At 38.2% G+C, this 112840-nt stretch overlaps 1 protein-coding gene and 1 long non-coding RNA gene across 12 annotated transcripts; one reads left to right on the top strand and one right to left on the bottom strand.

Annotated features, from left to right (window-relative positions):
- Positions 1–4655: 4655 nt before the first annotated feature.
- LOC116409772 lies at positions 4656–14690 on the bottom strand. The gene is made up of 4 exons (XR_004222045.1): positions 14416–14690; positions 6464–6593; positions 4802–4874; positions 4656–4715 (listed from the first exon to the last, which is right to left on the bottom strand). It is a non-coding gene; the product is annotated as an uncharacterized LOC116409772 (long non-coding RNA).
- A 30-nt stretch (positions 14691–14720) lies between these two features.
- ppip5k1 (diphosphoinositol pentakisphosphate kinase 1) lies at positions 14721–104883 on the top strand. 11 transcript variants are annotated; one of them, XM_002932263.5, is made up of 31 exons: positions 14721–14806; positions 25466–25859; positions 40342–40537; positions 41246–41336; positions 42197–42282; positions 42478–42632; positions 43680–43781; positions 43863–44024; positions 44384–44505; positions 45035–45136; positions 48029–48115; positions 50372–50447; positions 51486–51595; positions 53469–53554; positions 54198–54323; positions 58570–58691; positions 60945–61127; positions 61788–61929; positions 64817–65040; positions 65691–65818; positions 66708–66822; positions 67673–67780; positions 70224–70340; positions 73586–73750; positions 77258–77389; positions 79924–80014; positions 83623–83751; positions 88778–88840; positions 98430–98567; positions 99173–99286; positions 100792–104883. In XM_002932263.5, exons 2-31 carry the CDS (start codon positions 25710–25712, stop codon positions 101253–101255), a joined length of 4086 nt encoding a protein of 1361 aa, XP_002932309.2. In that variant the 5' UTR covers positions 14721–14806; positions 25466–25709; the 3' UTR covers positions 101256–104883. The 11 variants fall into 11 exon arrangements, with proteins under 11 accessions (XP_002932309.2, XP_012814982.1, XP_012814981.1 ...); XM_031899215.1 differs by lacking the exon at positions 14721–14806 and adding an exon at positions 14811–14830; XM_031899216.1 differs by lacking the exon at positions 14721–14806 and adding an exon at positions 22945–23046.
- The last annotated feature ends 7957 nt before the right edge of the window (positions 104884–112840 follow it).

Below are 112840 nucleotides of genomic sequence, written 5' to 3'. Positions count from 1 at the left end.
TAATGACTGGAAAACTTTTGTAAAATGCAAATCCAGTACAACCTCTTCTGCTGACACAGTGCTGGGGTGCAGATAGGGAAAACTGCTAAGGAGCCCATCCAAGAGAGAGACCGCGGTAGGAAAAGTAACAAATGCAATTATAGAATGATGGTACTGGAATTCAAGTACACAGAGACCCAAACCTTGATGGAATGATAACAATTTCAGTTGTATATCAGTGCTGCCCAACCTACAGCTCTCAAGTCATAGATGAAGGGCATGCCAGGACTCTCTGCCAGTTTATTTCAACATAATTTTGAGTGCTATAGGTTAGATAATGGGGCCTCTTTTGTAAAGGATTCAGTGCAAGTAATGAGGGCTCTCTGCCAACAAGCTTTTTTTTTAGTTTTGTATTTTTCAGTACACATACACTCACATATACTGTATATTGTATATATATTATAGACTGTCAGGGTAAAAACCTAGAACAAACACATGCAACCTTCTGGGCTCTTGGCATCCCACACTAGCAAGTGCCTATTTTATGACGTCCCATGCAAAGGTTTTGCAACATGCCTAGCTCATATTGAATCAGATATGTTATATATTTTTAGCTATGTATATGACACAAATGCAAATTAACATTTTATTCTGATACAGGGTCAAGATGTCTTAAAAAGGACATGTCAACCCCAAAAATAATTTTTCTGCCTTATAAAAGAAAACATAATTCTAAGCAACCTTCCAATATCAATGTATTGAAAATTATTAGTTATTTGTAAATATAATTGCTACAGAAAGCAGCATTTGCTAAAGTCCTGGTTGTTAACTTTTAAAACAATGTTGCAAGTGCCAGGCTCCTCCCGCAAGTCAGGCCTTGTGTTACAATGTATCAACAGTCTGAGCCACCAGGGCAGAGTATAAAAAGGACAGGCAGACACTGCTTTTAATGGCAATTATATATACAAATAACTAAAAAATAGTTACAAATATGTGATGAATGTATATTACTTAGAATTATGTTATTTTTGGGGTTGACATGTCCTTTAAACAGACAATGGCATAAATAGAACTTACTAGGTGCCGTAGCAGCAAAATATGTTTAAGATGCCCTTCCCCGAAAGTGCAGAAGATTTTCTGTTTTATGCATCAGGTAAGGCCACACCTAGCCCTCCATAATCCTGTACCCCCAGCAACTGGGGGTACATTTTTACATTTATATACTGTGTACCAGGGAAGCTTTGCAGCTTGCCTTACCTAAAGCTGACAATATATGTCCAAATGTATGTGGCCAGTACTGCATACTGCTTGGAAATGTACTGTATGTTATCTAATTTGAAAACTTCATCTGCTTATGCACCATGTCAAAGACATGTAACAATGGAACGTAACCACACCACTCATACACTACCTGTCTATTTGTCTTGCTAGGGTTTGGTTAGATACCATGGACTGGTGAGTATGTAGCCAACTGAAAGCATTCTGCATTCGTGATCAGTAAATCAGCTGCCCATAAGGTCATCTACGGACCTGAAAACACATATACTGAAGCACACAGAGAAGGAGATAGTATTCTGTGAAAATAAACCTGCACTGATATACATTATCCACCACATTTTTATCACTGCAGCCAATACTGAGTGTGTTGTAACAACAACTTTTCCCAAGATGCATCATAGTGATATAAAAATTAGTAAGGTGTATTGGTTATTTTTATAACTCCATTGTAGAAATCCAATCTATTATAAACTATGCTTCTGATCTAGAGGACAGGTCTTAAATATTTTACTGGGTAGAAAGAGGCATTGTGCTTAGAATATTTTGCCTGGGATTTCCCACATCATACAAAGGCCTATCAGCTTGATCCTTGAGCTTAGATATCCTCATTTGACCAGTTTTAAGTGCTAAAGTGAGCAAAATAAATGGGTCCATAAGAAAACAGGGATAGTTAGGTTATTGAGATAAACATGATAATTTAGTCACTGAACAATATAAAATAGAGAATCGTCATTTGGTTAAATAAGTGTTTACCTGGTGATAACATTCTGCTATCGATTTCATGCCATTGTTCAACCATCATCAAGCCCTATATTCAAGGTTCTGTCAACACTATTACTCAGCCTGGTTGTTTGGAAAGACTAACAATCTAATGACCTATTTGTCTCTCATTATCAGTTGTGTCCATGATTTAAGGTGGCCATACACGTGGCGATCCGACGATGTTTCGTACGACCATCGGTCGCACGAAACATCGTAAGATCCGCCACACACCATTCAGGGCTGAATCGGCAGGTAAGGAGGTAGAAACAATAGGATTTCTACCTCCTTCTGCCGATTCAGCTCTGAAGGGAGAATTTTGGTCAGGCGCCTTCTATGGCGCCCGATCAAAATTTTCAAACTTGTCCGATCGGCGAGTCGTCCGATATCGGCAGCTTCCTGCGATATCGGTCGACTCGCCGACATGCCATACACGCACCGATTATCGTACGAAACGAGGTTTCGTACGATAATATCGGTGCGTGTATGGCCACCTTTAGGGACAGGGACTTCCTGAAACAGCCAATCCTTGCAAGAGACAATGTAGTATACACACACCATAGAAGCTGGAACAAACCCTGAAGCCTTTTATCCTCGTCAGTCCTCTACACTTGCAACTTGTTACCTGAATCCAATGCTTTTTTTTATGCACTGCAGTCCTTACCCATTTACTGTGTTAAATTCTCTCCAAGCCTATAGAACTTCCCCATCATTATTGGAAATAAAAAGGCCACATTGGACACATCCTGCCTCTCTTAGTACTGCCCTGCCTCCCTTCTACTACTAGTCTCAAAATTAATGTTTTCACTACCTGTCATATACTTTATCTTTCAGACCCTTAGTGGCTTGTATTTATCCTGAATGATCTTTAGTTTACATTCTTTCTATTATGGTCCTTCTGGATTTATTCCCTGCATATGATACTGTCAACTCTTTTTTCCTACTGCACATTCTCCTCTCCTCTGGTATTCACCATTAAGCTGCATCCTTGTTCTCTTATAACTGATCTTTCTCTGTCTCTTGTGCTAACAAAACATTTTTTAATTCCTTTTAGTGTGGTTGTCCTCCTGAATGAATTAACACCGTCTCAAGCATTATATTGCTAAGCAGCGTTTGTTGCGAACAGCCCACATGTTTTATTCTGAATCTCACCAGGCTGCCAGAAGATGGTGTACGAAAACGGCCCTGGCAGATTATATTACCTCTGTCACAGTCCTACTGTCTGAGCCACATCCCACAAATTTTGTGACAGTAGCAAAAACTGCACACAGATCATCTGAACAGATTTTCTTTAACAATGATCATGGCACATGCATGCTACAGCACTTAGTATCCTCTGTAAATTATCCACCTACTTAGATTGAAATCTCCTTCCTCTTGTCTCATTTAAGGGCTCTGGCACACGGGGAGATTAGTCGCCCGTGGCAAAACTCCCTGTTCGCGGGCGACTAAACTCCCTGAGTTGCCTTCCCCTGCCATCCCACCGGCGAACATGTAAGTCGCCAGCGGGATGGCAGACGCGGCGGCGCGATTTCACGCAAATCGCCGAAAAAGACTCGCGGCCGAAATCGCCCCGCCGCGTCTGCCATCCCACCGGCGACTTACATTGTCGCCGATGGGATGGCAGGGGAAGGCAACTCAGGGAGTTTAGTCGCCCGCGAACAGGGAGTTTTGCTGCGGGCGACTAATCTCCCCGTGTGCCAGAGCCCTAAGAGACCAGATTTTAGTCTTTTTCCAACAAACGTTTGGATATTGATCGTACATTTAAATTCAACAATCTAAAACTAACATTAGATTTCAATTGTAGGATAAAGTCCTAAAATTAACAAATTGGAGGATGTTCTGAACAAAAAATAATTGGCAGAAAGTAATATCCCGAAAATGCATTGCAGGTCCCCCAAGGATATTGTCAGATATACAATACATGTATAGATTTTATTGTACAATTACCGAAATTGCTTAACCTGTCCGATCAACTATATGACTGACCGCCATGGTACCAAAATTATTGGTACGATAATTCTGAGCCCACGCGGTCTGAAAATCACAGGAAACTACATTTCTTATTATATTAACACATCTATGGCCAGTTTATCACTCTGCACTTAAAGAACTAAATCCTAAAAGTAAATATGGGCAGAAATGCCATCATACTTGTAACAGTAATAATCAAAGCCATTGCCTTTGTCAGAGGAGCTCACCATGTTGGATTTTGTTAGAAGTGTTAGTGACCCTGCACATGCTCAGTGCGCTCTGGGCAGCTGTAAGAAGCTAAGCTTAGGAGTTGGCACATATTATCAAGCAGAAAATGAGGTTTTTCTGTGACATAAGCTGATACCAAAGGGCTGATGATAAAATTCTGAATCAAACTGCGCTGGTTTTGGAGTTGCCATGCAATGGAAATCTGAATAAATTACTAATCAGCCTTGTATCATTACTTTTTTATTCTACATATACTATATACTGTTTGTCAGCTCCTTAGCTCAGGTAACTGACTGCAGCACAGATCATGTGCAGTGAATCATTGGAAAAGAAGAGCTACTGGGGGCATCTTTGGAGGAACAGATCTTCACAGCTAAAGGGCTGCGGTTGCCCTGGCCTGGAACAGATCCCCCAAAAAAACTTTGCAGAATTCTTACCTTTACTTCTTTGCATGCATTATTTGCATGCATTATACTGTATACACAGAATTAGATGCGCTGAAAGTTAAAATGTTTAAATTAAAGCAAGGCAGGAAAATTTCATTTTTTTATTATATAACTGACATTTTCCTTTAAACCAGTACCTTTAAGGTGCTCTGCCAAGACAGCAGTATGTGCAACTCTTCACGTAGCCTTAGCTCTGACCTTTGGTACTGACTGAGGCAGAAAAATCAACATTACACATTGTTACTGAAGCAATAAGAGGCGGAGACAGATTTATTCGGAACTTACTGATACAGTAATAATTCTAAAGTTCAACACTTTTACAATAATAGGGCAATGGCATATGATGTGATAGTGAGACAGATAGAGAATTTTGTCCCCTGCACAATTTCCAGCTCATTGGGAGAGTGTAAAGTTCTTGCTGGCGTTAATGTGATTTTGACGAAAGTCTATTGAGAGGCAATTTCAAGGGTTTTGCGAATATTCTTTTTCCCTTGCCCTTAGGTACAGTACAGTATAGAAGTATCCCTTTAGGGCACTTAATTCAAATGGTGTACCCGTGTAATGACTTGTATAAATACCTGCAGCTTTTTACATATATTTATATACACAATTTGATAAGGGTTAAATTAGATGAGGGCTCAGGGCAAGTTTCAAGTACAAGGCTCACTTGGGCCTGTGAGGGCTGCACTCTGCTCCTTGTGCCAGATTTCCTATTCATTGCAAGGGTACAATTCTAAGGCTGACCCTCCACGGAGAAAGTTAGTCACCCACTAGAGACCTCTGCTATCGTGGACAACTAACCACTCAGAAATGCCTTTCCACTGGCAAAATAGAAGTCGTCGGTACAAAGGCCTTTGCATCGCTTCGTTTTTCCAGAGTCCCACAAAGTTGCCTGCAGGCTGACGCCTCACAAATCTATGCTAGAATGGGTGTTACCCTTTACTATTCACAAGTATTCTGACAAATATTGAGAGCATAGTAGCCCTTTAAGGCTTCTGCTATCCCTATTTTAACAATATGATGTTAAGTTTTCAAAAAATGTCCATTTTTGCTTGTACTGTGTATATAGTAATTTTTTACTAGTTCTGTCATTATAATATAAGAAGAGCATCTCTTGTTATTATGCTTTATTAGTTGAATTTGCATCCATGAGAGCCATTAAAGGGGTTGTTCACCTTTAAATTAACTTTAAGTATGATGCAGAGAATGATATTCTGAGACAAGTTGCAATTTTTCCTCATTTTTTATTATTTGTGGTTTTTAATGATTTAGCCTATTATGTAGCAACTCTCCAGTTTTGAATTTAAGCAGCTATCTGGTTGCTAGGGTGCAAATTACCTTAGCGACCAGCCACTGATTTGATACTGGAATATGAGGAGGAGAGGGCCTGAATAGAAAGGTAATAATTAAAATTGTAGCCTCACAGAGCTACAGTTTTCTGGCTGCCGGGGGTTAGTGACCCCAATTCAAAAGCTAGAGAGAAGCAGAAGACAGCAAATAATTAAAAAACTATAAAAAAGAAAAAATAGAGGCCAATTGAAAAGTTACTTAAATTAGACATTCTTTAATATACTAAAAGTTAACTTAAAGGTGAACCACCCCTTTAATGGGACACCAATTGCAAAGCTATAGAAGGCCCAATGATTGCTGGTATAGATACAAAATATTGTTTTATTATTACTGGGAAAATGGGTATTTTTAAAATGTGATTATTTGCTGAAAAAGGTCTATGGGAGATGGCCTTCACATAATTCTGGGAGATTTCTGAATATCAGGTTTGCAAATAAGAAATCCCATACCTGTACAGTGAAAACCAATGTTAAGTACAGTTTAGAATAATGCAGGGGAGTCACATGGGAGTCCTGGGTGCATGTGTTTCTGTGGTGCCACTATCTGCAGGTCCAGTGGTATAAGGAGCAACTTCTCATCCTATATAAGACATCAAAAGCCTAATTTACTAACTCAAGCACAAAAGCAAAGTGCTAGTTTGGCCCCAACATTTAGCATGCATAAATGGTATTTACAAAAGATACTTACACCCATGCTCCTAGCAAATGGATACTTGTGGGAAGTGACAATATGCTCTGATAATTATTGTGAAAGGGCACCCACAGAATTCCAGGGTGTTAATTAATTTGCTGCTATCATTGTCATAACTGACTCTGCATTGTTTAAATCCAAAAAATTAGCTTTACGCAATTTGTAAATGAGTCTTTGGGAATCCAAGGAAAAGTCCCCAGGTTTGTTTTTACCCAGCAGCAGTTTAATTACCTGCCAAAGAGTGAAAGCTAACCCTTTGGTTAGGTTTCACTAAACTCTCACCATACATCAGAAAGTGACACTTTTCTGTATAGTTTCTGGCCACAGTTCTATTTCCAAGCACACTGTGCAGCAACCAAAGCCTTCTGAGAGGTAAGAACCCTGGAACAGTCATATAGTTACTCTGTACTGCCATCTGCTGCTCACTTGAGTCACTATTTAGTAGTGTCAAATAGAACTGAACTGTCATAAGCAGGGGAACTGGCAATCGGACTGGCAAGCTGTGGATTCTGGGAAATGCCATAGGGTTTGCGCTAAGATTCCATGGTCTGGGGCTGTTTGGGAGCTGTGTACTTGAAATGCCTTTTTTTGTATCCCAGTCCAGGCCAACAATTAATGAGAACTAATAATTTAAAGTCCCTATTTGTAGTGCAGAACGTGTTGCTTACAAGGTGACGGCTATTTGAAAATATGATATTATATAAAAATAAGATATGAAAAAGTTATTATTTAATACTTCAAGCAGGTCAGTATGGTGATTAAATACTAGGGTGCTAGTTTAATTTAAGGCAGGGCACTATCAGCAAGAATTTGCACTATCTGCAGGTTTATTGGTTCCTAATAAAATTGCCCATACTCTGTATGACTGTAAGCACTACTGGGACAGGGATTGATGTATAATCTCAGTGAAGAGTTGCAGAATACTTTGGCACTATATACAGTATACAGGGTTGGACTGGGTCACCGGGACCCAGACCCGGCCCCTGGCGGTGCACCCCCTGCTGACAGTGTCCCTCCCCTGACGCGTCACTTAAGTGCGCACAGGGGAGGAAATTGGGTGAGGGCCCCTGTGGGGGTTTAGGGAGGCGTGGTGGGGGCCCTTTCGGGGAACGCTGCCAGGGCACCCTTGGGGTTGCGAGCCCCTGGCCCAGCAGCCCAGGTGGGCCCTGCATCCCCCAGTCCGACCCTGACAGTATAATAATATCTAAATAAGCATACCAACATGAATCACAAACTGGCTGACCTTCAGACAGGGCCACTTGTCCGCTGCTTTGGGCTCACTAGGGGGCATCTCACATAGTATGTAGGTAGGCTGTCAGAAATGAGTCAGTTTTGCTTATATTTGAATATGTGCAAAAAATAATTCTAATTTGGATAATCAACTGAAATGAAAACTATACCCCCAAAATGATTACTTAACCAACAGATAGTTTATATCACATTTAGGGGCAGGATTATCAAAATGTGAGTTTAGTGCTTAATACATAAAAACATACCCGTGTTTTATTCATTCCTATGGGATTTTTAGAAGCATATTTATCAATGGGTGAGAGTTCCCTATTTGATAAATACAGATCTAAAAACCCATAGGAATGAATAAAATGTGAGTGAGTTTATTAAGCTCACATTTTGATAAATCTGCCCCTAAGTGACCTATTAAAGAATCTTACCAAACAGTATTTATCTATCTATCTATCTATCTATCTATCAATCAATCAGTAAAGACTGCCCTTTCACATATTTTACCTTCAGCCACCATTTAGTGATGGGCTGTGTGTTCCCTCAGAGATCACCTGACAGGAAATACTGCTGCTCTAACTGTAACAGGAAGTAGTGTAGGAGTAAAAGACACAACTCTGTCCATTAATTGGCTGATGTGACCTAACATGTATGTGTGCCTTGGCTTGTTTGTGTGCACTGTGAATGGTATGGTCCCAGGGAGCAGCACTTACAATGGCAGTTTTCTATCTAGGATTGCCCAATTGCACATACTACTAAAAAAAGATACCTACATTGTGCGTAGTTATAGGTTTCATTTAAACAGATGATTTGGTGTTGCAATTCCATTAGTCCTGCATTTGTTCTTATCACTGTGCAACATTTAGGGGTATATTTATCATGCTGTGTAAAAAGTGGAGTGAAGCATGTTGCCCAGGGCAACCAATCAGCAATTAGATTTAAACAGTTAGATTCGTATTTTAGACGTTTTGTCGTATAGTTAATCTCAAAACATTTGTGACAATGGGACATGCCCTAGTCTTCTACTGCATTTGTGTCACAAGAACATTGCACTAATGTTAAACAAGGAGGTGTTCTGTCCCTTTAATTATTCAGTTGCATTCAGTGATATATTATGCCTTCTCTTTTGCAAAATAATTTATATAGAACAGTGCTATCCAACTTCTGCGGTGCTGAGGGCCGGAATTTCTCTAGCATACATGGTGGAGGGCCGCTAATGGAAGCCAGTTTTGACCACTCCCATTTTTAACCAGACCCACTTTAAACCACACCCATTTTATCACAATGGTGGTAGTGCAGCAAAAACCCAAATGCTTAGTCCTCACTGCGGGGATATCAACCGTCATTTTTATGTGAAAGAAATATATTATGTCACACAGCAACCCCCCGCACATAATTACACACCTTAGGGACCATTTAATGGCTATTTCCAACTGCAAACAAACTCACACAACAAACCCCTGCCAGGTTCACCTCCCACAGGCAGCATAGGGCAGGCAGAGTATGGCACACATAGGCAGCATAGGGCAAGCAGAGTATGGCCAACATAGGCAGCATTCTGCCTGTCCTATGCCTGCCATACCCTGCCTGTGTGTGCCATACTCTGCCTGTCCTATGCTGCCTGTGTGTGCCATACTCTGCCTGCCCTACCCTGCCTGTGTGTGCCATACTCTGCCTGTCCTATGCTGCCTGTGTGCCATACTCTGCCTGCCCTACCCTGCCTGTCTGTGCCATACTCTGTCTGTCCTATGCTGCCTGTGTGTGCCATACTCTGCCTGCCCTACCCTTCCTGTGTGTGCCATACTCTACCTGCCCTATGCTGCCTGTGTGTGCCATAATCTGCCTGCCCTATGCTGCCTGTATGTGCCATACTGCCAGGTTCACCTCCCACAGGCAGCATAGGGCAGACAGAGTATGGCACACATAGGCAGCACTCTGCCTGTCCTATGTAGCCTGTGTGTGCCATACTCTGCCTGCCCTACCCTGCCTGTGTGTGCCATACTCTGCCTGTCATATTCTGCCTGTGTGTGCCATACTCTGCCTGCCCTACCCTGCCTGTGTGTGCCATACTCTGCCTGTCCTATGCTGCCTGTGTGCCATGCTCTGACTGCCCTACCCTGCCTGTGTATGCCATACCCTCCCTGCCCTATGCTGCCTGTGTGCCATACTCTGCCTGCCCTATGCTGCCTCTGTGTGCCATACTCTGCCTGCCCTACCCTGCCTGTGTATGCCATACCCTCCCTGTCCTATGCTGCCTGTGTGCCATACTCTGCCTGCCCTATGCTGCCTCTGTGTGCCATACTCTGCCTGCCCTACCCTGCCTGTGTATGCCATACACTCCCTGCCCTATGCTGCCTGTGTGCCATACTCTGCCTACCCTATGCTGCCTGTGTGCCATACTCTGCCTACCCTATGCTGCCTCTGTGTGCCATACACAGAGGCAGCATAGGTCAGGCAGTACACACAATGTCTGAGGTGTGAACAGAAGAACAATGTGGGTGATTACAGTCTGAGCCTGGGATGTGAACACTGCAGGGGGTGAACAATGCAGGCATTAAAAGGTGTGACCAACATAGGGGGTTACATTTTTAAACAATACAGGGGGATTACAGCCTGAGGTGAGAACCATGCAGGTACTGATACCATTTAAATCTTACTCAAAGGTAAACCATCAAAGCAGCCAGACAGGTAGGGGGATACACAGAGGGGGGTCATGGGCCGGCAGTTGGACAACACTGATATAGAAGAATACTTTTTATCATCTTGTCAAAGAGGAGATACAGTACAAGCACATATTTGCTAAACCCAGAGTGCTTCTCACAGACAGCAGCAGTGTTTTCTCATAAGGCTTTTTCAGTCTATGCACTAAAAGTACCAGTGAAAGGAACTAGGTCTGATGTAGCCTGGTTTTGTTGTTTCATTAACAAGGTCTTTCTGTTGATTGTCTGTTCCCATTTGGTTGAAGCATTTCTGAGGAAACCTATTCAGGAGGTACTTAACTTTGCATTTTAATGAATTGTTTCAGTGTTACAAACTCTGCTGCATTATATTCTGATTTTCATGGTTTTACCTTGCAGTTGCTAATAAGATGTTGCGATCTCCTTGTTCCCCTAGTACATTTTTATGTTAATAATTTGGTTTCATTCTCATAGAAGGTAACTGATACATTAAGTTTAGATTTATTTACTTGTTTGATGACCTTTTCATGGAGTCAGGTTTTGAGGCCTACACTACATTGAAGAACAACTTTGGAAAAGAGGTATCAACGGAAAACTATTCCTGATACAAAAGAAGAATGTACATTGACATTGTTTTTTTTTTAAGCAGGAGGGTCTGGGCCCCCAAAGTTACACCACTGATTTCCTGGTTTTTAACATGCTTGGAACTCAGAAAATGGATCCCACAAAGGAAAAAAAATTAAGACAAACTGCAAATTGTCTTAAAATACCATTTTCAACAACACATTAATTTTACAGTGACCAATTCCTTTCATATCTTGGATAAGCACCTTGTTAGCATCTCTCAAGCTATAAAATTGCTTACATTTATATTATTGTACAGGTATGGGACCTGTTATCCAGAATGCTCGGGACCTGGGGTTTTCCGGATAAGGGATCTTTCCGTAATTTGGATCTCCATAACTTAAGTGTGCTAAAAATCATTGAATAAACCCAATAGGCTTCCAATAAGGATTAATTATATGTTAGTTGGGATCAAGTACAAGGTACTGTTTTATAATTACAGAGAAAAAGGAAATCATTTTCAAAAATTAGAACTATTTGTTTATAATGGAGTTTATGGGAGATGGCCATTCCGTAATTCAGAACTTTGTGAATAATAGGTTTCCTGAAAAGGGATCCCATACCTATACTAAGTGGTAGATTTTAATCTGCATTCCATGAAAACACTCTATAGTGCTTACACTTATATTAACCCACAGAAAATATCTTTCATGTGTCTACTACATTTCTTGTTGCATCTAACAAATTGCTTCTCCTGATAAGTTAGAGAAAAACAGGCAATGCAGACTGTCTTTTTAGAGGCCTACAGACCAGAAGAATCCTTTTTGTGGAGCTCTATGATGCCCTACCTTCCCAAAAGATCCATAGGCTTTTTTTTGTGTTACCACAGTTTAATCTGATCTGGCCCTCAAAATGGGTTGTATCAGTTAATCCCCTGCCTAATGACAGAAAATGCAATTCTAAGGAACTTTTTGCAGTTATTTGTACCTGCAATTGCAATAAGTATATATTTTACGTCTCTTTCTACACTGCTGGTTCTGACTCTTGAAACAATGTTGCAATCAAGACATAATTTCTTACAATGCCCTGCATTCTTTTTGCAGATCTGTTAATCAAATGACTTCTGACACATTATTTCCATAGCCAGATCTAGCAGTGCAGAGAATACTGCAGGATACTGCTTTCACCAGTAATAACATTTACAAATAACTTTAAAAAAAACACTTACTCCTTGTAATGAATGTATACTAAAAAGTTACTTAGAAATATATTTCCTTTCATTATTCAAAATTGTCTTTTTCTAGACCTTTTTAGGTGTAATGTTGACTGGTAGCCAAAACTTGAACATACTTTTAGGATAATGTCAAATGTAACACTTTGTTGTCCATGGAAACTGGTTCTCCCACTAGCCACCATAAAGTATTCGAAATTACCCTTTAATTTAAGGGATTGCTGCATGTAAACACTGTAAATGCAGCAATCTAGATTACTTGCAGAAAAATGCCAAATAGATCATTTTAAAGCCAGCGGATGGCAAAACGATTCACGTGCCATAGTCCTGAGCATTTATAATGTTGCCTAACATATCACTTAACACCGTTAAAGATGGTTCTCCTGAGTGTACCCAATAACATGTACCCAATAAAATGTCTTTGCAAAAAAATACTAAAGCACATCTATATTCACATAGATTTCTCAAAGGTGCTCTAGCTTATCCAATTATTTAAAAAAGAAAATTAGGGACAGAGGGAAAAAAGACGGAATCTGTACCTAAGGCATTACTAATTTGCAGAGTCTATAGTATTAGTCACCTGGAACCTCCTGGGGAGCATATCTGGATCAGGCTAGAAAACCCTTAAAGGGGAATTGTCACCTTAAGAAATAATTCCAAATTGTTTTCTATTGTGGTTGTCAAGCAAAATAAACTTTACTTACACTATATAAATTATTTTAATCTTAGTTTCTTCAGCCTTGGAATTCACAATTGCAGCAAGCAGGCAGGGGCCATTTTGTGGACACTTATCAGAGCAGGCATTGCATTCTGCCAAAATCTTGTTTGTGTGCCAGTATGGGGAGACCTAATGCTACACAATTACATGGTGAGGTGGGAGGGGGAATATGAGCAGTGCAGCAACATCTAAAAAGTTCTGAATTGAAAGTGAAAGTAACTGTCTGCCACACCTCTATGCCTAAGGCATAGAGGTGGGGCAGGCAATATATGACTGACAGCTGGGATTTTTAAATGCTTTTATAAAGGGTATGGATGTGGTAATAAAAAATGATTTTGGGTTTCATGTTTAATTTGAAAAGGGCTTTTATTATACAGATTTTCATGTCTGGGTGACAGGTCCACTTTAAGCCCACAGCCCACAGCCTGCTCTTGGCAGATTCCAGCAGGATAGTACAACAAGAACCATGCCTAAATATCTCCAATAAATTCCTCTGTGTAAAGTAAAACAGCTGTTAAAGCAAGCAAGCGAACATTCATACCACAGAAAAGTCGCAATATGTGTTTTTCTGGAAAATTATGCCAGCCTTCCTACTAATTTTTACATTTATTCTCTATTGATAACTTTGGCATCAAGCATTATTTTTATCGGCCAGGCCAGTAAAATAACGGCCTAGGTTGTCTAGAAAAACTGGTACCCTTTCTTATAGTCGGTTTTCAATCTACTGATAGGCCTTTTGGTCTGAGGGTTTATTTTCTATTTTTCTTGTTCTAACCCTGCTCCAGTTGTTTGTATCCAATGTGTGGTTTATTAGGGCCTAAGCATTGTAGGGGTCAACCTGAAAGAAGAGGTAGATGTTACAGACAATGGGAAACAACAAACCTGACCCTGGATCATGTGACATTTTGGTCTACTTGGTCACAACTCCATTATAGGTGTAATGCTGCCCTATCCTGTGTATCACTGGCTGGGTGGCACTGAAAGCCTTTGCCCAGAGGTAAACAGTTATATCCACTTGGGGTTAACCTTGAAGTTGTACCATGGTTTAATGACTTTCTTATCATAAACTTGTACATAAAACCCTTCTGTACACTTGCATTGAATTTTTGTATTGTATTAATTTTTTTCAGGGGACAAAGAAAATGTCTGGTAGCTTTACATATAAAAGACTGGTCTACAATTAATTATACACCTCATTGTGATTACTTTTGTTGGATGTTTTACTGTGTAAAGGGTAATTAAAGACCCATATTTGGATATTAACACATATTAAAATCTTACCGCTTTGGGCTAGACACTTCTTCGCTGTGCCTCAGGCACCTAACCAAATTTACAAGCAGTGTATTCCTATGCTTCACTACGAGGCAACCAGATCTAAAGGGAGTTAATACTTAGAAACGAACTATATTCTCTTTTCTGGGAAAATCTTGCTTTATGGGGAAATACCTTACACAACGCAGATCTTATAATCATAACTTGGCGCAGGCGCATTAGGCGCTCAGCTACAGGTCGCTGTTGACAATCTCTGCCGGCGCAGCTGAACTTGCTGGCTTCCATGTCCACGCCTCCATAGCCCTCTTATTGGCTGTTTTTGTCAGGGGGCTGTTTCCTATTGGTGTGCGTCCCCTCCTCTCGCATAGTTGGGGTAGGCTGATCACCACGAAGGAGGCAGGTCAGTGATCAGATGCAATGGCCGGTAATAAAAATAATAGTGTCGGCTAAGACTGTATGACAGGGGCTGGAATTTTTTTGTAGGAAACGAAGCCGTTGTTAATTCAGTACTGTGCGAGGGTTGCCGAGCATTTAGTTTCTTGTTGCTCGCTGCTTTTGAGACATCATACCTCTGTGTTAATAGTTCCTGGGCTTGCATTAGTGAGTGGCATAGCCCTTTGATCCATGGACACTGCCTTTTTAGCAAAGAGCTAAGGGCTGTACAGAATGCATGGCACTCTACGCACAGACTGCGCACAAATCAGAGCACATTTGATTACTTTAAGGTACTTGGTGTTAATTAAGAAGTAGGGATCCTTTCAGATGAATGGAAAAAATGGCAGTAAAGTCTCATTAACTTACACAAATGCTTGCATTATCAGCTGTCTGCAGAAATAAGAGAGAAGACAACATGCTAGAAATTCATTACAAAAAAGCCTTCAACAAATATAGCATTTATACAATAGTATATTTATTAATTTGTAAATTGTATGTCTCTGTAAAATATTTCATATATACAGATGTAGCTCTGGCTATTCTTATCCCATATCATTTCTTGGTATATCCCATATAGATAGATAGATCCCCTAGGTTTAATTTGATTAAATAGATTATGATGTATGGGAATCTTTAGGATAGTATGCCTAAATAACTTAAATTACCTTCTGACATTTATAGCAAATTAACTAGGAAATTATTGTAGAAAAACTGTGAGATATCTAACAAATAATCTGGGATAGCCAGAACTCCATCTGTACATACTGTATATACCCACAGGGGAGGGCTGACTGCCCACCAGCAGCTTTTCAGTTCCAGCTCTGAGGTGGTGTTGAAGTTGTATTACAACAGTTTTAGCCTGGCTTTTCCAGATATATACATTTCAAAACATTGATACAATGAGCAAACTGTAGAAAATATTCTTATAAGTAGTTCTTTGCGATCTTGCTAGTGTGTGAATTATTGATATATGAATATGATTAGAAATAGTGGACTCCCTACTGTACATCATAAGTTTAGTTGAAGCTGCCTAGGCCTGTGGTTGGTGACTGCTGGTAAACTAATAATTTCCATTGAGGATATATTTCCTTTATACATGCATTTTCAGTTATTGCATTCTTTCTACCCTTGCTGTTGACTGATTAAACATAACTAGTTCCAACCAATTATATCTGTCTGTCTGTCTATCTATCTATGTGTCATCGGTGTCACCTAAAAAAGGTGTAGTTCCTACCTTGGCAACTACCTTTAGGTAGGTTCATGCTTGTTTTTTTGCAGTAACAGCTGCTAGTAAAGAATAGTGTTTTGATGCACTATTCCCTGAGAGGACACATCAATCAAAAATGACAGTGACCCTGCATGCCTCTCTTTAAAGTTTGTAGCAGACCCGAAGGGAGGAATTTGATTTTAAGCCTGGAAATAGTACTGTACAAGAATGGTATGTAAAAATAAAGCAGATCTATGAGGATAACTAAAAGGAGAGCATGTAAACTGTAGTTACAGTGAATACAGAGACACTTTTAGACCTAATTTGCATAATAGACATGACTTTAAATCATTCCTATTGAAGGTAATGCAAGAGATGTAGACTTTGGCCTGCTTTTGATCACTAATCTGTAGTTATCACTACAGTGAACAGTGTTTCAGTAATAAATTGAAAGAAGTTTGTTTGTTGTTGCCTCGCAATGAAACTTCGGGTGACTTTGGAAAACCAAAGCTACTCAAAGCCATCCCATCAGCGACATTCTTGCCGGTGGGATGGCATGTCTGGGAGATTAGTCGCCCGCAATAGTAGCCATGACAATTAGCTGCTACTAAAAGCTCAGTGTGTCTTCACCCTTAATCTTAGAACATTTCAATCATATAACTTGGACAGTGTAAGTGACCTTAAAGTGATACTGACACCAGAAAGTAAATCTTTTTTTACATCTATCATAACATTGTCTTTGCAAGAACTTTATAATTTTGCCATAAAAATTACATAACTTGTCTGATCCCCAGTGTTCCTCTTTGAGGGGGCGGCCATATTTGTCTGTTAGCATTAGAAGCTATACCTGACAGGCTGAGAAGGGACAGTCAGGTTGGCAAAACAGTCAGGTTTAGGGACTTCAAATAACAATTACTTACAAAACCAAACCTGTCAGCGAAAAACCATCAACACGACCTAAATGTAACTTTTTATGTATATTCATATTTTGAAAAGTATTTTTTTTTCGTGTCAGTATCACTTTAATGTGATGGGTCTTGCAACAGTAAACTGAGTTAGTCCTGTAAAAAACTGAGACAAATGGAATATATGTAAGTATCAGGACTATTTTACATTCTTTTGTGAATCAAAAAGAAAAAGCAATCAAAAATAATATTTTAATTCATTCTGTTTATAGTTATGTTATAGTTGTGCTCTGTTAATAGTACAAATATGTGACTCTTTACAGATAAGTTGTAACCTAAAGGCAGTCGTACATGGGCAGATTTCAGCTGCCGATTTGAGTCCTTTAGACCGATTCAGCAGCTTATCTGCCCATGTATGGGCATCCCCGACAGACTTAAAATTGGCCAGATTTCGATCAGGCAGGTTTGATTTTCCATCGGACAGAAGACAAAAGATAATGTGTTTCTTTTGATAGAGGACCTGTCTGATAAAGCTTACTTAGTGTTTTCCTTTCCTTCTCCTTTTAAACTTCTAAATGTTTTCTTCATGTCAGTATTTGGCAGGAGTTTTAAATAGGAGAGTTTACTATAATGTAAAAGCGTGTTTGTGTTGTTGTAAGACCCTTTTCTCTGCCTCTTTTGAAGATGAAACTGCCTTCTTTATATTGAAGCATGTCTGCATCTCCATATTAGGGTCACTGGTTGCTTCTGACGGGTAATTTTTGGAATAGCCTGATGTACATACCTTTTTATGTTAATTTTTTGGCTTGATTTCTTTGGATGCCTTCCTGATGCATTGGGCCTTCTATAGCTTTCTTGTGGCTGCTATATTAATTTTGCTTCATGGTAATACAGGTTTTTTTGGACCTGTTATCCAGAATGCTTAGGACATGGGGTTTTCTGGATAAGGGGTCTTTCCGTAAGTTGAATTGCCATACCTTAAAGGGGTAAAAGTTAAAATAAAGGTAAACCACCCCTTTGTGGGGAATATTTATCAAAATGGGAGTTTATAGATTAATACCACCCTTTCCTATGAAATTTTTAGAAGCGTATTTATCAATAAGTGAAAGATAAAACTCTCAGTTTGATAAGTACACTTCTAAAAATCCCATAGGAATCAATAGAACGTGGGTGAGTTTTTATGTATTAAACTAGAATAAAGTAGAATTGTTTTGCCTCCAGTAAGGATTAATAATATCTTAATTGAAATAAAATACAAGGTACTATTTTATTATTACAGAGAAAAAGGAAATTATGTAAAAGAATATGAATTATTCTATTAAAATGGAGTTTATGGTAAATGGCCTTCCTGTAGTTCAGAGCTCTTTCGATAACAGGTTTCTGGATAACCAACCCCATAACTGTATTCAGATCAGAAAGGAATTCTTTGTTTTATCACCCTGGTGGGCATTTCCGATGTGAACTGTTGCAAGATATATGGGATGGATAATTCAAATTGGGCTGCATAGAGCAGTGCCCTGCGAGTTTAGTCCAGTTTAACCAACTGCCTGGACAAACCACACAATGTACAGTAAGATTTAAGTCAATTTAAGAATTTTATTTATTTTTTAAATTAAAGGAGAAGGAAAGGCTAAGTCACTTGGGGGTGCCAAAATGTTAGGCACCCCCAAGTGACTTAGAGCGCCTACCTTGTACCCCGGGCTGGTGCCCCTGTACGGAGGGAACAGCACCAGCCCGGGGTAGCTGCCGGCGCTTCCTCCTTCCTCCTCGCTTGCGCGCGCATGCGCAGTAGAGTGAAAAGCCGAACTTAAACATTAAAGTCGGCTTTTCACTCTACTGCGCATGCGCCGGCCGGCGGATTTCGCCAGCAGCGCGCAAAGGAAGGAGGAAGCGGTGTCTACAGGTGCCCCGGGCTGGTGCTGTTCCCTCCGTACAGGGGCACCAGCCCGGGGTACAAGGTAGGCGTTCTAAGTCACTTGGGGGTGCCTAACATTTTGGCACCCCCAAGTGACTTAGCCTTTCCTTCTCCTTTAAAGTTCTTCTTTGTATTGTCTGCTAAATTCTAAAACCTCTGCAGGTTACGTAGTGACAGTGCCCCCAAGATTTGGTTGACAAGTTATTTTAGTGGTCTAGTCTCTTCTGCAATTGATTACGAATTTTATGAAACCACAGACCTGTAGGCTTATTTGATTAATCTATACGTGGCATCTGCTTTATGTGGAGATTTCTCTGCCCTAGGTGGAATATATTTTGTGCTTGTTGTTTTTAAACGTGCTTTACCAAGGTGAGTTTTTGCCAAATGTCCACACTTTTTTTAGAATCGTGTTAAGTTGAACCAAATTGGACCCCCCCCTTAATTTTGTTACTTTTAATTACATCTAAAGGACATCTAAAGGCATTTTTTCCAGGCCATTTGTTTTTTAGAATATTTGGTCAGATCTGGATATGCAAATTAGTGTTTGGATTTCTAAATCTTTTGTAAAGAATTTTGCTTTGAGCAAATCTGTTTTTTATTTCCCATCTAGCATGTGGACTCTTTTAAATGCCTAGTTTGGTTCATATGTGACCTGGGATTATATGAATATGGTATATGGAGGACAACACATTGGCTATGTTGTATGTCTCTGTATTTGTCCCATACTGTTAGGATGGCTTTGATAAATGACTGGTATGTAGTTGGGGGCTGGATGTTTTCCTGGGATAGCAATAGAAGTGCCTGGGTGTTAAGTTGGGCCTTCACTTGTCCTTTAAACTTGAAAATGAGGGACATAGGAATACTTTTTGTCATTCTTTATTAAAGTGCAGCATTTATCCACCATACTTTACATATATTTAGTAAACTAGACTTTGGTTACATTGACACAGGTTAATGCCTACCGCTGTTCAAAGTTTTATGCAACTGAAATAGATTGTCTTGTCTAAGTTTAGAATATAAATGCAGGAAGACTTGTAATCGTAGATGGGCACTCTGTACAGAACAGCTGCAACCCTGATAGTTTTAAATGTTTCATTGCTGGGATTACACCGTGCAACCTTTTCCCCTATGACATGAGTGACATGACAACATTTCTTCCTGTGATAAATATGCTTGTTGAAAGAGGTCATTAGATGGTAATCACTGTGGGGTTACTCACTGCGAATGGTAATATTGCTTTCTAGCCACATTATCTCCCAACTTCAAACATCAAGTTAATCAGAACCAACTGTATTAATGATAAAGAAATGGGTTTTTGTTTCTTTTTTCTGTTTGGCATACAAATATACATCACTGGAAGTTTGTGGGAACTAAGCCCAGGATGATATTGTTCTTGATTTACAAAATAATCAAAAATGGCATTCTCTACATTTGGCTACCAGCAAGTAGAAATTATTTGTCTTGATGGATTTGGGTGTTAAAGGAACAGTAACACTAAAAAATAAAAATGTTTTAAAATAATTAAAATATAATGTACTGTTGCCCTGCACTGGTAAAAGTTGTGTGTTTGCTTCAGAAAGACTACTGTAGTTAATAGAAATAGCTGTTGTGTAGCCATGGGGGCAGCCATTTAAATTGAAAAAAGGAGAAAAGGCACAGGTTACTAAGCAGATAACAGATAAGTAGCATAGATTCCCATTGTATTCTACACAGTTATCTGTTATCTTTTTATGTAACCTGTGCCTTTTCTCCTTTTTTCAATTTAAATGGCTGCCCCCATGGCTACACAACAGCTATTTCTATTAACTACAGTAGTCTTTCTGAAGCAAACACACAACTTTTACCAGTGCAGGGCAACAGTACATTATATTTTAATTATTTTAAAACATTTTTATTTTTTAGTGTTACTGTTCCTTTAAAGGTGAACTAACTATCTTTACTCTTCATCTCTTGCTCTCTTTAGGGTCTACACACAAATAGGAGGATATTAAATGCTGCTTGTTACAGTAGTTGGTTTACACTGCACTTTGAGTCCCAATCATACTTTTTAAAATATATCTTACACTAAACAAGTACAAGCAGTTTCTACTCCCTTCAACAATCAAAACAAATCAGGAGACCACTTAGAAGACCTCTGTAAAAAGCCTGCTAGGCTGTGAAATATGGATCAGTTCATTACATAGAGACTTCTCACTGGATTGCTGATTTGTTTTGATACTACTTGTAGGGCCAATAAGTACCGTGATTGTGATTTTATTTTCAGTTTTAAATTTTGCCCTGATAAGTGCAAGAAATAACATCAATTACAGATACTCCTTAGTTAACAACAGGCAAAAAGCAGGTATATTGCAGGTACATGTTGTTTTTAGAAAAAAGCATTATATTTTTCCTTTAGTGGAAATGATAGAATTTGTGTTGGTCTTCAGATTCTCTTGTTTGAGGGAATACATTACGTTATACAGTATATACATTTGCAGGAACCAGCTTCCAGCTATTATAGATAAAGAGGAGTGCACCATGAGGCAGATTCACTGCTTCACAAACTTTCATTTCAGGCTACTGCACACAAAAAAGTTTGTGAAGCAGTGAATCTGCATTATGGTGCTCTTTTCTTTATAATGTACTAGGAGGCAAGCGGGAGCCTTTTGGGATCAAGTCTGGGAGCAGTAAGGCTGAGCAGTTGAATACCAAAGTTTTGATTTAGTTTCTAGCTATGACACCTTGTGACCTGCTTACTTTGGGTACATGCTTAATTCTAATGGCAGCACACAACTGCTTTAACTTTATTACAGATATAATTATGTACAGTATACTAATCTATCTTTCTATAAAACTGATAACAATTAACATTACATATTTTACAGTCTGAAAATGTCATAAAATTTAAAAAATAAAAATAGCTCCCAACATTTGAAAAATGAAAAGAGGGACAAAAATATTTGGTGCGTGCAGCGTGGCAATTTTTTGACCACACCCACTTTTGTGGCCATGCCCCAATTACCACACCCCATCTATTTTTTTTTCCAAAAAAATACTCCTTTTATATAGTTGAAATGGTAGGATCAGACGCAAAATGTGCTATACCTTCATACTGTACTACCTAAGGAAAACAATATAGCAACTCCTACATATAAAATACAAATATAGAGAGAAGGCAGTCAGTTATAAGTGAGTTATAACTATGTACCAGTTTTGCCCCCAATGGCCCAATAGACAGTACCCCCCATAGAAAGTGCCCCCATAGAAAGTGCCCCCATAGACAGTACCCCCCATACACAGTATCCCCCATAGAAAGTGCCCCCCTCAGAATGTGCCCCCATATACAATGCCCCCATATACAATGCCCCTATACATAGTGCCCACCATACACGCTCCTTCTTCTTCAGCGGCTCCTCTCCTTATGCGGCTCCTTATATGGCGGCGACAGGCCCTTTTATAAGGTTGCGCCCCGTGCGTACGTGTGACGTCAATACGCACGGGGTGCAACCTTATAAAAGGGCCTGTCACTGCCGCGCAAGGAGCAGCATACGGAGAGGAACCGCTGAAGAAGGAGCGCCCGGTTCCATCCAGCGCCTCCCGCTGTCCTGGATATTTCAATGAATGTCCTGCATATCTGTAATCTATTATGGAAATGCGGGACTTTCATTGAAGTATCCGGGACAGCGGGATGCGCTATTAAAACCAGGACTGTCCCGTGGAAAGCGGGACAGTTGGGGGGTATGTGAAATGGATGCTTTCTAGTTTATTATTTTGCAGTTATACAGTTACTATATCTTAGACATCAAATAGTTGCTGGCAACAACAATTATTATTTGTGCTTAGATATTTGAATGCATCCCATTTTACAACATAGTAGATTTCCAGAACAGGACAACCAATTAATTTTTTCTGCTTTTTAACAAAACCTTTTATCATTTTAATCCTAGATTATGACTTTTTGTTTATTTTAGGAAAGCAAATGGAATAAAGATATATAAACATTTGTCTTACATTAACTTAACACTCATAATTTACAGTGCCAGCCTTAGTAATTGGTGTTCTGCAAGGCGGGGGTGGCAATAGATATAGGTTGTTTCTCCTTGAATCTTTGTTTACAGTACTCAATGAAATGAGCGTCTAAATAAATCAGGGCTTTAGATGTTGTTGATCGACTACACAACTGCTGAATAAAGGACAAGGTAACTTTCTTTTTTTAAACACAGGAATAAATGTAAATGTCCTGGTATATTTTAGCTTTCATTAAAGGGGAAGTTAAAAAATGTATACATTTTTTGTATATATTATATTTAATTGGTCTAAGAAGATTTGAAATGAGATTTTCTTGCATTGTGTTTTATTTAAAAAGAGGTTTTGTCTTAAGCCTTTTAAGTTGCTTTGTATCTATGCTGTGGATGTTTGAATTCCTTTACTTATGTAGTTCCTTGATTTAAATCCATCTGCAGGAAGTCTGTTTCATGTGTATATCACTATTTCCATAAATAAATGTTTTCTCATAGAGAGAGAGAGAGAGAGAGAGAGAGAGAGACACACACGTTTCTTTACACTTCCCCACTAAACTCTATTAACACCCCTTATGTCATAATGTCTCCTACCCCTATTTCTCTTGTAAGAGTCTGTTTTGAATATTTTGCCTGCTGCTTGTTTAAGTAGCCCAATTTTAAAAAACAGCTGTGTCACACATAAAACCTTTCATTGATTGCATTATCATCTTGCATCAGGAAAATTTAAAAACTACCTTTACTAGCTTTCCTCTGCAGCAGCACACCCTTTTCGTCTATGCACTTATACCCCCCCCATTTATTGTTTTGTTTCTGTTTGTTCCCTTCTTCCTAGGGAAGGTACAATTATGGTGCTATATAAATACATACATACATACACATTCATTGCAGCTGGCCATACATGTTTAGATGTTTAAACAATCTTTTCTATATCGTAGGACCAAGCTTATATTGAAACTATAGTTTTATAAAAGCACAATTTGTCAATCAACAAAAACGACCATTTCAAGCTATGTCATCTAATTGAAGCTAGGAAAAGTACCTAGTTGCACAATGGGCAAATAAACCTGCCCGATCGATTTTCCGACTGACGTTGAATGAAAAATCGCTAGATGTGCGATAGTTTGGTGGCCCCTAACCTTACAATAATTTGACAGATTTGTTGAATTGCACTGAAATCGGTCCTTAGGGAGAGAAAAATCTTAAAGCGGATGGCCAGCTTTATACTTAAGGTCCCTTAAACTTAAAACTTTAAACTTAAACTTTAAACTTAAGGTCCCTTATACTTAAAGTCCCTGATGATTGAAAAACACAAAAGAATGTTTAATTAACCATATTTACAAAGTTCCTTGTTTTAACTGAGCTCCAGTTTATTAGAACTGCTTATGCGTCAAAATTTAGTCAGTTATGTTTGCAGTTCAACATAAATAACATGTAATTATGGTATATATTTTCTGGTTCCAGTTGATGCCGTTTCTTGCCATAAAAATTATTGATGATGTACGTTGAATTGAATTAGTTTCTTTGGCCAAAACTGACTGGCCAGTTTAGCAGCCCGCAACTGCACTTGCATTCATAAATGATCCCTAGAATATAAAATTTGAAACAAAAAATCTCCGTACCATAGTGATAATTCATAATTCAGGTATGAGACCTGTTATCCAGAATGATCGGGACCTGGGGTTTTCCGGATAAGGGATCTTTCCATAATTTGGATCTCCATAACTTAAAGGGCATGTCAACCCCAAAAATATTTTTTTGCATAATAAAAGACTAAGCAATTCTAAGCAATTTTCCAATATGAAATAATTAAAAATTTGTAGCGCTTTAAAAGTTATTTGTAAATGTAATTGCTATTGAAAGCAGCATTTGCTGAACTCCTGGTTCTTACTTTTAATCAATGTTGCAACTTTCAGTCTCCTCCCCAAAGTCAAGTCTGTCAGTCTGCTGCCTTGTGTTACATTGTTTTAACAGTCAGAGCCACCAGGGCAGAGAATAGAAAAGGACAGGCAGACACTGCTTTTAATAGCAATTATATATACAAATAACTCAAACTAAGCCTTGCTTTCCCACTTGTTCCATCTGTTGCTAAAGGTCCCCATACACGGGCCGACTATAGCTGCCGATATCGGTCCCTTGGACCGATTCGGCAGCTAATCGGCCCGTGTATGGGGAGATATCGGGGGAAGATCCGCTCGCTTGGCGACATCGCCAAGCGAGCGGATCTGCTCGTGTATGGCCACCTTTACTTGCTTTGGGCTTTGACATCTCATTCTAAAGCTGCTGAAACAGCCATGACTGAAGCAAAATCAGAGTTGTGCATAGCAAAGCAATAAGGCTGTTGCGGGGTAGCATGATAGTTCAAAAAGTTATATTAGTACTAGCAAGGGTTTATAGAGTGATAGTGTCAGATTATTCTTCCTCTAGAAAATTGTCCATTTCACTTCATTATAAATTCACTTTTTTGTATAGATGATTGAAATTGTAATGGTTATATTATTTTCTCACACTGAGCACAAAATAATATTAGATTTTAATTATTTTAACTATTTGCCTGGTGTACTCATTTAAATGGATGCTTGTTTGTCTTGTTTTTTAGGTTTAACCTGAACAGTTTGATATAAGATCTTCAGAGTTCTACTATCAAGTAACAATAGAAATGGCCTCCTTGTACAAATAAAACATGCTAATTACTAGCCAATTCTATGTGTGTGAAGAGAAATTAGCACCAAATCAACTGCTTTCCCATGCTGTGGACCTAGTGCTTGCAGCTCCTTTTCTCAAAACCTCTCAGGTTTTTACGTGATGGTTTTAGAGCGGGATGTTAGGTTCACTAGTTTGTGATGTCATCCTTGACCCCACCCTTCGGGGGCGACAGCTCAACACCCAGCTTTTTTGTTGGTGCCCGAGATGATGAGACTGATTTCCTGGAATCAAACATGAATCAAGAAGAAGTTGACTTCTATGAGGAAGATGAAGATGAAGAGGCAACGGTGAGTAATACATATAAGTAGTCCAGGAGAATATCAAGCTGCAGGCATACCTTCAGTTCTCTTAATCGTGCCTTTAAGTCTCCCCATATTTCGCCTGTTCAGATGATCAGAAGCCTCAAAAATGCTGAACTCTTTTAACAAAATTCCCATAATGCCACACTCCTGCACCAAGACCAGTTGGTAAGACTATGAGGAAGCTTCTGCTGTATGGCTCAGATCACACATTCCTAAGGGAGGGAGGGGGAGGGAGTTCTTAGCACTCTTATGGGAGGGGGGAGCAGGAGAGAGCTGCGCTGACTATGGCACAGGAAAAAAGGAGACAAGAAAGCCTGTGTTTCTTTTGATAGAGGGCTCAGTGCAGCGTTTCTGTGCTTATGGCTGTATTTACATAGACCTTTCTGATAAAGTTTACTTAGTTTTTACCTTTCCTTCTCCTTTAAAACCCAAGTTGTGTGTTTCAAATAGGGTTTCTGAGAGCTGTCATTTAAATGCTCTTTTAAAAGAAATTGATAGAATCGGTGCCTAAACCATGATAAAACTGCTGGTTTGTGGGAAACAGGACATTAACTGTGCTGTTTGATTGTAAATCACCATTCAGCCACAATAGCTGCAGTTTTTAAACTTTAAAGGTGATCTAAACCCCTCACAGAGAAAACTCATACCCTCAATCCCCCTCTTTCCTGCTCCCTCCCCACGGAGTCTATTATTTAAATGGTCCATTTAAATTGCCATGTGCCATTGAATAATTCCAAATAGAACAATAGCCATTTTAAGTACTAAAGGTTGCCCTTGGCTTTTACAATTTGCTTACACACAAACCAAGGGCACATGTACAAGCTAGGTTACATCAGCAAATGAATGGGCAGGGCTCTTTACTACCATGTCTTCTTGTAACATCTGAATTATTCCTATCAGGTGGTCATTTGAAAGCACACAGAACACCATAAAATGGTGGCTCACGATAAAAGATGTAAAAGGGAAATCTTAACTGATATAATTATGCCAATTTAGTAATGTTCTTTAATAGGTCACATATTATGATATGCATTTTCTGTTGGCTAAGCATTCACTCCAAAATGTATTCAAATCTTTTTGAAAAGCAGCTTTTTGAGGTATTAAAGAGCACCTATCACTCCCATTGTGCACATGCCTGTGATGTAGGATGGTAAGTTGCATCCACCACTGCCTACGTCAGTGCAGGCGCCCTAGCACTGGCGGGAGCTACATTGTTTTTTTCAAGAAAATAACTTCTTCTCCCAACTGAGGTGTGGGCTCCATTACTCCACGCCTCTGGTGGGGGAAACAGTATAGGGGTGATAGGTGCACTTTAAGGTTTCCAGTGGACTTGTGCCCTGTTTGTGTAAACACCTACTGTGAGTTAAACAAAGGCACATACCTGCTTGATAATTACATTTGGTATCTATTTCTCTTAAAATACGGATACATATAGTATTTTCTCTTTCATCCCCAGACTTCTGGTTCTCTTGCACATTAAGCTTTAAAGGGAGAGATCCTAGAAAGGTGAACACTAGCCCATGACTTGAACTACCTTACAAAAAAAAAACAACAACAAGGTTTTCCTTATTGTAGTGTATTAGATAACAAACAGCTGAATTAGGCACAAATTCTGGACTCTGACCTATGGCTCTTTTTCACAAATGAAATGAAGTGAATGTTAAGGAAAGTAGTGTTAATAATGAGGCAGCAAAATCCTTTCCTGGTAGGACACTGCACTAGGTGCTGATCTCTGCAGTCTTGTTAAGAGAAATTCTAATAATAGGGACAATCCAAACCACCTTCTGTTGCGTGAAAGATGTCACTATCGGGCGTGTCTTCTTTGAACAAAAACCGACTTGTCAGAGATAAGGTTCTTTTCTCTATGAAGGTAAAACAAAATCTGTGTGGATATCTGCCTGCATTGACAGTTGCACAGGATCTCTTTTCTATATGACTTGATTCTGTAAGAATCATCGTAGAGGTAGTAGTGTTGTACAGGCATGGGACCTGTTATCCAGAATGCTTGGGACCTGGGGTATTCCTGATAAGGGGACTTCCCCTAATCGGGATCTCCTACCTTAAGTCTACTAAAAAATTATTTAAACAGTAATTAAACCCAATAGGATTGTTTTGCCACCAATAAGGATTAATTATATCTTAGTTGGGATCAATTACAAGGTACTGTTTTATTATTATAGAGAAAAATGAAACCATTTTTAAAAATGTAAATTATTTGCATAAAATGGAGTCTATGGGAGATGGCCTTTCCATAATTCGGAGCTTTCTGGATAATGGGTTTCCGGATAAGGGTCCGATACCTGTTCCCTAATGCTGTTGTCAGTTTTGTATCAGTAGGTTTTTTTTTTGTTTTTTTTTTTACAAATGCTTTGCAGTTTTGACTTGTTATCCATACATGAGTCATTATATCTCTGCAGCTGTAGGATTACAGAGATATTAAACATACTTAAATAATTGCTTAAAAACAATGCTTACATGTATAGTATGTTCATGTGATATTTTATATCGAACAAATAAATATTCCAAAAAACTCACCAAGTAGTACACGTGGTTGCAGTGCCCAAGCCCCAGACCCTCGGCTCAGAGGATGGCAAATCCCTATAACAAATAGCACAGGACTTTAGAAATCCACAAGGCCAAAGTTAATAAGTAGAAAAGTGACAAGTGAACTAATATAGTTATCCTAGATAGGATTACAGATTGTAGATTTCTAGCCAACCAATTTTATTCCAAAAAAGTGGAGTATTCATATTTAAAGTTCCACTACCAACATTTAGTTCAACTGAAATTGAAGTTCATACTGTGAAGAAGGACATCATAGACATCATAGAACTATGATGTACATCATAGAACTCTTTAAAGGGGACCTGTCACCCAGACATAAAAGCTGTATAATTAAAGTCCTTGTCAAATTGAACTTGGAATTCTTTTTTACTTTAATGATCATCTATACATGTTATAAAGTTATTTAAAAAAGTCAGCTGTCAATCATATATGGCCTGCCCTGCCTCTATGCCTAAAGCATTTGAGTGTGTTGCTGTTCTGTTAACTCACAGTTGTTTAGATCATTAACTGACTTAGGGCAGTGGCACACAAGGAGATTAGTCACTGCAATAAATCTTCGCTATTTCAGGCAATTAATCTCCCCAACATGCCATGCCACTGGCAAGAATGTAAATTGCCGGTGAGATGGCATATGCAAGGAAACTTTGGTCAACTTCGGAAAACTAAGCTACGCATATGCCATTACACCGGCGATTTACATTCTTGACGGTGGGATGGCATTTCGGGAAGATTAGTCTCCCGCAATAGTAAAGATTTATCGCGGGCGACTAATCTCCACGTGTGCCACTGCCCTTAAGCGTGAAGACACACAGAGCTACTAGTAGCAGCTACTTGTCATGGCTACTAAAATAGACAATTCTTATCATTTACTGATAATTGTCTCTGCATTTTACCAGAGGCAATTCTCAGTATTGTCCATGGCAGGGTATTCTCTGGCATTTAGTAGCTATGACAAGAAGCTGCTACTAAATGCCAGAAAATACCCTGCCATAGACCTTGCTGAGATTTGTCTCTGGTAAAACACAAGTACCTGGTCAGGAAAGTAAACAAAAAAAATATTTTCTGACACTACTGTATGGATGGGGTTTTATGTGTGATGTTTTTGTGTGTGCAGCGCTTATCCTCCATATGAAGACCGAACAATTTATCTTTGTTCTAATGAGATATCAGAACCTGGTCTTAGTATTTGCTCTGAGTGGCTTTTGTGAAGCTCTCCCATACAGGCCATGTTTGTGCAGTAATCATTTTTATTCTGCCTTTGGGTATATGCTCAACAAAGGGAAACGTGTGGACATATTATTTCACAGTCCTAATGTGAACTGCCATCTGTCATGATATCAGGGGCATCTCGTTAAAACCTAAAGCATACTTATCAAACCAACCAAATTACTGATTTCTAGTTGTTGTTGTTTCTTTGGAAGAGTGGGAAGCATGAGAAGAATTAACTGAAGCAATGTAACAAAAACTACTGTGTAAACAAAATCACAAAACTAATCATGGTGACTGTATTGTGCCATTATTGTGAACTTTTATTGTTGTATTAGAGAATGCAGTTTCATTGGCTTTCTCTGGATGACACTTTCCCCCATATATGATAAAAGGCACTGGTTTGCCAAGAAGCAGTAACTCATATCTACCAATAAGATGTTTGACCAGTAAATGCTACCTGCTGATTGGGGTAACTGCTCCTGGGCAAGCTTAGTGCCTTTTATTACATAAGCCCATTTTACTCTTATAACTTTTAAAGTACATGTAAAATCTATTTCACGGGGGGGGGGGGGGTGCTTAACATTTTGGAAATAGATCTCTAACCTTTTGCTCCTGTTACGAGAAAACTGCACAAATCTAAACCAGTATCTCTATATCAGCAGTGATTAAGCACTTCAGACTTGTCACGGGCGCTCCCCATCTGGAAAAGTGTCTGCAAGACTCTCATCCTCAGTGTGTTCTGCGCAGCTGTTGGGAAGCTAAGGATGGGGGTCATCGCAAATTATCAAGCAGAAAATAAAGTTTGTCTGTCATATAAGCTGATGCTACAGGGCTGAATATTACATTCTATCCTAATTGTGCTGGCTTTTGAGCTGCCATGTAGTAATTATCTGTATTAATTTCTAATCAGCCTTATATTTTAACTGTTTATACAGTAAATTGTTAGTCAGTCCCTAAGCTCAGTAACTGACAGCAGCACAGAGCATGTGCAGGGAATATCAGAAAAGAAGATGTGAAGCTTCTGCAGAAGCACAGATCTTCAATGATAAAGGGCTGTGGTTGCCTTGGGCTGGTACAGAAGCCCAAAAAATAATGTACAACATTTCTGCCCTAATTTTTAATTAGGCTTTAGTTCTCCTTTAAGGGATAGTTGCATTCAGATTTTTGTATCCGTCCCATTATATTTTAATCCAACTTGTAGGATGTGTTTTTCCAATCCAACACCACCATCCTAAAAACTCTCCCTTGGAGTTTAGCCCTAGATGAAAATGTGAGCTCTCTGTTTGTGTGGTAGCAGCTGATAAGTGATAACATTCAGAAATAAACTAATCTTTACATGGGCAGGTACTGAGGTCAATTATTACAGGGTCTGTTACCCCAAAACCCATTATCCAGAAAGCTCCGAATTACAGAAAGGCCATCCCATCTCTGTAATAATAAAACGGTACCTTATACTTGATCCCAGTTAAAATATAATTAATTCTTATTGGAGGCAAACAATTTAATTTTAAAGTGATTTTAAGGCATAAAGGTTTAAGTTAAGATCACTTAAATTAAGACCACTTATTTGGAAAACCCTAGGTCCCATGCATTTTTTATAACAGGTCCCATACCTGTATTACTACTATTTATAACACATAAAGTATCAAAATATTCTGCACCGCTGTACAATGGGTGTATACATTGAACATACAGATTTACATACAAAGCAACTAGTATCTGATACAAGAGGTGACGAGGGCCCTGCCCAAAAGAGCAGTGTCTAAAAGCTCTCTGTAATTATGAAACACATACAAAAAAAAAAAATCAGAAAAATGTCTTGAGTTTTGTTATTTGATCTAGCCTTGATCATTATTAAGGGTTTTTGTCTGGTAACTTCCACATGTTTTATTTTAAAGATTTTATTTTTAAGATTTAGGCTGTTCTTACAGTTTACTGCTGTATTTTTACCTATTCAGGTGTTATTTTATGTTGTAACTGAAATATTGGAAGGGGTTTCTGGGCAGCATTTTGTTATCTAGCCTCATGGATTTTAAAACTAACTCCAAACCTAGGACAAAAACACAAAAGAGAAAACATCCTTTTGATTAAATGTATTCAAAAATATAATCTATTGTGATGAATAATCACATGCAAAAATTCCTCCCTATTGAATGTTGCTAAAAATAAACTAAGAATATTTATAGTTTGAATGCATAAGCATAATTACAGATTCGTAACTGAGCACCCACATAAAATGCCACTCCCCACTGATGCAGCTGTTATACCCCACTGTATGCAGCCATAGCTTGGTAAGAATGTGAGGATTTGGCGCTTACACACATGCATATCCCACAAGTACCAAACATTGGGATGCCTGTTGTATAAAATACATAAATGTGTGTAAATATATATATATATATATATATAATAGAAAGAGTGCCGCACACATAGGGACTTGATACAAAAGAAAAAGTGGTTTTATTGAAAAAATTCCAACGTTTCGAGCACAATCTGTGCTCTTCCCCTGAGGAAGAGCACAGATTGTGCTCGAAACGTTGGAATTTTTTCAATAAAACCACTTTTTCTTTTGTATCAAGTCCCTATGTGTGCGGCACTCTTTCTATTATAGTTTTGTTTTTTGACCTGCACCAAGGGCATTTGGACTTGTATAGGGTGTGCTCCTCCCTGTATACTAATATATATATATATAGGCAGATACCAAAATTTGGGGCTTTGCAGCTGGTAGCAGCTCTAGGCAGCATCATTACTGCTTGTGCCACTTTCAGTGTCACTGTTGTTTACTCTGCTCACACAATGGACTGTGTCCAGGGTGGGGAAGCATATTAGTTTTATATGCCCTTTAAAGGAGCTAATAAAGAATTAATCTCAAGCTGCAGGCATACCTTCAGTTGTCTCAATAGTGCCCTTAAGTCTCCCCATATTTCTCCTGTTCAGAAGATCAGAAGCCAAACAGGAATAAAAAATGCTGAGCTGTGTAAAGAAAGTTCCCATAATCCCTCACTCCTGCAGGAGACCCAGACCAAGTGTACATGCTCAGTTAGTTAGACTATGAGTCAGCTTCCTGCTGATTGCCTCAGATCCACATTCCTAAGGGGGGTGGAGTGAGTTCTTAGCATTCTTGAGGGAGGGGGGAGCAGGAGAGTGGAGAGAACAGAGGCATTTGCTGTTTTTAAACATGTTGGAATAAAGTTCAAGTTTTAACAGATCCCTTTGAGTCCGGATTGCTTGTCGTCCATTTTCAACATTTATGAGATAACTCCCTTCAGCTGCGGGTTCGGGGCTGCAAGCACCCGGACCATCACGGAACTTTGGTGAGCATTTGTTGATTCTCTGCCTTTGAACCATTTGCCTGTTATTACACACAGACCTCAAGAGACTGACTCGGGGTTTTTACACCCGAGTCAGACCAACCATTTGGTATTTATTATTTTTCTCTTCCCATTTAATTTGTTTCTTATTTAATTGGTTGCTGGGCTTTATTTGTTGGCCAGGCTGTGCTTATTATAGCCAAATTGGCCAGGTATATACACACTGATGTTGGTATAATTTGCTGATTATAGTTATTTATTTTGGAGACATTCAACATAAATTCACGCTTTTAGAGCGTCATAACTTTATATGGAGAGAACAGAGAGCTGTGTGTCTCTGACAGAGGAAAACAGACACAACAAATCTTTTGACAGGGAACTTAGTGCAGCATTTCTGTGAGTTCTTATGGCTGTATTTACATAGACCTTTCTGATAAAGCTTACTTAGTTTTTACCTTTCTTTCCCCTTTAAATGCATTTGCTTTAGCACTAGGATTATAAACAGCCTTATAAATAGCCTTTTAAACAGGGCCCTACGTGCTTATCATAGCCAGTGCTCTGGCCTCATATTTACACAACCATAATTTGTAATACTTGTTTCTGAAAATTTACATCTTGTATTAAAAGTCAGCTAATTTTGTCTGCCCATTCTAGTAAGAACAGTCCTGGTTTAGAACCAGTTTCAGTGTGGCAGAAAAGCACTCTTCGTCACTTTAGCCTTGCCACCATTGCAAGTAAGGATGGACTTTCAGTTTGAGAAATACTGATCTCTAGTGATATTTTGCTTTTTTTGTTTGTAGTCCACTGCCCCTAGGGATCTTCCACTTAACACAAGGTACACTTTCTCCATTTTTAGGAACAGTAAGTTCTAACAATGGTATTTCCTCCAACTGTGGTGTCTGAGAGACATGCTATGTGTAATTTGGTATTCATGTTTCAAAACTAGTATATATTTTGCTGATGTTTTTATATAGAAATGTGGATAAAGTGCAAACAATCGGAATAAATCCATTTGGACCGTTTTAATATCTGGGTTTCAAGAGTTACAGCTGATATGATTGTTAGTAAACAAATGGGCAGTTCTAGCTTTTCATATATAAGGGGGATGTTTAGGGTTGCCAACTTTAGTATTTCTTCTTCTCTGGCACAGTATACACCTATATACACCTTTGTTAAAACTGAGCACAATAAATAGGCCTTATGTTTACAATATTTTCTGCCTAATTATTTCATTTAGAAAAAAATCTGTGTTTTTCAAATTTGTGTTTTGCCATTAAAAAGCACTAATGGAAATTTGGTTTGCTTTTCACTTCCCCTTTTCCCCTATAAACTGGGGCAGTTTTCAAAAGGAGATAAACCCCAAACCCTTGCTTTCCTAAGCAGCAAGCATTGATACAAGGTGCAGATCATTATACAGGGGGCGTATCTGTTGACTGGTAATTTTTTACAGATCAATCTTTGGTACTGTTTTTTTTCAGCTCCTTGAAAAAGATTGCTCAGTTGATGGGTCTTATGAAAAATGAATGTAGATGTTATAATAGTTTAGTTTGTAATAGGGATGCCCTGAGTACACGTTAGGATTTGGCTAAATTTCAGTTCTTTCTTGAAGGATTCAGCCGGATCCTGCACTGAATCCAGCTTTGGTGCATCCCTATTTTTAAAGGAAACCTATACCCTTTTCAACAAGATTCTAGATCTTTATCTTGTTTGGCTAATTACAGGATAACAGGATCTAATAAGTAATTTGTATGCAGAATGTACTTATCTGTGCAGCCATGGATAATTTCTTTATATTGCTCATTTGCTGTTTTAGCATGTGAAGTGAGGTAAAGCAAAATATTTATTATACTTCACATTGGACTCAAAAGAATTTGCTTGTTAATAAATACTAATTCATTCCCAGGGAAATAAAGCAGAACTATATACAAAGAATGTATATCCCATGCGTGTTACCAAAGAAAGCAGGAGACCTTTGCACATATAAACCCAGTTTATTGGAGGGTGGGAAGGTGGTGGTGGCAACAGCCATATGTGGGAATCAGTAGCGTAATCACGCTGCGCAGAGCCTCCCCGCAGAAAAAAATCTGGATGGGCCCAACACACACCTACATATCCTAATCCTCTTCTAAAGCCCCTGAAATAGGGTGGCATAAAATGTAAAGCCAGCCCTGTAGCTGTACTCTTACAGGCTCAGGAGTTACTGAAAATGACAGTATTTATATCTGAAATTTCTCATTTTCTATAATTACTTCCATAGCAGTGTTGTTCCACCTAGATTTTGCTAGACTGCATCTCCCAGCATTTTCAACATGTTATCAATGGTAATGGTTTCATAGTCTAGCAGTTGTAGAAATGGATTCTGGAGCAACACTGGGTGTGAAAAGTTTTTCCAAGTCAGGGACCAGTTGCTCAAATGATGCAAGAGGATGCTTTAATAAGAATCCTGCCTACTTTATTTCCAAGTCTTAGGCTGCATGTGTTTGGTGCTGAAGGCATTAAAGTAATAGTGACAAGTCCCATATTTATGAGAAACATGTCACTTTTAGTTTAAAAAGCTCTTTTGTGAGAATCATACTGCTGCATGTTGTCCCCTGCTTCCCCACAGACCCCTGTTACCAGTCTTTTGGTAGCTTCTTATCCCGATGCCTCAGAAGTTGATGTCAGGCTTGTAAATAGCGACAAGTTTCTAATAAAAGTATATTTTCTAGATTTGAACAGTATATATCTGTCTGTATGGTGTTGGATTAGAGTGTAACAACAGCAAAGCGTAATTTCCCAGTAACTCCATTATGTTGAACGACAACCAGAAAACTGTTGTTGTGCTATAGGTAGAGAAAATCCTCTTGCATCTGTCGTTAAGCTTTGGGGTGCCTACTTTAAAGAGCAAGGGGGTGCAAAAGAGAGACACACCCACTGCCTTTAAACTGAAGTGGAAAAAAACCTGTTTGGAATGCTTATGCTTTTAATAAGCAGAATTTTGACTGCCACCATTTATTTAAAGGGGATGTAAACACCAAAATATTGGTTTGCCATTTGAAGCAGCTTTCCGTAATATTCATAATATCAATAATATAAATTTTTAGTGATTTTAAAGTTATTTGTAGTTGGAAATTCTTTTGAATTATATATGTGACCTGCTACTCTAGTGATTTTTGAAACCAAATAACAGAAGCTTGTCTATAAAGATTTTCATTATTTAGGTCCTGACATACAGTGTTGAGTAGAAGTAAGTCTAAAGCGACTGGACTTTCATCACTTATCTGGGCAGCTTCTTTAGTACTAGATACTGCGTAGCTGGAGGAAAGCTGACTTCTGCTGCATTGTTTCAAGAGGTAGAACCAGGAGTACAGAAAGGGATAGACAAATACTGGTTTTAATTGGTTACATTTACAAATAACTTTAAAATGGAAAATGAAAACATAAACTATAGTGGAAAGTTGTTTAAGATTTTGTTTTTTTTCTGTTAGTCAAAAATATTTTTGGGATTGCATCTCCTTCACGAATTGTGCCCTTTCTGTATCTTTTTTTGCCATTGGCACGCTCTGGGTAATACTAGTCGAACGGTGCCCCAGTGCCTCACACTTCTAGCTGATATCGTTAACACTGTGCTTAATGTGAAAAGCAGTTCTTATAGCAGTTCAGTACGCAGAAAGAGGTATCCATGCTTCTTTTGCCATGATGTGAGGGATACTGCTGAGAGGGAGTCACAGACAGGGCAAAGAGCATCAGCAGCACAGTTGTTTGCAGTGTTCTTAGCAGAATTTTCAGGAAGGATGTTGGTAGGTATACTAACCAATAAAGACTTGTGTTGCTTGTTATTTTTTTTTTTTTTTAACTTTGTTTTTATTTTCATGTCATCAAACATTTCTGTTACAATATTTATCATCAAACAGTTCTATTGCAATTTTTGTAACGGTGTGTTATCGTTACGTTTTGTATCTTGTAAGTAATAGATTGACAAGAAAAAAAGTGAAACATTTAAGTTCAACATATTTAACAAAATTTTGAACTTTTAGCTCATACTTGTTCATCCTGGGCTCTGTGGGATTGATTCTTACTGTAGATACGTTGCCAACATTTTGTTTATTTGTTGATTCCTGGGGGGTTTGTAGTTTGCTAGTTGGTTTCTTGAGTTTGTAGGTTTTGAAGGTACTGGGATGCTTCGATCAGAAGTGGGTGTTCCTTGAGTGTTTCTATATCATACCATGTGGTTTTCTGAATGTGTAGACTGTGAGGTTTTTAATTGTCTGAGTTAGGGAAGATATGTATATGAGCCATGTGTTGAAAAATTTTGCTGTGATTTGTTCTTTCTTGGTTGTTGCCTCTAGCCAGGTTGCTTGTTATTTTAATTCTATTATATAGTCCTTGTGGGCTGGATCTAGATATCCCATCTCTTGACAGGCAAAAAATAAAATTAGCTTGCTATATTGCTGAGAACAAGCTTTTTTTATTTGCTTTCTGAAGTGGCAGTGTTTGATTGCAGTTGTTTGTTGTATGTAAAAATGTAATACAGGTATGGGATCTGTTAATCAGAAACCTGTTATCCAGAAAATGAGAGTCCATGGCCTTCTTCCATGTACTCTATTTTAAACACATAATCCTTTTAATCCTTTTTCTCTGTAATAATAAAACAGAACCTTGTACTTGATCTCGAATAACATATAATTAATCTTTATTGGAAGCAAAACAATCCTACAGTGTTTCATTTAAGTTTAAATGATATTTTAGTAGATGTAGGTATGGTGAGCCAAATTACGGAAAGACTTCTGATCCACAAAACTCCAGGTTCCAAGCATTCTGGTTAACAGGTCCGATACCTATAGTAATATTTGCAGACTTCTATATTTATTAAGGACATTGGCGGGTGGCATTTTGAAATGGTACATGTGTTGTCAAAGTACCACATGCTGCAGTCATTCAGAATTGGTGACTTTGAAGGGGTTAAAAAAATAATGTTTCTATGAAATTCATTCTCCTAATAATTTGTCATTTATTTGCAATTTATTATTTAGCATCCCATTATTTACTTACTCCTGCTGCAGGAAACGTCTGGCTTTGTCAGGGTTCTCACACAAGAACAATCTGAGCATGCAATATAAGTAAGCATATTAATATATATATATATATATATATATAAGTAAGTAAGCATACAATATAAGTAAGTAAGTAATGAGTAAGCATACAATATACGTAAGCATACAATATAAATAAGCATACAATATTTTGTATGTTTGAGAGAGACCAGTTTATACTGAATATACAAGAGGCCAATAATTTGCACTACATAGAACTCTTCATTTGGAATTGTATCCCAACTCAGTGTAACTGATACATTACAGAGTAGTTAACTTTTAACATCAGCGTCGCTTCTGCCATCTGTCATGAAACAAAGTGAGAACCTTGGCTTAAGTGAAACTTTACCAGAAGTGGCAAAAAGCCACTCCTTGGAATGACTTCCTATTCTTGATAAAGAAGAGCACAATTGTGTTTCCTGCACTAACTGTCCTGGGCTGGTGGCACTGCGTCCTGGCCTGAAGCACCCCTGCTGGAAATCTGATGTGCGTTCAAAATACTTCCATCATGACCCTCTAAAAGTGACAGAATTCATTTTTTTTAAATTGTAGAATACCTGTATAACTAGAATTTATTCTGAAAATGCACTGTGCCTATTTTTAATATATCTGTAATTATAAAACAGTACCTGAGAATGCTTTTGCCTTTTTACTTTTGACCCCCTTTGCTATTATTTGAGTTTATTTACAGTGAGCGCTGTATAAACACCTTTCACTCATTTCCTGTAACTTTTTTGACTTAGAGAAAAGAAAAAGTCCATTATGCAGGGGGATTTTTCTGTGCACTGATAATCTGATTAACTACATTGCAGAAACATGGGGAAGCCCATTTATCAACATTCTAATTTCTGTGGTTTTTAAAACCACAATGTACTCACTTTCTCTAAAACCACAAAAGCCAAGTGATTTATTAAAACAGCCTTTAAAAAAAGCACAAATGGAAAAAAAGTGGAGAAAAACCTGAAAACCACAAATTTTCTGCGTTTTTTCTACAAATGGTGCATCCGAAAAATCTGAAACTTCTAATACCACCAAGCAAAAGAAGATCTTCCAGTTGAAAACAGGACAGCTGCTCATTGACTTCTGCATCACCTTGACAGCTTTTAGATGGCAAAATTTAGTGTTAGTGGTTTTCTTGCTTAATACATTTTGGAAAATTTGTGTTTTTTTTTTTTTGTTTTTTTTTACATGAAAAATTTGAATTTTAGAGCAAAAAAAACATAAATCATGAACCCACAAAAAAACTAATATTAGTTGCACCCCATGCATTTGTGGGGATCCTACTCTACATGTGTTGTGGCTTTATGAATGTATGTGTGATAAAATGTGTAAAATACAGTTATAATATAGTATTTTAGGGACAAACACAGTGAAATTTCAAGAGTAAAATAAAGTTACTCAGAGATAAGCTTTCTTTAGCCCGAGGATAAGTTGTAGAAATGAAATATGCTTCCTCATGTAGTACAGGTATGGGACCTGTTTTCCAGAATGCTCGGGACCTGGGGTTTTCTGGATAAGGGGTCTTATATAATTAAACCCAATAGGATTGTTTTGGCTACAATAAGGATACGTTCTACCTTAGTTGGGATCAGGTACAAGGTACTGTTTTATTATTACAAAGAAAAAGGAAATCATTTTTAAAAATGTGAATTATTTGCTTATAATGGAGTCTATGGTAGATGGCCTTTCCGTAATTCGGAACTTTCTGGATAATGGGTTTCTAAATAAGGGGTCCGATACCTGTACCTGTATAGATGAATCCTATAGGAGCTTGCATTGAATTAATTATACCTGTGATGTCTAACAAACTGAATACTATGGCTGAGTCCAGCACAGCTGTGTATGTTCTTCTCTATAATATGTACTAGTCATCTATACTTTCTTTAAGCAGCTGGCCACCTGCTGCTTCTCACAGGGGGTACAAGTACTGTGAATATGTTGTTAGGCAATGCATTATCCTATTACAACCCACTTTGTATCTTCCATGTAGTGAGCTGGTTAATTTGATTCTGCATGCATGTGGCACACCTGCACAGTTGCTGTCGCCTTTCTAGTGTGTTGGCTTGTGCCAAGTCAAATTGTCATTAGTGGAAAATGGAGACAGCTCCTTACTTCGTCACTACTAATTAGGCTGTCATTAGGCCAAGACAAATTGAATGCTTAAGGTATAATAAAACCTTGATCTCAAGTAGGCAATATGATTTCTTACTAAATGAACAATAAAAAAACTCTCTGGATCCAAAACTTGTGAGAGCACCATCTTTTTCCTCCTGTTGTATATCTAACAAGTATTTCTTTTGAAATCTCTAGCCTCCTGAGCGACAGATCGTGGTTGGAATCTGTGCCATGACCAAAAAGTCCAAGTCTAAGCCCATGACTCAAATCTTAGAGAGACTGTGCAAATTTGAGTACATTACTGTAGTTATTATGTCTGAAGATGTAATCCTTAATGAGCCTGTGGAGAACTGGCCCATTTGTGACTGCCTGATTTCTTTCCACTCCAAAGGTAACTATGGCCTTTCTTTATTGCCACAATTCCTGATGGTTTGCATTTAGTAGTGCAGGCTCAAAGATAAAATCCCTTGTAAATAATTGAATGCTTCTTGTGTTCTGATCAGATAATTGTAATGACTGTAATTCTAATAAGGTGTATCTGGTAACAGTTTATGCTCTAGGAAAATTTTCACCTTTTACAGCCAGCAATCTTATCATATTGAGGGCTTATAGAGACCCACAGGATTAAGGCTGTATCTGTGTGCAGATACAGTGGTACTCACCCAATGAGTTTTTCAAATCTGCCCAATACTGTACATATCTGCCTGAATTTCGGTCACACTTGTTTGCAAATTATTGGCATATGTATGGGCACTTAATCATCTATAGTACGTGTTTCACTTATTTCTACCAGTGGAAAATCACTGTAGAAGAAAACACTAGTATGGCCCGGTGCCACCTTGCATAATCAGTAATATTAATGGCATCCCTCTGTCACTACACACTAAGGTTGATTTTGGCCAGACAATGCTGGTTTGTATCAGATTTTGCCAAACCTTTATGTAAACAAAACATCTAGTACAGGACATATTTTCCTTTTTAAAAAATGTTATAATTACAGACTGTACAAATTTATGTAATTTTGTAATATTGTTATTGTCAAAAGGGTCTTGTGATGTTTTACATCCTCAACAGTCTGATATATTTTTCATTTATTTAGGATTTCCCCTGGATAAAGCCGTTGCTTACTCTAAACTCCGGAATCCTTTTCTGATTAATGACTTGAACATGCAGTATTTCATACAAGACAGGTATACAGTTCAAGTGCCCTTTTTTTTTATCATTCTGGCATACTCGTGTTTTTTTCTCGTAGCTCTTTTTTTCTACTGTGATATTCTAAGTTTTAAGATTTCCTTGTTTTTTCTGTCACAGTCATTTTATGAATAAATATATGTTCTCCGCTTTTTTTATGTTTCACATATGTGGAGGACAAGCTTGAATATATTATGATATAGCTTAATCCAGTATATTGATGAATCACACATTGCAAAAATACAGAGAATGCTTGAGTAAACAAAGCATACAAGATACACTGAAAGCAGCTATTTCCAAACTAGAGGTGGAATTCTTGTATAAAAAGACTAGGAGGACACAGCTGTTTAATGTTTTGGATACCATGGAGAAACCTCCGCTACATTGAGATAGGTATACCATTAAGTCAAGCTCATATTTCTATTTAATGAATAGTGGCTGCTGTAGTGTTGCCTAAGAACTCTTAGGGAAACATATAATCAACTATGGCACAATGTACATACTATTACAAGTAGGGATTAATGAAATATTATTCTCTGTATGTGTTCCTTATACCTCATATCATTTCTAGTTATGTGGTTCAACTAAGGCAGTCGTGTACTAAAAATGGAAATGGTTAAATGGTCAGGTTATAAGCAGATAAATATATTTGTAGTTGACTCCAAAAGAAGCTTTTCATTATTGACATCAGCATTAGTGGTAGGTGAAGAAGAGGTACCTGTCTGGCATACACTGTAATCAGGAATCATCATGTCTCTTAGCTTTATTATGCGTGCCAATGGATTCTGAAATTGTTGGCTTCATTCTTTAAAATTCCTGATTTTCTTTACTTTGTATTTTCTATCGCTATATGTTTCAGGAGAGAAGTTTATCGGATTCTGCAGCAGGAAGGTATAGATCTTCCTCGTTATGCTGTGCTTAATAGAGATCCTGATTGGCCAGAAGGTGGGTTTTAGTTCTGTAAAATAATGGTGGACTTAACGACACTCACTATCAGTTTTATTATTTATACAGCAATATTTCCTCCTTCTCATACCCAACTCTGTGCTATACTCCTGTTTTAATTACCCCATCCATGTTTCTAAAAATGATCTTTTTTTATTTTCCTTTTGAATTTAAATATGTTGTATCTACCCACAGAGTGTAACCTGGTAGAAGGAGAAGACCATGTTGAAGTTAATGGAGAAGTCTTTCCAAAGCCCTTTGTAGAAAAGCCAGTCAGTGCTGAAGACCACAATGTTTATATCTATTACCCAACATCTGCTGGGGGTGGTAGCCAGAGGCTGTTTAGAAAGGTATAAACAAACAATCTCCAGTGATCTATTAGCCATATGCATGGTGACGTATTATTTTTGTATTGTGATATATGCTTTGTGTATAATTTTGAGGGACAAGGAAAGTTGTAAATGACTACTACATTAATCACACAGACATTAGAAATATCATTACGGAAAACACACAGCTTTCTACTGTCCACAGGTACAGAATTCCAGTTATCTTTTCTCTGTGGAAAGCAGACTTATGTGACATTGGCTTGTTTCCTGTAATTTTAAAAAATACCTTATCAAGACAATATGCAAATGGTCTTCATTTTTAATTATCTGAGATTTTCTAATTATTTAGCTTTTTGTTCAGCAGCTCTTCAATTTGGCATTTTAGCAGCTATCTGGCTGCTGGGGTTTAATTTAACCTAACAACCAGGCTGTTGTTTGAAAAAGAGACAGTAATATGAATAAAGGAGGGCCTAAAGAGAAAGATAAGTTATAAAATATAACAATAACAATACAGTTCTATCCTCACAGATCAACAGTTTTTGGGCTGCTGAGAGTCAGTGACCCCCATTTGAAAGCTGTAGAGTTAGAAGAGGAAGACAAATAATTCAAAAACTATAAAAAATGAAGTCCAATTGAAAACTTGCTAAGAATAGGCTATTCTCACAAAAAGTGAACGTGAAGACAAACCACCACTTTAAATGTGCACTAATCAGACTGATTAAAGATGGCAGGCATAAGCTAAAAGCAATATAGGGGGCAACTATGGGGAGAGAAATAAGCATACAGGAATTATGTATATGGCAGTTCAGGAGAGCTGCTTCAGCCCTAACATCAAGAAATACGTTGTGAAAATGACTTTCCTTCTTCTTGATATTAAAACTTTGTTTGTTTGACAGGCATACTAACTGAAATAGTGCCTGTATCTTGCACTAATCTAATAACTGCTGCCAGTTTTTTGTTACTGTACCTCTCAGCCTAAGTCTGCCGTCATACAGTGACACGATATACCATGAAACTAACTCTTTATATCTTATGCACTGATGCATTTTCCGCTTATCTTACCGGCAGATTGGCAGCCGTAGCAGTGTATACTCATCAGAGAGCAGCGTACGAAAGACCGGATCATATATATATGAAGAATTCATGCCAACTGATGGCACTGATGTTAAGGTATATGTCCAACATGTGCTGAGCCTAAAATAATATCCACACACAAAAAAGTAATGATGCATTTGGTAAAATTTTCCTTAGGTCTACACTGTTGGTCCAGACTATGCACATGCAGAAGCGCGAAAATCACCTGCTTTAGATGGTAAGGTCGAACGTGACAGTGAGGGGAAGGAGATCCGATATCCTGTCATGCTGACGGCTATGGAAAAACTTGTTGCCCGTAAAGTCTGCTTGGCCTTTAAGGTAACATGATAAAAAATTAACAAGTGTTTAATTGCATATTGTAAAGCAGTTCATATACAGTAGATATATAAAGACTTTTGAAGAGAGGTTTATGCAATATTACAAATAATTAAAAAAAAAAAAAATACTGTACTAAACTAAAAGGACTACTTTTTTTTTTTTTTTTAAATAATTTCATTACATCACAGTGATGATCTTGCAAATTACAAATATTCCTTCAAGTGAAGTAAATTTAGTTTAATACAGTAAAAACAATGGCATGTTCAGTTTTTTTTTGTAAAAGAGTAGGAATTATAAACTATATTTTCCTGTGGAGCCTCATGGACACTGCTAAAAGATGCATATTTTCTTCATTTCAGCAAACTGTGTGTGGCTTTGATTTATTAAGAGCCAATGGACACTCATTTGTCTGTGATGTTAATGGTTTCAGCTTTGTGAAGAATTCCATGAAATACTATGATGACTGTGCCAAAATATTGGGGTATGTAGCTAACCATTGAAGAAACATCTTCAGTGATTACTCAGGAAGTCCAGTTGCTCTAGATTTATTTAAACTAGATATACCATGACCTGGATGAATGAAAATCTTCATAGTTACGTTGTTAACCTAGTTTTTCATATTACTTTTATAGCATAAAAATACAGGGTAGCTCTTACATGAATATAGGAATATAAAACAAAGTAAATATTCCATTATCCATTTATGGAATATAAAATATGCCTTATCTTATTGGTTTGCTCTTTGCCTTTAGGGCTGTGACACACGGGCCTTGAGAGGAAACCTCTGCAATTCAGGGAAATCGCGGCGCTGTTTATGCCATCCCACCGGCGATTTACATTTTCGCCGGTGGGATGGCATTTCGGGGACTAATCTCCCCCGTGTGCCACAGCCCTTAGCTATAGTCCCTGTTCTGTATTCCTCAATTAACCATAGCTTGCTTATTCTATGGAATAACAAAAATTCTGTTTTAAGATAACCTTGTTTGTTGTTGTTTTGAATTCTTTTATAGGAATATAATTATGAGGGAATTGGCGCCACAGTTCCATATTCCTTGGTCCATTCCAACAGAGGCAGAAGATATTCCTATAGTGCCAACCACATCTGGAACAATGTTTGTAACTTTTACTGCAATATGGATTATAATGTGTATAAACTGATTTGACTGTATTCCACTGATCAGGCAAAGTGCATGAACAAAACTGGCGAATGCCTTTAGACTGACTTTTAGGAACAACTAGCTGATAGTGCTCTTGAGAATGCATCCACATAGGATCACAGGTACGACTCCAGCCTTATCATAAAGTCCCCAAACAGGTGCTGATCTGTGCAGAGAAATAAATAGTAAGGGCAATGAAGGGGGAGTTGAGTAAAATTGTGATGCAGGTTGATTGTAGCATAGTTAATTAGATAGTTAAGTCCCTTTTGTGCATAAAGGATAAGTAAGCCTTTTATTTTATAATGCCTTAAAAACACCCTAAACAGCCCCCAATACCTTTATCCCTGCATTCAGTTTCACCCACCCAACTCCACTCACTTTTATTTTTTAAACTCTTCTCTCTTTGACTGTGTAGCCACTAGACTAGGAAGCAGCAGAAATAGAAATGACCTGTGTGTGCTGTAGAAACAAATTGAGACTGAATGCAGAAAGAAAGTTATGTTATACTGGGCACTATTTCAAGTGATTTTAGAGAGAGGAAAACGTTTAGTTATTTTATAAGGGAGATGTTGGTTATGATAAAACAGCAGAGAAAGATTGTGACAGTGGAGAAGAAGATGGTGCAGAATGAGATAAAATGTTCTTATGTAGAGGTGGGGTACAAGAATGGGTGACAGGAATAGGGCTGAGCTATACTGATTAAGGTGGGAAAGAAAACCTATGACAACTACAGTAGTAAAACCTTGAGAGGATAAATGTATGTTGTGCCATATTGATAATGGGGGAAACAAGAGTGGAATGACTGGAATGTAGTGCAATGTGGGTGGGGTAAAGGCTTATTAAGTATTAATGAGTAATTAAAATGCAATTTAGTGGAAAAATCTGAAAATAATCAGCAAAAAATCTTGCTAATAACATGTACACACCCATGCACTAAGATATAAAAAAGATTTGGGTGGAACAGGGGAAGTGTTTTGGCAGATGTTAAAGGGATTCTGTCAATGTTTATGGTGTACATTTTATTTCTAAATTACATTGTTTACATTGCAAATAATTCAGTAATTATGACATTCTGGCATAATAGTCAAGGTGTACTTTTTATTTCGTAATTACACTGTTTACATAACAAATAATTCATTTTGCCATTTAAAATTTTATTCTTGAACCAACAAATGTATTTTTTTAGCTGTATATTGGTGTGTAGGCGCCATCTCAGTGCATTGTGCCTGATTCTGAGCTTTCATACAGAGCCAGCACTTCACAATGCAACTGCTTTCAGATAACCTATTGTTTCTCCTACTCCCATGTAACTGGAGGATGCTTGAGCCAGATTTGGATTTCTACTATTGAATGTCTCATTTTCACTGTACAGGTGTCAGGAAGCTATTATCTTGCTAGGCCACCTGCATGGGGAGCCCCGGGAATGTTATTTAGTGTGTATGCGTGTAATGAGGGACGTAGGAGCAGTGGATGTGATGAGTGCTACAACATGTAGGGGGCTGTTTTTTTAAAAAGACTATTGTTTCCCGCAACCGCTGGTGGCCACCTCTGGTGGCGGAAGCAATTTTAGTGTGGAAGGTGCCCTTTAGGGCTGTGGCACACGGGGAGATTTGTCGCCGTTGTGGGAGACTAATCTCCCCGAAATGCCATCCCACCGGCTAAAATGTAAATCGCCGGTGGCATGGCATATGCAGCGCCGCGGTCGTCCTCTTGTGGCAACTTTGGCAAATCGCTGTGCCGCGTATGCCATCCCACCGGCGATGGGATGGCGTTTCGGGAGATTAGTCGCCTGCGACAAGTGAGATATGTTGCGCGGCGACTAATCTCCCCGTGTGCCACAGCCCTTAACGTTCAGGCTAAATGATGTCTGGCAAATGGAAACTTGTTTATACAGCTCACTGTGGTGTCCTGAATACAACAGAAAAGATAATGCTTTACTAGGTATTGTGTACCATTAAAAGCTAGCAAACTAGGTAAATAAAAGGTCAGATTGGCTCTGGATGCATATTTCCTGGCACATACAAAATCCACTCAAGAAGACTGGTAAACAGATCAAGATAGAAAACTAAGGGGCACATTTACTAATCCACGAACGTCCGAAAAGCGTCCGAATGGGTTTTTTCGTAATGATCGGTATTTTGCGACTTTTTCGCGAATTTTTCAAGCGCTCAATACGAAAAAGTCGCGACAATTCGCGAAAGTCATAATGGCTATGCAAAAGTCGCGACAATTCATGAAAGTCATAATGGCTATGCAAAAGTCGCGACAATTCACGAAAGTCATAATGGCTATGAAAAAGTCGCAACAATTCGCGCAAGTCGTAACGGCTACGAAAAAGTTGGAATGGTGACGAAAAAGTCGCAAAAAATAAGATTTTTCCCCATTCGGGATTCTGATTTGTGGATTAGTAAATCAGCCCCTAAATGTGGCTTAAAGATATAAGAAAGATGTAAGTAGGCCTGAATGGTATTGGGTATGGGGAAGTAGTTCTAATAGTTAGAGTAGATGGCTGCATATATAATAGGTCCCAGTTATAATTAGAAGAAATATTCTGGCAGTTATTTATCATTGCTAATTATTGCCAGTAAATAAAGATAAGGTTCATTTGTAAAGGTGCCGATGGTTGGGTGATGAAGTATGGGGGGTGAATAGTGGTTTTCATGGTTGGGGTGTTGCGTTTATAAGAACCAAAAGACTTAGGTAGTATAAACAATATATCATATATCTTGAATTAGTTAATGTTTGTATTTCAAGGAGCAATAAGGAGCATGTTCACTAATTCAACATCATCATGTTTAGTGCATATAATTTGCATTCTGAAAGTACATCATATTCTTTTTATCTCAGGATGGAGCTGCGATGTGTTATAGCGGTAATACGACATGGAGACCGCACACCAAAACAAAAGATGAAGATGGAAGTTCGGCATTCCAGGTTAGATTTTATTATGCAGAAATGAGTATTGCTGCAAATAATTTTAGAAGCTTTCTGATTCAAATGTGTTTGAACAGATGGGAGCCTTGTTGCATTGCAGCACTGTGAAAAGATACACTTATAGGAATACTACTGCCATTTTTTATTCTCCTTTTTCCAGCCTGTTTTTTTACTTGTATTGAAAATTCTCCTAAAAATCCTTTTGGTATTTTAAGTACGATTGCCTCCGAATACAAAACAATCGTATTTTTCCTAAGTTTTCGTACATTGCCTATTTTCGCCGATTTTTTTCGCTAATTTGTGCAACTTTTTTGTACTGTGTGTCAAAAATTACGCGACAAAATCGTATTGTCGGGCCGAGTACGAAAGTTTCGGATTCATTCAAGCATCGGTATGGTGAGTTTTCTTTGGCCAGGTTGAAGCTGCAGAGTGCCATTGATTCCTATGGGAGGCTTCCAAAATCATGCACTGAAGGATCAAAGTCAGAAAGGTTTTCCCACTGTTTACGGGAAATCATTCGGATACAAAAACTTTGTGACTTTCAGATCGCCAATACGATATTATCGTGACTAATATGATTTTTTGTAAGCAATCGATCATCAGAAATTATTGTATCTAATCAGAATTTTACCCATATCGGGATTCAAACTCGTACTTTGATGAATGTGCCCACATGAATAAACTCACATATACAAGCTCATACTTTCATACTGTACATCTGTTTTGGAGATTATAGACAGGTCAGCTCACTTTGTAATCTTGAACACTCTAGATACCTATAAGGTGGTGGGATGCTTACTATAATTGTATTGGTTCACGTGGCCTGCAGGCACCTGGGAATCTAAGAACATGTCTAGCCCCATGTCAAAACAAATCTGTTTGCCCTTTTCAAAAACAGATTTTATTGCAGGATTCTGCTGGAGGAGCTCTATTAAATGCACATTTTGTAAAAACAAACAAAAAAAAAAAAAAAACGTTTTCCCATGACAGCATCCCTTCAAGCAAGAGTGCAGGTGATACAGACAGTTGCCAGTACTGAAATCTGTTTTGTCCCTGATGAAATTAAAAATATGTATATGCAGCTTAAGACTGTTGCTCACAACCTTGCCAAATATTGTTCTTATTTAAAAGATTAAGGTAAAAAAGCTTCATCATGTCCTGTCCAATTTTCTCAGAGGGTAGAGCCCATGTGTGGTGGTTTCTAAAGCTTATTTGGCTGGATGGATTAGAAAGCTTACCTGCAGATCCAGTTGACTTTTCTTTTGTCTTGAGGTTAAAACTTGCAGCATGAGAATAGAGTTAAAGGAGAAAAAAACACAAAAAAATGAATATAGCTTAAAATATTTTATATACTGAACTTATAGCACCTTCTGAAGGTTTCAGCATATAGCCGTAATAATCTAGTCACAGGAGCTTCCCATCTTGGATTTTGTTAGGCATGCACATGCTCAGTGTGCTCCGGGCAGCTGTATGCTTATTCCATAGTATTAGCTAAGAAGGTTATCATTCTTCTTTTTTTATTATTTTGATAATTTTTTATTTTGAAATTTGTTCCGAGCAGCTGAATTATTATTCATAGTACAGGTATGGGATCTGTTAACAGAAAGTTCCAAATAACGGAAAGGCCATCTCCCATAGACTCCATTATAAGCAAATAATTCTAATTTTCAAAAATGATTTCCTTTTTCTCTGTAATAATAAAACAGTACCTTGTACTTGATCCCAACTAAGATATAGTTAATCGTTATTGAAGGCAAAACAAGCCTATTGGGTTTATTCAATATTTAAATGATTTTTAGTAGACTTAAGTTATGGAGATCCAAATTACGGAAAAATCCCTTATCTGGAAAACTCCAGGTCCCGAGCATTCTGGATAATGGGTCCCATACCTGTATTAGCTAAGAAGGTTTATCATTCTTCTCTTTTTATTATTTTGATAATTATTCCTTCCCTCTGCTATTTATACTTCTATATCTTCCCTTGCTTTCAATTATTTTTCAGCTGTGCTGTTACATGTTCTGCCCCTCTCATCAACCCTCTGGCCCATCAGAAACCGAACAGAAATTAATGCTTTGATATGTTTTGCCTGAATGTGTTTCTGTTAGTGTAAAGTGTTTGTTTATACATTACATAGCTACATAGGGTTGAAAAGGGCCACATTAGTAGTCACTTATTAATTTTGTTGCCTAATGCTTTCTTATCTTTGTTCCAAAAGGATTGCAGTGACTTAAAATTTTTTTTTGTTAATGTACCCAGATTTTTTGAATTATTTGAACGTTATGATGGTTACAAGACGGGGAAATTAAAACTGAAGAAACCGGAACAGTTACAGGTATGTTTCATTTTGCAGGTAATACTGAGATACAGTATGTAATGACCTATTAGAGGCTGTTTAAAATACATCTCTTGTTCCCCTTAATTAAACTAATATGGAAAACATCCAAAATATTTTTTTTTGTAAATTTGCAGAAATTCTCACAATAATTCTATCCATGCTTTGCTGCTTATAAGAGGTGAGGGTGCTAAGAGTCACGCTGGCATTGTGCCTCTGATATAATGGCTGAGATTAAAGAGGCAAGGCAGTATTGAGCTTGAGGTTAGAGAGTTTGCACAGTCCCCTTAAGAAACTCTCTGATTAAATGTGTTTGGGGTAAGGGACTGCCTTCTGTAATATCATTTCACCACTATCTATGCCTCTGACAGTTATCATGAAGACCAGGGATTTTACAAAAGGTATGCATAAACAAGTGTAATGAATTTAGTGTGTTACTATTTGTGGATATTGTGGATTAGATATTTTGTCTTATTTTGCCACCAGCCTTGCATCATTTCCAGAATTATATTTACATCCATGGTACCAGGAACTGTGAATTTCTTACACACCTTTTTAGGATGTTGGTATTTCTTATAACTCAAGGGCAAATTTGCCATAAATTCCCAGCAGTTGGACCTTTTCCACAGTGACAAACCACTTGCCCTCACAGGAACATTTTTTAATGACACATTTATCACTGCATTTTATATTTATGGTACAAGAAACAAATTATTTGGAAAACTGTACTCCCTGCTGCAGTTTATAATATTAGAAGCCACAGAAGATTTCCTTAACCATATAAAAGCACAAGGCCGCACGCAGAGAATCCTTTCCTACAGCTCTGAAACTATAAATACAGTGCTGGGATGACCATGTCCCCCTACCAGGGTTTTACCCAGAGTTCCAATCAGCTTAGTGGTTGAAAAGAGTAACTGTGCAAAATAATGAATACACACACTTTTTTCTGCTACTCACTACTTCATAATCCAGTATTTTGATACTTCACTGTCTCTTAATGAATTAACCATAGGCTGTTATGACTTAAATGTTAAACAGGAGGTGCTGGACATTGCCCGATTGCTGCTTGCAGAATTAGGAACGCACAATGACTGCGAAATAGAAGAAAGGAAATCCAAACTTGAACAGCTCAAAACTGTTCTGGAAATGTAAGTGGAAATTCAGTAAAACAGTTTATGTAGTAACCAGCCTGGTGTACGCAAAGCCCTAAGGACTTCTTTAACTATTGTATTTTCAGCAGACATTTATTGTCATTTTGTATCAATAAATTCTCCAGTGTTACAGCAGATGAAAAGATTGATTACATTAGTCTTGCATGTTTCCAAGATAAGACCAAGTAAAGGCATAAGAATAACACTAGTTTTAACCTTTACTACCTGAAAAGTTATAAATTGAACTTCCCAGCTTTGCCTATTCCTTCTGGACACATGGCAGCTTTCACAATTGATACTCTTTGGTGGCTATGTGGTGGACAGTGGGATACTTTCCTATTATTACCCTCCTCAGATTATGTCACATACAATATTAGACCTAATGTAATAAACTTATATAGGCCTGGATTTGTGGAGAGGCCACAAATTATGAAAATTTGAAAATCTGCTCCCATACAGAGCAATGGGGAACTTTAAATGACCGTGCATGTGCTCTAACGGGAGGGGCGCAAATGAGGGGCGGCCTCGGGGCGCCCGGATTTGAAATCCGTCGCTGTATATATACATCTCTCTACTGTTTCAGTCTTCCACTGAAGATTCATCTTATAACTGTCCCACTGTACCTTTTACTTTGTGTCAGATGCTACCTTAAAGTTTAATTTAAAGGAACAGTAACACAAAAAAAATTCTAGGGTATAAAAGTAATTCCAATATAATGTACTGCTGCCCTGCACTGTTACAACTGGTGTGTTTGCCTCGGAAACCCTACTATAGTTTATATAAACAAAGCTGCTGTGTAGCCAAGGGGGCAGCCATTCAAAGAAGTAAATGCACAGGCACATAGCAGGTAACAGATAAAACACTATTATATTACACAGAGCTTATCTGTTATCTGCTGTGCCTTGTGCCTTTTCTCCTTTTGTCCAAGGCTGCCCCCATGGCCACACAGAAGCCTATTTATATAAACTATAGCAGCGTTTTTCAACCACTGTTCCGCGGCACACTAGTGTGCCGCGAGATGTTGCCTGGTGTGCCGTAGGCAGGGCACCAATGTACTAGGGGGGCACTGCTCTTGGCACCAATGTACTAGGGGGGCACTGCTGCTGGGCACCAATGTACTAGGGGGGCACTGCTGCTGGGCACCAATGTACTAGGGGGGCACTGCTCTTGGCACCAATGTACTAGGGGGGCACTGCTGCTGGGCACCAATGTACTAGGGGGGCACTGCTCTTGGCACCAATGTACTAGGGGGGCACTGCTCTTGGCACCAATGTACTAGGGGGGCACTGCTGCTGGGCACCAATGTACTAGGGGGGCACTGCTGCTGGGCACCAATGTACTAGGGGGGCACTGCTCTTGGCACCAATGTACTAGGGGGGCACTGCTGCTGGGCACCAATGTACTAGGGGGGCACTGCTCTTGGCACCAATGTACTAGGGGGGCACTGCTCTTGGCACCAATGTACTAGGGGGGCACTGCTGCTGGGCACCAATGTACTAGGGGGGCACTGCTGCTGGGCACAGAGTTAAATTTTTTAACATTTTCTAATGGTGGTGTGCCTCGTGATTTTTTTCATGAAACAAGTGTGCCTTGGCCCAAAAAAGGTTGAAAAACACTGAACTATAGTAGCGTTTCTGTACCAAGCCCACAGCTTTTACCAGTATAGGGCATCAGTAAATGGACTTTATATATACACACACACACACACACATATATATATAGATTCATATATTTCATTTACCTTGAAAAAAACATTTATTTTTTTGGTGTTACTGTTCCTTTAAGGTCCCAGTCTATATTTCCATTATGTTTTTCTTCTGTAGTTTGTATTATAATTTATAAGGCTTGTTAAAACAATTTTATTTTGCAGGTATGGTCATTTCTCTGGCATTAACAGAAAAGTGCAGTTGACATATCTGCCCCATGGGCAGCCAAAAACATCCAGTGAGGAAGATGGTAAGGTTTAAAAGACTTTATTCTCAGTCCTTAAAATTTACATGTACGTTTGTGCTTAAAGGTTAGTTTCAGCATTTCCAAAAGCTTCTGCTACATCCTGCGTTGTTTCTCTTAGCAATGTGATAAATATGCCCCTGAAATGTTGGATGCAGAGATTACAAACTGAATAAAATGTAGTTTACCAGCTAATGCTTGTATGTGCAGCTGGCCCTAAACCAGTTGAGCCATAGTTCATTCTAATATCAAATGGTGAGGACCAGCCCCTCATTAGCCTCCTGCTTGCCTGCACCTAGAACCATTGTGTCGATCCCACACACAGTGCATTTTGGCAAAGAAACACAAGAGGTTGCATTTCAGAGCCGATATCTGCTGCATGTGCCTGCACCCGGACCGACACAATGGTTCTAGGTTCAGGTAAGGTAGGAGGCTGATGACAGCAGAGGGGCTGATTTTCAGTCTTGTATTTCCGCAAGCAAAGAATCAGCCTTATATTGGGGTAGAGGAAACAATTTGTAATGGCTGTGGCTTGCACTTTAAACACAAAGGGAGAATGTCTCCTGGCTGCCACAGAGATTGTGTTACTAGACCATTGTTAGTATGTTGGTTAATGATACTAAAGTTAACTTGAGTTTGCACCCCACAGATGCCAGAAAGGATTCACCTTCCCTTTTGTTAGTGTTGAAATGGGGTGGTGAATTGACCCCCGCTGGAAGAGTACAGGCTGAGGAACTTGGTCGAGCATTTCGTTGTATGTACCCAGGAGGACAAGGTTGGCAGCTTTTTAATGTGTATACTTTTTTAACTCTGCTTGAAATTTAAAAGGGTTGGTTCACCTTATAAATAACTTTTAGTATGAGGTAGGGTGCAGTATTCAATTTGCATTTTTATTTATTTTTTTTCATTTTAAACATCTAAGATATTAGACCTCATTTTCCACCCCAGTGGACACAAGTGCAAGAGCACTAGGTGGCACAGAGAGCACCCCTTAGTTCTCATTTTGCAGCCCTTGCGCCGCCCGACTCTATGCAAAGCGCAGCATTGGGAGGTGCACCCTCACACTGTCCCTTCCTTCTGCCTTAAAACAAGTGGTAAGGACAGGGCTCTGATGCAGCCTGCACCTCCTACCGCTCCATACCTGCCATGCCTGAATGATGGGCAAGTTATGTTGTTGTAGAGGGGAACACCTACATGCCTCCCGTTTGCCTTATTTGAATCGAGTGCTGCCTAATGTAATTATTCTTGAAACCAGGTAGCAGTTAGGAGGCCAAAATGGAAGATCAATGAGAGATGGGCAGAGAAAGATAAGTGATTACAAAAAAACAGTAAAATGTAACCCTTACAAAATAGGGAGAATAGGATGATAATTCATCCAGAAAAAACTAAATAAATAATGAAAAAGCTTAGAATTGAATATGTAAAGTACTCAAAGTTAATATAAATGTGAGCATTCCCTTTTAATGTCATTTTATATTCTGTAAGCTTTTCTTCAGTGTCTTCTACAGTACTCCTATTCATTTTATGTTGCTTCTTATAACTGCTTCAATTTTCTTTTTTCAGAGCACGTTCATTTTGGTTAATTAAGCAACCTTTCCTCATTGTTACATGTTTTTCGGAAAAATTGTCAACAGTGATTAAAATTATTGCCAGTGGGAAAGTGTTTTGGGAGCGGTAGTGAATATTTATCGCAGACAACTAATCTCCTCATGTGCCAGTACCCTAAGTAGCAGAGGTTTCTCTGTTGTTTACATCTCATTAATGAGTATTACTCTGTCCTTTCTTTGTTGTATCAACCTATTTTAGTGGATGGTAACATCCCGGCTTTGGGCTGTAGCTCCCCTATAGACTGCGGTAAGAGCCAAGAATGCCAGTGTGATATGCACAGTCCCCATACATGCATCTGGGGAACTTTTTCTTATTATTGTACTAAACACAATTTCAGGAAACTAATGTCCTTTTTGAATTGAGTTTTTTTTTTTGTTCTTAACCTTTCTCTCTAACTCAGGGCTATCCAACAGGTGGCATATGATATCACAGGCACCCAGCACCTATTTACAAAATAGGTTTTACATGATCAGCACCGAAAATGTTGGATAGCGCTATTCTAACTGGTTGTGGTATATATCCTATGATAAATCCAGACCAACAGGTTACATAAAGCATGTTTTCTGAGATGTAGGTTATTATTGAACTGATGGAATTTACAGTGCCTATAGAAAGTTAGCTCCTTATTTTAAAAATGTAACCTTTTTCGTGAGGACTGAAACTAAAATCTATATCAATTATTTTTTGTTCCTTCTTTTCATAGTCTATAACATTGATCTTCCAATTAAATTAATTGCATAGTTCAATCATACTGCTTATATCTTGTACAAATGAGATGTTGCCTGTATGAATGTTTGGCACAACAGGACATTCCCTAGGTCTCACTACCTTTCAGAACTTTGACTCAGCAAGGAGTCTGATTAACTCATGTAGCAATAAACCAATAGGAACTCTGGAATCTGGTTTTATAACCAATACTTGTGCACAAAATCAAACACTCTCCTTACAAAGAATTTTGTGCGAAATTTTTTTATACTTTTTCTGACCTGCGCACAGTTTTTAAAAAATTGTCCAAAAGAAATGTTTTTCTTGCACACACAGCCAAGAAGAAGTTTGAGGGAAATGTGCTTGTGGGGTATACGGTTTAACAACTACACCCAGTTTGGCTGTCATAATGAGAATATATATTTAACAAACAAAACGTAAGCAATAAGAAATAACATAGTATAACAGAAGACATACAGTAGATGTCAGTCATAAATTGCACCTAAGAGGTCTGTCAGTAGTTCACAGATCCAGTATTACAGATGGTTATCAATATCCCATATGGATTTGGTGTTTAATGAACCCTTGATGTAGTTTTATCCATTTATTGCACTTTGAGCATATGCTTTTTATTTATAGTATATTGAAAACCAATCCCTCCCCTTGATCTTGACTAAACCCCCTACAAAGACATGATTTCAAGATGCTATTAAACCTTACTATGCTTTTGGATATTAAATGAAATGACCCACTGACTGGAAAACAGCAGTAGCATAATGCATTCAAAAAGCTAAGGCAAAATTGCACCCCCAGAATGTACATTTGGATAGGTTGCTGATCGCTTCTTTAAACAATGGAGCTCACTTATGCAGAGCATAAGGTGGGTAATGGAGTAACAGTTACATTAGGCAATCATGTCTGAAGTGTTATTCTGCGGAGTGGAACTTCATTTAGTACTCTGTTTTCCACTCTCCTGTCTCTCAGTATTATAAAAGGCTTATTTGTCCCATCTGTCCTGATACCTTTAAAGATAAAATAACTTTTTCTAAAATCCCTTTTTCTCCTACATACAGGAGATGGCATGGCTTGGCATGTCTGTTATATCTTCTGGGTTTGACATACTGATTACAATTTGTTTATCTTGTTCTATAGGTTACAATATAGCTGTATAATTGTTAATGATACTAAGCAGAATCATCATCCTATAATGGATTACTTTATGCTACTGTCATTTGTCTTTCTAAAGACAAATAAAAAAAGGATGAACAGAAACATAAATCATTAACAACAACAACATTTTTTTCTTATACAATAGTTTGTATATAGAGCTAGGATATTATATGTCAGTTCCTTCTATACATATTTCTCTAAAGCGTTGGGACAGTTGCACTCAAATCACTAATTGTCCAACCCAGTTTGCTTAGCTTTACTACAGGTATGGGATCCCCTATCTGGAAACACTTTTTCCAGAAACCTCAGAATTACAAGAAAGCCATCTCCAACAGAGTCCATTTTAAGCAAATAATTCTAATTTTTAAAAATGTTTTTTTATTTCTCTGTAACAGTCACTAAGCTAATGATGTGGCAAAACAATCCTGATTGGTTTATTTAATGTTTAAATGTTTTTTGCAGACTTAAGGTATGGTGATCCAAATTATGGAAAAATCCCTTTCCAGATCTCCAAAACCCCAGGTCCCAAGTATTCCAGATAATAGATTCTATACCTGTACTGATATATTGTCATGCAATAGCTCCAAATAATTCAATTGTTGCAGGGAAATACTATTTGATCCTCCTTTAGTACAGAAAAGGGCCAATTTGATAACTGCATGTAATTTTAGCATGGATATATTGCCTTAAACTAATATCTGCATTTTATGAAACCCACACCTGCACACATATATTTATATACTGTATATATGTAGTAATTATAACATGCCAGTAATTAATAAGGGTATTTGAAGGGTATATGATTTTATTTTGTATCTTTTGTTAACCTTACTTAGCATTTGGATAGAATTTTAACTTTTGCCCTAATATGTAGGCATGGCCAGTGCTTCTCATTCAGTATTTGACTCTGGGCAGTTTATGTATTATGAAGGTGCTGCACCCAAGACAACTGAACCCTGCATATTCCACTTCTGACTTCTTTACACTCTTTGTGGATGCAACAAAACCAGGGTGAAATACCCATACACTTCTCTCCTTACAGTAACTTCCAGTTCTGAAACAAATTCTTCCCTTTTCTTCTTAATAAACTGGTTTTAATACCAGGAACTCTTTGGAAACAACAAAACAGTGGAAAATGTTTTATTAGGTGTAGCTTTCCATAGGCACTGTATGTTATTTTTTATCCCTTTACTAGTTTTGGAAGAAACAGGTAAAATACACTCAATAACTGTCTTTTCTGTGACAGTTACTGAATCAAGCTGGTTTGTGTGGCACCAGGTGTCTCTGTTTTTATTGTATAGTGATATTACATAAACACAGCTTCATTCAAACTTGGTATTTTATGCAAGCACCTAATGTCTTTTGCATCCAAAACTACTGCCCAGAATTGCTTTGTTTTTCCCCTGAAAATTAAATATGGATATACATTTTTTGTGCTCTTTTGGGTAAACCAGGTTAAATAGTCTCCTATGAAATAACTTATTCTACTACCTGTACCTGTACTGCCTAAAAGTGTTTACTTAACTTGTACATTGTAGGAGATTACGCTGGATTCCCTGGCTGTGGGTTGCTTCGCTTGCATAGCACATACCGCCATGATCTGAAAATATATGCATCCGATGAAGGACGAGTGCAAATGACAGCTGCAGCTTTTGCAAAGGTGTTTATTTAACAAAAATAAGTTATTTATTTACTGTATGTATGTGTGTACATGTGCTCTCTCTCTAGACCAATAACTTTGTGAGTTTCTTCTAGACTGTCCATCTTCTCCCTACTCTCCAATAACAAAACAGCTTCATTTTGTGTAAAGGTATATGCCAAATATTTATGCTTTACAGGGCACTGTCTATGCCTTCCTCAAGTTCTACTCAAGTATGGGTAAATGGTATTGGTCAGCTTTATGTGGACTATGTAGGAAAGCTCCCTAGTTTGCTCTTTCTAAGCTAAATACTGCAGTTACAGAGGGGGGCCGTGGATATCCAATCCAATATTTATATTACCCAGTCAGCCAACGTTATTACATTCACTGGTGGTTTTACCAAGATTCCTACAATTCCAATCTTTTACTGCAGGCCACCATGGCTGAATAAGTGGAAAATCTCAAATATATAGCATTCAGTAATAAGAGTGATATCCCTAACAAACAACCAATGATTACCACCCACTATGAAGCCTGGAGGCATGTTTACTCCTAGCTACACCTTGCTCACCTACATGAGATTGCCTTGTGGATGGATTAAAACTCTGGGTGATGCTGTTCCTGCTGTTTTTCTTGTTACTAAAGAACAATTAGCAGAGCATAGCCAGGGTCCAGTCATTTCTGTATTTCCCTACATGCAGTTCAGACACCCATCTCTGGCTCGATTTTCCAAACTGGCCCCGCTTTTCAGACTTTGATGTTTGAAGCCACCTTAACAGATACCCTTTCACTTAGGCTAACAAGAAGTGGGAGTAAGACTTTCCTATATTCCTATATTCTATGAGAATTCCTGAGAGGAAGGTAATCAGAAAGCCTAGCAGTATCTGATACCTACATGAATATATTAAATCAATTTAAAGGGGCCTGTCACCCTAAGAAACAATTCCAAATCCCTATCTATTGTGTTAGTCAAGCAAAAAATGTACTTACATTATATGATATTGGAATTCACAACTACAGCAAGCAGGCAGGTGCCATTTTGTGAACACTGTCACTTAGACAAGCTTTGCATCATCTTTAAGTCTGATGCAGTACAAACGGGATGTCATGCTCATGTTAAACAATTATAGACAGTGAGTAGACAGGGGAAAAAGTGAGGAGGCAGTGACATCAAGGAAGTGCAGAATGAAAAGTAAAAGTGATTGATATGCCTCAGACATAGACGCAGGGCAGGCAATATATGACTGACAATATATGATTTTTTTTTAAATATGTTCATAACAGGTATGGATGTTTTAATAAAAAAAAGAATTTGGGTTTCATGTTTAATTTGAAGAGGATACAAAGCTTGCCTTAATAACAGTGCCCACAAAATGGCACCTGCCTGTTTGCTGTGATGGCGAAATTCCAAGACTGAAGGAAACAAGATTTACATTATTAGTGCAAGTGAAGTTAATTTTGCTTGACAAACAAAATAGAAAAGAATTTGGAATTATTTCTTAATTAATTAATAATGACCAATCTCATTTAATTAACGTATATATGCCCAGGGACTGTCCTTAGAAATATGACAAAATATGTGAGAACTGTATTCCTACCACAGGGTAACAGGGCTCTCATGTTTATACAACGGAATCATATCATTATCATGTGTATAGCCAGGGGTATAGACCTCAGTAGTTACACATTCTGCAGTAAATATTTGTTGGCTTATGACCTAAAGGTTCTTTTTACTTTACAACCTCTTATTGCTATGACTGTTGTACCTGTGCTACTATGACTTCTCCCTCCCTTCCTCTCCTCCCCCTACAGTTAATCCTGTTAAGAAAACATACTTTAGTAAAGGGTAATATTTTATTCTTTATATACTGTAGTAGGTCTGGTAACATATGAGCCCAGGTTGTTAACTAGAATACCTTTGTAAATAAGTGTTAAAAATGTTATGATCTTTATTATTATATAGTTATCAGTCAACAGTGCCTCCTAGGTGTGTGGGCTAAATTATACCAATTGAAGCCAAAAAGAGTTGTGGCTAGCAGCCAATATAATCTGTCTCTGAACTGTGTTGCTAAATGATTGCTGGGGCATAGCTGATGCTTTACTTATTAGAAAAAGGATAATTGCAGCTAAGAGAAAACAACAGACCACCTGTGATTTCCCCAGGTTTATTATAAAATGAAGCTTGTTATGTCTTTTTATTTTAATAAAATACAATTTGATGCAATTTGGTAGATAAACTAATCATACAGTTTTAATGGTATTCCTTATATCCAGGGTCTTCTGGCACTAGAAGGAGAACTTACACCAATTCTGGTCCAGATGGTTAAAAGTGCAAACATGAATGGACTCCTGGACAGTGATAGCGACTCCCTTAGCAGTTGTCAGCAAAAAGTAAAGGCCCGTTTGCATGAAATCATGCAGAAGGATAAGGAGTTCTCAGAGGAAGAGCAGGAAAAGGTAATTCTGCTTTCTAAGTTTACACATTAAAAAAATATTGTTGGTATTTGCTATAATATGGCTGAGGCTAAACGTTGCCCAACCTTTAAAGGCTTCCTTGAGTTTGGAGTTGGAGTTGGCTAAATGATATGTATAGGTTCATTTATATTCCTCTGTAATCAGATATTATATGTCTTTGGATGCTTGGGGTCATTTAAAGGTATAACGTGAACAACATCTTGCCACATTTTTAATCAGGGTCAGGTAATGTATGAACCAACTTGGGCTGCTGCTACACTGAAAATTCCCTGAAGAATTATTTTTTTTTTTTTTTGTCTCAAATTAGTCATGCAAAATATACATTTCTGCTTATATGTAGAAATGCCAATAAAAAGAAAGGGAATCATTTTCAGGAAGATAAGTTTACACACTTAATTGATTACTGATTTTTATTGCGGAGGAATTTGGAAGAAAGGCATATTTTGAAATGTCATGTCAGCCTAGGGTGCTTACTAAAAGTGGTTCATCACCCTAATAGAGCTCTACCTGATCTTTAAATCTCTAGATGACATTATAATGCTTATGATTGGTTCTGTTCTATTTACCTGACTGGCAGGTACACGTGATAGTTATGATCACCTGCAACGCTTGATAACAACCTTTCTACTTTCTCCTTTTCAGCTGGCTCCTACAAGCAGCACATCTATAGTAAACTCCATGGAGTGTATTCAAAATCCTGTGAAAACATGTGACAGTGTGTATTCCCTCATTGAAAACCTTACTTCTCAAATTCAAAAACGCCTGGAAGACCCCAAATCTGCTGGTGAATATTCATAAACTAGTTTCTGTGTTTTTGTATTATATACAAATACATATATTATAAGCAAAATGTACATATTATTTCTTATTAGAATTACAAATATTATTTAGAGTAGAACACAGATAATCTCACTGCATAATGCATTTCTATTTATTTGTGCCCTGTTTATCCCAAGAAATAACACATAGATTTTTTGTAATTAAAATGATAGCCAAAAAGTATGTTCAGCACAATCCCTAGTCATTGGACACAAAGGGGTATAATTCACTTTTAAGGAATCATTTGTTAAAAAGCATTAAAATATTGTATACCCTGAACAGTCATGGAATTCTCAAGAATGCTTGAATTCTCAAGTTTCCTTATTAAAGTGTATGGGACCAACCATAATGCCTATATATAACCTGCCTAACTACTAGTTGCTCCAGAGGAAGGCAAAAAACTCCATCTGAAGCCTCTCTAATTTGCTGCAGAGAGGAATAAATCTCTCTCTGACTCCAAGATGGCAATCGGACCAGTCCCTGGATCAACTTGTACTAAGAGCTATCTCCCATACCCCTGTATTCCCTCACTTGTACTGAGAGCTATCTCCCATAACCCTGTATTCCCTCACTTGTACTGAGAGCTATCTCCCATAACCCTGTATTCCCTCACTTGTACTAAGAGCTATCTCCCCTACCCCTGTATTCCCTCACTTGTACTGAGAGCTATCCCCCCTACCCCTGTATTCCCTCACTTGTACTGAGAGCTATCTCCCCTACCCCTGTATTCCCTCACTTGTACTGAGAGCTATCTCCCCTACCCCTGTATTCCCTCACTTGTACTGAGAGCTATCCCCCCTACCCCTGTATTCCCTCACTTGTACTAAGAGCTATCTCCCATAACCCTGTATTCCCTCACTTGTACTTAGAGCTATCCCCCCTACCCCTGTATTCCCTCACTTGTACTGAGAGCTATCTCCCCTACCCCTGTATTCCCTCACTTGTACTGAGAGCTATCTCCCCTACCCCTGTATTCCCTCACTTGTACTGAGAGCTATCTCCCATACCCCTGTATTCCCTCACTTGTACTGAGAGCTATCTCCCATACCCCTGTATTCCCTCACTTGTACTGAGAGCTATCTCCCATAACCCTGTATTCCCTCACTTGTACTGAGAGCTATCTCCCATACCCCTGTATTCCCTCACTTGTACTGAGAGCTATCTCCCATAACCCTGTATTCCCTCACTTGTACTGAGAGCTACCTCCCATAACCCTGTATTCCCTCACTTGTACTGAGAGCTATCTCCCATAACCCTGTATTCCCTCACTTGTACTGAGAGCTATCTCCCATACCCCTGTATTCCCTCACTTGTACTGAGAGCTATCTCCCATAACCCTGTATTCCCTCACTTGTACTGAGAGCTATCTCCCCTACCCCTGTATTCCCTCACTTGTACTGAGAGCTATCTCCCCTACCCCTGTATTCCCTCACTTGTACTGAGAGCTATCCCCCCTACCCCTGTATTCCCTCACTTGTACTAAGAGCTATCTCCCATAACCCTGTATTCCCTCACTTGTACTAAGAGCTATCTCCCCTACCCCTGTATTCCCTCACTTGTACTTAGAGCTATCCCCCCTACCCCTGTATTCCCTCACTTGTACTGAGAGCTATCTTCCATAACCCTGTATTCCCTCACTTGTACTGAGAGCTATCTCCCATACCCCTATATTCCCTCACTTGTACTGAGAGCTATCTCCCATAACCCTGTATTCCCTCACTTGTACTGAGAGCTATCTCCCCTACCCCTGTATTCCCTCACTTGTACTGAGAGCTATCTCCCCTACCCCTGTATTCCCTCACTTGTACTGAGAGCTATCCCCCCTACCCCTGTATTCCCTCACTTGTACTAAGAGCTATCTCCCATACCCCTGTATTCCCTCACTTGTACTGAGAGCTATCTCCCATACCCCTGTATTCCCTCACTTGTACTGAGAGCTATCTCCCATAACCCTGTATTCCCTCACTTGTACTGAGAGCTATCTCCCCTACCCCTGTATTCCCTCACTTGTACTGAGAGCTATCTCCCCTACCCCTGTATTCCCTCACTTGTACTGAGAGCTATCCCCCCTACCCCTGTATTCCCTCACTTGTACTAAGAGCTATCTCCCATAACCCTGTATTCCCTCACTTGTACTTAGTACAAGTGAGGGAATACAGGGGTAGGGGGGATAGCTCTAAGTACAAGTGAGGGAATACAGGGTTATGGGAGATAGCTCTTAGTACAAGTGAGGGAATACAGGGGTATGGGAGATAGCTCTTAGTACAAGTGAGGGAATACAGGGGTAGGGGGGATAGCTCTAAGTACAAGTGAGGGAATACAGGGTTATGGGAGATAGCTCTTAGTACAAGTGAGGGAATACAGGGGTAGGGGGGATAGCTCTAAGAGCTATCTCCCATAACCCTGTATTCCCTCACTTGTACTGAGAGCTATCCCCCTACCCCTGTATTCCCTCACTTGTACTGAGAGCTATCTCCCCTACCCCTGTATTCCCTCACTTGTACTGAGAGCTATCCCCCTACCCCTGTATTCCCTCACTTGTACTGAGAGCTATCTCCCCTACCCCTGTATTCCCTCACTTGTACTGAGAGCTATCTCCTATAACCCTGTATTCCCTCACTTGCTAAAAAGCCATCCAACCCCTTCTTGAAGCTTGATAGTAATAATTATTCCGATCAGCCCTTAATCTAATAGACATCTACCTGATCTTTAAATATATTTACATTTTATTTAGTTTCTCTTAAATATTGGTATTCATAAATATGTAATTTATTTTTAAGTGAAATAAAAAGGACGCATAAGCTTTGCTTAAGGCAATTTTGATTTACAAACTGGATTGGTTTTGCTTCTAGATCTGCAGCTGTACCACAGCGAGACCTTAGAATTGATGCTTCAACGATGGAGCAAGTTGGAGAGAGATTTTCGCATGAAGAATGGGCGTTATGACATCAGCAAAATCCCTGATATCTATGATTGTGTTAAATATGATGTTCAACATAACAGCTCTCTGAAACTGGAAGGGACAGACGAACTTTTCAAGATTTCAAAATCACTTGCAGATATTATAATTCCACAGGTAGATTTTTCACTGCTAAAAAGGAAGGAAGCATGTTTTTTTAAGTATTAAAATTTCTCGTTCTCTTTTTCTGTGTATTCACTTCTGCTTTAATCCTATAGTGCAGGGTGTTTATCCAGCTGTTTTTTCTATCCCTCTCGTACAGTAAGGAGAGGTTAAAATGTTGTGTTTTTCCTGCACCGTGAAACTATTTTTTCATCTATGGAAACTTTTTTTCATGACTTTTAGACAACATTAAAAGTTACAAAAAGTTTTTCCAACTTTCCTTTTCCAGTGCTTGAGTTGATCGGGCATGTTTGATTTTCCCATCAGATTGAAGACCGCATTGGCTCATTGATGCGGTCCTCACCCTGATGCCCTTTATCCCCGTTGTTGTGATACGATCATTAGACTGGGCATATCAGGACAAATGCACTTGTTTGGTGAGATCTTATATAAGTATTGCCAGCTTACGTTTTTGCATTCCATTTAGATGATGGAAAGAATATGTTAATGTATATATGCAATGAGTTCCAGTGATTGTTGGCAGTCAAAGGGTTAAAAGATGGCCATTTGTTTCAGCATGAATACACTTGTGTCTTTTTTTTTAACCAGTGCGACTTCTGTTATTTTATCTGTGTGTTCTCCTGACAACCAATTTAATGTTATAGGAATACGGGATAAATAAAGAGGAAAAACTGGAGATTGCCGTGGGATATTGCCTTCCTCTGATTAAAAAAATTCAGCTGGACCTACAGCGAACACATGAGGATGAGTCTGTAAACAAACTGCACCCCCTGTAAGATTCTCTTTAACCCAATTTTTTTTTAAATAATCACAGAGTGATTCTGAATATATGGCTATATGTGCTACTTAAATAATTCTCATACTTGTACAGTATATGAGAACAATATTATGCAGCTTGTACTTTAAAATGTAAATTATATTTAAACTGTTGGGTTTTACTTCCCCAAATATGTTTTATTCTTCTCTCGCCCACCCTTCTCCCTTTTGGCCCATCACTAGAATCTGTTACTTTTCTTGTTATATACCTACTCCTAGTAATTCCCTACTACCTTTTCCCAGAGTGCATCTGCATCTCTCTACTGCTAGTTTGTTTGCTAATACAGAAACATGCTTTATGGAATGCTCGTGACCTGGGGTTTTCCAGATAACGGGTTTTTCTGTAATTTGGATAACCATATGTAAAGTCTGCTAGAAAATTATTTAACCATTATATTAATCCAATAGGATTGTTTTCCTCCAATAAGGAGTAATTATATCTAATTTGGGATCAAGTACAAGGTACTGTTTTATTATTACAGAGAAATAGGAAATCATTAAAAAAAATGTTTAAGATGATTAAAATGGAGTCCCATAATTCGTAACTTTCTGCATAATGGGTTTCGGAATAAGAGATCTCGTACCTGTACTAAATTGTCCCCAGGATTTGCACATGCAGTAGATGCAGAGAAAACTCTTTCTGACTCAAAGTGAGCAGAAAACCCCCAAAAAGTCTACTAATAGGTCTTTAGCACTATTTGTGATCATTTTTTATGACTAAATCAAAAAAGGCCTTCTGCTAAAACCTATAAGTATTACAGGTATAACATGCCATTGAAGTTGTAGTTTTTGTTTTTTTAATTAAGATATTAAAAGTTCTAATGAATATTTTTTCCTTGCATTAGTTATTCCAGAGGGGTTTTATCTCCTGGACGCCACGTTCGAACACGGTTATACTTCACCAGCGAAAGCCATGTACATTCTTTATTAAGTATATTTCGCTATGGGGGACTCTTGGATGTAAGTCATGTTTAATCACCTTATTACAGTTTACATTACTGTCAGCACAAGGGTATTCTGTATTTGATTTATTTCCCTTAATAGAAAAATCCTGAAAATTCATAAATATACCCTAGTATTGAAACGATTTTTGTTTTCAACTTTTTTTTCCATCAACTGAATTATGTTTTACAGATGTGCAAATGTCTGGGTTCTTCTAGGTCCCTTTTTTATTCCTAACCTATTGTTTTGACAAAAAATATATTTTGTCACAATTATATACAAATTTGCTTATTGATTTTTAAATTTGACTGAATACCTGCCTGCCGCAAAATATTTGGCTTACCATGCAGAATCCGAACCCTAGTTGATCCTAGTTCTTCACTTGCCAATACATTAAAATCTAATTACATTAATAGTTTGGATTCAGTTTGGCCAGGACCTCAGGATTTGAATTCCGCAAAACGTGTTGTGATATGACCAAATCCCATACTAAATCCTGGAAATGTATACAGTATTTGATATTATGTAGCTGTAGGGGCTGCTGTTCTAGTGGAGATCAATAGGGGTCAAGTGTCATTAATGGATGTCTAGAGACCTAGAAGATCAAGACATTTTCAGTTAAGTTCCATATCTTAATCCATAGTTAAGTTTGAAAATGTGAACTGCTTGGAAGGTGCTGTATGTTTCTCTCTACCTGACTAGACAACTGTGAGGATGTAATACAGAGACTAGAAAAAGGTACACATTTTAACTTTAGGGTAATATTTGATTGCAAGGGCACAGCTATGTCTTCTGAATGGAAAAGCAATTAATTCTGGTTTTGTTCTATCAAGAAGATTAAGGAGAGCATGCTTGTAATATGTTTTAGGAGTCCAAAGATCAACAATGGAAGAGAGCAATGGATTACTTAAGTGCTGTTTCTGAACTAAATTACATGACGCAGATCGTGATTATGCTTTATGAGGACAATAACAAGGTAAAGGATAACTTGAATTAGAAGAACCACTGTTCTTAGATGCATTGCGACAAATTCTTACTACAGATATATGACCTGCTATCTAGAATGCTCAAAACTTTGGATTTTCTGGATAAGCGATTTGGATCCGTAATTTGGATCTTTATACCTTAACTCGACTAGAAAAATCTTTAAAACATTAGTCAAACCCAATAGAATTGTTTTGCCTCCAATTAGGATAAATGATTAGTTTCGATCAAGTACAAGGTACTGTTTAATTACTACAGAGAAAAGGGAGTTTATGGGAGATTGCCTTCCTGTAATTTGGAGCTTTCTGAATAACAGATCCCATAATTGTATTAAGCAGTTATAATTTTTGTCTGATTGCTCAGATATAAATGACTGACTTTTTGATTATACTGTATCTGTGTGTGTGTAAACACCCAACAGTGGACTTCTTAAGTGACAAAGGAATGCAAGGCAAGCTACAGCTTTCTATTGTTGATATCTTTGTACATGGGCTGAAAATTGCTGTGAAAACCGCTGATTTTCCTTGACATGGAAATATTTAATGTATATTAAAACTTAAACAAATAAATAATCTCCACTTATTCTCTGGTCTGTATATGATAAAATGTTTCCCTGGTCAAAGAAATTGCACACATACTATTCATATTTAAACTATCCTAGACAAAGAAAAATCTTTCTGATTTGTCCTTTGCACGTATGTGCGCCTCCATGAACAGTAAATGGTATGCATGATTAAATAATGACTATATATGTTAATGTGAATTATTCATGGCATAACAAAGGGACATTATTCAAAGAAACACTGGATCATTTGTGCCATATTTGGCATTACAAACATTCTACAGAACTCATTTGATCAGTAAGAAAAGTATAAATCGACAAATGTTCTTCCTTTGTTTTAAAACAATGAAGTGTGACTGCTTCTTTTAGCAGTTCATAACTAGAAACTACAACCTTGATATTTATGTTTATATCACAGTTCTTAAATGGCAGCACCATGGGTAGTTTAAATCACATCAGTGAGTGTCTTAAGAATATTTTTGCAACTTTATGTTGATTGAAGTCTTACGGCAACAATCATTTATTTTCTTTAGTACGTTAAATGGCTACTTTAAGCATTTGAATATTTTCTAACCTCCATTTTAAATTGCATGTGAATATATTGGACCATATATAAGGACCAAAGTGCAACAGTAAAACAATGTAATATTAAAATTATTATTGAACCTGAATTTAAATAGGACTTAACCCCAGAGGGTGGGGGCTCCCAGCCTTCAGGACTTGCTGCCAAATAACTCAAGGTGTTTAGCGGCAAGTCCTGGAGGCTGGCGGCCCCCTCCTTTTGAAGACACTAGCTTTTTTGGTCCTGGTCTGTCTGTTGGCGTCTTGCTGTCACCGTGTGCAGTACGATGATTCATTTGGACATTTCGCACTAGTTCCAAACAAACACACGTGTGTGACTGCATAGTGGATACCTAAAATGGCGGTCATCTTCATTGACTTTTGAAGTGGAAATGATATATGCAAATGCGCAAATAATCCTTCAATTCACAATCTGAAATTTACATTGCATATCCTTGATTGGACATGTATGTATGTTGATATTGAGAGGATATAACAATAATCTCAAGCAATCGAATTGCAATAGCGCCTGTGGCACAGGAGCAGCCACATGATACTGTATGGTGAATGAAATTCACAAGACCTCAGCGCTCTTGATCAGAAGTTGGGCTTCAGCTTTATAACATATACGTACAAAATTGCAGCTCCTTCTTAGGATAACCCATTTGGACGGGTCTCAAGAAACTGTCCAGGTATGTCGATAGGAGCGCATGTAGGTGTAGACCACATGATACTATTTAACTCATTGTTCCATTGAACTGTGGGGAAAAAAATGATTTGGATCTTTTATTAACATTTGAAATAATTAAGAAGGACAAGTACCATATTGGGTGTCTAACTACAATAACCTCTTTATGGACAAATTATAGCCCATTTAGATTATTGCACTTATGCACATCTTTTTTACTTTAGACATTTTTGATATTTTGCCCAGTCTAACACAATAAGTAACTATTATATATATATATATATATATATGTATATATGTATATATATATATATATATATATATATATATATATATATATATATATATGTATATATATATATTATATGTATATATATATATTATATGTATATATATATATATATATGTATATATATATATATATATATGTATATATATATATATATATATATATATGTATATATATATATATATATATGTATATATATATATATATATATATATATGCTATAATTTGGGGCATGTAATTTTGTTATAATTACAAAAAAAATTTTTGGGAAAAGTATTGCAGACCACAAATACTTAAATACTGTTGTGTTTTTGTCTCTTGCCTCCATGTTTCAGGATGCGTCCTCAGAGGAAAGGTTTCATGTGGAGCTGCATTTCAGTCCTGGTGTCAAGGGCTGTGAAGAAGATGAGAATGCACCCCTGGGGTTTGGATTTCGTCCGGCATCAGCAGAAGTAAGAGTGGCTCCTGTCTTTCACATTAACATAAAGGATTTACTGTAAATATGGGGCAATAACATTTTGGCATGATACTCAAAGTAAATACTGTTTACTCATTTTTTTCTGCATAGACAAATATATACTTGGCAATGTGTTTTAATATATCAGCATGATATTTATTTATAGATTGTGTTCAGAGTCTGCAGAGCCAAATGCCTTCTAAGATTTTTTTCTGCCGTTGCTGAGTTACTCGTTAAAGTTACAGAAAGGTTCTTGATTATTGTAATGATGTAGCTCTTACTGTGCCTCCTGAGGTTCTGCCTCCAGAATTTTGGCTTCCATTATTATTGCTATCCTTGTGGAATCTTCCATCTTCTAAATAGCTTTTTAAGGTAATGGAACCATCAAGCAGCTACCAGAGGGGAAGAGTAAAATGACTGTATGTATATATGCAGTGTAAATATAAATTGTATTTATAAAAACAGTTAACATTAAAGGTATTAAAATAGAAAAAAACAAATAGGACAAAAGAGCATGTACTGTGAGAAAGAATTTTAAAAAATTAATTGAAAGAGAAAAGAAAATGAAGATGATTTGCAGAAGAGGAAAACGATGAAAGAAAAATTACAAATAAAAATTAGGGAACACTTTAGAAAAAGGGGAAGGGTGATGAAGAGAAAATGGCATGTCCAGAGAGAAAGTAGGAGAGAAACCAATAAAGAGTGCAAAGGGAGAAAAATATATGGAAGCAAGAAACAAAATAAGGAAAGAGGCGAAAGAGTCAAAGTACAGAAGAAAGAAAAGGGGTAAGAAGAGAATAAATAAATAAATGGAGATATGATGGTGTGAACATGAGTGTAGCCAGGATGCTCCTTATATTGGGCTTATAATTTGAAAATAAGGGGAGGAGAATATATAATTTGGGAAACCATAAAAATGGGGAAAAAACAGCATTACACACATGCCAAAACCTTAGATTTGCATAGTGGGGTGAGTCTGATTGCCTGGATGAGTACATAAAATACTTGTTAAAGAGGGAGTTGAACTACTTCTGAACTAGAATATTGGGATCTAGTGCTGCTTATACATGTTAGACAGCACGTATTGAAAAGGACACATTAGGGAGGGCATTTACTAACGCTCAATTTTATTTTTTCATGATTTGTGTTTTATTTTGCACCGAAATACAATTTTAATGCAGAAAAATGGTTTTATTGCAAAAATACACCATCTAAAACCTGTCAAGATCATGTAGAAGTCAATGGCAGATGTCCCTTTTAAAGCTGGAAGATCTTTCTTTGCTTTTTGGTTGAAGAGGTTTTCTGTTTTTTTGATGCTGTCATTTGTGGGACAATATGAAAAAGATTTTTGTTTTGTCGCACGCGGTTTTTCGTTCGTGCTTTTGCAATTCGGATCTCTTGATAAATGACTGACATTTGTAGATATACAGTGGTGTGAAAAACTATTTGCCCCCTTCCTGATTTCTTATTCTTTTGCATGTTTGTCACACTTAAATGTTTCTGCTCATCAAAAACCGTTAACTATTAGTCAAAGATAACATAATTGAACACAAAATGCAGTTTTTAAATGAAGGTTTATGTTATTAAGGGAGAAAAAAAACTCAATCTACATGGCCCTGTGTGAAAAAGTGATTGCCCCCCTTGTTAAAAAATAACTTAACTGTGGTTTATCACACCTGAGTTCAATTTCTGTAGTCACCCCCAGGCCTGATTACTGCCACACCTGTTTCAATCAAGAAATCACTTAAATAGGAGCTACCTGACACAGAGAAGTAGACCAAAAGCACCTCAAAAGCTAGACATCATGCCAAGATCCAAAGATCTTGAGGAACAACTGAGAACAAAAGTAATTGAGATCTATCAGTCTGGTAAAGGTTATAAAGCCATTTCTAAAGCTTTGGGACTCCAGCGAACCACAGTGAGAGCCATTATCCACAAATGGCAAAAACATGGAACAGTGGTGAACCTTCCCAGGAGTGGCCGGCCGACCAAAATTACCCCAAGAGCGCAGAGACAACTCATCCGAGAGGCCACAAAAGACCCAGGACAACATCTAAAGAACTGCAGGCCTCACTTGCCTCAATTAAGGTCAGTGTTCACGACTCCACCATAAGAAAGAGACTGGGCAAAAACGGCCTGCATGGCAGATTTCCAAGGCGGAAACCACTTTTAAGCAAAAAGAACATTAAGGCTCGTCTCAATTTTGCTAAAAAACATCTCAATGATTGCCAAGACTTTTGGGAAAATACCTTGTGGACCGACGAGACAAAAGTTTAACTTTTTGGAAGGTGCGTGTCCCGTTACATCTGGCGTAAAAGTAACACAGCATTTCAGAAAAAGAACATCATACCAACAGTAAAATATGGTGGTGGTAGTGTGATGGTCTGGGGTTGTTTTGCTGCTTCAGGACCTGGAAGGCTTGCTGTGATAGATGGAACCATGAATTCTACTGTCTACCAAAAAATCCTGAAGGAGAATGTCCGGCCATCTGTTCGTCAACTCAAGCTGAAGCGATCTTGGGTGCTGCAGCAGGACAATGACCCAAAACACACCAGCAAATCCACCTCTGAATGGCTGAAGAAAAACAAAATGATGACTTTGGAGTGGCCTAGTCAAAGTCCTGACCTGAATCCTATTGAGATGTTGTGGCATGACCTTAAAAAGGCGGTTCATGCTAGAAAACCCTCAAATAAAGCTGAATTACAACAATTCTGCAAAGATGAGTGGGCCAAAATTCCTCCAGAGCGCTGTAAAAGACTCGTTGCAAGTTATCGCAAACGCTTGATTGCAGTTATTGCTGCTAAGGGTGGCCCAACCAGTTATTAGGTTCAGGGGGCAATTACTTTTTCACACAGGGCCATGTAGGTTTGGATTTTTTTCTTTTCTCCCTAAATAATAAAAACCCTCATTTAAAAACTGCATTTTGTGTTTACTTGTGTTATCTTTGACTAATAGTTAAATGTGTTTGATGAGCAGAAACATTTTGTCTGACAAACATGCAAAAGAATAAGAAATCAGGAAGGGGGCAAATAGTTTTTCACACCACTGTATGTGTAGTTGTAGTTTCTAAAACCACTAAACTCCAAATGTTGATGAATGGGCCTTTAGGTGTTTATTTTGATTTATCCCCCCCCCCCCCCCCCCCCACACACACATAATAGCCAGTTTATAGGGCACTGTGGAAATATTTATTTTTAATTTTATAATAGATGAGTACAATTGTGTTTGTTTGTACTGTAGAATGAAGACAAGAAGACTGATCAGGGGAGTTTAGAAGACTTAACCAAAGTGAAAGGAAGAGATGAAGTGGACAGATCTATTCTTATGTCTGCTTTACCATCCGAGCCTCTCAGCCTCTTGCGCAAATCACCATTAACACGCTCCAGGAAAACTGGGTCAATGGAGGTAAACACTGTAAACTGGACAACAATACCATGTATGGTATTTAACTTACCAATTAGTGTTAAGCTTGACTTAATGGATAAATATGCTGTCATAATCAAACAGACCATTAATCTTATAATTGTTGAGGTGTTACTTCCAATGTTTACCCAGTAAATTGCATTCAAATGCTGGTAATGGTGCCACATGCATCAGTCTGCCAAAAGTAACACTCTCAATTCACAATTCAGTTTTATTTAAATTTTTTTTTTTTTTTTGCACTTTTGATGATGACTTTTGTAATCAGGTTGTAGAAAGGTTTTCCTTCTAAGAAGTCTCTCTGGCAGATTTCTGTTCTTTAGGGCTGTGGCAGACGGGGAGATTAGACAAGGGAGATTTGTCGCGGGCGACTAATCTCCCGGAAATGCCATCCCACCGGCAAGAATGTAAATCGCCAGTGGGATGGTATACACGGTGCTGCGATCACCGAAGTTGCTGCTGTTGGCGTTTGGACAGCTACGTCAACAGCAGATAATGATTCAGCAAACGTGCAGTTATATGTTTGTACTCTTTAAAACGTTTTAAGCTTTTGGGGTGGTTTCAGCAAACATTTTTCTTTGTAATCCAGATAGTGCCATGCCTTTTGTTTTTTTTATAAAAGTTTAACCAATCCTTTTTTCTCCCTTGAAGAATTTTGAAAAGATTTGACACATTCCCCTTGCTTTTTGGGAGTGAACTATCTTGATCCAAAATCTTAATCACTGCTCTGTGGTTAAATACTTATGGCATGGACCAGTATGGATACTGAATTTCCTAGATGTCCCCTCTTAAAACTTAATTGTTTTTGAATGTTTCAGAAATGCAGACAAAGCAGATATAAAGAACATTCAATATAATCTTCTTCCCTTGACACAACTGATTTGGTTTATAAAACCAGAACACACAAAAGCTTGTCTGTGATTTCCCAAGGTATGGATTTCCATGGGGCCTTTTTATCAGTGGTTATACAGTGCTGATAAGTAGCTTAGCATAAACATAGCCTGGAACCTGTTATAGTGGCAGAAGACCTAATATGTTATTTTTTCATATTATTTCCAACTTAACAAGTAGTAAAAACATAAATGTATATTCAAGAACTGACTGCTAGCTAAGGATACAAAAATTCACCTGGTGATATAAGTATCAAGAAATGGCATGTTATCGGTCCTTCAGTCTTGAATCCTTTTTGTACTGATAGTTGGGGAAATAAAAGATCATCACATAGATGTCTTGCAATTGTATGCCTTACACTTGTGTAAAGTAGTGTAAATGGCCCTGAACATTATAGTATAAAATGCAGCATCTGGGCTAAGAAAAACTGATATTGTATCATTTGTTTGAGATAGATGTTTGAATTGCCTTTGTAATATTTTTTTAGAGAAGTCTCTCATTGGTCTATGTTACCACTTAACCCTACCAGCTAACATCTTACTGGCTTTCAGACCCTCAGCCCATCTGCATTTAGCCTTACTTTTTCTATACAGCTTCCTTTCGTAAGAGTCAGAATTGACAGAGAACTGAGCTTCTCTTTGGCTGAGCTTTGCATACCACTTGAGATTGCTATTACAGACCTGCTTCTTAGTATATTGATTAATGTACGTTGAAACATAGCACCAAGAAATTCTTGGTAACTGGCCAGAGAGAAAATAAGTGCTAAAATTCCTCTCATATTTGAAGTCCCTTGACCTTTAGGAAAACATAACCTCACAGGCCATGGAAGTCTACACACTCAAGTTTGCATTCCAGATACAGAATTTTGATGAATTTAATCACACAGGTCTAACATGTTGTTAATGCTTTATGTTATAATCCACATGGGGCAATTATTCATTTGTTGTTTAGAGATATTTTATTGTGCTAAAAATATTTTATGCATAATTCTGTATGTCCCTAGGTGCCACTCTATGATACCTTGTATTTTACAAATATATAGTATTTGTTAATTCTGTTGCAATACTATTGGTTTTCTCATAGCAAATTGTTTTGCCAGTCAAATGAATTTTATTCTTCTGATTCATTGTGACTTTATTCTTTTTACAGTCAGTTCTCTCAGTAGCTGTATTTCTAAATCATTGTTTGGTGGGAATGTTGTTAAGTATGTAGTTGAGGAATAGGTCTTCTATATTCTATATTCCTCTTCCTGAGGACAGGGCCAGTCTATCAGTATACTACGTTTGCACTAGTTGTGTTATTTTTCTGAGTTAGCTGAATATCAACTACTGCCAGGTCTGCATTGGGAGTCAAAATAAGCCCTGGCATTTCAAGTACACAGATGCCCAAACAGCATAACATAATCAATGACTGTTTATGACATCTTATACAGTAGCCCCTCTGGCATTTGTCAGAATCCACAGATTGCCAATCTGGGCCTGACTACTGCAATAATGATTTGGAGTAATACAAATTAAATTCTATGAATAAAATTGAGCAGGTTGAATGAATCCTGTCCTGAGCCCCTTACTGCTTTCTGATGCATATCCTGGATTTTGTGTTTGCTTCTGAACAGAATATACAGTAGTTTCCTTTAATAAATCTTCTGCCTTTACTGAATCATTCTCACCTTTTCTCACTTGTCTTTTAGAGAGGTTTGTAGAGGGACAGCCTTAAATATTTTTTATATAACAGCTCTGAAAGGGGACCTGTCACTCACACACAAAAATGAAAAATGAAATTCTTTTTTTTATTAGATTGTTCATACCATAAAAATGTGAATTGTATATATTACCTGTCCCACCTCTATGCAGAACAGCCAATTACTTTCACTTCTGCACTTCCTTGATGTCACTGCACTCCTCACACTCTGTAATTTTGTAGTCAGGTATGCATTATTTCTTAGGGTGACAGGTCCCCTTTAAATAGGATGTGTTTATATTAAAGTGGTGCACTGCTGTTAGAAACTGTGCTCTGCATGTTTACTCTCACTGCATCTAAACATTTTGAAATATGATTCTCTTATTCTAAATGCTTATGTACGGTCCATACATTTTCTGTATTTATATGTAGTGCTAGAGAAGATAGTACTCCTACGCTCAAAGTTTTTTTGAGAATATCGTTAATGTGGCTATGTGGTATAGAATTCAGATAACAGGAGTGTGTGTATAAGACACAATACTCTGACTCATGGAAGTTTGGATAATGCCAGCATTTCTGTGTTTGGTAATGACAAGTTCCCTGTGCCTCTAGAAACAGAGCGCTCACTGTGGCTACAAAATATTGTGTACAGTCCTGCATATGTGAATATACCAAAGCAATTCAAATGTTGGGGTACCTTCAGTTTTACCTTGAAAGATAATTTTATATGGTATTGTTCTAAATGATGTTATGGACTTATATTTCTGAATTACTATTGAAGGGATAGTTTGCTGTACTAAAGTCTAAATTGGTTCTAGCAGGCTCCGGAGTTGTTTCAGTAATATAAATAGATTAATTAAATTGTTTGCCCAGTCAGGTGTAAGTGGACTGAAATCTTCCTGTCCACGGATTTGATTACAGGTCATGAATGCCAAAAGCACAGGCAATAGAGGGCGCCGGAGAAGAAGATCGGGAGAGCCCCTTCACTCCCCATGTTCCATCACTCTGCAGTCCAAGGCCATGTCCACCACTAACCTGGCATCATGGCAACAGGTGTCTCCTTTTATATATTTAGTTCCCATTAGCCATCCACCTTCTTCTCATATCTTCTCATATTTTTTTCTTCTTGAAAGGACTCAAAATTTACAGCCATGCTTCATTGTTCAATTGATTTAATTTAGTCAGGCTTTTTAAATTGACTGGTTTTGTAGAAAAACCTGTAGCCTCCTTGTTACCCTCTATCCTTTACAAATTCATGATATGACTTGAGACTGGTGAAGACCTTATACACATCACAATAGGTGCAAAATACATTGAACTAGAACAGACTGAATACATTATTTGAATATTCATATCTTTAGCCAAAACTTATAGGGGATAAATGTCAACCATGACTACATGTAAATGTTACAAGATCATGTCAAAAATCAAAGATGTATCTAGAAAATTCACCTAGAAGAGCAGTAATGATTGCATTCAATTTAAAAGCACCGTTTATTATTTTTTCAACATTAGTTCAATGAAGGAGGCTTGTGCTGCAAATGCTGTTTTTTCTTGTATTAATTACAGGAATACTAAGGTTTTTGTTATCTTTTGCCCTGTGCCTCTCTGCTCTCCTCAGTTGGTGTTGGTGCCTGCATTCAAAGACACTGCATTTGCCCATGTGCAGACACACAGACAGATGTTCGAGCTAAAATGCATTCACACTTATACGCAGGCCGAGAAACAGTCCTGTCAGGCTTTAGCCTAAGCAGAGAAAAATCTGAAATAGCAGGAAAAGTCACATTCTTTTGGTTCTCACGAGCACAAGTAGTAGCAAAAATTTCACCTTGGGAAAGGGAGGGTTATGTTTTCACCATATCCTATTATTTAATTTTTTAAAAGCTACTTTAATGCTTTTCTTTCGCTTTGCTATTCATTAAGTGGTCCATACAGATGAATGCAAAGGCTGGGGACCCCTTGTCAAGTTACTTATTTAATATTGTAAGTAAACACTAATAATAACTACAGCAGGAATTGGTGTGTTTAAACATATTTGCAAATGTACAGTTACATGTTTAGTGATGAGCAAATCTGTCCTGTTTCGCTTTGCCGAAAAAGTTGAGAAAGTTGCACGTGCAACAAATTTTTTTGCAGTAGATTTTCGCTTAAGTTTCTCAAAACAATTCATCAATGGCAAAATGCGAAATTTGCAGCAAACCCATGTCTGGCGAAAAATGTGCTCATCACTACTTATGTTACCAACTTTAAACAAAACAAAGAAGAAAGAAAATAGTAAATGTGGCATGTGCAGAAGCTTGGAGACCCTTTCACTTGTCCATTGATAAACACTGCTTTTGCAAGGTCCATGGCACTAATTACCTCATTTGGCCCTTGCTGTTGCTGTTTGCAGAGTTGAGACCTGTTAAAAACTGCAGCTCTTAATACAATCTCACCAACCTTGGGCTCCTCTAAGCAACTAAGAATGTGGATCTGAAAATGAGGATCGGTGAGTTGAGGGAAATTTTGAAAGTCAAATCAAGAGCAGTGCTTTCCTCATATAAAATCATGGAATACAAATGTTCCACATAATTGGTTGTCAAGATAAAAACATCTGGAAGTAGGTCTGTTGTCTTTCAGAGTTTCCTGTCAGATACCAGTACTAGAAATAATAGGCCTTTCCTTATATATTCACATATGTAGAAGTTTGCTCTCTGGGCTGTTGTTTTGTGTAATAGAAGAATACTTTTAGGTTTGAGTAATTAGAGAATACTTTAATGTAATTGCAAAATTCTGTTTGGTAATGTAGGATCTCATTGTCTCAGAGAATTTAGCTAACTCGGACTGAGGCACAAAAAAATCCTACATTACAGCTTGGTTGAAAAGTATTATATCACAGCAAGTGTTTGAGGTTGGCACACAAATTAGTATGATTGCTGCTAATTGTAGCTGTGATCACAGCTCTTCTAACTCCTCCTTCTACCATGAAGGAAAGGAACATGGTGTATGTTTTTTGGGTAATGTCGCATTTGGGGTAATTCAATTTGCTGCATATTCAGTTCATGTCAAGGTACCACACCATGTGGCACTAGCTCTGGTTCTGGTGGGTGAGAGCATTGTTGAGCCGGAGTAGTCGGCAATTATTTACATTGTTAATCTAATGATGAGAAATGGTGGAATTTGGGGCCGGGGACACTGGATTCATGGGTGGATGGGAAGTAATAGTAATAAAAACTGTATTTGGTGCTGAATTTTATAAAGCTGCTGGTCAGCAGTTTTCCCTGGATATTAAGTTCTGTTTAACATGATATCACCTACCATTAATGTATTTTTATTTTCTGGATTATTTCTTTCTGTTGTTGAAAAATACCTACCACATTTATTTTAACAATGCCAGAAGTGTTTGGCACATCCTATAGTGTTCTTATATTTATTTCCTTTACCTTGCTCAATGCAGCATGTGAATTCTTTCAATTCTTCTTTATTTGTCTGTTTTTAAGCAGTTGTGTTAATATTAGCTGAAGGAAGATAACACTTGGAATGAGCTGAAGTTATATTATAGATGTTTCTTTTTTATTTTGCTAAACAAACTCCTTATGTCCTTTCAGGTCCTTTCTGAGACATCCTCTAAAGCTGGTGGCTACCGTCTCTTCACTTCCTTTGCCAGACAGTCCTCAGACATGAAGCAAAGTGGTTTAGGTATGTTAGATCCATGTGTACGTACATGTATGTTCTCATGCAGCATTAATTCTTGCACAATTAATGCTGTGAAACAGACAATCATTTTTTTTTTTTTTACATTTAACATGATTTTTCCGAGATGATATCATCTGTTGAACACTTATATTGATATGTATATTAACAGCCTGCTACAGAAGGAGATAAAGTGAACTGCCAAGGCCGAAAAAATCAAACAAAAAAGTCAGAGTACGTGCACAGTGTCTGTCTTCATGACCAGCTGACTTTGTACCATCCCCTTAATTCTTTGTCTGTTGGTTTCTGTACAGTAACATTAGTCAAAATGATGTATAATGTATATAGTGGAACGTATATTTTACATTTTTCAGGGGACCAGGTAAAAATATTGTAAAATCCAGAAAATTGTAAAATGGGGATAACGCGTTAAAACAATGTATTCCTCAAGCACAGGGATCAGTTTTACTTTGTCATACAATATTTGCTGTGTTAAAGACAAGGATTAAGCATTAATGTTACACTGTGGGGGAGATAAAAATGAGAGAAAACAAACATAGTGTAATACTATTTATTATAAATAAAAGCTGCCCATATACAGGCTACTCACAGGATTGTAGTACAAATCAGCAAAAACAAGTACAAGCTCTACGCGTTTTGCGTGATTCCGTCACATGTCCTCAGGAGCCAGATCATAATGCCCCTGATAACATAATGTACTTATATTAGGTGACATTATGATCCAGATTGCACTTGTGGGTGTTTTATTTATTTAAGAAATATTATAGACCACGAGAAGCGCTGACTATAGAAATGAAAAAGAAATTCAAAGATCTCTCTATTTACAGATAGAACAATGGCAAACTATGCATCTGGTTAAACTCTTAGTTTCAGTAATAATAACATTCAGAGAAAACAAACAGTCATTTTTGGGTACATCAGGACAAAATTTTGGTGTAAGATAAGGGAAAAGCACCCTTTAAAATTACATTATAACTTTTGGGACCACAAAAAAAAGGTGTAAAATGCAGAAAACCTTAAAATCAAGATCAAGGTATGTAAAATTGAAGTGTCACTGTACTTCGTTATTCTGTTTAAAGAATTTCTTGCTACACATGCATTATATACCATTACTACCAATTGGAGAACAGTTCATACTTTTGTTTGTCATTCATGTGTGTTCTAAAGGTCATTGGTTGAATCATTTTCTAATTTTAGATTTTGTTTTACATTTGTTTCTTTTCTTGTTGTGTGTATGTATATATAATTTCATTCATTTTGCCTTTATGTATTAGTAGAATCTACTTTCAATGTATTTTTTCCTTAACTGGTGAATTATAGGGGTATAGATATCATCTCATTTCCCCAGTATAAGGGAAGCTGCTATATCACTTACTTTTTTTAGCTCATGGTATTAACAGTGACTCTCCTGTAGTTTTAATACAGTCTTATATATTGCATTTCCCCTTAAATTTCATCCAAATTAACCTTCAGACTGGGACCCCATCCACTGATTTGGGCTACACAGTTTGGAAAGATATATGGCTTATCTTAGGGAAGATATATAGCATCTCAAACTTGCAGGCATAAATGTAAATGCAGAAGACCTTCCCTTCTCCTAGGGGGTGATTTATCAATGTTTGAGTTTTTCGAGTTTTTTCATGAGTCAAGTGTTTTTTGCCCTAAAAAAACCTCGAATTTGAATTATGGTTCAAAGATGTTTTTATTAAATGTAATTTTTAAGACCAAAAAATCCCAAAACTCGAATATAAAGCTTTGCCATCTGAAAGCTTGCGTGTTTCAATATCAATGGGAGTTGTACTAGGCAAAGTCAAGCCATATTTTCAGTTTGAGATATTTGAGTTTGTAAACTTGAAAATTGAAGGTATTCAAGTTTTTTTTTATTCTAACAAGTTTTCCACATTAATAAATAAGCAAGCATCGAATTCACAAACTCAAAAATTGATAAATAATCCCACTAATGTCAGCTTTCCAGCCGGAGTTACTGCTTCAGTCTTTCACTTCATGAGATCTGAGTTAATTAAGACACAAGGTCAATGTGCTTTAAAGCACGTGTTCATCAGGAGAGACTGGGATTTACACGATGGGGGTATCACCTCTGTAAGATGGATACTCAGTGTAACTGTCTGTTAAGCTAGATGAGGTGAAATATTAGAATTATTATTTAATAAAAAATTAGATTCTATCAGTAGGCTGGATTTACAACACTGCCATGATTACTTACAGGAAGATTCTGCAGTTTATTTAATTTCTCTCTCAATAACAGTGCACTTGCCAAGACTTCTGTATGGAAAAGAAAGATTTAGTATTGCACTCCTCTGCATAAAATATACATTATAATTATTCAGTCTCTAAGCCTGATGGCACATCACGAATTTTCTTTACCAAATTATTTCTGCTGGTGGTGAAACTCCTGCCATTAACTTAAATGGCATTTGCCTGCCAATGTACAGTATTTATAGACTTACCCTTTAATATATTTAGTATTTTTTTTTAATTTTTATTATCTACAGCATGTTTTTTACCAATTTTATTCTTTTAATAACACACTACTTTCTTATGTCCTCGTGCTCTTTAGAAAAGTAATTTTGAGTTATGGTAGTGTCGATATTCTGGTCAGTCAAGCCTATCATTCTAACATGTTTTTTTGTCCATCATTCTGGAGTGTGGCTACAACTCCCTTGTTCATAGTCGTAGCTTCTTCTCTCGATCTCTGTTTTGTATTACATCACGTCATATGATTTCCCTTTATTTCCTTGCCTGTCGTCCTGTTATCCTAAGTTGAGTTGCATTCTTATTTTTATCGTCATTTTTCACTTTGAAAATGTGGATATTTGTTGCATTTCCATTTCCCTCATTTGTGTGAGTTCTTTGTGGTGGTGTTAGTATTTCTGTCTCTGCTTTGACAAATGTCATCTGTGTTTGTTGCCTTAGAGTTGCCACCAACCCATGCTCCTTGGATGAAAGCTTTGAGTAACAGATCTTTGAATTCCATTTTAACTTTTGGGCCTTGCAGTGATGAAGGATAAGCACACTAAGAGCCTGTGGGCATACTGTATAATTTGTGTTTTCCATGTCCAAATGGATAAACTTTGTACATTTTGTCAAACTTATGTTTACATATTCCCTGGTCAGAATGAGCTCATCTGCTCTCAGTTTGGAATTCTAGTCAGTCTCACCTGAAAATGAGTCGGTGGTCTAAAATTCCTTTGTTCTGTTATATAACACTACAGCCTGATAATTTGTTGGCACAATGGAAACATATTGAACCTACACTATGCGATTGCAGCATATTCTTATATATAATCTGTGTGTTTATAATTCATTGTTGTATAAATATTGTTCTGCTCTCAAATTAGAGCCACTGACCTGTAGTTCTCAGTGCTGCTGTTACAACAGCATGAAAAAACTTTACCTGATTTTGTTCTTGCTTTGTCCAGAAATATAGTTGCACCAAACCTCCATCTTTCATATTAAGGGAAAAAAAATCTTCTCCTAAAGGAAGGAAGGCCACAATTAACTGTGGTGATGTGTCTTTAATGGCATGTACTAGACCTGTGTGATTACTAATCCCACATCCCCCACCTTTCCAGGATCGCAGTGCACTGGGCTATTCAGCACCACAGTGCTGGGAGGCTCCTCCAGCGCTCCCAACCTGCAGGACTACGCACGCAGCCATCGCAAAAAAATCAGCTCTGCTGCCAGCCTGACTTACAAAGACGGTACGTGTATTAAGAACCACTGAGCTTTATCTCCCAGCCCAGTGATGTACTTTAACTGCCCAGTCTTTGGAAAGGAGGGGAGTACTTGCATGAATAAACTCAAGGTACACAAGCAATAATATAACAGACTTCTAAAATGTTCTCTGTACAAAGCTTGGGCACAAAGCTGCTGCCCTTGTATAGAGAGCATATTTTTTCTTTGACCTTACATTGCATCCCACTCTGCTGATGAAAAAACATTTGTGACATTGCGCCTCATAGACAGAAATGTTCTTTCAGAGTGTTTTACTAATGGAAACTAAAACACTGACCAGCAGAACTAGACAAAGAAACATGAATTGGGTTGTAATGTAAAGTCATAAAGTGCCATATCACTTGGGGCCACAAAGGTTTCGGTACTACTGTGGTGCAAATTCATGTCACCCTTTTTATAAAGGAGTTTGACACCCACCACAGCCAAAATATGGTTGATATTTGTTCTCCAGCTTCGACTTGGTGAAGTCCCCATATTCACTTTTGGAAGGTTCTTTTACTAAACACTGATAATTGTGTCCAAGGAGATGTCTCCTTTCATTTCTTTCCTAAACAGAGCAACATCAGTACAGTTCTTTCTTTCTTCTAACTGGGATCAAAGTAGGAAATCTGAGCAGCTGGTAACACTATTGGTACAAAGTTCATTATATTAGCAGTACACTTTTTTTTGTAAGTAATAAAAGTGCTGAGAAGAGCACATTGAGCAATTTAATATTCATTTTTCATAAGGGCTTAGCTTCTGTGGGGGTCATAAACTGGCCCCAGGGGTTAACTCATGAATTATATAGGTACATACAATCTATTTTATCTACCAGTGTTTCAACAAGTAGAGTAGTACCTGAAACCTCACTTGTCGCTTTCCATAGACTTCAGTACAAACCATGTGCCACTATTAGCACAGTTGAGATATATATATATATATTTATTTATATATATAATATTTATTAGCAAGAGCCACATAGTCCTCAGTATAAAAAAATAACATGCCACATTCTGCAGAGAACAGATATGGAGATAAAGACAGATTTTAAAATAAATTGTAAGATTTTATTTCTTTCATCTGTATAAAATACTACTCATAAAAGCTTGGTATTGTGTATAAAGTACTATAGAAGCACTGGGTTGATAACTAAATCAACTGAATCCAATAAAAATGAGTTTTGATTCCTAACAGACCATTATCATTTTTATAGGCTGTGTGTGTCATTATAGCTTTCGAAATCTTTTTGATTTTATGCCACAAGATATGTAACTAGAAGCCTAGACGTTTTGAGAAAAATTATCAGTTGAATGTTGTATCAGTCATCTATGTTTGTAGAGTTTTTACCTATTACATTTCGCTGAAGTGTCTCAGTGCAGATTAGTGTATTTGTTCCTTGCTGCGTTTCAGATACTGCAGGGATTGTTTTTAGGGTTTTTTTGTTGGTTCTTCGTCCACTAGCATGCCTCTGTAATGCCTTACATTAAATAATCTGTAACTCAACTGACTGTTCTATTTGTCCCTGTGGATCCATTTAGCACATAGGCTGTCTATCTAATGCGTCATCACTGCAGCAACAGCAAACATAAATATTTATCTCACTCTGGCTGACTGTCACCAAATAGTTAATCTGTATTCTTTTTTTAGATATGTTTACTTTTCTATTTTCAAAAAAAAGAATACTGTTAACCCCATTAGTGCTGGTCATAACTGACACCACTTGTTTCTAGGAAATGTATTTCCCTATGCAGGCTGCAATGGAACCCACAAACAGAAGCTATGGCTCATGGCAGTCAAATTCTTGACAACCAGCACCATAGATTCTTCATTCTGTGGCAGGAAAGGAATTAAATGTCTTGGTTCTCTCTTGGGGGTAAAGAAATATTTTATACCTTTACAATATAGACTTTTCTGATTTTGATTATGCCTATTACATGCAAACATCTGTACATCTTATTGCTATGTGACAACATGATGTAAAACAGGGATCTTACTGCTTGGGATGGACAAAACTACAGAATGCTGAAATTGTTTACTTCATTTTATAACAGGCTCCAAAATGTTTGTAATTATGTATTTTGTGAAACACTTGAATTGTTATTGGATGTATATTTTGTAGTATATCTTTATTGTTGAATTTATGTACAGTAATTATCATAGAAGCAAGGAGTTACTGGGAAGTTATTTGTACTGTTGCATACAAACAGGTCAGGTCTGGACTGAGCTTCCGAATAGGCCCTGGCATTTCGAGTACACAGTCCCAAAATGTTCCCCCGCCAGCCCAATCAATAGTGACTGTCTGTGGCATCTTACAGCAGCCCCTGCGGCATTTGCCAGTACCCATAGATTGCTAGTCAGAGCTTGTAAAGGCCATGTCCACAATAAATTTACTTAGGCCCCTCATTCTTTATACCATATTTGCTATTTAAGCTAAATACAAATGAAGCAAGCATTGGTTAGATAGGGGTGAGAATGCCCCTCCATTTAAACAGATCTTCCTAGCACCATTATAATGAGTACTATAAGATATACCCCACCGGCCATGCTGATTAGTACAAAAGTTGTGCTGCATAAATATCTAGGTTTTCGGGGAGAATTTCCTGACATTAGGAAAAGCAGATTTTGTATGTTGTGTAAGGGAAGACAAATTATAGAAAAAATGATATAATGTAAACTATGTAATCTAACTAAAAGTGCATATTGCCTTTAGTATCCAAGCCATGCTGATATCCTGACTGATATGACCCCATGACTGATATCCTTAATATGGGCAGCTCCATTTTTTTTCAACACTATAGAAATCAAAAAAGAAAATAAGTTGGCAAAATGATCTTAAATCGCTGGCTTTTATTATGAGTTTCTTTGCACTTAACTGTCACTCTCTTAATAAGAGTTGTTTTCATTTTTTGGTAATAATATAATCTGTGTGCAGTTATGGATATCTTGTTTGTAATGGCAAAGGCTCCTTTCTTTCAAGACACTCTGCTAAAAATGTGCATGTAAACAAATATGAAGGTAATACTTGCATGCATAGAGTTCCACGAACGCTCCAAAGGTGTCCGAATGCGTTTTTTTCCGTAATGATCGGTATTTTTGTGACTTTTTCGTCGCCTTCACGACTTTTTCATATTTTCCCCGATTTTTCGTCACCTTACCGAAATTTTCGGATTGAACGAAAGAACGTTCGTTGCACAACGAACTTTCTTTCGTGTGCAAGTGCACTGATCGAGCCCATGCAGACATGCACTGAAGGATCAAAGTCAGAAAGGTTTTCCCGGCGTTTACGATCGTTCAATACGAAAAATTTGCGACGAAAAATACGAAAAAGTCGCGACAACGTTCAGAATTTTTCGTTTCCAATACGAATTTTTGCCGTTGGGGATTCGGATTCGTGGATTAGTAAATGTGCCCCCTAGTATACAGGTTAGTTGAAATTAGTTGCATTTTTATTTGCCACTAAGTGGTGTTATATGTTACATAAAAGTGGTGTTGTCCACAAATAGCTCTAACATTTGGTTCTTGGCGCAATTATTTGATGCGGTACCTGACCAAACATTCAGTGAGCTTACTTGTGTGCAAAAGGGCTTTCATTTTTATTAAAAAGAAAACTCAAGCCAACCAGTTGTTTACTATATTAAACAATCAGGGCTGCTTATTGTGCCCAGCAAGTAGTTAGAAAGGGAAGTTCTAAATACGCACGTGACAATTGCTTTGCTGTTTTCTGAAGATCTCATCATAATGTTCTAAAAAAAATATTAGAAAATAATGGGGCAGATATCATGCCATGATATATTTTACTGATGATTACGGCTTGTGCAGTTTGAAGTGGAGATTAACAAGAGATTTGTTAAAGCCCAGAATTGCTGAGCTCTAACACGCTGTAGAATTTTAAATAGACAAACACTTCTGATGAAGTGACAAATTATTTTCTTTGATAAATGTGTCAGTTCATAAAAACTCTTTCCTAGCAGTCAGGAAAATATTGGTAAATGAGAAAAATAGCAAGCTCTCTAGACATCTTTCAGGATTTCCCAGCTGGATACTGTATCTAAAGGTCTGGGGTTCATCCTGTCTACAGTAGGTAATTTCAGACTAACTGCCCTCCAAAATCACTTGAGGTTCTCTGCAAAATAATCCATTGTTGACTCTCTAGTGCACTAGTTCATTTGGGAGTCTTTGGAAAATAGGAAGCTGGCAATCACTGTTCAAAGAGCATTGATTTTTGCCAGTGGGGTTTGGACAAATGAGATAAAAAGGAACAGCAATGAAGCCCAAAGAAGAATTATGGACCCTACTGATGTCAACATCTGGCAAAAAGGCACATGGTGCATTCTACAAGAAGTATTTTGTTCTGGCTGTAAAGCATTCTGATTTCCTTCATTTAAAGAGGCACTTCAATTGTATGCTTGTGTAAAATATCAAGAAAATATCAAGATTAACTCAAAATACATTTAATATTTTTTGAATATGCATGGAAAAGTAGTATTTGCCGATTTGTTTTATGAAATAGCTTTGTTTGAGGAACTTACTTAATGAGGAACTGGGAAAGAGTCGCTTACAATTCTTGCCCTCCAAAGGGAAACATTAAAGCAGAAATACTGTAGCTGTGCAGACTAGATAAATAGGAATTTTATGGATATATTGCCTATTTTATATAGGTTACATATATATCTTACAGACTACATCTGTGTACTGTATTCACTTACATTTCATATTATTTTGTTCTGACTTTGGTCAAGAAACTGTGTGAAGTAATTAAATTTAGGCATAAAAGAATGAAAAGCATAAAATATGCACGGAAACAACTGGCTTAAACATTGGGCACTTTCTCAGTAAGTAATGGGCTTGGAGTGAGTGTAACAAGCAGATGTGGGTTGTGCTTTGGCTGGAATCTGTTCTGTAACCTTGGCTGTGCTTGAGTTTTGTCTCAGGATCCTGTCGGTGTGTATATGTGCCTGTCTGAGTTCCTAAAGCAGGATGTTAATGCCGATGCTTGTTTTTTTATTTCCTCAGAACTGTTGTCTATGCCAGCTGTAAAACGATTTTCTGTGTCGTTTGCAAAGCATCCGACTAATGGTACGTTCGCTTCCTTGATTTGAAGTGTTGCCTCACACTATTAACCCATTTTTTTCCATTGAATTCATTCCAACATCTCAATATAGTGATGTGAGCCTCTCCTCTTTCTCCATTGTTTTCCTCCAAAATCCATTTTTTTTTCTTCTTCCTTTTTGATGTTGTATGGTGTTTTTCCCAACCAGCCATCTATTAAATTGTCAGAATCCTTATGAGAGCTAAAAGGGAATGTTGCTCTCACACTATCAAAACATACTGTAATGAACATAATTCTTAACTAACAAAGCTACAGAAGATATTAGTCTTCATACCATTAAAGCCATAAAAACCATTAAAGCCATATTGTATCCTAGATACAATATACCCTCTCTGTATCACAACCCTGTTAGTGTTCATACTTTTAAAGGATAACAGCATAAATTCTGAATTGTATAGTCTTTGCTTTACACTTTCAATCCATAAATAAATATCCGGTTACAGTCCCTTTGACCTTCTATATAACATCATGGAACTGCATGCAGCACAAATTAAATCAGTGATGCCAAAGTGCTGGATTAAATATAAAAATAGACCTTCACCAAACTAAACTTTTACATCAGTTCCAGTTACTTGTTCCTGATAACTACTTTTTTTTTGTTTAGCCTGTTTAATTATTCTCTGAGTCTTTTATCTTATAAGATAAAAGACAATAAAATTCCCATAGTACATGTACATTGGGTACATTCAGGAAGAACTAAGACACTCAGAGCCTTTTCATAGAAGCCACCTTCCATAAATATTAATCTGCATCTTGTGGGCAGTGCTGCTTGTAGGCTTCCAGTGCTTAGGAATTCAGCTTTCTCAAGCAGTACCTGCCCGGGAACAAATGCTCCTGTAGTGACTTAGGCAGTGTGTTTTCTATTCAGGTAAATGAAAAGTGGAAAAGGGTGTTTTCATCACAGTTGCTGCCACCAAACCAGTCACAGACCCTTCCCACAAGATAACAATGCATGAACCTTATCCCATCCTACTACTTAATCGTAGCTTCTAAACTGCAATGTCTTCAGTCAGTAAACAGACCAAGGCTCTTGTAGCTTCTGATATCTGTGTCTTTTTTGCCCCATTTTCCTGCCTCTTAAGTGGCAGGGTCTCCCATACATTTGCAGGGATATTACATCCTCTTGTACCCAGAATGAATTATCTAACCCAATTTAACATAATTGTAATTAAAAAAAGTATTAATTTGCTTTTAAACAACAAGCCCCACCTTCATTTGTGTTTGTATTTCAGCATTTTTTTAAACTAAATTTTAACTGAATCATTTTTCCTAAAATGACCCGTCTTACAGTAGTATGTATTAATGCCCATGTGTGACCGTGCTTGTGTATATTGTATATGTTTGTATCTGTGTTTGCCAGTGCATGTGCTTCTTCAGCCATTTTAGAAATTTTCTAATAAGATCTTATCAGATCACTAATATCTTTTAGTCTTGTTACCATGTAGCACTAGTAAATCCTAGTGTTACTAATTATGGATTCATTTGTATAAGAACTAATGTTGGGGACATGTTAATGCTATTTTGTTGACATGTTTTTTGGTCTGCACCAGACATAGAAGTACAGTAAAGCTGCAGAGGTGAAAACAAATGTTTTCAACCAGGGAATCTGAGTTTATGCTGGTATCCAAACATATCCAAATGCTCTGAAACCCAAAATTCAGGATATTATGCCAAGCTGAATTTTGATTGGTTAAGATGCAACTATGGCATCTTAATCAAGTGTAGCCTTCATAGTAAAATAAAGGAAACACACAATACATATATTTCAAAAGAACAGTTAAACCACTTTTGGAAATATTGACATATTATGTTGCATGTCGGTGCTACAGCATATGGAATTTTTTCACTGCTTTGTAGTGATTACTTGATGGAGGCTATGGCAAAGCATTGCAGGAAAAAAAAATCCCTGGGAAGGCCATTCTGCAATAAGTACTTTTGCTGTTCAGTGGTGTTTCTCTCTACAGGCCATGAATAAATATAATGGGCTATTATTGGTGATCCTGCACCCGTGGAAACCAAAAAGCAACTGTTTTTGGCAGGTCTCATACCCAGGGATTCTCTATGGAGATGGCATCTCTTGCTGACAGATGAAGGTGGGGCTATAGGAAAAAGACTGGGGCTGATAGCCTTTAAATACTGGATGCTTAAACAGATCTGAATCAGCACACAGCATTATAAGCCACAACTTTATAAAAGCTATGAAAACCATGGCAAAAAAAAAGATCCTGCTTCACCTAATTGTTACATATACTTGGAATTTTATAGATAACTACAAAGAGTTAATGTTTGACCAAAAGAGTTTGGTAATGCTATTTGAGTTGCTCAGTTGTACTTTTCCTTCTCTGGTTCATACTGGTTGATAAGTGGAAGTGTTTTTGCCATCAGGGCATTGCTTTTTTATTTGTTTGTCAATAGGAAACCATAAATAAATGTAAGAACTTAAATTTCATCAATAAAAATTTGTATCCTCAGTGCTTGCAAACTGTACAACTCTTATCCATCTTTAGGTGATACAAGAATATAGGTGCTAAAGTGAACTACCCATAGTACCCTATTAGCTTTGAACAGCCTACTAAGTTAGAAGATCTGATTGGTTGCTCTGGGGAACAGCAACTTACAAGCAGTGTGTGTAAACTCCTGACACTATGGGTGCCACCTGGTATTAAGATGATTGATGTGGGCAAATATAACCTGTACTAGTGGTAACTGTATTTGCCATTTATATCGGTGACAGTGGCCACCATTGTTTTGGGGAATTTCTCCACCAGTGGAAACCTGACAGCAGAGAAACCCCAAAGTTTAACAGCTTAATCCTTGTAATTATTTGTGATAGAAACATAGTGGAATTTTGAATATAGTTGGGATCATTTCTAGAAATATATTTATTTCTGAGCAAACTATTCCTGAGGGTTGGGGGTTATTTATGGGAATATGAGAGAATAATGCCAGTATGTATTTCGATAAAACCTTCAGATTAGATTGGTTGACTTTAGATTGTTTGTTCTATATATATATTTATCATATAAAGAAAGAAGAAAAAAAAGAGTTTTTACTAATTTAGGAAGTCATAGATTTCAGTAGCTTGTCTGGTTATTGATGCCTTGTGGAGAATTTTTTCCTGACATAAGTAACAGTAGAAATGGCCAGATGCCATGTAAAGAAAATTGCATTGTCGTCTATCAGTGACACTGCGACATTCTATTGATTGTCAGAGGAAACCAGGGTCATTTATATAGTGCCTTGTAAGCAAAACATAACCCTTAAAGCAAAAGCTAATGTGATGGCTCAGGACTAGGCATAACGTAAAAATAAAAGTACCAAGCAGCATTAATTGCGGTTAAAATTCTCATTAAAACATTTGTATACCTTGAAAAATATTGTAGCTATAAAACGTTAAACACAATATTTTATCCTAGTCTATTAAAATGTATTATTATCTTCTATATTATTATAGATATATTGATCCTTTCTTTTGGTGCCTCTGTATATCATAATGTTAATATTTCTTCAGCTGATTGGGGATGTTTGACAGGCTGAAATGAAGATCTCATATTTATAATTGCATTAGACCTCAATTTGTGTAAAATGGGATTTACCAGAAATATGACACACAGAATTATGGGTATACTCCAAAAGCAGAGTCTTTGTATAGCTGTTGAGAATGCTATCTGCTATGATCAAGGAACAATACTGGAACTGAAAAGCATGGTGAGTTTCCAAACTGTAAAAGTCAATTGAGAGTGTAAAATTGCAAGAACATTTTTTTCATTTACTGGCAATTTTTCAGTATACTTTTTTTTGAAAGCATGTACCATTATAGCGTGAAGACCAAAGACCATGAGATTTTAAGCATTTCCTGACTCTTCGTCACTTGCTTCCCTTTCCTTTTTCTCCATTTTACCACCCTCATGCTTCTCTCTTTCCTTGTTGCTTGTTATGGGCCATTTTCCTCCAGAATGCCTGGAAGACCACGAGGTCGCCCAGCTGCTGCGCCGCTTTTCCTGCGACTGCTCCCAGTCTCGGAACATCTGTCTGGATCGGGCTATGGCCCACCACCTGCACCAGTGCTACTACCACCTGCGTCTCTTCAAGAACTGGCTGATCTCGGGCCAGGACGATTTGGAGTGCCTCTACGGTACTGCACGCTTGCAGCTGTGCCTTCTGCTGTGGTGGCCGAGACAGTTGCACTGTCTGCTTTATGGAATGCAAACTGCAATGAAAAAAAATTCATTAGACCCCTCTTTCCTGCTCCCCCAGAAAGATGCAAAATGAGCATTTAATGTCTCTTTGACCAATAACTTGCTCATATATTTGCCCAGAATCCCTTCCCAGTGGTTTGTTAAGCTTCTGTACGTTGTGGTGTTGCAGTGTATTATGTATGGCTGTTTCAAGGCTAATTTTGTACCTGAGCGCTTTGCCTGGTTGCTGTTTTTGTAATGAAAAATTAACAAATAGGGTGGTCAGTCTTGCTTTTTTAATTTTTAACTGTATTTAAAGACACATCATCTGCTGACATCAATTAAGCATAGTTATATGGATATATTGTATCATCCTCCAAAGATGAACATGGAACTGTAAAGGTTACATTTGCTTAAATAGTCATTGATCAAGTAACCATATACTTACTTTTGTAACACTAAAAACACTAAAATTTATAAATTTAAAATACAGTAATTGTATGCACCTGGGCAGTAACCCAGTCAACTAATAATAAAGCAGCAGGCAGTTACTAAGCCTGGACGATATAGGTATATAAAGAACAGATCAATTAATTTGTATTTAATTACAGACTAAGTGATTATGTGCCACATATAACATATAAGGTATTCCTAGTGAGATGCAATTTTTGTAAATAAAAAATGACTTCTCACTTGCCAATGTGGTCCAGACTTCAGTGCCTGCTGCGTGGAACCAATTTTTGAAACCAGACCCAAAACCCCACCTTATCCCCAACCCGCTGACCACCATTTAAAAGGAAGTGCTGTTGCTGAAAACCAGACGTGACATCAGAAGTGGGCAGGTGTAGAAAAAACATTTAAAAAATGTTTGAAGGAGTAAAATATAGAAAATAAAAAATAAGAAATATAGATAAGGTCTGTGACCCACAGACTTGCATCCAGAAATCCTACCTGCCCACCGCAGGGTTCCCACTTTTCTTGCGGGTAACCCATGGGTACACGACCCACTGCAGGTCTCTACCTACCTGATGCTTTTTTTCCAATTGATATTCACTCCCTTTGCTGTAAGGTCTAGGACAAGTGCTTTTGTTATTTTACCTGCAGCTGCTTAAAAATGCTAATTGCTGATTGGTTTGCAGTGAGTAATGCAAATTTGCCCAGCGTTGATAAATGACCCCCAGTGTGTTTATATTAATTGAATTGCAGTGAAACGCTGCTTACAGACATACAGTCCTAATAAGCAAAATGCTTGTGCATCTCATGTAAACAAAATGACTCAGGTTATCAAGGCAAATCTGGAGAAGCTAAACATACTCCAAAATCTATACCTGATGTTCAATAATAAATAATAAAGAAGTTGCTTTGAAGTCATCCAGTTGCTACAACTTTGCCTTGATGGTTACAAGCCATTGTGCATTTCTTTTTTTAGGCAGGGTAGCGAGGGACTATTGCATTTTTTTCTTCATTCCTCTCCAAGGTAAATGTGTTAATTCTGATTCTCTTTGTATGACAAGTACAATGCATACCACTAGTACGAATCATAATGAGAACTTTGGATTCATCAATTTTGCATGGAAAATAATTGTCTAAATTGTTCATTCCACGTGTAATTTACATGGGGGATAAATAAACTAATATCCTATAGGAACAGTCTGTGTTCAACTGCTCATATCAGTTGACAGGATGGTTTTGATACATCTTTCTGGATTTCACCGTTTAAGCTTTCATAATGTTTATCTTATTCTATAATCTTCCTTTCGCCAGCAGTGCTTATCACAGTGCTAATACTCTTGGAATAAGCAATGCCTCTGCTTAATTGTGCTTAGTACAGATAACAGCAAATGCTAGCCATAGTCTTAAGCTTGCCATACATAACAAGATCTGTGCCCACTTTGGTCACCCTCACACTGGGGCTTATGGCGTTAATCCCATCATTTGGTCCCTGGTCCAACAACTGGAACAAAACTACCAGGAGAGGGCTGCATTAACAGACCAAAGCAGTTCACACCCAATGGTGTTTTCATTACTGTTTTCTGGTATCTGACCAATAATGGGGCAGACATTGTGCCACTGCACACTGTCCAATTGCTCCAAGATGCCCTCTGAGCTTGAAAATATGCTGTATGGAGTCCCGTTTGTTTGGTGGTGCCTTTGGGAAGAGTATGGAGGTCTGTGTCACTGATAATTCATGTAGAATTCAAATTCCCATAAAACTCACTTTACTAGTGTTCTGCTTAGGTGAAATGTACTTATTTTAGTAAGGTACTGAAGAGGTTTTTAGTCCACGTGAATTGATATACCGTATGTATACAATATTATAAATAGAAGACCACACCTTTAAATTATATTGTATAGTGCACAATTCTTAATGATAGAACAATTAAGAATGCACTGTGTGTTATGATGTGTCATATTCTGAAGTTTAGAAGAGTTTAAGTAAGTGATGTTTCTTCCTCCATCTTATATATGGCTTCTGCCCTTGAGTTCACTTTTTTACATTCATTTTAGTGTTGAAAACTTGTTCACACTACAGGCTTTCATGCATCTTGTGTCACATCACAACAAACAATAATCTGCTGGAAATAGAGTTGCATCAAAGGCCTTCTTGCTACTGTCTAGTAAGCCTGAATCTGATGCACACATGCAAAATCAAACACTGGGTACTAGTAGTGGTAAGAGTTAACTCAGTCACTGACATACTTAAAGGAGGACTCTGGGGTAAAGGTGGCCATACATGGGCATATTTAAGCTGCCAATTCAGCCACTTCAGGCCAATTCGGCAGCTTGTTTACCTATGTATGGGTTCCTCTGACAGGCCTGCCTGAGCAATATCTGGCCAAAAATCAGTAAGATGTCGACCGGGTTAGATTTTTCTTTTGAGCCACTTGTTGATGCAGTCTCCAATCTCTATGCCTGTTTAGCAGGAATTATGATCCTATCATTGGCCTGAGGGTCAAATGATCAGGTCAGCCCAATATTGCCCACCTCAGGGTAGGCTTATTGGTAAAAGATCTGCTTGTTTGGCGACCTCGCCAAATGTGGATCTTCATGTGTATATCAATATTTAGTGATCTATAAGCATAAGCACTGCACATGGTGTCTAGAGACAGGCATATCACCACAGATTGCCATGTGTTCCCAGTGTCATCACATACTACAAAAGTCCCCACAATAAATATATTTTCCTCTCATTGTGACCACACTCCAAGTAGTAGTGATTTTGTTCCATGCAAGCTTCAGAGCCAAATAGGTAAGGCATGTTGTGTGCGACAGTCTAGAGATGCGCCCCAAGTTGCTTACTTGTATTTATTTACTTGTATTTGCTTACTTGTATTTATTTATTTATGTATCCTGCAGCATGGATGGTAAATATTGGCTAAAATAGAGTAGAAAATGTTCCATTCATACTTTTTTGTGGTTTTTCTTGTGGTAAAACTGTGTTTTTAAATATGGCTGATTTGTACATACGTTTCCTTTAACTTACTCATTTTCTCCACCCATTGCCTTGTAATCTAGTGCAGAAAGTTCTCTTTAATAATCCAAACAGGTTTCTAGACATTAAAGGTGAGATGTATAAAAAGTGAAGAAGTAGTAATTAGCCATTTCATAATATAACTGTATATAAATGTATATGTGTGTATATATAAAGGGTGTGTAATTAACGTTATTGTGTTCCAGGTGTATATTACTCAGTATACATGCATATTTTACATGATATAATTAGCTGTGCATTATATTGTTGCTTTCTTTAATTCTGTAACCAATCTTCAATATATTTCCTGTAACGTTTTTATAAAAAACACCGTATCTTGCAGTGCATACCCCTTCTTGCTCGCTCCCATTACTGTGCACACAATTCTTGTTTTTTTCAAGGAAGTATTTTTTTTTTAAAAAAAATTTTTACCTACAAACTGACTTTTATTTTATAACTCATATGTCTCCTTCAAGAGTTAAATCTCTAATTGAGTAGTTATACTTTGTTTGGAAGTATAATTCTGCATCCAGACATAACATTGGCTAGGTATGATTCTTCTCTTTATCTCTGAATATCTGCATGCGCACTTACAAATATTGGCACCGTAAGCAGCAGAATATAGTTAAATACAAAAAACTACAGTAGTTTAACAGAACTATTATAGCTTCTTAAAGGAGAAGGAAAGTCAGTAGTTTTGCCATATTAGTGCCACCTAGAATGCTATATATATTCTGCAGAAAGCATTACCGTACCTGAGTAAGGAGCCCTAGAAGCTTTCTCTGTTTGTTTAAGATAGCATCTGCCATTTTAGCTTGGTCTCAGTAGCTTCTGTGCTGTAACTTTAGCCGTTGGTAGCTCAGATCACACATGCTGATCGGAGGGGGGATTGAGTTTTATTAATTCTTATGGGAGGGGGGAGCAGGAGAGGGAGAGAACTGTGCAGACTGTGGCCCTGGAATGAAGGATTTTTCTGAGGGAGGAAGTCAAATAACCTAAAAACATGTTTACAAAAAAGGAGACAAGAAATCTTGTGTTACTTTTGATAGAGTGCAGCGTTTCTGTGAGTGCTTATGGTTGTATTTACATAAACCTTTCTGATAAAGCTTACTTAGTTTTTACCTTTCCTTCTGATTTAAAATATACTATTAGAATGTATAGATAAATAGCAGAAAACATCTGCTTCACTGATGCTTCGTGTCATGCTGCCTTGCTATGGTACAGAAAATGTTCTTACAAACACAACACAGGGCCATTTGTTGACGATGCTGAGTTATAGCCAGTACTAATACTTTATTTCACATCAATTAAATCAGTATAAGCAACATTACAGCAACTGATACAGTTTAATTGTGGGGACAGAAAGAATAAAAAAGTTTGATGTCTTCTTCACCTTGGTGTGCTTACAATATGTTGTGTCCCTTGGGTGCAGCCAGCACACACTGCACGGCAGAAGCAATATCTTCTGGCTGATTCACAACATACGTAGCTCACCGGCTGTGATATGAAGTGGTGGAGATTTCTCCACATAGAAGAGCAATGTACAGTGCAGCTACAGCATTTTATTATGGTGAGCGGAAGTAATGAGGTCTAGAGGTGCAGAGCCTCTGTATCCCCTTCCTCTTGTTAAAGTCTTGAGCATCATATAGTATGGCTGCATGAATCAGTAATGGTACCAAGTGATATGTTGTTGAGAAGATAAGTTGGACCATGTCACATAATCAGAGGAAGATAATAAAAACAACGAAAGATGGTTTTATAGGTGTGGCATTTTCGCATACAGAAATATAGAAATTATTACTGAGTGATCAGCAAAAAGTGTTGTATCTTTTAATGTTGAAGAACCCTATTTGGAAACATTAAATGTCCCTCTTCCCCCCCTTTTTTATTTTTAATCTTTTCCAGGTTTTGAGGGTTGTTCAATGGTACCTACTATCTACCCTCTGGAGACACTTCACAACTCACTGTCCCTCAGGCAGGTCAATAGCTTCTTGACAGCAGTTTGTAAACAGTTTGCAGATACCCATTCAAGAAGATCTTCAGGTAAAATGAATACACATTACTTTAGCATGGATACAATTAAATATAAGTGGGGGGAACAAGCGTTTGTGTTTGCTTGTGATACACAGAAAATGTATTATGGGCGTTAGTAAAATAAGCATTTTGTTTATTTTAAATTTGATACAGTACATGTGTTATCCTTTGTCATCACCATCTAGGGACTGTAAAGAACATATAGCATGGGATTAATTAGCATTAGATTCGAACAAATAGATTCTTACATGTATCATGAATATCTTTTGTATTTACAGCCCAAATGACACCACATAAAGGCTAAGATTAGTAAATCGTCCGTAACAACTGATTTTTTCTAACTCTAATCCTAGTGCTGATTTGTCTCCTTGGACTGATATGTCACGTCTCTTGGGCTTGGGAACATTACCTGTCATTTATACCAGCCCTGAACAATGAATATAACATTGTTTTGGGGCCAGACAAAGTAAAGAGAAACTAGTGACAGGGATGAGGTCACAGTGGGAAGGGTGAAGTGGCAGTAGGTGGAATGAAGTTTAGTAGTAAGGATAGAAAACAGGTAACAGTGTTGTGTAACAGTCTAGCAATCACTCGCTCTGTGTTTGTTACAACAGCTGGGTGTGACTCCATGATTTCCAGCCATACATCTGGTGACACTTACTTGCCACATCGAATCCTTTCTTCTTCTTCACTTCATTATCGTCACCGCTCAGAGAGGCCTCCCTGGTGTAAGTCAATTTTTGATTTCTTATTGTTTGCTATATAAGCTAAATAAATTCTCCCAAGGAAAGTTGTGCAAGGCTGGACTGAATTCAGTAAAGCCCTTCTTTGCATTAATGTCGGTTATTGGAATATCATAAGATGTGAAGGGGATATGGTTTTCTTCAAAAGCCACCACTTTGAAGAAAAGCAATCTGGAAGTTTTGGAATGGCCCTCAGTCCCCTGACATTATTATAAATCCGTAGGATGTTCTTAAACATCTTAATGTTTAAGATTACAATAATGTCAGGGGACTGAGGGCCATTCCAAAACTTCCAGATTGCTTTTCTTCAAAAAGATATCGGAATTAGAAACGAACTGCCAGGAAGAGACCGCAAAACTGCCTACAACAAGAACGGAAAGACCCTTAGCAGGATAAAAAAGGTGTTTATAAGCTCTGATTGTGCCAAAGGGGGTCTTACTGGCTGACTAAGGTGTCCAAACATTACTTACCAGTCACTATTTGTTCCTATGTTTTACAGTTGGTGAAATAAAATAATGTAGTTTGTAACTATTATTAATATATTATGAAAACCAACTGAAAAGTTGATTAGAATTTGACAATTCTATAAAATACTAAAAGTTTACTTAAAGGTGAACCAACCCTTTAACATCATTATATTTAAATTTTGGGCTTAGCTGCTGATTTTTTTTTTAATGTTGCCTTGTAGGACATTAAATAATAAAACTAGTCGATAATAATAATACTTGCCATTTTATAAACAGCTGTTGAATATTCAGTGATACTGAACAAACACCCTGCATTTGTAATAACATTTGTGCAAAATTAAGGCTATTAGCCTTTCTGAATTTAAGTGTCAAAAAGTAGAACCAGAAGTCCAATGTGCAACATTTTCAAAATAAAAACTCACAATTCAGGCCAACAATCATGAAAATAAACATGACCAACAAGGTCAGGCCAAGGGAGTCAGAGCTGTGAGGAGATAGAGATGGGTCAGACTGGGCCGGCAGGGCACCAGGGAAAAAACCCAGAACGGATCCCCGGAGCTCCAGACGGCTGCTTTTCTCCATCCCCCGGCTCACCTGAAAGTATACTGTACATGTGCTCGGGAGAGGGGGTTAAGCAGGCAGTGGAGGGGTGCAGTAGCCCTCTGGGGGATGTGGAGGCCCCTGGGGTGGCAGCTCCGGGGGCCCTGCACCCCCCAGACCGGCCCTGTGGGTATGACAGCTCCGTTCACTCTGCCCTTTCTTTGACAACAGTGGAGTTCTTTGAAGATTATGTTTTTCAATATAACTGAGAAGTCAACAGCTAAAATAGATAATCTTTATGTGCTATTCAGTGGGCTCGACTGGTTCAGCATAGTTTAGCCCTTGCTACATCCACAGTTTTTTAATGAGGATTGCATAAAGGAACAGGGTTATTTAAGAACGACAGTATTGGACAGATGCATTAGAACAACCAGCAAAGTACACAAACAAATTTATAATTACTTTTTTTTTCTTTTTTTGCAGACAGCAGCGGCCCATCTAGCACAGTGTCCAGTGCAGGGCCATCGTCCCCAACTGCTTTAGATCTTTCAGCTCGTTTTAACTTCAGTGATAAAACATCCCTTACTGAAGAGCAAAGGAAAAAACTAAACCTTGAAGAGAATCTACAGGTTCAGAAGTCAACTGGTGAGGGACAAGCCAGCAACCAGGAAATTCATCAGTTGGAGGAACCGCTTCATAGCGATTGCACATATTTGCCACCAGAGCCTTCCAGTGATGCGGCTGCACCCGTGCAACGGTGTGTAGAGCACGAGCTTCAGCTTGGCATAGAGTCACTTGGAGAAGCTTCTGTTCCTGGTCAAGCACTATCAGAGCTTTCAGCCCAGAGCACAAAAACCCATAATCAAATGTTACACCTAGAACAGTCTCCTGTAGATGAGCAGATGATAACAGAAGTAGCCCTTCAAGGTAGGGAGACATCTCTGTAACAAAACTGGAACAAAAAAAAAAAAAAGCTGGATCTCTGGAATTACCACTATTTTGTTGAGTTCTAAGCACTGAATGACATGCTACTGCGGTAAGTTTATTCCAAACTGATGACAAAAAACAGTAAATTCACAATTCACAGACTAAAGTGGAAAATCCCAAATGTTCTGTACAACTCAAAGGAAAGGATGAATAGTGCACAGTCATCCATATTGAAACTATCCAGTATTACATGTAACCTCTGTTACATCTGTCGTCATCAAAACCTTCTTTTCACCAGCTAATGGGCAGCACTGAAGGAAGGGTTTTATAAGTTTTATAAAGGTTTTTGCACTTGGTTAACTGTGGAGATTTCTTAAAGTCATAAACCATTAAGATAAGAAGCTAAACCCTTCTGGACATGGTTATTACACAGAATGTAATGGAAGTTAAAAGGACACTTTTCACATTCAGATTTTTATTGTGAATCATAATCTTTACTCAGTTGATATTCTAATACCATTGACATTCGGTTAAAATTAGGTATAAAGATAAATGGAGTTCAAGTCTGACTTTGGTTTGTTGATTTTAAAAGAAGAAGAAAAAAGGCTGAATGACGATTGCACAAGGAAATGAACAATGGAAATCATTGCTTCACAGTTATCTTTCAAACTACTGAGCAGCCATGCTTATTTACAGTTCTGCAATGTGGAATACTGTACAAAAGTAGGGGGCTTATTCAGCCAGTTATATAAATGCCAAAAGGAAACCACAGCTGGGTAACTATCGAGGTTGCATTTGGTTGCTTTGACATTATTATTATTATACGTTTTATTGGAATTTTTAATGGTTTCTATGTTTCAGTAAATTTCCTGTGAATGCAGGAAGTTCACCTGTTTGTTGATTGGCGGGCTTTTGTGCCACATGAGTTTTGTTGCAGCTTATAAACATACAAGTAAAGTAAACTGCACTAGCTGCTAGTAAAGAAACTAATGCAGGGCCACCAGAAAATTGGTTTGCTAGATTTCTAAAGACAGATCTGGTAGCAGTCTGGGTGAGCAAACCAAGCAAATGTTTTTTGTTGCAACATTTAAGAATCTGCTAGGATAAACAGTTACTACTGTGCAGCAAAGAACAGACTTAGGATATAGTACACTAAATCCCTACTGCTCCCCTGGCTGTGCATTTGGCCTCTCCGGACAGAGTTGGCAGCTTTTTGGCCCATGTAGGTTTGGCTCAGTCAGATTTCAGTAGAAAAGCTTAGCAGATAATGGGTCCGACCTTATCATGGTGGATTTGCACTAGCATTGCCTGAGGGCAAACAGATCAATGTTATTGATCCACCAATTAGGTGACAGATAATACAGTAAAATTAGAGTTTTTTGCTGTCTTTAACAAACAAGCAGATGTGTGTACAGCCAACTAAGGAAATTCATAGGTAATGGCACATGAATGGTTTGGTGCAACTAAAGGTGGCCATTTCCTTTACAATAATGATCTTTTCTGTGACCATTGGTTGCAGGAAAGATAGTTCGTCCAATCCAATAACGTTAAGAGCTGGATCATCAGATATGCAGGTAAAAGCAATAGAATTCTACCACTATCTGCCGATTCAGCAGTGACCTACTGCCTATGTTCGGGCACCTTCTATCCTGGGCAATTGGCGAGACGACTGATATACAAAACCTTGTGTATGATAATATTGGTGCGTATATGGAAGGAATCTGTATTGTATACTGATTCTGTATCAGAATGCATTGCACTAAGATATATGTATTTGTTATTGTTTATTAAAAGGCCAGTTTTTCAACTGCACTCAGACTGTGTTGCCATAACAAGGGCAAAAGCATAAAGCCCTTTATTCTCTCCATAACTGATGATTACTGATCACTTATTAAATATCAATGAAAGTGAAGCTGTAATGTAAATATGATCACCAATATACTGTTGCTGGACTTGGGGGTATATAGTATATACACACAATATTCAGACGTGCGCTTGTGCTGTTTTTAATCATGATGTGCATTTTTAATATGCATTTTTCTGGGAGAGAAAGGAGAGAGAGCATAGTCACTCCCAAATTCATACGGTTTTGGTACAAAGGATGCTTCATGGAATTACAGAGTTTACTTGGGCACAAGTTTCTTTTATTCTACGCAACAAGTGCTGCCTGCGGTGGGGCTTCCTCCTACTCAGGCCACCAATCAACAGGCAGACACTGATTTCTTCATCAGTTCTCTAAGCATTACTTTGAATAAAATAGATTTTTTTATATCATAAATTAATATGCCAAACCTCATTTACAACAAGCATTTATTGTTTTTTTGTTTTTAATCAGTGTAGTACATCAGGGGAAACACGTGAGGAATTCAGAAACTATTTTAGAAAAGAAACTTTTTCATTGAAACCAGTAGCCATTTCTAATAATGGCAGCTGTTGGATTAGTACTATTTTCACACTGACAGAGGTATTATGATTGAAAAGAGATATATATTATATAAAATAATCTATATTATAAAATGTTTAATTTATATATTTAATCCAGATGTTGAGAGCTGGTACCGCTGTGCAGAATACAGTAGGCTTGCTGGAGCTCTGCTTTATACCACCATTATGTGACGTACAGTGCAGCTAACCATTGCCGCTAATTAGCCGCCGCCGCCGCCATGCAGGGTTTGTAAATGGTTGTACATTTTGTGCAGTAGTGCCGTGTCTTTTGTCTGTTTATGTTATGAGATTGTAACCATGTTCCTGAGATTTTTAAAACTGTGAATAGTGAATAATGTGTTTATCTACTGTTTCATACACCCGATAAACATGACTGCGGAACTAAATTATTATTAGTGAGTATGTGGCGCCCTATTGAATTCAGACAACGACTTCAGTTTATGGGTTATATCAAGGTGCTGCCTGTGTCACTGCCATTGATATGGGGCGGATATTCTGTTAAAATTTTCCTGTTTTAAAGGCATCTATGACAATGCCATGTCTTACGTTATATTGTATGCGCTAGAGGCAAGCTGTAGAATAAAACAAGTAAATCAGGTGGCAAATCTGTGTCAATTGTTTGTTCAATATAACTCCTTCAATTTCCACTGCAGCCAATGGGATGCTTCATTTCACCAGAATAATATTTTTTTTTTTTTTTTTTGAAAATTTGTAAGATTTGCGTCTTTATTAATTATCTATTCCATTTTCTATTTTTTCTGATTTTTATCTTGCTCAAAAAACAAAATCCAAAGCAGTAAAGGGAACTCTTAATAGTTCTGTAATATTACTATTGAATGTAGCACAAAACAGTAATTCCATATTTCTTCTCTACTTCTGAGCATTCTTTCCCTGCCTGTATTTTCACCTTTTTTCTTTCTTCTTTTTTTTTTTGTTGTTATGCCAAAAAATATTTTCAAGCCCTCTACGTAAAATCTGTTTAAAGGCAAAAGTGAAAGGTACTCATTTAGGTAAAATATACGTCCAATGATGGTTTAGCTCTAATACTTTGCCTTAAGTTGGGACATCTGATTTGCTTGTCTTATTGCTTAATTGAGCTATACAGTCTTATGTTTTCTAAGCCATGGAAGTTGTTTTATGGTTGCACTGTTTGAATAGAAACACTCCTGTCTGAAAGCAATAAAGTTGTTTTTGGAAAATTAATTTTTTTGTTTTTGAGCCTAATTTTTATATTTCCTAATATAATTTCACATAATAATGTCTGTTTATATTTGTGTATAATATAATTGGCAACTCTGCGCTAGCAGGGTGCCACCCATGGTAAACTGACAGGTGCTGCTGCCTGAGGCAAAATTCTTACTATTACAGGTATGGGATCCCTTATCCGGAAACCCGTTATCCAGAAAGCTCTGAATTACGGAATGCCCGTCTCCCATAGGCTCCATTTTAATCAAATAATTCAGAAATTTATTTTATCTCTGTAGTAATAAAACAGTACCTTGTAATTAATCCCAACTAAGATATAAATAATCCTTATTGGATGCAAAACGATCCTATAGGGTTTAATGAATGTTTTATTGATTTTTTAGTAGACTTAAGGTATGGAGATCCAAATTACGGAAAGACCCCTTATCCGGTATAACTTGGGTCCCGAGCATTATGGATAATGGGTCCCATACCTGTACCTCCTGGTAGCAGCACCCCTATTGGCAACATTTGGCAGTGCAGCAGTGAAAAAGCAAGTGTACGGCTTTTACATACAGGTGGTTTTTTCTACTTCCTTCAGAACACACGTCAAGTACAAGAAAATGCAACACGTGGTGCAAAAAAAACCATAATGAAATGCAAATGCCATAAAACCGAAACCTAAAACGCTCATGAGTATATCCGGGCAGAATATAAAAGAATTATTTCTATTTAGGTGCGCTCATTCCTGAGTCTCAAATGTGCGGCAAATGCATAAGAAAATGTCTGCTGGATGCTGGAGAATTTGATGCTCAAGGTCACTTAGTTATTTTGTGCTGAGCAATTGTGTTGGGTGACCCACAACATGAAAAAAACTAAAATCACCCAATTTGTGGTGATTGTGGTGCTGCATTTTTTCCCTGAGCCAGGGATTGTTCTCCCTATAAAGAAGGACTGACCCAGGTTAAAACTATAGCAATTGCATCCAGTGGTTGGGTAGGGGGTGCCTTACAGTTTGCAACCCCTTTCCCCAGTGAATCCATCTTTCTTATCCATCTGTCCTTATATATAAGGACAGATGATATGATAAAAGCCTAGCACAGCTACAGTACACCATAAGCCTCTTGTGCTGGGTTACAGTATGCATGTCTGCCAGCAGATCTTTCATGCAATAATATAAACATGACAAAACCTAATGTTTTCTTTATGCTTCGTTTTAGAAATGTGTCCGTCAGTGTGCAGGTTGCTCCCTGCCTAATAAATAAGTTAAGCCCAGTGAAAGATCAGACTAAGGACACTGTAGCACAGACATTGCTTAATATGTTGATTCTCTGCCCTGTGAACTAGTGTCTTTATTTACTGAAGGGTTTTTTTGATCTGAGATAATCCATCCCTTCTCTGTTTGCTTAAAACTTCATTTCTGCTGAGATTTTCTTGGTCTGGTTGCTAAGCCACAGGTTTCCATGGAAATGACTCCATCTCCTAGTAGTGTGTAAATGCAAAAGCAAATTCATCTTCTCCTGCTGCCGTCCCTGTTATTTCTTTCTGTTCTACACAGGCAAGTTGTTAATGGCCCAGAGGGGATTCTAAAGTGCAGACGAATAGGAATCTAGTGTTGGGGCGAAGCTGCAGCTAGCATGGTTGTCACTAGAGGGCGATACTAATACTTAATCCAGGTTCTGGTTATTAAGGTGATTTGTTAGGTCCAAGTACAAAAGGAAAGACATTTTTTTGGGTTGTTATTAAATTGCTTTCAAAGAAAAATGTTCCTTTGACATCAAGCAACCACTTGCTTTGATATGCTTGAAATATTATAGTGCTTTGATATGATTATAGTGCTTTGATATGATTACATACCAAAGCATTGATATTGTGCAAGAGTCTGAATGTTTCCCCTCTGTGTGAGTTCCAAGTGCTGCACATCTTGCTTTCCTTGTGGTACAATGGGACTGGCAGTATACGGATAATTATTTGTGTGCAAAGGACAACTTACAGGCTCAGGTACATAAATGAGATACTGTATAACAAAGTGATGGTGATATCTTTATTGGCTAACAAAATAATAACAAGATATAGCTTTAGCTTGACTAACTAGCTAAAGAACTAGGCTAGAAATGTTGTAAAAAAAGCACTACCCTGTAACTGACAGGCTGACACAGTCCCACACTTGCTCTTGTTAGTTCTGAGCCCCAGGCTTCTGTAGCTGCACAAAGTTTGGACCTGAGACACTTGTTCTGGAGCCGCAAGGTGTGATGTATTGTACTGGGTCAATATATTTTGTGTCATTTCCTCTCCCATGGTTGTCTCTAAGGCTAATGGCACACTGGCCATTTTGTCTACCCCTTCCCTCCAGTAGAAATCAGTGGTGCACAACATCTCTGTCTGTCCGTCAGTTTTTTTAATAAAGGGCCGGACGGACCCAACAGTATTTCTGCCTCTCACCGCTCTGTGGGCATCAGCCAGGGCTCTCCATGGTAAATAACGTTAAGAGTGTTGATGGATAAAGCAGCATTTTTTTCACCAGACTTTCAGCAAAGGTGCGTGTTCCTTAAAAGGGTGGTTCACCTACAGGTTGACCTATTCTTAGCAACTATTCAATTGGTCTTCATTTTTTAATTTGTATAATTTTTTTTAATTATTTGCTCTTTTCTTTTGAATCTTTCCAGCTTTCAAATGGGGATCACTGACCCCGGAAGCCAAAAAAACTATTGCTATTGCTGAAATTGAACCCTAGCAACCAGATATCTGCTGCAATTCCAAACTGGAGAGCTGTTCAACAAAAAGCTAAATATTAGAAAAACAGCAAATAAAAAAAATGAAGACCAATTGCAAATTGTACCAGAATAGCATTCTCTACATCATACTAATAGTTATTGTAAAGGTAAACAAGCCCTTTAACTTGTTACCCTGAAAGTGTCCAGTGTATCCTTTGGGCCTATAGTTTGTGCTTCTTTGCTTGTTGAAAGCTTTCATTTGAATGGTCAGACCTTTCTAACTGACATTCCAGCCTATCACAGTCAGTGTCCCCAGTCGGGTCCCATGTCAGCGTCAGGCTGCGGGTCCCATGTCAGCGTCGGGCTGCGGGTCCCCATGTCAGCGTCGGGCTGCGGGTCAGCATGTCAGCGTCGGGCTGCGGGTCCCCATGTCAGCGTCGGGCTGCGGGTCCCCATGTCAGCGTCGGGCTGCGGGTCCCATGTCAGCGTCGGGCTGCGGGTCCCCATGTCAGCGTCGGGCTGCGGGTCCCCATGTCAGCGTCGGGCTGCGGGTCCCCATGTCAGCGTCGGGCTGCGGGTCCCCATGTCAGCGTCGGGCTGCGGGTCCCCATGTCAGCGTCGGGCTGCGGGTCCCCATGTCAGCGTCGGGCTGCGGGTCCCCATGTCAGCGTCGGGCTGCGGGCCCCATGTCAGCGTCGGGCTGCGGGCCCCATGTCAGCGTCGGGCTGCGGGTCCCCATGTCAGCGTCGGGCTGCGGGTCCCCATGTCAGCGTCGGGCTGCGGGTCCCCATGTCAGCGTCGGGCTGCGGGTACCCATGTCAGCGTCGGGCTGCGGGCCCCCATGTCAGCGTCGGGCTGCGGGCCCCATGTCAGCGTCGGGCTGCGGGTCCCCATGTCAGCGTCGGGCTGCGGGCCCCATGTCAGCGTCGGGCTGCGGGTCCCCATGTCAGCGTCGGGCTGCGGGTCCCCATGTCAGCGTCGGGCTGCGGGTCCCCATGTCAGCGTCGGGCTGCGGGATTGCAGCAGAAAGAAGTGGGCCTGGGGAACATGCTAGAAACTAAAATGTGGAAGTGTCGCTTTAATATGGATATGACATCATCAGGTCCGGACTGGGGTTCAAAATAGGCCCTGTCTTTCAAGTCCACAGAGACCCAAACAGCCCCCACAGGGGGGCATCATGTCTATGGCATCTTACAGCAGCCCCTCTGGCTTTTGCCAGAACCCACAGATTGCCACATTGCCAGTCTGGGCCTGGATACCATGACAAAGCAGACCAGAACTTTGAGCACAGGCTCCCTATACTTTCCATTTAAGCAGGGCTGGGTCTTTATTCTGGTTTGCCGGGAATGCAGGTACCTTTAGCACTGCGGAAGATTAGTGTGCTTGGTATTCTTCCTGCACTCTCCTTGCACCTCCCCCACCTCATTTAATTTCCTATCACATATCACACTTCTGTTCCAGCAAAGATGTGAGAGCAGCAGAAAAGCCTCGCCGCCTTCCTGCCGGAGGACTGGCCGCAAATATCAATAGGAAGGGGGTAGTAATATGCATAGGGCACAGCGTGACGCCAATTGACCAACTCAATCCCTTTGAAAGAAGCCAGATCCGGCTGCACAGTTACAGCCTGGAAAAGCAATTGGTTTGTGTTTCTCTGGTAATGTCCCTTAAATCATCCACCTGCCTCCCCAAATGTAGCGACTGCATAACTCAACCACCTCTCATTAGTCTCGATGGCTGAGTGTGTTAATGCACAATTCATTTTCTTAGCATAAATCATGCAGTGGGTGTTGGGAAACATAATAGTTTTATGCAATTAACTGTTCCCTGCTGGAGGAATCACTGCTGTACTGCAGTTCAGTATGTGGTTAAAGCTCAATTCACTGTGACTTTGCTGTTCCACTGCTTCAAATATGATGAATTACAGGAGCTGCCGTATTAAAGGGCAACTAAGTATGGATCAGTAATCAGGCATATTGCTGCTGTGGCACTTTCTGTACAATATATCTTCAAGGTACAATGCCCACTATATACCTCTCAACATTCCTACTTGGACAATTGGGACATTTCAGGCCTTAGCTTTGATGTCCAAATGTCCAGACCTGTCCTACCAATATTAGGGCAGTTGGAGGGTATTTCTGTCATAATGTATTTTTTAGGTCCCACTGCCACAACATAGGAAATGTTGATGGAAATATATTTTGGGTTGCTTCAGCAGAAGCAGGAGTAGCTACGCCATGTATGAGCCGCAAGGAGTCCATTCAAGACTCACCAAATTTTCAAACGTCAGTCAGACACTGGTCTGTTTGACTAATGGACTGCACTATCTTCCTCTTGTGATATGTTGGGAAATGAGCAGGTTTTTGGGATCTGGGTAAATATGTTGCTGAGCACATTGTTTTATAAATGACTTTGTGCCCACTGGTGTCAGATTCTTTCCATCTCTCGATATAACACAGAAGTCATTGCTGCCCACCTGTGTTCCTCAGCTTCATTCATATTAGGCTGATGCCACACGTGGTGTAGGGCTGATATTTTCGGCAATCGGAAACACGCTTGCCGAAAATTCAGCCCTACGCCTGCTACTTGTGCCTGCACCCGAATGAATGGAATACGCTCGGGTGCAGGCACATGTAGCCGATATACGCATTAAAACGCGAGATAATGCAAAGTCTTGTAGATGGAGGGCCTAATATAGGGCTGTAGTTAGCATGGGACTGTAGCTGGGGGGAGCAGCATTGGCAGGGTTAATTATAACGCACCTGGTAGGTGATGGGGTCCCTGATAAAAATTAAGCAGCAGCTGGGCAAGGGGTCATGGCAAGTTTAGGGGCTGACAGAATATTGGCTACAAGGAGTCACATGTACAGGGTACGGGGGGTATAAAAGGGCAAGCTCTTGGGCACAGGCTCACCTTCCATCAGGGACGGTCTTAAGACGTTCCCACCCACCCAGCCCAAGTTAGTGTTTACTTTGTACTTTGTAAGGATTGTAATGCGGTAGTGGTATAAAAAAAAAAAATATATATATATATATATATATTATTGTCGCAGCTTGGAGGTGTTTATGTTGGTCTAAAATTAATGGGAGAGTTGAAACAAATTTGATATGCTCCTGGCCTGGCATTAAGGCGGAGTAAAAAGATTTAAAATAAGGCAGCTGGAAGAGTTATTATTCTGGCGTGCTTGGTTCATTTTGTGTTTATTTTGGTGAAAATTAATAAATAAGCTGCGGCCATTATCTTCCACCCAGCTCTGGTCTCCGAGTGGTTCTTTATTATTTTAGGTAATCAATATTACATCCAGCGTACAAGTCCCATGCGTTTTCATGCGTATATCGGCTACATGTGCCTGCACCAGAGCGTATCTCATTCGGGTGCAGGCACAAGTACCAGACGTGCCACGTGTGGCATCAGCCTAAACTGCCTTGTTAATCCAGCCCTGAATCCAGCAAGCTTGAATGAAGGGGATACATGGATTCATTGGGGCTCTAGTTGGTTGAACTTGTGCACATCTTTGTAACGAGATTATATTTTAAAAACACATATACTTGAATGTTATCTTTTTAAGCACTGTGCCCCAGTGTTAATCATTTGCTGCATAGGCCCCCACGCCATTCTCTCTCTGTCTCTCTCACCCCAATACAGCGTGTGTGAGTGAGGTTAGGTATGAATCACCTAATGACGTCAGTTTAGTAACCAAGACAACCATCTACTGTTCTTACATAGATATTTTTTTTTTTAGCAATAATTGCTTTGAAGTGTTTTCCAAGGGTATGATTGTGTATGTTACATTCCACATAAGGAAGCAGAACTGTGCAGCTGGGCGACCAAGTGCACCATAACCTTATGAATGTCACTGCAGTCTGCCGGGATCCCTTCTTATCAGATAATGCAGTGTTGATAATAATAAGTCTTAAGATACAATTGTGTTTTGGACTGCCCTTCCGGTTCTAAGGTAATGTGATAGTATGCACGGAGGCAGAATGGAAAGTAGCCCAAACTGGGGGAGGTGGCTGAATTCCATTAATTAATTTTGATGCCAATGACGTTTAAAATGACCCCAGATACAAGTGCTCGGGACTGTGGGGAGTCTGTAAGGCAGTGATCCCCAACCAGTGTTTTGTGAGCACCAAACCTGTTGCTCCCAGTGGCCTCAAAGCAGGTGCTTATTTTTGAATTTCTGGCTTGGAGGCCAGTGTTGATTGCATAAAACCCAGTGTAAAGGCAAACAGAGCCTTCTATAGGCTACCAGTCCACACAGAGGCTACCAACACTTTTTCCATGCTTATGTTGCTCCCCAACACTTTTTCCATTTGACTGTGGCTCACGGATATAAAAGGTTGGGGATCCCTGCTGTAAGGAAAGGTTCATGCACACACAATTACAAATGTAGCAAAGGCGCAGAAGCTCCCCAGACGTCTGGCAGGGCAGCTGTAAACACAGAAATTGATGAAGCATGGTGCTTAACCCATTTCTTTGGCCACAAAGAAAAATCCATTTCAGGTAGGCAAGACTTCCAGTCATCTGACATACCTTGTTCTACGGGGCTCATTCAGAAACCCTTGCATCCAGTCTTTTCTGTGCTCTGCACCTTGCGTTGGACTAAAAATGATGCCCTAGTTAGGGGGCAGGAGAGAGGATAACTTAGTGCCTTTCCCATCAGCACCTTATGAATACAGTGTAGTCGAAAGCAGCACAGAATTCACAAGAGAAGAGCAACCTGTTGATAGTAAAACAGGGTGCAAGTGTGGCAGCTTGTACCTCTTTTTGCACCTTGCACCATTCCTCACAAGCAAAAATGCTAATTATACTGTACACTAAATAGAAGTGTGTTGGGAGGCTGTATGAGAAGGTTTTGGAAGCTTGCAACTAAAGTACTGTCTTGCATAAAAATGATTGCAGAGACTGGTAAATGGTATAGAAGTATTCAACTGTGAGAATTAACAGAGTATTGACTGAGAGTTGGGGTTGGAGAAAAGCTGCTTTTGAGGGGAGATACAGTATATAGCATATCTAGATTAGGGGCCATTTATGTTATGTAGCAGTATGGATTATGCCAAGATACTGCCCATTGTCAAGTTTTTTCTGGTGCAGAATCAGTTGTACATGAAGAGGAAAGTCGACAAAGGCAAAACTGGCTACAAGGCTTTTCTATAAATCCCCTACTGGGCCCAGTGTGTTCTCTTGCACACAAGTTGTAGCACCAAGGGGCTCAAACAATTGTAGAGAGCAGGAAAGATGGAATATGCACACAATAATTTAGT

Source organism: Xenopus tropicalis, chromosome 3 (assembly GCF_000004195.4).
Source record: "Xenopus tropicalis strain Nigerian chromosome 3, UCB_Xtro_10.0, whole genome shotgun sequence".
Taxonomy (NCBI): Eukaryota; Metazoa; Chordata; class Amphibia; order Anura; family Pipidae; genus Xenopus; species Xenopus tropicalis.
This window is presented reverse-complemented; position numbering and strand designations above follow the sequence as displayed.

Coding starts and splice junctions, on each gene's coding strand:
- ppip5k1 (XM_002932263.5), top strand. CDS start 25,710: ATGTCATCCTTGACCCCACCCTTCGGGGGCGACAGCTCAACACCCAGC. Junction 65,819..66,707: donor GTAAACAAACTGCACCCCCT/GTAAGATTCTCT, acceptor TCCTTGCATTAG/TTATTCCAGAGGGGTTTTAT. Junction 88,841..98,429: donor TGCAAAGCATCCGACTAATG/GTACGTTCGCTT, acceptor AATCTTTTCCAG/GTTTTGAGGGTTGTTCAATG.